Raw genomic sequence first — 115,291 nt, forward strand, 5'->3', positions numbered from 1 at the left:
ACCCCACAGAGTGTTTGTTGTGGGGGAGGAAGGGAAAGGAGAATGTGAGCCGCTTTGAGACTCCTTCGGGTAGTGAAAAGCGGGATATCAAATCCAAACTCTTCTTCTTCTTCTTCAATTCAGCATACATTGTGTGTGTGTATCACTTATTATTATTGGTTTCTATTGATGTATTGGTTTGTTTGTTGCACGTATAGGATATTCTGTTTCTTAATGTTTGACGTTTGGTTGTATTTTTATATATGCTGCAAGCCACCCAGAGTGGCTGGGGAAACCCAGCCAGATGAGTGGGGTGTATTTTTTTTTAAAATCCTATTACTATTACTTACATATTTACAATTTAACTTCTCATTATGACAGTTTCCTTAATTTCAGCACCACCAGTTAAGGAAGGCTGCCTCGTTGTTTTTTTGTCCTTCCCATTTGTGGTGTGCTCAGAAATCCTCACCCATTCACTGCCAAAAAAACAAACAAACCCAAACCCAGTAGACACAGATCTCCCTCCTGGCACACACACACCCCCCCCCAATCATTTGTGTCTCTCTGTGTGTATATGGAGGGGGGGGGGTCCAGAGCAGAGGGTTACATAACCAGCGAGGCGGGGTGGACTAGAAGGGAAGCGTGGCGCCGCGTCACCGAGGACTCCTTCCTGTCCCGCCCACCTGGGAAATGCAAGGGGGGCCCATGTGAACCTCTTTGTGCCTCCCAGAGATTTGCGTCTGCAGCGATGCCGGACCGGGCTGTTGCTCTCGCCGGGGGAGCCCCATATTAAAGGTGCACCCTTTGGGGAGGGGGGATGGGGAGGGGAAGGAAGTGCAACCCCCCCAAACCCCCACCCTCTCCCAGTGGGTCCCAGCAAGGGTGCCCCCCACCCACCCCCCCAAAAATTGCAAGCAAAGCTCCCCTAAGCCTCCTCCCCTCCCCTCCCTTTCCACAGCAGCAAAAGAAAACTTTTATGCTAATAGCTTTATACAATCTTTTCAAACAACGCTCTGCTTCCCCTCCTCCCTTTCCTTGTGTTTCTAATCTTTTAAAAAAATATTTATTTGAAACTTCAAAGATCCATTTGGAAGGGAGATTGTTGATGGTTGGGATTCTGGCTGGAGGTTTATGGGGGGGAAGAGGAGGGAGGAGGGGGGGGTCTCCTCCAGCTTTCCAGATTTTAATCCTTTAATCCCCCGTGGGTCGCTGTTGTCAAATAAATTCTTTGTATTCTTCCCCTGGCTGGTTCTGTTTGCTTTTCCTGGCGTTAAAGGTGGGGGAGACCCCGATCTTGCCACTTCCCCCCCCCCCTTTATTAAAAATAAATAAATAAATAAATAAATAAAATTCTGTTGGCTTGTACCCTTTAACAGCTTTTTGCCATGAGGAAGTTCTTCAGGTGGTGCAAAATGGAGAAGGCTGTGTACACATCAGGCGGTTAAAGCACATCACATCCCACCCCACCCCCCCAAAAAAAGAAATTGTAGTTTGTTATGAGTGCCAGGAATTGAAGGTTTGGGGAGGGGGTGAGCTGCCGTTCGCAGGATTCTTTGTCAGGGAGAAGCGATGATGTGCTTTAAACATATGTTTTGTATGCAGCCTAAGTCATGTGGAAAAAACTTATTTCCCCTTCCTCTGTACCTTCCATTTTCTTATTGCCCTATTTTTTTGTACATTCATGATGGTATCAGGGTGGTTTTGCGCAATCCCGATTTCGGTACGTTTTGTGCCTGAAAAAGTTTCAGGGCTTTGTTTACGATCCGTAGGATTCTTGTAACATCCTGCTGAAATCCTGTAACTTTGCATACCACAGATGATGGTGTGTGTGTGTGTGTGTGTGTGTGTGTGTGTTGCTGGTCCTGTTTTTGTTGAGCTATATGCAGAAGCATCCCTCAAGACAACAGTGATGAAATGCCGTTAGGAAATTTTCACAGAACCACTAATAAAACGGACTGATGTGCAGATGGTCCAGTATGAAGCTGCTTCTCTGGTTTTTCCATAAAATATATACACCTCTTGATTGTAAGAAAACCTCAAAGCGGTTTACAAATTGGCCATTAATGTGCTGTTTATTGCATCAGTGACAGCTGTGCTGGTTTGCCAGTTCGTTTCTGCGTCCGATTCAAGGTGAATCATAGAATCGTAGAGTTGGAAGGGGCCATAAGTGTCATGTAGTCCAACCCCCTGCAGTGAAGGAATCTTTTGCCCAAATGCTCAAACCCACAACCTTGAGATTAAGAATCCTAGAATTGGAAGAGACCACCAGGGCCATCCAGTCCAACCCCCTGCCAAGCAGGAAACACCATCAAAGCATTCCTGACAGATGGCTGTCAAGCCTCTGCTTAAAGACCTCCAAAGAAGGAGACTCCACCACACTCCTTGGTAGCAAATTCCACTGTCAAACAGCTCTCACTGTCAGGAAGTTCTTCCTAATGTTTAGGTGGAACCTTCTTTCTTGTAGTTTGAATCCATTGCTCCATGTCCGCTTCTCTGGAGCAGCAGAAAACAACCTTTCTCCCTCCTCTAGATGACATCCTTTTATGAGTCTCATGTTCTACGTACTGAGCTATCCCAGCTTCCAGGTGTTTGTGTTAGTGTTTAAAACCCTGAGTGGCTCAGGCCCCAGACTCCCTGAAAGACTTCCGTAAAATAAATTCTCCTTCCAATGCAAATCTCTTCTCATGTGCTGCGTGAGCACCCGACGAATGCAGAACTTTTTGAAAGCCGCCTTAATAGAATGAAGCAGGGGTAGGTGGGTGAAAGTTTGAATCCTCAGATACGATCTTCCAAGGGCCCCTTTAGTAATTTCATTTGGATATCTTAGAGGCCTAACATAGGAGAAAGACCTGGAAGTGGTAGCTCAGTTTACGATGGCAGCTAGAATGCTAATCTGTCAGAACTGGAGAAATCCCAAACCATAATTTTAATCAAAGAAGGGAAGCAACATATCCATAATCTTTAATCGCTTCATTATGTATGTTTATAAAACTTAATAAATACAACAAGAAAAAGAAAAAAAAAAACGGGAAAGGTGAATAATGACATATTTGTGCAATACATTTAGTATCATATTTAGACATTTTTAAACATCAACATAAAAACCACAATATATATAATCAAAATAAAAATAACCCAATAACAACCCCCGCCAAAAAGAGCCACATTTTAAAAGGGCATAGGATGTATCTATAAATCTTAATAAAATTTATTTTAAAAAACTATAAACCTTAATAAAAGTTATTTTAAAAAAGAAATGTTTAGGAGGAATCTCAGAACCCAGATGGCGTGTTGGCTGAATTAAGATTTCCAATGACAGGAAGGTGATAGATATTTCACAGGTTTCACGTTTTCTTCACTCCCGGCTCCCATGATTAAGGAAGCCCAAATTGTGCAAAGAAGATAAAATATCAGAATAAAATGTGCAAAGTGAGAGAGATGATGATGATGATGATGATACCATTTGGCACAGTTTATAGAGCTTGCAAACCTCAGAACTTTCGTAGGTACAGCATTTGGATTGCCATGATGCAGGCTTGTATTTGAGGAAGGAGCGTAGGTCATTGCTAGAGCATCTGCTTGGCGTGAAGAAAGTCTCAATTTCAGTCCTCAGTATCTCCGGGTGGTCCTGGGAATACCCCCTGCCTGCAACCCTAGAGAGCCTCTGCCAGTCAGTGTAGACAATACTGAGCTATATGGACCAAAGGTGTAAGTTCCTATTTAAACAGAACATTGTTTAAACCAGGAGGACTAGGATCTTACTTTTTATTTAAAGAGAAGTTCTGGGCACCACAGTTCAAGAAGGATACTGACAAGCTGGAACGTGTCCAGAGGAGGGCAACCAAAATGGTCAAAGGCCTGGAAACGATGCCTTATGAGGAACGGCTTAGGAAGCTGGGTATGTTTAGCCTGGAGAAGAGAAGGTTAAGAGGTGATATGATAGCCATGTTCAAATATATAAAAGGATGTCATATAGAGGAGGGAGAAAGGTTGTTTTCTGCTGCTCCAGAGAAGCGGACACGGGGCAATGGATTCAAACTACAAGAAAGAAGATTCCACCTAAACATTAGGAAGAACTTCCTGACAGTAAGAGCTGTTTGACAGTGGAATTTGCTGCCAAGGAGTGTGGTGGAGTCTCCTTCTTTGGAGGTCTTTCAGTGGAGGCTTGACAGCCATCTGTCAGGAATGCTTTGATGGTGTTTCCTGCTTGGCAGGGGGTTGGACTGGATGGCCCTTGTGGTCTCTTCCAACTCTATGATTCTATGATTCTAAGGTGCCGCAGCTCAGTGGTAGAGCCTCTACTTTGCATGCAGAAGGTCTGTACAAGAAGGAGACCCTTAATTGCAAAGTTGTGTGTGGATCTGAGCTTTAACCTCTGTTTATTTTGGATTGTTGCTAGTTAAACACTTTTCATTACATTTTTGTAATCGCCTTGTAGGCCACAACGGTCCATCTCATAACACTCAGTGCAGGCAGCAGTGATCCACATGGACCAGTGGTCTGACGCTGTGTAAGCAGTCCTGGATTGCACAACAGGCAGGCAGGCAGGCTCAGCACATGCCGAGGGCCTTGCAGGGAAAGAAAGAGATTTTTTTTTTTTTGGTAAAGAAGAAATTGACTTTAAAGAAAACACATCAAAATTGTCAAAACGGAAAAACACCACCCCCAGTGTTCGAAATTCCTTGGATGTGTTTTGCTCCTGGCATAGGCCCAACTGGAGATTTCTGGGCGCCAAGTTGGTGAGCACAGTTTGAAAGCTTCCATAGTTAATACCATTTCCATTTTCCCTGTGTGTGTTTCTTCTTGCATACTGGGACAAGTGAACTGTTGTAAGAGCGAGTTGCAATGTAGTTGAGAGAATTGTGGCGTTGGAAGGGATCCTGTGGGACATTCCATTGGGGCAAACGTAACCTAAATTCAGTTACAGGTGGGTAGCCGTGTTGGTCTGCCATAGTCGAAACAAAATAGAAAAATCTTTCCAGTAGCACCTTAGAGACCAACTAAGTTTGTTCTTGGTATGAGCTTTCGTGTGCATGCACACTTCTTCAGATACACTGAAACAGAAGTCACCAGATCCTTAAATAATGCGAGATCAGATTCTGCCATGTTATTTAAGGATCTGGTGACTTCTGTCTGAGTGTATCTGAAGAAGTGTGCATGCACACGAAAGCTCATACCAAGAACAAACTCAGTTGGTCTCTAAGGTGCTACTGGAAAGAATTTTCTATTTTATAACCTAGATTTAAAGTGTGGTTTGTCGCCTAGCTTATATTTATTTAGTTCCCAGCACTACTTACCTCATTTTTCTCTTTTCACTGCTTAGCCCCATTTAAACCAGGAGGCCTCCTACTAATGTAAACTGAAATAATGCGAGATCAGATTCTGCCATGTGTTGCAATAAATCTATTTTGTTTTAAAATCATATTTTATTATTTAGTGTTGGTTTTATTTTCAATTGTAAACGGGGACCCACCATAATCTTTCCCTTCCTCTAAGGGTTTTTAATGAAGCACTTTGTACAAGGCAGGTTCTTGTGTTACGTAAGTTTGTGGGGTCTTCTGAACATAAGTTTCAAACTCTGCAGGTGAAACTGCTTGGCTTATCACACCTGCGTTCCACTTCTGAGGGGAAAGGAGATGATTTTCAGTCCCTGCCCGCAGCATGGAAGGAAACGGTTTTCTTCTTCTTTTCCTTCCAGGGGCTGGTGGTGTTTGAGGAGGTGGCTGTGCACTTCACGGAGAAGGAGTGGGGCCTGCTGGATCTGAACCAGAGGTCATGCTGGAGATTCACGACTTGGTGACCTCTCTGGGTAAGGATCCCTTTCCCCCGTAGCCAGGATACTAAGGTCCTGCTGTGTCCGGCCTCACAGCCTTGCTAGCCCAACATCATGGAATCATAGAATCGTGGAGTTGGAAGGGACACCAAGGGTCATCCAGGCCAACCCCCTGCAATGCAGGAATCTCAGCTAAGGCATCCATGACAGACGGCCATCCAACCTCTGCTTGAAAACCTCCAAGGAAGGAGAGTCCGCCACCTCGGAAGGGAAGCCATTCCACTGTTGAACAGCTCTCGCTATCAGAAAGTTCTTCCTGAAGTTTAGTTGGAATCTCCTTCCTTGTAACTTGAAGCTGCTTGTTCGAATCCTACCCTGTGGAGCAGGAAAAGACAAGCTTGCTCCATCTTCCATGTGACATCCCTTGAGATATTTAAAGATAGCTATCACATCTCCTCTCAGTCCCTTATTTTCCAGGCTAAACACACCCAGCTTTCTTAACCTTCTCAGTAGTGGTGCCCGCCCTGTGGAACACCCTCCCATCAGATGTCAAGGAAATAAACAACTATCTGACTTTTAGAAGACATCTGAAGGCAGGCCTGTTTAGGGAAGTTTTTAATGTTTGGTGTTTTATCCTGTTTTTAATATGCTATTGGGAGCTGCCTACATCGGGTAATCTGAGCTTGTTGCCACTGCGCTCTCTGCTCTATCACTCTCAAAGCCCGTCTAGTCTTAGGCGAAGGGGGGGTCAGGAATGCTTTCCAAGGACACTGAATCTGCCAGCTGTCTCTCTCCTGGTGTTTCCTTTTCTAGCTGTTCCTCATCCAGTATTTCCCAGCTTTTCCCCTCTGAACCACTTCTGCAAACCACTGCTCTAAATCATTACTGTCCTCCTGTGCTTGGGAAGGTTCAGGAAAAGGGGGGAGCTCCCACCACTCCTCCCCAGTCCAGACCCTGACATTATTGCATCTCTATTTCAAGATGGACATGTGAGCTCAAGACCTGACCTCATCTCCTGGCTGGAAGAAGACAGAAAAGACCTCTTTGCCAAAGGCTCCATGGAAGAGATCAGATCCACAGGTGGGTGTGTCTCTGAGGCCATGCCAGCCCCTTACACTTAAATCAGCATCGTGCCAATTTAAGCCAACAAGAAATAATAGTGACGACAATAATATACTCGCTTCGTATTTCAACCCGAAATCTTTGGGCACCTTAACGGATCCCAGCAAAAAGGACTCAATATAAGAAATACAGGGCGGGATTCAACTCTCAAGCCCCGACAGTGAAACTTTTTCAGCAGGAGGCCAGTCCACTGTCCCTCAGACCTTCTCGGGGGCCAGACTATATTGGGGGGGGGTGAACGAATTCCTATGCCCCACAAATAACCCAGAGATGCATTTTAAATAAAAGCACACATTCTACTCATGTGAAAACACGCTGATTCCCAGACTGTCCGCGGGCTGGATTTAGAAGGCGATTGGGCTGGATCCAGCCCCCGGGGCTTAGTTTGCCTACCAATAGTGGAAACTCATAACAAGGACTTTTGCTAGCAGAATGGGACTGTCCCCCTTCCCTCCCATGCCCACCCCCTGCGCCAATTGGCTCAATTGACACAATTAATTCCATATTCTGTGTATGATAATTAAATATTTCTAGTAATGGTACTCATAATTCCTCATTTTACCTAACGTAAATAAACACCACTAAACTGTTCATATTTAGGTAAAAGAATCACAAAAACCAAGTGGATACAAAACACGAAAATATATCAAAATTCCTAAATTGCAACATCATTACAATAATACAGCAATTTATTTTTTATTTTAGGGCAAATACTAAATCTAAAAATAAGGTATTTAAAATATGTTTAAAATATGTTTAAAATATTATGTGTGTTATTTATATTAATATTTTACATTAATGTAAAAATGCCACATTTCCCTGTAAGAGCTTTGGTGGAAGCAGAAGACTCCAGCCTGCTGGTAGGGATTTGTGGATATTTGATGCTGCTTTTGTCAATCCAGCAAGTAGTTACTGTTTTTTTAACCTGTTTGTTAATGTTTCTGCCTTTCTGGAAATAGAACTGAGTTTTCAGGTATTTCTCTCTCTTTCCTCTTTCTCTCCTTCCCTCCATATCTGGATCCCGAAGGTGGCAGATCTCTGAAGAAGATCAAGCTGGAGAGCTTCCCGGACGAAGCTCCCGTGATCAAGGAAGAATATGAGGCCCTGCCGGAAAGATGCCAAGAGAATATTTCTTTCCCCAGTGAGGCCGGTGAGGAGGGTGAGTCCCAGTTGCCGCCACAACATTGGGGTGCAGCAGAAAGAAGACCTGAGCAAGTACATTCAGCATAAGGATGAAATTATGGGGGCACACAGGAATTATGACGAGCTCCTTCAGGATAAGGGTGGGATCTGGAAAACGAGCAAGGTCCCAACCAAAGAAGAGTGGCAACATAAGTTGATGGAATATGCGCAGCTTGCAGACTAAACGTATAGAATAAGAGAACAAGAAGAACATACATTTAGAGAAGATTGGGAAACGTTTATTGAATCTTAACACTGAAAACACTGACAGCATTAAGATAAATTCAACCGTGTAAATAAGTTTTGATGGATGTAATAATGGAAAACCGATTGATACAGCTTTTGTAAAATATACAGGGATATAATATAGGTAAAATGGACCATGGAAAGAGAAGAAGGGAAGTCATTGATATCTTAAGGATGCAAAAATGAGTACTTTAAATTGTAAAATAGAAAAATTAATTAAAAATTTATACACACACAGAGAGAGAGAGAGAGAGAGAGAGAGAGAGATACACAGAAAGGAATTATTGCTAGCTTGTTCAGGATAAAGTGGGACAGACAGACAGACAGACAAACAAGAACATTTTGCCATGGTTAAATAAAGAAAAAAAGTGGGAAAGTACTTAAAATTGTAATACATTGCAAGATGGAGTAATGTTATTATTCAATGAATATTCAATTAATATCAAGTCATTAAAAATTTTCTGTATGTCCACAAGCTCTGGTGTTAACGATCACACTGCAGATTTGCACAACACAATTTCCTTCCCTCCCTCCCTCCCCTCCTTGTTTTTTTTAAAATAATTTTTATTAGATTTCAATTACAGTAATCAAGTAAAAGCCTCATTATAACAATGCCAAATTATAGTACCATTAATAATGCCAATCGTTCAAAAGCCAAATTACACGATTTAGGTGGGCCCCCGCGTGCTAGAATTGATGGTTTGATGATTTACTTTATTTCCGCGTTCCAAAATCTTACAGATTTCCATTGCACTCGTCAGAATAACACACCCTTATACCGCAACTGCAGTTTTAATGACTTCCACTCACATTAGCACATTCAGTGATTTACAGTCCTACAAGTGAAGCATTCAGACTCTCTCTTTGTTCTTCTTGTGTGTGGTAATTATTCCGTCCATGATGTTTCTTCCTGTCCTTGTAATATATTTTGTCTATCTTTTTCCTTCCTTGTAACCAAAGCGCACCTGCTGAGCCGCGCCTCCGACCACGGTTTCCCCGAAGGCATGTCCCTCTCAAGCAGCGGTAGGAAAGGGCGAGGCGTCTCCTGGAGGCACCAGGAAATCTTGGACCTCTTGGACATTTGGGGGGAGCCGAAGATCCAGGAGCAGCTGCGTGCCAGCCACCGCAACATCGAGGCCTTCGAGATCATCGCCCGGAAGATGGCCTGCCGCGGGCACCGACGCAACGCCGTGGAGTGCCGCTCCAAGACCAAGTGCATGAGGCTGGAGTACCAGCGGGTTGTGAACCACAACTCCAGGACGGGGAAGCACACGGCCACCTGCCCGTACTACGCAAAGCTGCACAGCATCCTCCACAACGGGGACGCGGCCGTCCGGCCAAAGCGCATCCCCAGGAACATTAAAAAAAAGACAAGAGCCTCAACACCGCTCGCCAAGGAGACTGCCGCTCCCGAGCGCACCGAGGAACTTTGTGCCCAGGATGCGCAAGCAGGAAATGCAGAGGAGTACATGGTGAAGCAAGTTCTTGTACCTGGTGGGCAGAATTCGTCTTTTTAGGAACAAAGGAATGTGGGGAGCTGCCTTATACAGATCCAGCTGTGTATTGTCCACACTGGCTGGCAGCAGCTCTCCAGGGGTTCGGGCAGGGGACGATTCCCAGCCCTACCTGGAGAGGCCAGTGGGATTTGAACCCAGGATCTTCTGCATGCAAAGCAGATGCTCTCCCTCCGAGCTACAGCCCTTTGCCATTCTTATTGGGAGTCAGCAGAGGTCCTCCTTTCTGCAGCGGGGTGGGAACTTTGTGTGTTGCGGTGGTGGAACTGGTCACCTTCCAAATATTGCTGGGCTCCCATCATCTCTGGCCATTGGTCATGCTGGTTGGGCCGATGGTGCTGTTGCTCTGCAGGGGGTGTCCAAACAAGGATGGAGAATGGAGCGCCAGAGGCGGAGGAGGTGCCAGGATGACGCTAAAATTTGAGAGGCCAAAGTCCGCCACTTAATGGGAGCTGGAGGACCACGGCTTCCCTGCAGGCATTGGCTTTGCATCTTAACAGTTTGCCTCGTAGCCATAGGCTGATTTGTATGGGTCAGAACAGTTGTGCAAGAATCCCAAGGCACGTTCTCGGGGTCCCCTGGTTTGTACACAGGAGGTCTAGGCTCAATCCCTCGCATTGTCGACATTGGGGATGCAGAACCTGTAGTCCACCCAGATATTGTTGGACTACAACTCCCACCCCCGCCAGGGAGGACAAAACAGTAACTTGCACAGAGGCACATGGCTTTCTCCTCCAAGGGCTATTCGTTGCTCTGTATATGTCATGGATTGGCCAGACGCAGAGGAATGGTGGGAGTAACCAGCTGGGGAACCCCCAGGAGAAGAAGGTTCAGAGCCCAGGGAGTGGTGGTGGAATGACAATGAGGGGTCGGAGGGAGAAGACTGGGAGGAGGAGGTGTCGGAAGCCAAAGAGGTAACAGGGCTTAGTGAGCGGGGAGAGTCTGTGGCAGAGAGAAGTTTGGAATTGGAGGCAGAAGCTGAAGCAGGGGATGAGGGAGACCAAGAGGCAGAGATGAGTCTGGGGAAGAGGCACAGGTGTCTCCCCATTGTGCTCTGACAAGTTCCACTCCGCCTGATCTCCCAGAACCAAGAGAGGCATGAAAAGGGCAGAGGAGATTGGCTTCATACAGGCCCAGTCTCAGATTGTTTGGAAAAGGCCCTGGAGACTTGGGCAGCTGCGGGGAGACCTAGAGATGGGAAGGCCCGGTAAAAAACCTGGTTTCCCCCCATTTCCCCCGGGTTTTTTCCAGGCCTTCCCATCTCTAGGGTGGCCTTCAGTCTCTTCCAACTGCCTCATGGGGGTCAGACTTGCCAGAAATGAGTTGCTCTGCTCATTAGGCTTGATGCTCCTGTGCTGATACTGTTTCTTACTAATAAAGAGTTAACTGCACTTGTTCGGCGTGCTTTACTGCTGGCTCGCTCCTGTCAGGATGCTCTTCAGAATAAGACTCCTCGCATGGTCTGAGTGAATCATGCCTCACATTTAGAGAAGAGCATTTATTTATTCAGCTCCCAACAGCCCCAGCCAAGGATAGCTCAGTTGGCAGAGCATCAGACTCTTAATCTCAGGGTCTTGGGTTTGAGCCCCACGTTGGGCAAAAAGATTCCTGCATTGCAGGGGGTTGGACTAGATGACCCTCGGGGTCCCTTCCAGCTTGTGATTCTGTGCAAAGCATGGCCAGTGGTTGCAGATAATGGGAGCTGTAGTTCAGCAATATCTCAAGAGCTACAGTTCCCCAACCCTGTTTCTATATGCTTCAGCTTAATTTTACCCGATTTTCTTTTCTAAAAAAATATTATTTCTCCCCAGGAGATGGCCACAGCAAAGAAAAGGCCATAGAAGAGAGCATTGAGACGTGCATCATTGGAGATCGCTCCGGTGAGTGCTGTTGGCGTCAATAAATGTCAAGCGAGTAGTTGCTTGGGCTGCATCCACTCTGCTGTGGGTGAGAGTGTCCGTCAGTTGACTCATTCCTCACCCATCCGCCTCCAAACAGACTGCCTTTCCCATTTAATAGATGCAGCCTCCAGCGGAATAGGGGTGGAAATGGAAGCCGACCAGGCAGACACGGAGGTGGAGAAGGAACAAGGTATGGGTTTTAAGATCATTGGTATCTTCTACACTTGATTATTGTGGGACTATCCTTGGAGAGCCAGTGTGGTGTAGTGGTTAAGAGTGGTAGACTCGTAATCTGGTGAACCGGGTTCGCGTCTCCGCTCCTCCGCATGCAGCTGCTGGGTGACCTTGGGCTAGTCACACTTCGCTGAAGTCTCTCAGCCCCACTCACCTCACAGAGTGTTTGTTGTGGGGGAGGAAGGGAAAGGAGAATGTGAGCCGCTTTGAGACTCCTTCAGGTAGTGAAAAGCGGGATATCAAATCCAAACTCTTCTTCTTCTTCTTCTTCGGTTGTTGAACATAATCGGTTCTGGAAGACCGTTCAATTTCCGAAACTTTCGACAACTGAAAACGGAAGCCTCAATACAATAGGGCAGGTGTGGCCAACTTCCAAGAGATTGCGATCTACTCACAGAGTTGAAAACTGGCAATGATCTACCCCCTTTTGGGGGGTCCAGGTCAAAGTTTTTGAGGGTTTTTTTAGGAAGGAAAGTCCTGTTTTGGGGGGTTCACATAAAAGTTTTTGAGCTTCTTTAGGGAGGAGGAAAGCGACATTGAGCTTTTTTAAGGAAGGAAAGCCCTGTTTTTGGTGGTTCAGGTCATTTTAGGGGTGCAGGGCAAATATGCGGAGTTTTTTTTTTTAGGGGAGCCAAAGTTTTTTAGCTTCTTTGGGGGGAGCCACTGATCTACCGGTGATCTACCACAGATGTCCAGTGATCTACCGGTAGATCACGATCTACCTGTTGGACATGCCTGCAATAGGGAAACTCAAAATGGAAGCTGCGTAGCACGTTCGTCTTCCGAAAAAACGTTCAACAACTGGAGCATTTACTTCCGAGTTTTCGGCGTTCGGGAGCCAAAAAGTATGATAACAGAGGCGTTCAGGAACCGAGGTTTGGCTGCAACCACCAGCTCCTCCAAAGCTTGTACTGGCTGCTTTGTGCTGTCGGGCTCAAGCGTCTTGTACTAGTTTGCAAGGCTCTTAACAACTTCTATCCAGGATACAACCGGGGCAGCTGAGATCTTCTGATGGGGCACTTTTGACGACCCTCACATGCCTGAGGTTCAGCTGACCGAGCCTTTGGTGTAGAAGGCGCTTGCCTATGGAACTCCTTGCCAATGCCAATAGATGTTCAGTTTGGAACTTTCCCGCACCCCAAACCAACCAATTTCTGTTGATGTTGTGCACCAATTTGCTTTAGATAAGAGGCGTGTGCATAGTTTTGAAAGTGCAGTTTATAAATATTTACATGTGCCTTAGGGAGTGCCCGAGGTCTTATTTCTCTGCCTGATCACCGAGGTCTTTGGGGCTGTCTCTCTCACAAACAGCTGGGCCTTCTGTATTGTGAGTCTAAGGCCCTATCTGCACATTTAAAGCAGTATTATGCCACTTCAAACAACCATGGCTACCCCCCAAAGCATTCTGGGAACTGCTGCTAAGGGTGCTGAGAGTTCTTCGGAGAGGCCCCTATCCCCTTCACAGAGCGACCGTTCCCAATGGAGAGGGATAGATAGTTTTTGTGTTTTTTAAAATTATTTATACTTTTCAGATATATACATTTCACTGATTTTACAGTCATTTTAACATTTTAAAACTTGACTTCCTCCCCCCTCTTTCTGTGGTTCCTTAAATTTATTTTTAATATCTTCTGCATATCCAAATTCACTTAACGTACCCATTTATTTGTATCCTTTAAATACTCTTATGTAACTGCACGTTATTACAATAATCCTGCCAGTTTGTTTTTTTTATCTGCTTACAATTTATCTGTAAATATTCAATAAACCATTTCCACTCATTTATAAAAAGTTTATCTTGATTTCTTAATTTTCCAGTAAGTTTCTCCATTTCTGCGTATTCCATAAGTTTTTGTATCCATTCTTCCTTTGCTGGGACTTCTGCTTCTTTCCATTTTTGGGCGAGAAGCATTTTTGCCACTGTAGTCGCATACATGAATAAATTTCTATACAATTTAGGTAGTTCTATCTCTATAATTCCCAAAAGAAAAGCTTCTGGTTTGTTTGTTTTTTAAAAGGTTATTCTGAACATCCTTTTCATTTCATTGTATATCATTTCCCAGTAAGCCTTAACCTTGCTGCAAGACCACCACATATGACAAAAATAACCTTTCTCTTAACATTTCCAACACTTACTGCATTTTTCCATGTATAAGACGATGCCTTTGGCTAAAAAAAAATAGGCAAAAATTGGGTGTCGTCTTATACACAGATCGTGAATGCAGGGGGGGCGTGTGATTAATGGCAGCAGCAAGCAGGAGATTGACAGTGCCGATTGGACGGGTGATTGGTGGCTGCGGCAAGGCCTGCTGGTGATTGGCGGTGGCTGCGGCAAGTGGGTGGGTGGTCTGTTGGTGGTGGCGAGTGGGCAATTGGAGGCTGCAGTGAGGTGTGAGATCAGCACTGGCTGTGGCAAGTGATCGGCAGTGGCAGGCAGGCAGGCGGATGTGCAATTGGCGGAATTGACCTCTCCCCCCCCCCAGCCAAAAAGCTAAACAACTTAGTTTCTTAATTTTGGGTTTTCTTATACACTGAAAAATACGGTATTTGATTTGGATTTATACATTAAAAGGTTGAGAGGGATTGATAGTTATAGGTCTGCAAGGGAAATAGGGGGTCCCCGAGCAACTCTCAGCAGCCTAGCAAACTACAAGGTTTCAGATCCGTTGGAATTAATGGACATGATTAACTTACTCCCAAGTTGCCTCTTGCAGGAGCAATTTCTAAAATTTTACTAAGAAGTACTTATGTCTGTCCTGAACCTTCAGTGGATGCGCCCAAACTCTGGTACTACGAGAGGAGAAGCAACTTTCTTTCTCCGTGTCTCGTATAATTTTACACACCTGTAGCATGTCTCCTAGCCTTCAAACTAAAAAGCCCGCGAGTGCTACCACCTTTCCTCATATAGGCAAGTCTCTCTGTCCCCTTAAGGCTCTCCTCTTTGTTGTCCTTCCAGACGCTGCCGCCCCAAACCGCCCGGCTCCTGCCCTGTCCCCCGATACTTGCATGGCGATCCTGAGGACCAAGAAGAAGCGAAAAGGCGAGAGCGACATGATCGAGCGGCTGATGAAGCACTCCTCGATGGAGAACGCCCGGCTCCTGTCCGCCATGGAGAAAGACAGCAAGGTTTTCTCGGAGTACGTGCAGCTCATGAAAGAGGAGGACGCGCAGATCAAGGAGGAGAGGAAAGCCTTTCTGAACTCCATTGACAATCTCGGCACCATCCTGCAGAGCCTCGTCTCCGGCCTGAATAAAATCGGAGAGGCCCTGCTCAGGCCCGACCAAAGCCCGGCGGCCGGATTCGCAGACAGCTTCTCCTCTCTAAACTCGCCCTCGGGCTGCATGTCGCCGGTGCTTTGCAACGGAGAAAGTACCCCTTCTCAGAGCACCCATTTCTCTGGCTCGCTGGAGAGGGCATCTCCGGAAACATCAAGCCCCGCCAAGGAATCCATGTACATTCCAGACTGCCAAGGGTAGCTGTGCATAAAAGGCCAGGTGTGGACGACCCTTTTCATGCCTCCCTTGTGGCTTAACCTTCCCCACCACCCCCCAGGGCCTGCATGCCGGAGGTGGGGGGAGCCGATGCAAAAGGGGGCAGAGCCGATGCAGAAAAATGTAGCAGTAGGCCGATGCCATCTCTCGTGCATATGCACCCCATTGATACAGAAACGCAGGATAATTAGATCTGTCCCCCCAAGCTTGACTGCTTGCGGGCGGAGATCTCTTGAGCCGCAGTTTTCAGGATGCAACCTTCACTCTACCGCAGGGCAGTGAGGCTTGAACTCACTGGAGAAACGAAGAGTCTTCCCCACCGCCAGCCTGAACGCTACACAGGAGCGTTTTTGTCAGGGTGTGTGTTGCGGAGTAGGGGTGGGGCGTTAAAAAAAACCCTCCCAAATCTCCCAGTTGCAACCGACCCGCAGCAATGGATTCGCCATGCATGGAGCTACTGGGAGGCGGGGGAATGGGACCGTGGACCAAACCGGTGGTCCCTCACCTCTGGGATAAATCAGCAAGCTATGCTGCTCCCCGCTTGCGGTTCACCCGAGGTATCCAGTCGCATTGCACGTTTTGGGGAAGAGAGCTTTGGCAAATGCCCTCGGCGTCTCACACGGGAGTCGGCTGAGCCTCCGTTCGGCAGCCTGCGGTCGCTCACCAGCGCCGAAACCAAAATGAATTTGATCGAAGTGCGGGGGGATATAACCATTCTCCTCAGCCAATTGTCACAGGTCGCCTGAGGGGGACGAGGGGCTTTGTGTGGTGGTCATGCATGTGAGAGTGGGGCAGGTGGCCGCATGTGACGTTGGTCTGTGGCCCCCGGATGCCTAGCCAAGGCTGAATGCGGCCCTGCGGACAGAAACTGTTTGCCGCCCCTTTTCCAAGTGCATGTTCTTTACTGGGAGTTTTAATAGCCTAATGAGCGCAGCTGCATTCAGATGAAATAAGCCAGAGTGAAGGATTTCTTTTTGAAAAAAGTAAGATGTCTGTCTCTCTCTCTATATATATTACGCATTTTTCTAACAACTCTAATTTTAGCGCACACCTGAACCCATTTATATTCTGTGTTTTGTGCAACAAAAGCATAGGTTCCCTGATTTATAAATAAGAAGCACCTTCCCCCTGCCGCCACCCCCCGGTTGTTTTAAATAAGATTTTTTAATAAAAGAAATGGTTCAATAAAAGAAATTACTCTTTTCATCCGAACCGTCCTGTGTCTTATATCAGGGGTCCGCAAACTTTTTCAGCAGGGGGCCGGTCCACTGTCCCTCAGACCTTGTGGGGAGCCAGACCATATTTTTTTTGGGGGGGGGGAAATGAATGAATTCCTATGCCCCACAAATAACCCAGAGATGCATTTTAAATAAAAGGACACATTTTACTCATGTAAAAAACACGCCGATTCCCAGACCGTCCGTGGGCCAGATTTAGAAAGCAATTGGGCCAGATCCGGCCCCTGGGCCTTAGTTTGCCTACCCATGTCTTATATTCACAGTAGGTATATTTTGTTACCTCAGAATTTTTTTTACCTCAGAATTTTCCTCGTGGAAAATACCGGTAGTTGCGCCTCCAAGTTCCTTAATTATGATTGACGGAAGAGATATGGGTGTTACTTATTTGTTAAGATTTCTTATCTGCCCTTTACCATATGATCCCAGAGTGGGTTGCAGTAACGTATACAGTTACAAAAACGAATAAAAATGGCGTCAACAGTGAGACTGTTCCAAAATTATGCTCTGTACTAGAGTGAGGAACTTTTCTCAGCCACGTAATCTCCTGGACATCTTTTTTTTGTGGGGGGGGAAGGGGATATGCAAGTGGTGGGCAGGGAAAGAAGCAACAGTGTGAGGCACTAAAAGTGTAAATTTCACCTTTGTACGGAAGGCTAGCTTCTCCACACACACACAATAACTTCCCACAAACAGCTCAGTGATCATGCAGTTTACGGATGCTCCCTCCCCCCAGATGTTTTACTTTAATTATTACTTTAATAATTTTGGATGGCTTCTGACAGTTTTTTGATTAATAATTCTATTTTTGTTTTGTAAACCATTTGAGGTTTTCACTATAATCGAGCATTCTGTACATTTCATTAAATAAAATAATAAATAAATCCAAAACAAAACGCAAGGCCCACAATCCCTGCACAAAAAAATCCCTAGCTTGTGTACATAAATAGTCTGCATGGGTGTTATTGGCCCAGAGATGGAAAGGAGACTAAGTCCCTACCAGAGAAGAATAGCAGATCAAGTTGATGGATTATGCCGAAAAGGCCAGAATGACCGGAAGAATCAGAAATCAGGAAGACCCAATTTTTTTTAATGAGGAATGGGGGAAATTTATAACGTATCTTAAAAAGCACTGTAAACAGTTAAAATCATTTGTAGGACTGGAATATCACTTGTAGCTTAATGATGAATATTGGACACAATGGAGATGTAAAAGATTTGGATTATTATAAAAGATGCAGGAGGAAATGATTAACAATAGGACCCACAAAGGGGAGGAGGGAAGTCCCAAGAGATTCCTTGGAATCTTGTTTTTATGTTGTTATGTTCAATATGTGACTGTAAAATTTTAACTTGAAAAAAACCAAATAAATAATTTAATAGTAGTAATAATAATCCCTAGCTTGCAAAGATGCCGGAGGCTACAAACTGTGTTATGAAAGGCGATTCTTTCTACTCCTTACATTTTTATTGCAAGCTCATTTTTTGAGATAGGCCTAATTTTACAGGCCGAGACTCGTGGGTATAGAAAAAAGCTGAATGTTGGAAGACTTGGGACGGAGGGGGCCGGGAGTCCTTCAGGTGCCAGACAGTTGACTGTGGAACTCCCTCCCACAAGAGGCAGTTATGGCCACCAACTTGGATGGCTGTAAAAGGATTAGGACTAGTGCTTCTGAATACCAATCGCTGGAAATCTCGGATGGGGAGTGGGCTCTTGTGGACAAATCCTGCTTGTGGGTTTTGTTGGCCACTGTGGGAACAGGAAACTGGACCAGATGGGCCATTGGACTGATCCTTCGGGCTCTTCCTACGATCTCAATATGGAAACAAGTAGGTAAGAAATCAAGCCAACAACATTTAAGAGCATTTTATAGACTCCTGTTCTCCCAGGCATTTGATGTCTGAAAGAAACTGTTCCCTGAAATTATTAGCCATGAGGATATCTGGCTCCTTATAAATGTTTTTAGCTCTACTTAGTGCTTATTATATATATTTTATTTGTGGTGTTCTGCTGGCCTGGGCTTCCGGTGGTGGTGGTGGTTTTACAGGGTGGGAGGGAGAGGCACAGAACTGCAAACATTGTACTAGATAATATTTATTTTAACAAGTTTACACACTGCAGCGCTTTAGATATCAACTTGTCTGAGCTACTTTCTTGGTGACTCTATTATGCCAACATTCCTAAATCCATTAAAGCGAAACTGAATCGAGAAAAAAAGTTAAAAGCATAACTGAAAATTAAAAACAGCTTTTAAAAAAGCAGAGAACTACCAGGAACATTAAAAAAAAGATAACGAAGGAAAAACATGGGGTTTTTTTGTCTCCTGAAGCTGTATAGATTTCTTAATGGTCAGATGATGCAGTGATACCACCACAAACAAGGCCCTGCTCCTCACATCCAGGCTGTGACAGTACTTTTGAGCTGAAGTTCATTTGAGGTTCTTGTTGGAAGAGACATGACGATAAATATTAAAAGCAGGCGTTTCACAGGGCCAAAGCTCAGTGGTAGAGCTATATAGTGTGTGCACAAGTAGGTCCAATCCTCAGCATCTTCAGGCAGGGCTTGGAAAGAGCCCTGCCCGAAACCAGCTTCCTGTGTTCTTACGTGGTTGAGCATCTGCCAAGCTCAATCCTCTATTATCTCTCCAGGGAGGGGCTGAAGCCCTAGAAAACCTCTGCCTGACACCACTGATGAGCTAAATGGGCCAAATATCTGATTCAGTATGATACAGCTTCTTATACAGTGGTGCCCCGCTAGACGAATGCCTCGCTAGACGAAAAACTCGCTAGACGAAGGCATTCGTCTAGCGGGAGGCTGCCCCGCAAGACAATTTTTTTTTTTGTCTAGCGAAAACTGCGGTTACATTGCTGCTTCGCTAGACGAAAAACCCGCTAGACGAAAATACTCGCAGAACCAATTATTTTCGTCTAGCGGGGCACCACTGTATTCCTCTTGCATTTATATGATTCTGCTCATGTCCTCTGGAGGCTTCTATCAGTAAGGAGAGGTGATCGCCAGTACTTTTCCCCACAGCTCAGACATTCCTCAAGATTCCCCCAACTAGCTATATATGGAGTTGTGTGGAGAAGCGAGCTGCAAAAGCAAACATTTTCCACCCGCGTGAGCACATCTATTGCTCCTGCCTCACGTGGATAATCTGATGTCTACGAAGGTGATCACTCCGGCCAAACTTCTTCCCACACTCCAGACATTTATACAATTTCTCCCTTGCGTGAACCGCTTGATGGAAAGCAAGGTCTGAGCTTGCGCCGCAACTTCCTCTGCACTCGTACTGTTCCTCGCCAGCATTAATTATGTGACGGTTAACAAGATACGATTTGCAAGATAGACTCTTGTCACACGCTGAGCAACTGTACATTTCCTCTCCTGGGTGTAAGCCTTGATGCAAAATCAGGGAGTCATTCTGACTCAAGCTCTTTCCGCACATGAAGCACTTGCGCAGCTTTTCCAGCGGGTGGATTCTTTGATAGGAAGACAGATTTGCGTTCTGGCAGAAGCTTTCGTCGAAGTCTGCACACGGATACAGTTTCTCTCCAGCATGCATGCGTTGATGTGCAGTAAAAAGCCGGCTCCACCTAAATCTCTTTCCGCACTCCAAGCATTTGTACGGTTTCTCCCCCGTGTGAATTCTCTGATGTGCAATTAGGGACTTGTCCCAGCTGAAGCTCTTTCCGCACTCCAGGCATTTGTATGGCTTCTCCCCTGTGTGGTTTCTCTGGTGACAAGTGAGACTTGCGCTGTGACGGAAGCTCCTTCCGCAGACGGCGCATTTATATGGTCTCTCCTCCGCGTGGATTCTCTGGTGGGAAGTAAGGGAGTCGCACCGGCTGAAGCTCTTGCCACACTCCAAACATTTATATGGTTTCTCCCCTGTGTGGATTCTCTGGTGAGAAGTAAGGCTTGCACTGTGGCCGAACCTTTTCCCACAAACTGAGCACGCGTACGGTTTCTCTCCGGTGTGAATTCTCTGGTGCGAAGCAAGGTTGTCGTGCCTGTTGAAGCTCTTTCCACATTGTGGGCACTTGTAAGGCTTTTCTCCCGTGTGAGTTCTCTGGTGCAGATTAAATGCTGACTGGCAACTGAAGGCTTTTCCACACTCGGCACACTTGATACCTTTCTTTCCTCTGCACGTTGTGTGTTGTTTTGGGGCGTCACCATACTGACAAGCAGCAGATTTCTCCCCCTGCGTCTGAGTTTGTTTCTCCTCCTGCTTCTTTGCTCCATCTCGACCCTCCAAGTTCTCCCCACAAGACTGACCCTTGGCTGTTTCCAACGACACGTCCAACTCTGCTCCCTCGTTCTCACTCTCCCAGACGTAACCTGCTGGAATATAAGGAGAAAACTGGATAAACCCTCTGATCAAGGGAAAAGCAGAACTGATTGTTGTAGGAGGACAAGTCTATCAGCTTCCCAGGATGAAGGTTAGGTTCTGCCTCCATGGACCGTGAAGGCAACGCTCTGCCTCCACTGTTGGAAGGCTCTGAACATCAGTTTCTGGAAACGGCAGGAGGGGAGAGGGCTCTTGTGTTCAGTTTCTTCTTGTGAGCTTCCACGGGCCACCCGGCTGGCCACTGTAAGAACAGGAGGCTGGACTCATAGAATATTAGAGTTGGAAGGGACCCAAGGGTCATCTAGTCCAACCCCCTTCAATGCAGGAATCTCAACTAAGGCATCCCCTGGCCTGATCCAAGAAGGCTATTCAGGGAATACCAGAGTATGAAAAGACAATTGTAATTTCTTATCTCTTTGTGGGGCCTTCCAAAGAGAGAGTAGGGAGGGAAGTAGCCTTCTTTTACACAGAGAAGCTTCCAGAACCCTCTTGAATTAATTAGAATAGGAAAGATCTCTACACATCAGATCAATACTTTCTGCACTAATAAATGCAAACTGACATCATCCACCACAGAAGCCCTGTTGCACAAGCAGAAGTCCACGCACAAGGCTTCTTCGTCTTATGGGTCTTGTTAGATGAATCCTGCCCAACATTACAAAGCATACAGAACAAGCCTTGCTCGTGCAGAACTGGCATGGCTTCTGTAAAGGCGAGACATGTCTCCCAGAGATGGATGTTACTTGTTGGGCAAATAGCACTGCTGAGGGGAGTTCATACCTTCAGCATCTCTAAATAAAGGCCAAAGGGATACTTACCTAAGGTGGTCACCATCCCAAGAATCTCCAGCATCACCTCCCTGTACAGAGCCCTCTGGTTGGGCTGCATCAGGGCCCATTCCTCCTCAGTGAAATAGAGGGCCACCTCCTCAAAAGTCACTGGTCCCTGGAAAGTAAAAAGAAATGTCCTTCCCTCATCAATATTCACAGGCAGGGTGTGAAAAGTGCTTCTCCCTCACTAATGATTTGAAGGGATTTTTGGACACCAGCTTAGAAACTTCAGCTGAAGGGCAGATATGATCAATAATATTTTTAAGACTGCAAACTTGAGGGGGAAAGCCTTATTGTTTTCATTGATCTGTAAGCTACTCAGAGATCCTTTTTTGGCTGAAGAGCAGGATAAATATATGCAGTCGTACCTTGGAAGTGGAAGGGAATCCATTCAGGGAGTCCGTCTGACTTCCAAAATGTTCGGAAACCAAAGCACGGCTTCCGATTGGCTGCAGGAAGCTCCTGCGGCCAATTGGAAGCCGCAGAAGCCCCGTCAGACATTCGGCTTCCAAAAGAACATTTGAAAACCGGAACTCTCACTTCCAGGTTTCGATTGTTCGGGAGCCGATTTGTTCAGGAGCCAAGCTGTTTGAGATCCAAGGTAAGACTGTACAGTGGTACCTCGGTTGTCAAACGTAATCCGTTCCAGAAGACCGTTCGGCTTCCGAAACGTTTGACAACCGAGGCGCAATGGGCTGCCAGCAAAGGAGAAATTTGGGGAGGAAACGCAGCAGAAGCTGTTCGACTTCCGAGGCACGTTTGAAAACGGAAGCATTTACTTCTGGATTTTCAGCATTTGAAAACCAAAATGTTCGGCTTCTGAGATGCTTGAAAACCGAGGTACCACTGTGTGTGTGTGTGTGTGTGTGTGTGTGTGTATCAATAAAGAGTATCCCTCCTACCTGAGGTGACTCCACAGCACCTGTCTCCATCCCAATGCAAAGGGGAGAGGATATGGAAAACATTTCGGATGCCATTCCACTACCTATGAGGGAAGATGAAAAGGGTCAAATTATTTGCAACTTTCACCTCAAAGGGAAACTTTCTCTCAAAGGAGAGTTGGGAGAAATGGTTCAGAAATGAGCAACGGAAATGATCAAGGGGGTTGGAGAAACTCCTTTATGAGGAAAGGTTACAACATTTGTGACTTTTTTATTTACAAGAAAAAGGATGAGTACATGTAGAAGGGAGGCAGAGACACACACAACAGAGGTACGTAAAATTATGCAGGGTGTGCATATTAAAGTAGGATTTCTTTCTTTCTTTATTACCGTATTTTTTGCTCCATAAGACGCACTTTTTTCCTCCTAAAAAGTAAGGGGAAATACCTGTGCGTCTTATGGAGCGAATGGTGGTCCCTGGAGCTGAATTGCCCAGGGGCCAAAAGCAGATTGTGCTTTTTATTTTACAAAGAGAAAACGGAGTGTTGAAAGGACCCGCTCAGCAGCTGATCAGCAAGAGATAGGGAGAGAGATAAGAGTCCCGGCTCCCTTTCAGCCCCGCCCTCCTTTGTTGAATGTGCTGCAGAGGGAGGTTGTTTGTTTCCCCAGGACATGTGACTGGCTGATTAGATTATCTGTCTGAAAACAGTAGAAATGGCTCCCTTTCCTTAGGATCTTTCAGAAATGTGAGTTAAACCCCATAAAAATGGGGCTTTTCCTCTTTGCTTTTCCCCTTTTGCAAAAGGAGCTTTGCTTTTCCCCCTTTGCAAAAAAAGCTGCAAAACCTTTAGCTGATCCTCAAAAAAAAAACAAAAAACCCTAGGGCTTTTCCCTTTGCAAAAAAAGCTGCAAAACTTTTAGCTGATTCTCAAAAAAGGCCTTTTGCCTTTGCAAAAACAGCAGCAAAACCTTTAGCTGATCCTCCAAAAAAAAAACCCCAAACCCCCAGGGCTTTTCCCTTTGCAAAAAAAGCTGCAAAACTTTTAGCTGATCCTCAAAAACAAAACAAAAAAACAAAACAAAACAGGGCTTTTAGAGGAGGAAAACCAGAAAAATATTTTTTTTTCTTGTTTCCTCCTCTAAAAATGAGGTGCGCCCTATGGTCCGGAGCGTCCTATGGAGCGAAAAATACGGTAAATTTGTATACCGCCCATATACTGACAGGTCTCAGGGCAGTTCACAGGATAAAATCACAATATAAAATCACAAAATACACAGTCAAAATAAAAACAACCGAATCACCACCACCACCCGACACTTTTTAAAAGGGCACTGGATGGGAATCAACCAAAGGCCTGGTTAAAGAGGAACGTTTTTGCCTGAATTCAAGCTCGTCCAGTGAAGTTGAAGGTTGGAAGATTCAGGACAAGACAAAAGGAAGGCCTTGTTCACACAGCGCATTATTAAACTATGGAACTCTCTTCCACAAGAGGCAGTGACGGCCACAAACTTGGATGGAGTTAGAATACGACTGGACAGATTCATAGAGGAGACGGCTATCAATGGCTACTTGCCACAACAGCTACATTCCACCTCCACCGCAGTGATGCTTCTGGGTCCAATTTGCTGGGAACTGCAGGAGGGCAGAAAGCTCTCGAACTCAGGTGCTGCTTGCAAGATTCCCAGAGGTGCCTGGTGGTTGGCCATTGTGACACTGCCTCCTGACTGGCTTCCTCCTCTCAATTCCGCCTTCCAATGGCTGGCTTTCTTGAGCACATAAAATTGATTAGGGTTGCCAACGTTGTTGTTTCCCCCCTGGCTTTGCTCCTGTGCAGTTAACATTCACCACCAGGTACCTGGCAATGTGGCCTCCCCACCCCGGCCCCCTTTCCATTTGTGGAAAAGCTTCGTTTTTGCCTTTCAGGAGTCTTTTGAAGGCGCAGGAGCAAAGAGAGAGATGAGCAGTAGCACACAGGAGCAGTGGGGGGGGGGAATTGGCAACCTTAATTTGCGCAGTATAAGGAAATGATTGCAGGTTATTAGTGAATAAGGTCCCCCCAACACAGGAAACGAGAAGCAGTTGTAGGCAGGGGGAGATAATTGATGGATGTTTACCTGCGGAGTGATTAACCTACCTGGATCTCTCAGTGCACGGAGCGCATCTCTTCAATGAGCTTAATAATTCGGTTAGGGGAAGAGATTGCGGGAGTCGTGCTTTCCCCAGCATGCGAAATTATTTGCCTTAATCTTGCATTTCCCTCCCTGCGGCCGCCTTCAGCATCTCTGCGAAAGGAAGAAGAAACTCACGTGGAACACTTTGCTTTTTTTTTTTCCTCTTTCAGATCTGCGGAAGAGGAAAAGGGCGCATTCCCCCTCTCTCTTGCCCCCTCCCCAAATCTCCTCCTCTTTGCAATCTTTCCTTCTGCTCTAGGAATGTGGGCTCAGATGCTGTTGCTGCTGTTAACCATTGAAGAACAAATAGAGACGGAGCTGCCTCTTCTTGGCATCTTTCAGAGAGAGAGGGGGGGCAGGAAAGGCGGGGCATTTCAGGTGTGTGTAAAATAGCTGAATGCCTCTCCATGAAAGAAGCAGTAACTCCTTGCTTATAGAAAGCTAGCATGCCAGGGAACAGGGGAAAACAAAACCTTTTTCCCCCTGGTCCCTGGAATTTAAATTTGTGGTAACTGCGAAAAGGGCAAATCCCATGCTAGGGGTTATTAGGAACCTAAGAATAACTCTACAGTCCATGAGGCAGACTGAGGCAGCCGCTTCAGGCAGTGGAAGCAAATACAAATACTAATACTAATCATTTATTTATTGTACCCCATCCATCTGACTGGGTTGTCCCAGCCACTCTGCACCTGGCTGATCCAACAGGATCATTCTTAGGTTCCTAATAACCCCTAGCATAGGATTTGCCCTCTTGGCAGTTGCCACAAATTCCAGGGGGAAAGGTTCTGTCCTCATCTGTTCCCTGACATGCTGGCTTTCTATAAGCCAGGATTTGCTGCTTCTTTCATAGAGAAGCATTCAGCTATTTCTCGCCGGCTCCCTAAGTCTCCTCCTCTCCCAAGCAACCTAAGAGTTCTTCGCCTTATCTGCCTGTGCTCCACCCTCTTCATCCCTTTGCAGATTCTGAGAGATCAAGGGGTGAGGAGCTGGTCAGAGCAGGAGGGGGAGACCCCCTAATTTATTCACCAGCCCGACTCATCTCTGCCTCTTGGCCCCTCTTCTCTCCAGCCTCCTTTTCTGCCTCTGATTCTGGACTGCTCTCTGCCACAAAATACTTTTAACACCAGCTTCCTTCACCCATTAATACCTTGGTTCATGAGGGGCACTTTTCCTCAGTTACCCACTCTCTAAGCCAGGGGGTCCTCAAACTTTTTAAACAGGGGGCCGGTTCACTGTCCCTCAGACACTGTTGGGGGGAGGGACACACAATATTTTGAAGAAAAAATATATGAACGAATTCCTACGCACATTGTGTGTTATAGCTAATGACTTGCCATTCGAACAATGTGGATTAGGAATTGGCTAAAATGCTAAATGGTAGGGAACGATGGAGTTTTCCAACTTGAGATATAGAAAGTGGAAACCGTGCCTTTTAAACTTGCTCACAAAGGACCTAGAGTTAGGTGGCAGAGGTAGCCAAGTTTGTCTATGACACAGGAACTTGCCAAACGGAGTGAATGCGCTGCAAAATAAGTAAGACAGCAAATGCAATTCAGTTTCCATGAGTGTCAAGTGATGTCTGTCTGCACTGAAAAGGCTCAATTTCCCTCGGTGTCCCAGTAGGTCAAGGAGCCTTCCTTCCCCAGCTGCAGGGCCCCCCAGGAGCCCCAATACTTGCCTATGAGAGCCCAGAAGAGGCTGCTCTGGAAGATGCCACTCTCCACAGCAGCTGCCTCTCTTCTGCCCAGCTCAGCTTGTCACGGTAGACCTCCAAAAGGCGCAGCGCTCGCTGGGTGTCTGCAAAAGGGGCACCGTTGCTGCAGGAGGCCCTTCTCTGCCCCACCTAGACCTCAGCCTGGCTCTTCCCGCACAGGTGGCTGCTGCGCCCAGGGACGCCCTCGCTGCCTTGCTCGGAATGCGCTCTGCATGCGCCCAGAGGCTCCCGGTAACGCCCAAGTGGGCATCCTGGAGGCAGCGGCGGTTTCTCCTCCTGCCCCGCGAAAGGGCAGCTTGGGGCCAGGCGGGACGGGGAAAACAATACAATATTTTAAAATGAAGACTGATTTTAATCAACATAAACTTATAAGTATTTCAATGGGAAGTACGGGCCTGCTAATTTACGTTGGTAAGGAGAGAATCATTCACTGACCGAATATGCCATTGTAGAGCTTATGAGTGCAAACTTAGGATTCCTTTTCCTATCTCCTAGCAGGGGTCAGCAAACTTTTTCAGCAGGGGGCCGGTCCACTGTCCCTCAGACCTTGTGGGGGGGGGCAGACTATATTTTTTTGGGGGGGATGAACGAATTAAATAGGACACATTCTACTTGTTGCATTGGCCAAAATGGCCTATCTTCTGAGTTACGCCAATAAAACTCAGAGACTTGAGGAGCTAGGAGTCCATTTTTATTATTGCAAAGCAATAAGGTTACAGTCGAATCTTTTCGCAAGCCTGCAACCCCGCCCAAAGGTCTGGGCAGGGGTATTTATAACATTTCAGACAAAGGATTTCAATTTAACCAATCATATTTCATTACCTCATTTTATTTTAGTACGCGTGTATGTTACCTAATTTAATATGCAAGCGCAATAAGCATTGCTAAGTAAACCTTGATCCTTGATGATGTTACATTTTGTTAGTGTGCAATGTATGGGAACCTGTATTAGACCTTTGTTCCATTTTTCAAGTTATGTTCTAGCTTATGAGTTGCTTCTTTGTGATTGACATATTAGCTGTATTTCTTTCCCTGTGAGGAAGGCCTCTTTGCCAAATTATCAGTTTCTTAAAGCAACAGGTTACCATAACTTCTCTATTAGAAGCATATTCGACGATATATAGGAATTCATGTTATCACATTCATTATGGCCTTTTGGGCCACTGCCACATACTCATGTAAAAACACGCTGATTCCTGGACCGTCCGTGGGCTGGATTTAGAAGGCGATTGGGCCGCATCCGGCCCCAGGGCCTTAGTTTGCCTACCCGTGTCTAGAGCGATCTTTTCCACTCTCCACAAATCGAAGAAAGAAGGCACCTGATTTTCACCTAGGGTCAATAAAAGCTAAAAACTAAATAATCACGGGCAGGCATTTCTCTCTCCCCCACCCCACCCCCCAAAAAAACTGCAAAATGTGGGAGCAGTAAGAATGGCAGTGAAAGGGTAAGTCGGGAAAGTGAAAGGAAAATAAGGGAGAGGGGCTTAGGAAGGGAGAAACTTGCAGGGGCTGGAAATAGACAGTTCCACCCCACCTCCCCCCCCCCACTCCGGCTTCGTTACCAGTAGTCAATAGGTTTTCCACACATATCAGCCAATCACCCATTCCCACCACCCTTCTGAGTAATACCCCCCCCCCGTCCTCACACTATATAGAAGGGTCTGGTGACTTCTGTTTCAGTGGATCTGAAGAAGTGTGCATGCACACGAAAGCTCATACCAAGAACAAACTTAGTTGGTCTCTAAGGCAGTGGTGTCAAGTATCCCGTATCGGCCAGGATTCTCCCATTTTTAATCGCGTTTCCCGCTGCTATCCCGGATGACTAAAAAAAACCGTATATTCCCAGGTTGTGTGAGAATGAAAGTGGATGGGATGCTTTGGGGCAGCGCCCCAAGAAACGTGCTTGTTTCGCTCCCCTCTGGCCATGAGCCTTGGAGGCCGGCCAAGCAATGCGCTGCCTGCCCGCCCCCCGTGGGGCGGGGCAAAGCACGCTGGCCAGGCCCGTGGGCATTTCCACCCAGCAGAGCCGGCCCCTCGTCTGGGCGGAGGTGGTGAAATGGAGGCGGGAGGGCAGGCCCACGGACGGGGCTGGCCTGGCGGAGCGACCTCAGCCAGGTAGAGCAAGCTTGGGAGCCTCATGCGCGCTGCTGTCGGGCGGGAGTGAGAGAGGCGATGCTCCATTCTGTGCGTCCTGCCGCTTTTGCGCCAAGGCGCGCCTTCCGCATGGGCATGGCTATGCGGGTGCTGAGGCTGAGCATGAGCGCCCGCCTGGGGCCCGAGGCTGTGGGGCTGTGCAGTGCAGCCGGCCGTTCGTTGCCTTGCTCGGCGTAACCTGTGCAGGGAGCGGTTCCGGCGATGCTGTCCCAGGACGGGGAAAAAGATCGGACAGAGCCGATGACAGAGAGACCGCCTTCCGCTCAGTTACCCGCTTCCCGCAACCAGGTCCGCTACACAACCTGCCTCTTCCCGATCCTTAGGTGCCGGGAAGTGGCGATTCGAATCCACGCTCGTGCCGTGGGGGGCGAGGTGGTGAGGTAGTGAAGCGCGCGTGATGTGAGTGGAAATCACCAGCAGCAAACGTGTATGCACGCACGGGGGGGCGTGGACGTGGATCGGCGCCCTTAGGTGATCAGACTTTGGACTGAAAGGGTTTTCCCCCCTCCCCCTGTTTAGATAGTTATGTGTATTACGTCACTTTCTTCAAAATGCCCTGCTGCACTTGCAGGCCTTCCGCTAAGTGGGGCTCTGGACTTCTGCCCCCGAAGTGCTGCCCCGACGGCATCGCTATTTGCGCTTGGGCGTAAAAAGAAGGAACTTTTGACGTTTTTTTCAGTCGCGGGAGCGCTCAAACTAGTCTTCTGAGGACGGGGACGTTGGCATTAAAATATATATTTTGCCGCGTTCCAGCTGCCCCGCCCACTTTTGCTTCTGGCTCCGCCCACCACTGCCATGTGACTATCCCTTATTTTCAAATCCGATAGTTGACAGCTATGCTCTAAGGTGCTACTGGGTTTTGTTTTGACTACGGCAGACCAACACAGCTACCTACTTGTAACTAGGGTCTTTGTACTAATTTTAGTCAATGCATTCAAATGGAAGAGGAACAGGAGCTTTGAGTTGAACAAATCCTCTAATTCCAATATTTCTATTGTTCTATTGTCTCTTCCTAGCGTTTCCTTATATTTCCCATTGCTGTTGAACACATGAAGGTGGCGCCTGCCGGTGGTTCAGAAACTTCAGCTGTTGCAGAATTTGGCAGCCAGGTTGCTCACCGGAGGAAGACCATGTAAGCATATTACACTGATCCTGGTCCAACTACACTGGAAATCAATTAGTTTCTGAGCCCAATTCAAAGTGCTGGTTTTGACCTATAAAACCTTCAACAGCTCAGGATCGCAATACCTCAAGGACTGCCCCAGATCATCCTCTAAGACACTTATTCAAGTGAGAGATGTGGAGGGTGACAAAACAAGATCGGGACTTTTCTACAGTGGGGCAAAGCCAAGGCGCCACTCTTTGAGCTGCGCATTTGGAGAGGCCACAGCCGGAGGGCGCAGCGCAGGCGGCCAACTTGCGCTCCCGCGCTCCGCCCGGCAGCCTAAGCAACACACCTGAGGAAGCAGCGGCAGAGGACTCCCCCTCCCCAGTCCCAGTCCCCCACCCCAAGGGACTCGTTGGGGGGTTGCAAAGCCCCCCGCCCGTGGCAGGCAGAGAGCTCGACGGCGGTTTCTGCCTAGCCAGCCCGGCTTTGCGCCCTAGAAGGCGGGGGCGATGCGACTAACATTGCCTGGTGAGGTCCGGCGGCGGCTCCGCTTGGCGCTGCCACGGAAGAACGTGCAACTGCCTTTTTCTCCGTGCAGCCCTTTTAAGCAGCCGCGTCCCTGCTGTGCGTGCTCGGGCTCCTAGACACCTCCAAGCCCCCTCACAGCACGTGCACCCATTGGCTCCTGAGACGGGGCCAGACGGCCGCGAGGGTCCCCACGTGATTCCCCACTCGGAGAGGAGTGTGGCGCCTGGATGCGGGTCCGGGGCAAGGGGGAATCCCGGCCTTGCTCCGGGGCGGAGAGAGACGCGCGCCCGCCGAAGCCAGTGCCAGAGTGCGGTCTGAGGCTGCGAGGGGAACCAGGAGCAAAGGAGGCAGTGGCAGGGAAACAGTCGCCGCTTCCTCGACCATTTTTCAAAAGAGGGCTTCCCCCCCACCCTCGCCCGCCACCCGCCGCCCCTGGCCTAGCCCGCAGCTGCCTACCTCGTCGTCGCCTCGACGCAGCAGCCAGCAGCAGCTCCACGCCAGCAGCAGCAGCCACACTTCCGGGACAGGCGCCAAGGAGGGAAACTGCTGCGCCTGCGCTGGCAGAAACGAGGCACAACGCATGAGCAAAGCAGCACAGCAGCAGTGCCCTCACCCTCCGGAGGGCCGTCAGAGCCAGTACAGCGCCCGCCACAGTATCCGCCCCAGAGCCGCGGCAAAGGTGTAAAAGAGCCACATGCGGCTCCGGAGCCACGGGTTGCAGACCCCTGCACCAGACCCTTAAATATTGTCAGGGAGTGGGGGGATATTACTCAGAAGGGTAGTGGGAATGGGTTATCAGCTGATAGGTGTGGAAAACCTGTTGACGACTGTTAATGGTTGCAATTGGTCTTACAGGGAAAGGCAAAGGGTGAGATGGCTAAAGACAGCTTTGTCATGTATAATGAGATAAGAATCCAATTTCTTTGTTCAGACCAGGTTTCTCCATGGTTTTAAGTCTGGTGATTAGTTGCAATTCAGCCACTTCTCTTTCCAGTCTATTTCTGAAATTCCTTTGTATTAAAGCAGCTACTTTGAGATCTTTTATAGAATGTCCTGGGAGATTGAAGTGTTCTCCTACTGGTTTCTCTGTCTTGTGATTCCTGATATCAGATTTATGTCCATTTATCCTTTGGCATAGGCTGAAGAAGTGTGCATGCATACGAAAACTCATACCAAGAACAAACTTAGTTGGTCTCTAAGGTGCTACTGGAAGGAATTCTTTCTTTTATTTTGTTTTGACTATGGCAGACCAACACGGCTACCTACCTGTAACAAACATACAAGTAAGTTTTTAGATTTCATTACCAATTAAATCTTTACAGTCCACCATGTTTTCCTCTATGAACATTCTCAATTTTGGGGCAGCAACTGCAAATCTCACAACCCACAGGGCTGCGAGAGCCCAGGGGTCAGAACACGGCCCAGGAGCAAAGAGCGAAACCGCTGTATAACAATGTCTCCAGCTCCCAGCCCCTCTAGACGGTCAGTTGATGGTATCAAAAGCCACTGAGAGAGCCAGAAGAACTAGGAAACAGCTCTCACCTTTGTCCCTAGCCCTCCGGAGATCATCGACCAGTGCGACCAAGGCAGTTTCAGTCCCATGATGAGGTCTGAATCCCGACTGGAAGGGATCCAAATGGTCCGCTTCTTCCAGGCATGCCTGGAATTGTTGAGCAACTACTTGCTCAATCAACTTGCCCAAGAATGGAAGATTTGAGACTGGGCGATAGTTGGCCATATTGGCCGCATCTAAAGATGGTTTTTTAAGAAGCGATTTGATAACCGCCTCTTTCATTGGGTTATCCGCCACTGGCGCTCTAGCTATCTCAGTGATTGTTTCATTGCCCTCAGATCCGTGGAAAACCATGGGGCTGTCCGGGCTCCAAGCAATTGGAGAGGGCGCCAAACTGTCAATTACCTGGTTAATTCCACATTCCAGCGGGGCACAAGGGATTCAGCTGAAAAGCCATCAACATGGGATAAAGCATCCCCTACCACTCTCTGGAAACCATTTGGATGCATTAAGTGGCAGGGGTGGACCATTAGAATTGGTCCCACCTCCCTACAGAGGGGAAGGGTCATGGAGAAGTCCAGTTGCACCAGGAAGTGATCTGAGCATGGCACTTCTCTTGTTTCACTTTTACTGTCAGATCACCAACATCCCTAGTGGAGAACACCAGGTCCAATGCATGAGTTGGGCTAGACTTATTCAGGGACAGCCCTATGGAGGCCATGCTTTCCACAAAGTCCCGAGCAGCCCCTTGTAAGGTTGTGTTGGCGTGGATATTTAAATTCCCCTAGGACAACCAAAGTAGGTGTTTCCAGGAGAACATCCACCACAACCTGAAGCAGCTCGGGCAGGGAATCTGTAGGGCTTTTGGTTTTAACTGGAAAAGCCTCAAAACCAGTTTAGCACTTGGAGTGGTGTCCAGCTACGCTTCTGGTGCGTTCTCCTGCTTCTCCATTGCTTTTACAGAGTTTTTTCAAACTTCTTACTTCTTCTTGCGCAATGATATGTGTGCCTTTCGTGCCAGCAATAAATTCCACAATGTCTGGATTGTTTCAAAGTAAGCAAGCTTTAAATACAAGCATATAAATCATGGACACTTTCCCAGAGACTCGGATGACTTCTCCAGCCTCTCCGGTCCGATCAAAAGCGAAAGTAAGACTGAACAGGGAATAAACGGTGCGTCACATAAATCACGAAGACATTGCATACAGCAGATACCCCGGATGTTGTGACACATTCTCTTCCCTGTGGGAGGGGCATACCGTTGAGCTTCATTAACCCTGAAAGCTCCAAACCTCACAGAATCCTTGATGCAGCAGGGAGGTTGGTACATCCAAAGGAATCCTGTACTGCCCCTATTGCCCAACTTCCAGAACATGCACTCAGAGAACTGGGTCTTCCCAGTAAGACACCTGGTGCAAACTAATGACTTCCTAAAAATCAATGCATCCCCCCCCCACACACACAAGGGGTTGCTATGTGTACGAGAAACCTGGTGGACAAGCAGTGGCAAGGACAGGCCCCACCTGCTTCATCCAACCAAGTCTCTGTTACACATGCCAGGTCAAGTCCTGTATCCACGATCAAGTCATGGATGGCAGTGGTCTTATGAATCATTGACCTGGCATTGCACAGCAGCACCTTCAGGTCATGTGGGTATCCCTTGCAGATTCCAGTATCTGTCTGATCAAGACCAGATCCAGAGGCAGGGATAGTCCGCAAATGACAATTAAACCTGCCTCCTCAGTAATGACATAGTCTGGTCTTAGCATAACTCCTTCTCCTGCCTGTGATCACTGAGATCGGTTGTCCCAGAGTATCCCTCCCTGTGGAACTTGCCCCAGCCATTTTGTTGGATGGGACCCTCCCCTTAAGAACAAAGTAACTTATTAAAATTAACAATAAAACAATAAAAACAAAAACAGTAAAAGTTACAAACATACCAAGATTAAACAAATTCCCAAACCTGACTAAATATCCATCCCACCCCCCACGCCATACAGAATTTAAAAAGGTAAAAAATAAAATTTCAAAACATTTTAAAAAGAACTCTGCATTGTTCTGAGTTCTCCTGGGCAGCAACAGCAGCAGTAGCAGCTGTCCTTATGAGGCCTGCCAGGCCCTACCCTGGGCCAGGTGGTGAGAGGCAGGAAAGGGGCCCTCAGGCACTCATAGCAGTTGAGTCCTCCTGGGCAGTTGATTATCCCCACCAGGTATCTTACATAACAAATCAATGATAAATTTGGTTCACAACAGAGAAAGAATATTGGTAGAGATCTACTTACAGCACAAAGATGCTGTTCTGCAAGAATTTTTATAATGTCCCTCTAAATATTCTGAGCTCAGTCTGAATACAAAACTCAGAAATGCTTGCCTAAATGAATAGATTGGTAAATCAAAGAGAAAATTCTCAAGTTCATGTCTTATTTTAATTAAATACCAATGTGGGGCAGTGTTCGAAATTAGCCATGCACCAGACACATTTTGCACCTGGCTGCTGGCGACTTATCACTAGACACCTGTTGCAACTGAAGCTCTTTCCACACTCCAAAAATGTATTGGTTTTTCCCCTGTACAAGTTCTTTCATGCACAGTAAAGAAATCACTTTAACTTAAGCTCTTTACACACATCAACTTTCATAGGGTTAGTCTCCTGAATGATTTCCGTTTCAGTGTATTTGAAGAAGTGTGCATGCACACGAAAGCTCATACCAAGAACAAACTTAGTTGGTCTCTAAGGTGCTACTGGAAGGAATTTTTTATTTTATTTTGTTCTCCTGAATGAGTTATCCGGTGTCGAGAAAGGTGGTTACTGCTGCGATAGCTCTTTCCACACTCCAAACATTTATATGGTTTGTCCCCTGTGTTAATTCTCTTATGGGCATGAAGGGTGCTAGGGTCACTGAAGCTTTTTCTACATTCCAAACATTTATACGGTTTCTCCCCTGTATGAGTTCTTTGATGCAAATTAAGAGAGGCACTCTGACTGAAGCTCTTTCCACACTCCCTGCATTTATATGGTTTTCCCCGTGTGAGTTCTTTTATGTTTAGTAAGGTTACTACTGTCACAGAAACTCTTTCCACAATCCCAGCATTTATAAGGTTTCTCCTTTGCATGGGTTCTTTGATGCACCTTAAGATAGGCACTGCGACTGAAGCTCTTTCCACACTCAATGCACTGTGGTTTTTCCGCTGTGTGAATTCTATGATGCTCATTAAGAGACCTGCTGCACTTGAAGCTTTCTCCACACTCAAAGCACTTATATGGCTTCTCCCCTGTGTGAATTCTCTTATGTGCATGAAGGGTGCTAGGGTCACTGAAGCTTTTTCTACATTCCAAACATTTATACGGTTTCTCTCCTGTATGAGTTATTTTATGCAAATTAAGAGAGGCACTCTGACTGAATCTCTTTCCACACTCCATGCATTTATATGGTTTTTCCCCTGTGTGAGTTCTTTGATGTTTAGTAAGGGTACTACCGTCACAGAAACTCTTTCCACAATCCCAGCATTTGTAAGATTTCTTCCCTGTATGAGTTATCTGATGTCTAGTAAAGTTGCCTTTGCGACTGAAGCTCTTTCCACACTCCATGCATTTATACGGTGTCTCCCCTGTATGAGTTATTTGATGCGAAGTCAGGTGGTGACTGTGAGCAAACCTCTTTCCACATTCCATGCATTTATAAGGTTTTTTACCGGAATGTACTATTTGATGTCTAGTAAGAGCTGAGTGACTACAGAATCTCTTTCCGCACATGGTACATTCATGTTTTTTCTCCACTCTGTTAATTTGATTTTCATCTACTTGAGAAGCACTGTGTTTATCCCTTGGTTTCACTGTCTCACTCGCCTCCTGTTTGTTGGCTCCATCTTGAAACCCCAATTTCCTTTCCTTCTCTTGTTCCTCAGCTCTTTCTGGCCAGACTTCTGATGGTTCCTCCTCCTCCAGGATCCCCCAAATATCTCCTGATGGAATAAAAATTTAAAAAATAAAGGTTGATGTAGCGGTTTCATTATCAAAACTCAAGGCCTGGCACTATGTTAAAGGAGTATTGGAGGGTGAAACATCACCCCAAAGACATTTTACATAAAAGGTGTCATACCTGGTTTTAACGAAGTACCACCATTTAATCAATAGTTATTCATATCAGAAAAGTTTTGGTGAGTAGTCCCTAAGATTAACCAAGCCATCAATAGCACAATTTAAACAAGTAGGCAAAAACATCAACAGACCCAGCCTGCCTATGGACCTGTGTGAGGCAGCAAAGAGGGACTGGCAGCAAAGCTCTGTGGGTCCTTTCTCCTCCCTCCGAGTCCAGAAAAGGACCCTCCCCCAACAACGGCAAGTCCACAAGAGGGCACACCCAGCTTTGACAGGATCTGAAAAGGATCTTTGCCAGTGGGTGGGTGGGTGGCTCTGCCCTTTGGAGGTGTGGTTGGGAGGGAGGGGGCACCACCCCACCCATTTTTCAGGGATATACGCCTTATGGATTTTGAGCCCCCACTGTGGGGGCAGCAGCGAGGCTGCCCCCTGCCCATTGATAATACTGCATCTCAACTCAGAGCGGTTTGAAATGTCTGGATCTGCAGAGCTTGTTGGAAAACCAAAATAAATAATAATAGGCAAACCAAATTGATGGACAATGCTGAAATGGCAAGATTAACTCAGAAGCTCAGAAATCAAGAGGAAAAAGACCTTTTTACAATTTATTTACAAGACCATTGTAAGCAGGTTAGAACATTAGCAGGATTTTAACCACGCTTGTAACTTGACGGAATGTATGCATAATTTGGGGACACAGGTGGCACTGTGATCTAAACCACAGAGCCTCTTGGGCTTGCTGATCAGAAGGTCGGAGGTTCGAATACCTGCGGCGGGGTGAGCTCCCGTTGCTCTGTCCCAGCTCCTGCCCACCTAGCAGTTCGAAAGCATATCAAAGTGCAAGTAGATAAATAGGTACCGCTCCAGCGAGAAGGTAAACGGCATTTCCGTGCGCTGCTCTGGTTTACCAAAAGCTGCTTAGTCACACTGGCCAGTAACGCGACATGAAAGCTGCAACCCCAGAGTCGGACACGACTGTGGGGATAGCTAGCAGATGGGACGACCAGTAATCCCGGAGTTCCTGCTCCCACTGCGTCGTGAAAGGGTCTGCTGCCTAAGATCTGAAGGTAGTAGTCGTGAGTTCTGAGAGTTGCTGAAGGTTTTCTGCAGGTATCTGGAGGTTCCGAAGATTCCGGAGGTCTCCGGAGTGAAAGATAGGCTAAGCTAGATAGCGGCCAAAACTTAGAAGGCCAAATAAAAGCTTTTTAAATACAATGAAATAAATGCTAAGAGACTGCAGTCAATGGTGAAGAATCTCTCAACTGCTCTGTGCGGCTGGTTTTGGTTTTGGTTTCTCTCTGGCTTGTCCGCACCGATGCTCTCTCTAGCTTGTCTCGCGCGTTCTCCACACACGCTACAGAGAGCGGAGGCTATTTACGGTATTAAGAAATCAAACATCGTCATAACATTTACATGAACCAATCACAACCTTGTCTCTATGCTAGTTTCTAGGCGGGAAACTATCTACAGACCCAGTTACAGGTGGGTAGCCGTGTTGGTCTGTCATAGTCAAAACAAAATCAAAATTTCTTTCCAGTAGCACCTTAGAGACCAACTGAGTTTGTTCCTGGTATGAGCTTTCGTGTGCATGCACACTTCTTCAGATTATATTCTTTTAAATAAAATAAAAGACCACAAAAATGAATAACAACAGTATTTATATATATATTTACAGCATATATAAAAATGCAACCAAACACCCAACATTAAAAAACATGTATATCCTATAGAGGCAACAAACAAACCAATACATCAATAGAAACCAATAACAACAATCTAGCTGTATCTGTCTCTCCTAGGAGGAATAACCAAGTATGCCACAAATGAGGATCCCCCACAGAAAAAATTCTTTTAGTATGCTTTCCCTACCATTCTCCACACTAGATTGCCACAGTGCATTATACTTCAGGCTGCTTTAGAAGACGGTTCAGAAACTACAGAGTGCTGACCGGTGCAAGATGCTCCGAGCATATGAAACCTTTTCTGGGTGACTGTCTTCTATTCAAGGTGCTGCTTTTGACCTACGCTGCTCAAGGACTGTTTCTCACGAATCCACCTAGAGCCTGCATTCATCATCTGAGCTCCTTCTCACAGTGCCCTCTCCAATTGAGGTGCAAAGAGAGGCAAAATGAGAATGCGTCTTTTAGTGCTGGCTCCCCACCTAAAGAATCGTCTCCCCCAGGGAGGCAACCCAGAAGCCATCACTGGCTAATTGTAGCAGAGAAGCAAGAATATTTATTTTCAGCCAGGCTTCTGGCTTTTGACTTGGGAGAAATACAGACATTGCAATGTCCTTTAGCGAGCTGATGGAAGTCACTCTAAGCCGCCGAGAAATCCATACCTATCATAACTATTAATGAAGGTGAAAAGGATCCTTACCCCGAGAGGTCACCGTCTCATAATCCTCCACCATGACTTCCTTGTACAGAGCTCTCTGTAGGGCCCAGTTGTCCTCAGTGAAATGCAAGGACACCTCCTCAAATCTCACTGATCCCTGGAAGGACAAAACAATTCTCTTCCTTAAAGACACTCCAAGGCAAGGTGTGAAAACCATCTCCCAACTCCCACGCCGAAGATAGATGGGGCAACTAGAGATTTTACCTTTTTTTTTTTTAATAAAACGTGAAAATCTGGATACCGGTAACTAAATTTAAGACTCAGGGAAATGAGTGTTTTGTCCCACCCCATACACCCTCCTTCCTTCCCTTTCTCAGGTGTGTAAAGACCAAACATGCTGCACAGCAGGCAAAATGGGAAGTGGAGAGGGAAGATGTTATTCAATGATGGCTTTATACATACTGGTTTCTAAATTGGTTTGTGAATTTTAGTTGTGTTCTTTCTAGCGACCATTTGATTACTGTGCCACTTGGGAGACCTTTTCGATCAGGTGTTTAGAAATCTTGAAAATAAGATAAAATTACTACCGCTGCAGATGGCCAGTTATATCCTATGGGGCCCACCTTTTTTAATGATGTATTTTTAGTACATACATTTTGCAGAGCAGCTGTGTTTAAAAATCTCCCCCCCTTTTAAATTCATTGCCCAGTTTATTTTTTATTTACATTATTACAGTTGTTACATCACTTTTCATACATCAAAATTAAACAATAGCTACAATAGCTTACACCACATTATCATTATTCCTTGTAGATATCTTTCATTATCCCTCCACTAAAACCCCCTCCGCACACCCCTCAGACTCCCATCCATCACCAATTTGACTTCCATCAATAAAAGCATTTTAATCTTACTCTTGCATTCCGCATTTCTCGTTATTTATTAAATCACTCATAACAATTATATATATTTTCCCATTTACTTCATATCTCTCAATCAAGGCATGATAGTATGCTAATTTTTGATGCTTTATCATATAATCGTCATAGCATTTCCATTCATCTTTTAACTCTTGTTTTGATTGATTCTTTATTGCGGCAGTTAGTTTTGCCTACATTGGCACCCAGTATGTTTCTGAATACAATTCAAAGTGTTGGTGCTGATCTTTAAAGCCCTGAACGGCCTCAGTCGAGTATACCTGAAGGAGTGTCACCACCCCCATCGTTCAGCTGAGGTCCAACTCTGAGGGCCTTCTGATGGTTCCCTCCCTGCGAAAAGTGAGGTTACAGGGAACCAGGCAGAGGGCTTTCTCAGTAGTGGCACCCGCCCTGTGGAACCAGCTCTCATCAGATGTCAAGGAGATAAACAACTATCTGACTTTCAGAAGACATCTGAAGGCAGCCCTGTTTAAGGAAGTTTTTTATGTCTGATGTTTTACTGCTTTTAATATTCTGTTGGGAGCTGCCCAGAGCGGGGTATGAATGAATGAATAAAATAATAATAATTCTTCTTGCTCCTCCCTGGCTGGCAGGAGACTCTCCTGACTCCCTGCTTACTCCCTGCCATTCCTCCCCATGCGGCCTTTGCTGGGCGATAGTTCTGGTTTCTCTAGAAAAGGCCGCGGGATGAGGCCAGCGAGCACCGTCGCTAAAGCCTCGCGCTTCCCCTCCCAGGAGAAGACGACATTTCCCCGTCGCCCCTTAGCTTCCTCACCCCCCCCCCCCCCGAGGGTCGTGGCTGCATCCCTTTTGCGCCTCTTCCTCCCGGCGTGCCCCTCCTTCTCGCCCCCCAATTCTGCCCCTGAATCGGCCGACTCCCCCCAGTTACCCGCCTCCAGGGAGGACAGCCGCCGCCATGCCCAGCCTCTCCCCGGGGAAGCGGAACAGGAAGCGGAAGCTCCTCCTCTCTCGCCAGTCTTCCCTTCCGCTCTAGGACTCGAAGCTCTGTCGCCTCTGTTAACCGCTTCGGAGCCGCGGGGCAGGGAGGGAGGGGAAGCGTCCGGCTGGTCTCCGGTTCTAAAGCAGTCATCTGAGGCCCAGTGGTGGCTCAAGTGGTGCTTTGTGAAATCCTCTCCCCAGGGAGGCTCGCCTGTCACCATGTTTAACTAGGCTTATGACCCTCAATCTGAAGGGCTTTTAATAATAACAATAATTTATTATTTATACCCCGCCGATCTGGCTTCTAAGTCACCTTGAATCGCTTTTGAGAGCAAAGTGACTAATTAATATGAATAATGATGGTGGTGATAATTAGAGATGTAAAATTTCCGAAAATTTGGAAGCCATGGCAAGCCCTTTTTCCGGGGGGGAATGGAAATTTTGGAAAAAGCACCAACAGCAAATAAAGCTAAAGTTAAGGTTTATTCTATCTCATTTTCTGAACAACTGCTATCATTTTCCATTTCTTCTTCCTCTTCCTCTTTGTCATTCTTCTCCTGGACTTGTAATAAACAGCTTTGGCGGGAAACAGAAAAAACCCCCCCCCCCCCATTTTTTCATTTTCCCCCTAGATCTTTCCATCTCTACTTGAGGACAACTGGGGCAAAGCCACCTCAATATTTAAGCTCCATAGAAGGTCTACAGAAGACACAACATATACATGCAGTTTGTTCTATCTCATTTTCTGAACTACTGCCATCATTTTCCATTTCTTCTTCCTCTTCCTTTTTGTCATTTTTCTCATGGGCTTCCAAAAAGCGGCTTTGGGGGGGGGAGGAAACAAACTGGTTCCCCCCCCCCATTTTCCTGGTGGACTATTCCCAACTGTGGAATAGTCTCCCTCGGGAGGTTGTGGACCCTCAGTATCTGATGAACCTCTGCCTGTAATGCAAGCAGCTGTACAGCTTTTCACGTTTATAATGTTCTGTGAAGTTTGACCCGTTGACTGAAGCTTCCCCAGCAAACTGCGTTTTGTCTTTTACCGGTCTGTGTCACTTGGTGACCTGGGGCTTGGCAGAGCTCCTTGTAGCCTCCTGCACCTGGAATGGATCTGACCGCTCCTGCTCCAGGGAGGCTGATCTGCTGCCACCGAAGCCTACGCTGACGCTCTGAGGCCTTTTCACAAAGTGGAGGAACGTTTTCTCCTCTCCTGGCAGACACTCTCACATGGCCTTATTTGGGTGGAATTTTCCGGCCCACATTTCTCCACCTCCTTGATACACACTCCTCTTTTGTCTGGAGAAATGAGAAAATGAAATACAAAAACTCATTCCCTGGGCACACAGGGAATGGGTTTCTCCAACAAATTTTCCACCATGAACCTAAGTTTTGAAAGAAAACCACAAGAAGCCGCCTTACACCTTTCGGTCCAACAAGGCTAGAATTACTTAGGCAACTAGCAGCTGCCCAGGGGCCAAATTCAGCCTTCCTGGCCTCTTTGTCTGGAACTCTCCCTAGGCCACAATCTCTCACTAACCTGGCATGGCCCCCTGGTCTTTGGCCACAGGTGGAAATGACCAAGCTCAATGGTTGAATTATGGAATCATTGCATTGTAGAGACGGAAGGGACCCTGAGGATCATCTAGTTCAACGGCCTGAAATCACAACTAATTTATCCCTGACTAATGGCCACCCAGGGACCCAGGTGGCGCTGTGGGTTAAACCACAGAGCCTAGGGCTTGCTGATCAGAAGGTCAGCGGTTCGAATCCCTGCCACGGGGTGAGCTCCCGTTGCTCGGTCCCAGCTCCTGCCCACCTAGCAGTTCGAAAGCACGTCAAAGTGCAAGTAGATAAATAGGTACCGCTCCGGCGGGAAGGTAAACGGTGTTTCTGTGCGCTGCTCTGGTTCGCCAGAAGCGGCTTTGTCATGCTGGCCACATGACCCGGAAGCTGTCTGCGGACAAACGGCGGCTCCCTCGGCCTATAGAGCGAGATGAGCGCCGCAACCCCAGAGTCGGACACGACTGGACCTGATGGTCAGGGGTCCCCTTTACCTCATGGCCACCCAACCTTTATTCAAAAACCTGCAACAAAGGAGTCCGTTCCACTGTCAAACAGCTCTTATTACTAGCAGAAAGTTCTCCTTAAGGTTCTGTGCAACCTCCTTTCTTGTCGTTTGAATCCATTCATGGTCCTACCCTCTGGAGCAGCAGAAAACAAGCTTGCTCTCCATCTTCCATGTGACAGCCCTTGGGATATTTGAAGACGGCTATCACGCCACCCTCTCTGCCTCTTCTTTTCCAGGCTAAACATATCCAACATCCTTAACTGTCCCTCATAAAGCTTGGTTTCCAGACCCTTTTATCCTTTGCTCAGTGGGAAGAAGGTCCCTGGGCCAGTGATGGGGAAAGAGAAAAGCCCATGACTGAGACCTGGGAAAGTCATTGCCAGTCAGAGTGGACAATACTGTGCTGGAACTTGTCAAACCATCACAAGAGGTGTTGAAATTTTGGGAGGCTGGATAGTTGCAATGGAATGGTCTTGGGGGTGGGGGTGCATCTTGTGGTTGATTATGTGGGGCAGGTCACTTGGACACTTACCTGGGCCCCCCAATATTTTATCCAAGTTAAACTACTTCTCCAGTAGTATTGAATTATATTTAAATTGGGGGATTTGAATAGATTTAAAATTATAAGGTTTGGTGTTTTGTTTTTAAATCTGTTTTGATGCACATACTAGAAGAGAAGCCTTTCTAAAGTTGGGGGGGGGGCAAGTTCAGTTTTGGATCCTAGTGTATTTCTTGAAGTCCTGTCCTATCTTTTGGATTTGTTAGAGGGAGGTGCCTGGCATCTCAACAGAAGCAGCTGGATTTTCCTTCCTCTGGGACACCTCAGGGCCAAACCACAGGTTAAAGAGAATACAAAAATTCAGGATTATTTTTATATTTAAAAAAGCAAATAGCTGGAGATGTGTGGTAATTCATAGGACCAGGGCACACATAGAGGGAGGATTTAACCCTTTTCTTCCCTGCTGTGGTCTTGGGCTGGGGGGGGGTATATACTGAATGTGGCATTTGCTTTTGGGATGGGATGTGGGGTTTCTTCTTAATGCACATTAGTAGGGCACACTTGCTCACAGGTGATAAAAGTGCACAGGACAATGCCATCATTCTACCGGTCACTCGGACACTTTCAAAAACGGATCTTTGTGCATTCCAAAGAGGCAGTGTGGCGTAGTAGTTAGAGTGTCAGACTTACTAAGGCCAAGGAGACATGGGTTCAAATCACAAGGAAGCTCACTCTTCCAAACTCAGCCTTAAGTCTTCTCCCTTGTGGGGATAGCCAGCAGATGGGACGACCAGTAATCCCGGAGTTCTTGCTCCCACTGCGTCGTGAAAGGGTCCACTGGCTATGATCTGAAGGTAGTTGTCATGAGTTCTGAAAGTTGCTGAATGCCTCTGAAGGTTTTCTGCAGGTATCTGGAGTTCCGAAGATTCCGGAGGTCTCCGGAGAAGAAGATAGGCTAAGCTAGGTAGCGGCCAAAACTTAGACGGCCAAATAAAAGTTTTTAAATAAAATGAAATAAACACTAAGAGACTGCAGTCAATGGTGAAGAAGCTCTCAACTGCTCTGTGTGGCTGGTTTTGGTTTTGGTTTCTCTCTGGCTTGTCACGCACCAATGTTCTCTCTAGCTTGTCTCGCGCATTCTCCACACACGCTACAGAGAGCGGAGGCTATTAAGGAATCAAACAGCGTCATAACGTTTACACAAACCAATCACAACCTTGTTTCTATGCTAGTTTCAAGGCGGGAAACCATCCATTGACTGTTACATGGGCACGCTTTTCCCAAACGCGGAGGGATCCATGCAGCAAACTCCCTGCTGGATCCTTTGCCCTTCCTTCCTAAAGCGGAAGGACATCCTAAAGTAAACACAAACAAACAGGTGCAGTAGCACCTCAAAAACATATTCCCACACTCCCTCCCTCTCAAACCAACCAGAAAGGGCTGTTGTGAGAACAGCATGGGGTGGCGGCGGCGGCAGAGAAACAGAAACGGGGGTGCCACCCTGAGCTTTTGGGAAAGCAAGCTGGACAAAAACCAGTCCATACGGACGGCAAAGCAGCGCTTCACACGTGCCCACCAACAAGGTCCCCTGGTAGGCTGCAGGTGCCACCCTCGTTTGCCGCGAAGCAGATGCCCGGGACCCCCGCGGAAGCTGGCACTGCCACCGGCGTTACTCCAGGAAGCTAGGATCCGGTCCCCATTCCCACCCAACGCAGGAGAAAGCGAAGGGCAGGATAGGCTAATATCACTGAGGCACAGGCCAATGGGCCCATTGGCCTGTGCCTCAGCGGTATTAGCCTATGGCTGCACCGGGAGGAGGGAGAATGCAGTGAGGGAGAGGGGGGGAAATGGTGCCGAGCTGGAAAAAAATGCTTCTGGGGAAAAAAATTTAGGGAAAAAATGCTTTGAATGGATGCTGATCATTTTTGTTTCGGGGGGGGGGCTGCCTTCTATGGGGGGGCAGCTGCCCCCCTTGGGTATGCCCATGTATCTAACCATTGCAATCTAGGGTCTTTGTACTAATTTTAGCCAATGCATCCAAATGGAGAAGGGAGGGGAGCTTTGAGTTGAACAAATCCTTTAATTCCAGTATTTCTATTGTTCTGTTGTCTCTTCTTAGAGAGTTTCCTGCTTATTTCCCTTTGTTGTTGAACACATGAAAGTGGCACCTGCCGGTGGTTCAGAAACTTCAGCTGCTGCAGAATTTGGCAAACATTTTGCTCACCGGAGGAAGACCATGTTAGTATATTACATCGATCCTGGTCCAACTGCATTGGCTACCGATTAGTTTCCGGGCCGAATTTAAAGTGCTGTTTTGACCTATAAAACCTTAGCTCTGGATCACAATACCTCAAGGACTGCCCCAGGCCAGAAATCATCCTCTAAGACACTTCTTCAAGTGAGAGATGTGGAGGGTGATGAAACAAGATCGGGACTTTTCTACGGTGGCTCCGTTTGTGGAAAGCTCTCCACAGGGAGAGCTTTGGTTTGGTTTGCACCTTCATTATGCGTCTTTAGTTGCTGGGCGAAAACATTATTCAACCAGGCCTTTGACTGAAAAAAGGGCAGAATACAAATTTAACAAATAATAAATGAAATAAACAATGTTTGTAGTAATAAAAAACAAACCACATTTTTGTGCGGAGAAACTCTCCTGCACAAAACTGCTACATAACAATTAAAAAATAAAATTTGCTATTGCATGTACAGAAAGTGGGGAAGGAGAAGGAAGGGACCAGCAGCATTTTATGTGAGTGATTCCAAATCCTTGCATGACTTGCAGGCAACACACACACACACACACACACACACACACACACACACATATACATATATATATATATATAATGGACTGCCCTTTTGGGCAAATCTGGTACATCACAAAACATGTATTTCACAAATTAATTTTCTAAAATGGTGCATGTCTAGATGGGCGGGGTTTAATAAATTATTATTATTCTTATTATTCTTATTACTCCTACTGCACAAGTGTCATAGCTCCTCTGCTGTTTGGGGGTACACAGCCAATTGCAGGATTCTGCAGCAGTAACCAATCAGCTTCTAACACATTAAGGCATGAGAAATGCTATTTTCTTGTTACTTATTTTTGCCTATAGAGTCCATCTAACTGTACATAACTGTATCTGCAAAAGCCTACAAGCCGTATATGTTTGTTGTTGTTTGAACCATTATGGTCATATGCAATATATACATATATACATACAGCATTAAAATACAGTATCAGCCTATATTCCACACACACACACACACACAAGTTTTTGATTTCATTCCGAATTAAATCTTTACAGTCCACCATGTTTTCCTCAACAAACTTTCTCAATCAGGGGGCAGCAACTGCAAATCTCACAACTTTGTCTGTCACAAATTTCTCACACCAGACAACAAATACGTGACTTTCAATAAGAATAAGAATAATTTATTATTTATACCCCACCGATCTGGCTGGGTTTCCCCAGTCACTCTAGGCAGCTTCCAACAAAATATTAAAATACAATAGTCTGTCAAACATTAAAAGGTTCCCTAAACATGGGTGTCTTCAGATGTCTTCTAAAAGTCTAGTAGTTGTTTTTCTCTGAAATCTGGTAGGAGGGTGTTCCACAGGGTGGGCACCACCACCGAGAAGGCCCTCTGCCTGGTTCCCTGTAACCTCGCTTCTTGCAGTGAGGGAACTGCCAGAAGGTCCTCAGAGCTGGACCTCAGTGTCTGGGATGAATGATGGGGGTGGAGATGCTCCTTCAGGTATACTGGGCCAAGCCCGTTTAGGGATCTCAAAGTCAGCATCAACACTTTGAATTGTGCTTGGAAACGTACTGGAAGCCAATGTAGGGCTTTCAAGACCGGTGTTATGTGGTCTCGGCAGCAGCTCCCTGTCACCAGTCTAGATGCTGCATTCTGGATTAGTTGTAGTTTCACTTTCAAAGGTAGCTCCACACAGAGCGCACTGCAGTGCAGTAGTCCAAGTGAGAGATAACTAGAGCATGCACCCCTCTGGCAAGACAGTCCGCGGGCTGGTAGGGTCTCAGTCTGCGTACCAGATGGAGCTGGTAAACAGCTGCCCTGGACACAGAATGGACAGCTGCAAGTCCAAAATGACTCCCAGGCTACGCACCTGGTCCTTCAGGGGCACAGTTACCCCATCCCTGACCAGGGAGTCCTCCACACCTGCCCGCCTCCTGTCCCCAAAGCAGTTCTTCTGTCTTGTCAGGATTCAACCACAATATGTTAGCGGCCATCCATCCTATAACCGCCTCCAGACACTCACACAGGACCTTCACTGTCTTCACTGGTTCTGATTTGAAAGAGAGGTAGAGCTGGGTATCATCCACATACTGGTGAACACTCTAGCCAAACCCCCTGATGATCTCTCCCAGCGGCTGCACAACTTGACTAGACAGAACTCTAGCACTCTGCCACCCCGGCCCTGCTCCCATAGTGGAGTCTACCTCTTCCCGAATTTGAGCAACTTTATCTGCAAAAAACAAAACAAAAAACCTGTGCAAAATCATTGCAGGAGATCATGTGGCCCATACTGTGCCCCGATACAGCAGGTGTTTCCACTAAATTACAAACCACCCGAGTCTCCTGCTGCTGTTTTCTGCAGATGCAATAGAGGCGGTGAAGAAGGTCTTCCACATTCCAGCGGGTCACCAGGGAATCAGCTGAAAGGCCACCAACATGGGATAAACTAGGCATCCCCTACCACTCTCTAGAAACCTTTTGGACCCATTAAGTGGCGGGGTGGACCATCCGAATCGGTCCCACCTCCCTGCAGAGGGGGAGGGTCGCGGAGTAGTCCAGTTGCACCAGGAAGTGACCTGACCATGGCACTTCTTTTGTTTCGCTTTTACTGTCAGATCGCCAATATCCATAGAGGTGAACACCAGGTATATATATATATATACAATGATTTTTTCCTTTTCAATTCAGACAAAAATACAACCAATCAAACAAAAATACGAAATACAACAAAAAATACTACAAACAAAAACTTAAAAAGATTCTTATTACTCCTCTAACATTCTTTAACATTGTTAATTGACTTCCCTCGATCCTTTCCTTCTGAATTTCACTTTAAATCATCATTAGCAGGTTTGTTTATCATAGTACCTAATATTTGAACAATAATTACCATTTAAACTCATATTTTACCTATATTATTAATCAACCCTCAAAATTCCAAACTAAAATCTACCGTAACTTAATTCTGAAAGCCTGTATCTCCTCCTCTAAGAGTCCATAATTCTAAACATTGCAATACTTTTTCAGATAAACTTTAAATTTCTCCCAATCTTCTTCCACCGTATCTTCTTTCTGATCAAGTAGTCTCCCCATCAGTTCAGCAAGTTCCATCATCTTCATTTGCCATTCATCCATTGTAGGTATCTCTTGTGTCTTCCAGTTCTTGGCAAGAAGTATTTTGGCAGCTGTTGTGGTATATGAAAAGAATGTTGTGTCCTTTGGAGGAATTTCTCCCCCAACTATTCCAAGTAGAAAGGCTTCCGGTTTTTTAACAAAGGTGTTTTTAAACACCTTTTTCAGTTCATTATAAATCTTTCCCCAGAAGTCTTTTACCTTGGGGCAAGTCCACCACATGTGGTAAAAGGTTCCTTCTTTTTCTTTACATTTCCAACACTTATTGTCTGATGTATGATACATTTTTGCTAATTTAATAAGTGTTAAATACCATCTATACATCATTTTCATCATATTCTCTTTCAAAGTAGTACATGCAGTAACATTCAAACCCTTTCCCCACAATCTCTCTGAGTTATTCAACATTATATTGTGCCCCACATCTCTCGCCTAATCAATCATCACAGATTTCACTTGTTCATCTTTTGTATGCCACTCCAGTAATAAATTGTACATTTTAGATAGATTTTTCGTCTTTGTTTCCAACAACTCTGATTCCAATCTGGATTTCTCAGATTGAAAACCTATGTTTTTACTATCATTCTTAAACATTTCATTTATCTGATGGTATTGTAACCAATCATTTAACTTGTCTTTAAGCTGTTCATATAATTTCAATTTCAATTTGTCTTCAACTTCCAACAACAGATCACTATATTTTAACCACTTGGTTCCACATTTAATCTTTTATGGGCCTTAGCCTCCAGTGGTGAAATCCACCGAGGTGTTTTCCTTTCTAATAAATCGTTGTATCTGAGCCATACATTAAACAATGATTTTCTAATTATATGATTCTTGAAACCTTTGTGGGCCTTTATCTTATCAAAGAACTCACAGAGGGAAAAATATGCATGCCATCGAAAAAACTTTGTCAAAACCGTCTAGGTCCAACAAATCTTCATTCTCCAATGTACACCATTCCTTCCACCAGGAAAATGCTGCTGCTTCAAAGTATAGCTTTAAGTCTGGCAGGGAGAAACCATCTCTTTCTTTAGTGTCTGTTAGTAACATAAACTTAATTCTAGGTTTCTTCCCCTGCCAGAGAAATTTAGATAACATCTTTTGCCATTCTCTGAAGCATTTCATATTATCCACAATCGGTAATACTTGGAATAAAAACAACATTTTAGGCAGCACATTCATTTTCACAGCAGAAAATGAATTTTAGGCAGCACATTCATTTTCACAGTCTAAAGATAACTTCAAATTACACCAAATATCTAACTCTCTCTTAATTTCATTCCATAATCTTTCATAGTTCTCTTTGTACAAATTCATTTTTTTTACCATCATATTTACACCTAGCATATTGGTAGAGATCTACTGCTTAGTTACGGCACACAAAAAGATGCTGTTTTGCAGCACAGAGTCTGAAAACAAAAGTCATAAATGCTTGACTGAATGAATAGATTGGTAAATCAGAGAGAAAATTCTCAAGTTCATGTCTTATTTTAATTAAATACCAATGTGGAGCAGTGTTTGAAATTAGCCAGGTGCCAGACACATTTTGCACCTGGCTGCTGGCGACTTATCACTAGACAGCTGTTGCAAGGGAAGCTCTTTCCACACTCCAAAAATGTATACGGTTTGTCCCCTGTACTAGGTTCTTTCATGCACAGTAAAGAAACCACTATAACTGAAGCTCTTTCCACACATCAACTTTCATAGGGTTAGTCTCCTGAATGAGTTATCCGGTGTCGAGAAAGGTGGCTACTGCTGCGGTAGCTCTTTCCACACTCCAAACATTTATATGGTTTGTCTCCTGTATTAGTTCTTTGATGCACATTAAGAGAGGCACTCTGACTGAAGTTACCACACACCATGCATTTATATGGTTTTTCCCGTGTGAGTTCTTTGATGTTCAGTAAGGTTACTACTGTAACAGAAACTCTTTCCACAATCCCAGCATTTATAAGGATTCTCCCCTGTATGAGTTATCTGATGTCTAGTAAGATTGTTTCTGTAACTGAAGCTCTTTCCACACTCCATGCACTTATATGGCTTTCCCCCTGTGTAAATTCTATGATGCACATTAAGAGACTTGCTGCACTTGAAGCTTTCTCCACACTCAAAACACTTATATGGCTTCTCCCCAGTGTGAATTCTCTTGTGTTTATGAAGGCTTCTAGGGTCACTGAAGCTTTTTCTACATTCCAAACATTTATACGGTTTCTCCCCTGTATGAGTTATTTGATGCAAATTAAGAGAGGCACTCTGACTGAAGCTCTTTCCACACTCCATGCATTTATATGGTTTTTCCCCTGTGTGAGTTCTTTGATGTTTAGTAAGGGTACTACCGTCACAGAAACTCTTTCCACACTCCATGCATTTATATGGTTTTTCCCCTGTGTGAGTTCTTTGATGTTGAGTAAGGGTACTACGTTCACAGAAACTCTTTCCACAATCCCAGCATTTATAAGGTTTCTCCGCTGTATGAGTTATCTGATGTCTAGTAAAGTTGTGTTTGTAACTGAAGCTCTTTCCGCACTCCTTGCATTTATACGGTTTCTCCCCTGTATGAGTTATTTGATGCGAAGTCAGGTGTTGACTTTGACCAAAGCTCTTTGCACACTCCAGGCATTCATGTGGTTTGTTCCCTGTACGAGGTGTCTGGTGTCTTTTAAGGTGAGCACTGTTCCTGAAGCTTTCTCCACACTCAAAGCACTTATATGGCTTCTCCCCTGTGTGAATTCTATGATGCATGTTAAGGGAGCTGCTGAGACTGAAGCTTTTTCCACACTCCATGCATTTATACGGTGTCTCCCCTGTATGAGTTCTTTGATGTGAAGTAAGTTTGCTTCTGCTACTGAAGCTCTTTCCACACTCCATGCATTTATATGGTTTTTCCCCTGTGTGAGTTCTTTGATGTTTAGTAAGGGTACTTCTCTCACAGAAACTCTTTCCACAATCCCAGCATTTATAAGGTTTCTCCCCTGTATGAGTCATCTGATGTCTAGTAAAGTTGTGTTTGTAACTGAAGCTCTTTCCGCACTCCTTGCATTTATATGGTTTCTCCCCTGTATGAGTTCTTTGATGCGAAGTCAGGTTTTGCCTTTGACCAAACCTCTTCCCACACTCCATGCATTTATAAGGTTTTTCACCTGAGTGTACTCTTTCATGTGTAGTAAGAGATGAGCGACTACAGAATCTCTTTCCGCACAGAGTACATTCCTGTTTTTTCTCAGCTCTGTTAATTTGATTTTCATCTACTTGAGAAGCACTGTGTTTATCCCTTGGTTTCACTGTCTCCCTCCCCTCCTGTTTGTTGGCTCCATCATGAACCCCCGATTTCCTTTCCTTCTCCTGCTCCTCAGCTCTTTCTGGCCAGATTTCTGATGGTTCCTCCTCATCCTGGATCCCGCAAACATCTCCTGATGGAATAAAAATTTAAAAAATAAAGGTTGATGTAACGGTTTCATTATCAAAACTCAAGGCCTGGCACTATTTTAAAGGAGTATTGGAGGGTGAAACATCACCCCAAAGACATTTTACATAAAAGGTGTCATACCTGGTTTTAATGAAGTACCACCATTTAATCAATAGTTATTCATATCAGAAATGTTCTGGTGAGCAGTCCCTAAGATTAACCAAGCCATAAACAACACAATTTAAACAAGCAGGCAATAACATCAACAGACCCTGTCTGCCTATGGACCTGTGTGAGGCAGCAAAGAGGGACTGGCAGCAAAGATCTGTGTGTCTTCTCCCCTCCCTTCGAGTCCAGAAAAGGACCTTTCCCCAAGAAGAGCAAGTCCACAAGAGAGTAGACCCAGCTTGGTCAGGATCTGAAAAGGATCTTTGGCAATGGGTGGCTGGGTGGGGAGGTGGCTGCGCCCTTTGGAGGTCTGGTGGGGCAGGAATGGGGACTACCTCACCCATTTTGCGGGGCTATACTCCTTATGGATTTTGAGCCCCCATTGCGGGGGCAGCAGTGAGACCACCCCCTGCCCATTGATATTACAGCATCTCAACTCAGAGCGGTTTGAAATGTCTGGATCTGCAGAGCTTGTTGGAAAACCAAAATAAATAATAATATGCAAACCAAGTTGATGGACAATGCTGAAATGGGAAAATTAACTGGGAAGCTCAGAAATAAAAAGGAAAAGAACTTTTAAAAATAATGGGGGAAGTTTACAATTTATTTACAAGACCATTGTAAGCACATTAGAACACTAGCAGGATTTTAACCATGCTTGTAAATTAACGGAAAGTATGTATAACTTGGAAAGATAAAATTTGGATAGTATTGATAAGCAGTTGTAAATACTATCACTAGGACCCATGGAAGGGATGGGGAGAAGTCAGAGTGATTTCAATATTTGGATCATGAATTTTTGGTTGTTGTATGTTGTTGTTTTTTTTAAATAAAAATTTACAGCATATATAAAAATGCAACCAAACACCAAACATTAAAAAACATGTATATCCTATACATGCAACAAACCAATATGTCAATAGAAACCAATAACAACAATTTAGCTGTATCTCTCTCTCCTAGAAGGAATAACCAAGTATGCCACAAATGAGGATACCCCACAGAAAAGATTGTTTTAGTATGCTTTCCCTACCATTCTCCACACTAGATTGCCACAGTGCATTATACTTCAGGCTGCTTTAGAAGACGGTTCAGAAACTACAGAGTGCTGACCAGTGCAAAATGCTCTGAGCATATGGAACCTTTTCTGGGTGACTGTCTTCAATTCAAGGTGCTGATTTTGACCTATGCAGCTCCATGACTGTTTCTCACGAATCCACCTAGAGCCTGCATTCATCATCTGAGGTCCTTCTCACAGTGCCCTCTCCAACTGAGGTGGAAAAAGAGGCAATACAAGAATGGGTCTTTTAGTGCTGGCTCCCCACCTAAAGAGTAGTCTCCCCCAGGGAGGCAACCCAGAAGCCACCACTGGCTAATTGTAGCAGAGAAGCAAGAATATTTATTTTCAGCCAGGCTTCTGGCCTTTGAATTGGGAGAACTACAGGCATTGCAATGTCCTTTAGCGAGCTGCTGGAAGGCATTCCAAGCCACCGAGAAATCCATACCTATCATAACTATTAATGAAGGCGAAAACCTTACCCCGAGAGGTCACTGTCTCATAAACCTCCACCATGTCTTCCTTGTACAGAGCTCTCTGTACGGGCCCAGTTGTCGTCAGTGAAATGGAAGGACACCTCCTCAAATCTCACGGATCCCTGGAAGGACAAAACAATTCTATTCCTTAAAGACACTCCAAGGCAAGGTGTGGAAACCATCTCCCCTCAGCTCCCACTCGGATGATAGATGGGACAAGTGGACATTTTACCTTCAGTGTTTTTTTTGTTTTTTTTAATAAAACGTGCAAATCTGGATAACTAAATTTAAGACTGGGGAAAATGTTTTGTTCCACCCCATACTTCCTCCTTCCTCCCCTTTCTCAGGTGTGTAATGACCAAACATGCTGCCCAGCAGGCAAAATGGGAAGTGAAGAGTGAAGATTTTTTTCAATGATGGCTTTAAACATACTGGTTTCTAAATATGTTTGTGGATTTTAGTTGTGTTCTAGCGACCATTTGATTACTGTGCCACTTGGGAGACCCTTTTGATCAGGTGTTTAGAAACCTTGAAAATAAGATAAAATTACTACTGCTGCAGATGGCCAGTTATATCCTATGGGGCCCACCTTTTTAATGATATATTTTTAGTACGTACCGGTACATTTTGCAGAGGACAGTTTTGTGCTGTGTTTAAATTTTTTTCTTTTTTTTATTCATTGCCCAGTTTATTTTTTTTTATTACTCATTTTTTATTTACATTCTTACAGTTGTTACATCACTTTTCATACATCAAAATTAAACATTACCTACAATTAAACATTAGCTTACACCACATTATTCCTTGTACAGATATCTTTCATTATCCCATTAAACCCCTCACACCCCTCAGACTCCCATCCGTTACCAATTTGACTTCCATCAATAAAAAGCATTTTAATCTTACTCTTGCATTCCACATTTCGCATTATTTATTAAACCACTTATAACAATTCTAAATTTTCCATCCTATTTACTTCATATCTCTCAATCAAGGCATGATAGTATGCTAATTTTTGATCAATGCTTTATCATATAATCGTCATAGCATTTTTAAACTTTTGTTTTGATTGATTCCTTATTGCGGCAGTTACTTTTGCCTACATTGGCTCCCAGTATGTTTCTGAATACAATTCAAAGTGTTGGTGCTGATCTTTAAAGCCCTGAACGGCCTCAGTCAAGTATACCTGAAGGAGTGTCACCACCCCCATCGTTCAGCTGAGGTCCAACTCTGAGGGCCTTCTGATGGTTCCCTCCCTGCGAAAAGTGAGGTTACAGGGAACCAGGCAGAGGGCTTTCTCAGTAGTGGCACCCGCCCTGTGGAACACGCCCCCCCCCATGGATGTCAAGGAGATAAACAACTATCTGACTTTCAGAAGACATCTGAAGGCAGCCCCGTTTAAGGAAGTTTTTTATGTCTGATGTTTTACTGTTTTTAATAATCTGTTGGGAGCCAAGCAAAGCGGGGTATGAATAAGTGAATAATAATAATAATAACAACAATAATAATTCCTCTTGCTCCTCCCTGACTGGCAGGAGACTCTCCTGACTCCCTGCTTACTCCCTGCCATTCCTCCCCATTTCCCCCCATGCGGCCTTTGCTGGGCGATACTTTTGGTTTCTCTGGACAAAGGAGCGTGAGAAAAGGCCGCAGGATGAAGCCAGAGGCCGGGGAAGGCCAGCGAGCAGCGTCGCTTCAGCCTCCCGCTTCCCCTCCCAAGAGAAGAGGACATTTCCCCGTCGCCTCTTAGTTCCCCCCAGGAGGGTCGTGGCTCCATCCCTTTTGCGCCTCTTCCTCCCGGCGTCCCCCTCCTTCTCGCCCCCCAATTCAGCCCCTGGATCGGCCGACTCCCCCCAGTTACCCGCCTCCAGGGAGGACAGCCGCCACCACGCCCAGCCTCTCCCGAGGGAAGCGGAACAGGAGGCGGAAGCTCCTCCTCACTCGCCCGTCTTCCCTTCCGCTCTAGGAATCGAAGCTCTGTCGCCTCTGTTAACCGCTTCGGAGCCGCGGGGCAGGGAGGGAGGAGAGGCGTCCAGCTGGTCTCCGGCTCTGAAGCAGGAGAGGGAAACCCGAGTGCAGGATCAGGCCAGCAATGCTCCAAGCAGGATCCGAGTTCAAGAGCAGCTTTAGCCTCACCTTTATTATATTTATTTATACTGCAAACGTTTCAAAGATCCTGGATGAAATCAGAATTAGGAAAAAAAATTAAGTTGCACTTTATTTGTGAAATCAGCTGAGAAGAGAGGTCCAGCGGCTGTAAAAAGATGTTTTCTTTGAGTATGTTCAAATGACAATACCTGACAGAACCTCGAGTTTGGATCCGCTACTTTGGATCAAACAGAGTCCTTTCCAAGTGATTCTCCCCTCTCTGCACGTTTGACCTCTCAAGGTTTACATCCCACCCAAGCTCTTCCCTCTAGTCTTCTTCCCCTGTTCAGCCATGGGGAACATGTGACTCTCTCAACAGCTGCAGCCGGTATAGTCAAGACATAGATAATTTTTTATTGATTTTACTCAATAGACGTTTATCTATGAAATCTCAAGATGACAAAGGAACACACGTCTTTGAATCATCCAAATAAATCAGAGAAGGAAGAAGAATGGGATACACAGATATCAGAGTCCATTCTAATTTTTCACAGAGTTCATCTAAAGCGGCTGGTAGTTCTAAAAATATTGAAGTCTCTTTCAGTTACATATTGCTCCATGTACTTGCACCCGGACCTTGCAATAGTCATCTGAGGCCCAAAGTGGTGGCTCAAGTGGTGCTTGTGGAATCCTCTCCCCAAGGAGGCTCGCCTGGTACCATCTTTACCTATTTTACGCGCCCATTTTAGCTCATTCTGAAGGGCTTTTAAGTACCTGTGGCATCTTCTACCGTAGTGAGGCAGGTTCCTCGGATTCGTACAGATGTGTTTTGTACGTTCCCATCGGTTTGATTGTTGTAATTGGTATTGATGTTTATGCAGTGTTCTTTTGTGAGCAAAGTGACTAATTAATATGAATAATGATGGTGGTGGTAATTAGAGAAGTAAAATTTCTGGAAATTTTGAAGCCATGGCAACACCCCTCCCCGGTTTCACCCTGGAAAAAAATGTAAATTTTGGATAAATTGAACAACAGTTCAGTGTGGAGTAGTTTTACAAATTGCATGAAACACAGTGAATATAAAAAGTATTTTGCTTTCAATAAAACAACCACACACCCTTTCCCGCAAAAACAACAAAAAACAAGAAACCATTAACATAAATAATAATCAGATTTGCCCCTTAGCACCAACAGCAAATAAAGCTAAAGTTAAGGTTTATTCTATCTCATTTTCTGAATTATTGCAATCATTTTCCATTTCTTCTTACTCTATCATTTATCTCATGCACTTCTAAAAAAGGGCTATGGGGAAAAATGGAAAACAAAACCTTTTTTTCTCCAATTTCCCCCCACAATACAGTCGGCAAGACAGAGGGGCTTCTCAGTAGTGGCACCCACCCTGTGGAACGCCCTCCCATCAGATGTCAAGGAAATAAACATGTATGTGACTTTTAGAAGACATCTGAAGGCAGCCATGTTTAAGGAAGTTTTAAATATTTGATGTTTTATCGTGTTTTTAATATTCTGTTGGGAGCCGCCCAGAGTGGCTGGGGAGGCCCAACCAGACGGGCGGGTTATAAGTAATAATTGATGATGATGATGATTGCTACACAAGTGTCTTAGCTCCTCTGCTTTTGGGGGTACACAGCCAGATGCAGCATTCTGCAGCAGTAACCAATCAGTTTCTAACACGTTAAGGCATGAGAAATACTCTTTTATTGTTACTGACTTTTGTCTATACTGTACAGTGCATCTATCTGAACTTAACTGTATCTGCAAGAGACTACAAGCTGTATATGTTTATTGTGGTTTGAACCATTATGGTCATAGGCAATATATACATAAATACAGCATTAAAATACAGTATCAGCCTATATAACACACACACACACTAACACAAACATACAAATAAGTTTTTAGATTTCATTCCCAATTAAATCTTTACAGTCCACCATGTTTTCCTCTATGAACATTCTCAATTTTGGGGCAGCAACTGCAAATCTCACAACCCACAGGGCTGTGAGAGTCCAGGGGTCTGAACACTCATCCCCTCCAGAGATAATCGACCAGTGCGACCAAGGCAGATTCAGTCCCATTATGAGGTCTGAATCCCGACTGGAAGGGATCCAAATGGTCCACTTCTTCCAGGCGTGCCTGCAAATGTTCAGCAACCACTCGCTCAATCACCTTGCCCAATAATTGAAGATTTGAGACTGGGCGATAGTTTGCCAAATTGCCACATCTAAAGATGGTATTTTAAGAAGCGATTTGAAAACCACTTCTTTCATTGGGTTATCCGCCACTGGCGCTCTAGCTATCTCAGTGATTGTTTCATTGCCCTCAGATCCGTGGAAAACCAAGGGGCTGTCCGGGCTCCAAGCAATTGGAGAGGGCGCCAAACAGTCAATTACCCTGGTTAATTACACATTCCAGCGGGCCACAAGGGATTCAGCTGAAAAGCCATCAACATGGGATAAAGCATCCCCTACCACTCTCTGGAAACCATTTGGATGCATTAAGTGGCAGGGGTGGACTATCCGAATCGGTATCACGTCCCTACAGAGGGGAAGGGTCATGGAGAAGTCCAGTTGCACCAGGAAGTGATCTGACCATGGCACTTCTCTTGTTTCACTTTTACTGACAGATCAACAACATCCCTAGAGGTGAACACCAGGTCCAAGGCATGAGTTGGACTAGACCAGGCATAGGGAACCTTCGGCTCTCCAGATGTTTTGGCCTACAACTCCCATGATCCCTAGCTAACAGGACCAGTGGTCAGGGATGATGGGAATTGTAGTCCGAAACATCTGGAGAGCCGAAGGTTCCCTATGCCTGGACTAGACTTATTCAGGGACAGCCCTATGTTGGCCATGCTTTCTACAAAGTCCCGAGCAGCCCCTGTAAGGTTGTGTTGGCGTGGATATTAAAATCCCCTAGGACAACCAAACTAGGTGTCTCCTGGAGAACATCCACCACAACCTGAAGCAGCTCGGGCAGGGAATCCTTGATGCAGTGGGGAGGTTGGTACACCAAAAGGAATCCTGTACTGCCCCTATTGCCCAACTTCCATAACATGCACTCAGAGAACTGGGTCTTCCCAATAGGACGCCTGGTGCAAACTAATGACTTCCTAAAAATCAATGCATCCCCCCCTCCCTGCGCACAAGGGGTTGCTGTGTAAGAGAAACCTGGTGGACAAGCAGCGGCAAGGACAGGCCCATCTGCTTCATCCAACCAGGTTTCTGTTACACATGCCAGGTCAGGTCTCCTTCCATGATGATGTCATGTATGGCAGTGGTCTTATGAATCATTGACCTGGCATTGCACAGCAGCACCTTCAGGTCATGTGGGTATCCCTTGCAGATTCCAGTATCCGTCTGGTCAAGACCAGACCCGGAGTCAGGGATAGTCCTCAAACAACGTCTAAACCGGCCTCCTCGGCAATGACATGGTCTGGTCTTAGCATAACTCCTTCATCTGCCTGTGATCACTGAGATCGATTGTCCCAGTGCATCCCTCCCTGTGGAACTTGCCCCAGCCATTTTGATGGATGGGATCCTTCCCCTTAAGAACAAAATAAAACTTATTAAAATAAACAATAAAAACAAAAAACAGTAAATGTTACAAACACACCAAAATTAAACAAATTCCAAAACCTGACTACAGCAGTGGAGTGCTCCTGGGCAGTTGATTATCTCCATCAGGTATCTTACATAACAAATCAAGGATACATTTGGTTCACAATAGAGGAAGCATATTGGTAGAGATCTACTGCTTAGTTACGGCACACAGAAAGATGCTGTTCTGCAATAATTTTTTATACTATCCCTCTTAATATTCTGAGCTCATAGTCTGAAAACAAAAGTCATAAATGCTGGATTAAATGAACAGATTGGTAAATCAGAGAGAAAATTCTTAAGTTCATGTCTTATTTTAATTAAATACCAATGTGAGGCAGTGTTTGAAATTAGCCGGGCGCCAGACACATTTTTCACCTGGCTGCTGGCGACTTATCACTAGACACCTGTTGCAACCGATGTATATGGTTTGTCCCCTGTACAAGTTATTTCATGCATAGTAATGAAACCACTGTAACTGAAGCTCTCTCCACACATCAACTTTCACAGGGTTAGTCTCCTGAATGAGTTATCCAGTGTCGAGAAAGAAGGTTACTGCTGCAGTAGCTCTTTACACACTCCAAACATTTATATGGTTTGTCCCGTGTGAATTCTCTTATGTTTATGAAAGGTGCTATAGTCACTGAAGCTTTTTCTACATTCCAAACATTTATACGGTTCCTTCCCTGTATGAGTTCTTTGATGCACAGTAAGAGAGGCACTCTGACTAAAGTTCTTTCCACACTCCATGCATTTATATGGTTTTTCCCGTGTGAATTATATGATGCATGTTAAGAGACCTGCTGCACTTGAAGCTTTCTCCACACTCAAAGCACTTATATGGCTTCTCCCCTGTGTGAATTCTCTTATGTCTTTGAAAGGTGCTAGGGTAACTGAAGCTTTTTCTACATTCCAAACATTTATATGGTTTCTCCCCTGTATGAGTTCTTTGATGCAAATTAAGAGAAGCACTGTGACTGAAGCTCTTTCCACACTCCATGCATTTATATGGTTTCTCTCCTGTATGAATTCTTTGATGCACCTTAAGAAAGGAACTCTTACTGAAGCTCTTTCCACACTCCATGCATTTATACGGTTTCTCCCCTGTATGAGCTTTTTGATGCGCCTTAAGATAGGCACTGCAACTGAAGCTCTTTCCACGCTCAATGCACTTATATGGCTTTCCCCCTGTGTGAATTCTATGATGCAGATTAAGAGACTTGCTGCACATGAAGCTTTCTCCACACACAAAGCACGTATATGGCTTCTCCCCTGTGTGAATTCTCTTATGTTTATGAAGGCTGCTAGGGTCACTGAAGCTTTTTCTACATTCCAAACATTTATACGGTTTCTCCCCTGTATGAATTATTTTATGCAAATTAAGAGAGGCACTCTGACTGAAGCTCTTTCCACACTCCATGCATTTATATGGTTTTTCCCCTGTGTGAGTTCTTTGATGTTTAGTAAGGGTACTACTGTCACAGAAACTCTTTCCACAATCCCAGCATTTATAAGGTTTCTCCCCCGTATGAGTTATCTGATGTCTAGTAAAGTTGCCTTTGCGACTGAAGCTCTTTCCACATTCCATGCATTTATATGGTGTCTCCCCTGTATGAGTTATTTGATGCGAAGTCAGGTAGTCACTGTGAGCAAACCTCTTTCCACACTCCATGCATTTATAAGGTTTCTCCCCTGTATGAGTTATTTGATGCGAAGTCAGGTTGTGATTGTGAGCAAACCTCTTTCCACACTCCATGCATTTATAAGGTTTCTCCCCTGTATGAGTTATTTGATGCGAAGTCAGGTGGTGACTGTGAGCAAACCTCTTTCCACACTCCATGCATTTATATGGTTTTTCACCTGAGTGTACTCTTTGATGTGTTTTAAGAGTTGAGCGACTACAGAATCTCTTTCCGCACGTAGTACATTCATGTTTTTTCTCCACTCTGTTAATTTGATTTCCATGTACTTGAGAAGCACTGTGTTTATCCCTTGGTTTCACTGTTTCTCTCCCCTCCTGTTTGTTGGCTCCATCTTGAACCCCCAATTTCCTTTCCTTCTCCTGCTCCTCAGCTCTTTCTGGCCAGACTTCTGATGGTTCCTCCTCCTCCAGGATCCCGCAAACATCTCCTGATGGAATAAAAATTTAAAAAATAAAGGTTGATGTAGCCGTTTCATTATCAAAACTCAAGCCCTGGCACTATGTTAAAAGAGTACTGGAGAGTGAAACATCACCCCAACGACATTTTACATAAAAGGTGTTATACCTGGTTTTAATAAAGTACCATCATTTAATCAATAGTTATTCCTATCAGAAAAGTTCTGGTGAGCAGTCCCTAACATTAACCAAGCCATAAATAACACAACTTAAACAAGCAGGCTAAAACATCATCAGACCCTGCCTGCCTATGGACCTGTGTGAGGCAGCAAAGAGGGACTGGCAGCAAAGCTCTGTGGGTCCTCTTCCCTCCCTTCGAGTCCAGAAAAGGATCTTCCCCCAAGAAGAGCAAGTTCACAAGAGGGCACACCCAGTTTTGACAGGATCTGAAATGGACCTTTGCCGGTATGTGCCCTTTGGAGGTCTGGTTGGGCGGGAGGGGGGACCACCACACCCATTTTTCAGGGATATACACCTTATGGATTTTGAGCCCCCATTGTGGGGGCAGCAGCGAGGCCGCTCCCTGCCCATTGATAATACAGCCGCTCAACTCAAAGCGGTTTGAAATGTCTGGATCTGCAGAGTTTGTAGAAAAACCAAAATAAATGAATAAAAATAATAAATAATAATAGGCAAACCAAATTGATCCAACAATGCTGAAATGGCAAAATTAACTCGGAAGCTCAGAAATCAAGGGGAAAAGATAATGGGAAAATTTTACAATTTATTTACAAGACCATTGTAAGCAGGTTAGAACATTAGCAGGATTTTGACCACGCTTGTAAATTAACGGAATGTATGGATAATTTGGGGACGCAGGTGGCACTGTGGGTTAAACCACAGAGCCTAGGGCTTGCTGATCAAGTCGGTGGTTCGAATAGCCGCAACGGGTGAGCTCCCATTGCTTGGTCCCAGCTCCTGCCCACCTACCAGTTTGAAAGCATGTCAAAGTGCAAGTAGATAAATAGGTACTGCTCCGGCGGGAAGGTAAACAGCGTTTCCGTGCACTGCTCTGGTTCGCCAGAAGCGGCTTAGTCATGCTGGCCACATGACCCGGAAGGTATATGCCGGCTCCCTCAGCCAGTAACTTGAGATGAATGCTGCAACCCCAGAGTCAGACACGACTGGACCTAATGGTCAGGGGTCCCTTTACCTTTACGGATAATTTGTAATGATAACATTTAGATAGTATTGATATGCAGTTGTAAATACTATCACTAGGACCCATGGAAAGGATGGTGGGAAGTCAGAGTAATCTCAACATTTGGATCTTGACTTTGATGTTGTTGCATGTTTATATTTTTGTAAATAAAATAAAGGACGACAAAAAATAATAACAACAGTATTTATATACATTTACAGCATATATAAAAATGCAACCAAACACCAAACATTAAAAACATGTATATCCTATACATGCAACAAACAAACCAATACGTCAATAGAAACCAATAACAACAATTTAGCTGTATCTCTCTCTCCGAGGAGGAATAACCAAGTAACCCACAAATGAAGATGCCCCACAGAAAAGATTGTTCTAGTATGCTTTCCCTATCATTCTCCACACTAGATTGCCACAGTGCATTATACTTGAGGCTGCTTTAGAAGACGGTTCAGAAACTACAAAGTGCTTACCGGTGCAAGATGCACTGAGCATATGAAACCTTTTCTGGGTGACTGTGTTCAATTCAAGGTGCTGATTTTGACCTATGCAGCTCCATGACCGTTTCTCACGAATCCACCTAGAGCCTGCATTCATCATCTGAGCTCCTTCTCACAGTGCCCTCTCCAATTGAGGTGGGAAAAGAGGCAATACGAGAATGGGTCTTTTAGTGCTGGCTCCCCATCTAAAGAATAGTCTCCCCCAGGGAGGCAACCCAGAAGCCATCACTGGCTAATTGTAGCAGAGAAGCAAGAATATTTATTTTCAGCCAGGCTTCTGGCCTTTGGCTGGGGAGAACTACAGGCATTGCGATATCCTTTAGTGAGCTGATGGAAGTCACGCTCAGCCACTAAGGAATCCATACCTATCACAACTATTAATGAAGGCGAAAAGGATCCTTACCCTGAGAGGTCACCGTCTCATAAACCTCCACCATGACTTCCTTTTATTGAGCTCTCTGTAGGGCCCAGTTGTCGTCAGTGAAATGCAAGGACACCTCCTCAAATCTCACGGATCCCTGGAAGGACGAAACAATTCTCTTCCTTAAAGACACTCCAAGGCAAGGTGTGGAAACCATCTCCCCTCAGCTCCAACTCTGATGATAGATGGAGCAACTGGAGATTTTACCTTCAATATTTGTTTGTTTGTTTGTTAATAAGACGTGGAAATCTGGATTTTTTGTTTGTTTGTTAATAAGACGTGGAAATCTGGATAACTAAATTTAAGACTAGGGAAAACGAGTATTTTGTCCACCCCATACTCCTTCCTTCCTCCCCTTTCTCAGGTGTGTAAAGACCAAACATGCTACCCAGCAGGCAAAATGGGAAGTGGAGAGGAAAGATGTTATTCAATGATGGCTTTATACATACTGGTTTCTAAATTGGTTTGTGAATTTTGGTTGTGTTGTGGCGACCATTTGATTACTGTGCCACTTGGGAGACCTTTTCGATCAGGTGTTTAGAAATCTTGAAAATAAGATAAAATTACTACAGCTGCAGATGGCCAGTTATGTCCTATGGGGCCCACCTTTATTAATGATATGTTTTCAGTACATAAATTTTGCAGAGGAGCAGTTTTGTGCTGTGTTTAAAATTTTTCTTGTGGTTTAATTTGCAGTGGAGGTATGGCCTTTGATACAGAAAAATGCCAGAGACTTAGCCAAGGAGGACCCTCTCCTGCTCCTTGTGCACTCTATGTGGGGCTATTTTTGAAGGTGACTCGGAAACTAGAACTAATCCAGAATGCAGCAGCTAGACTGGTTAACTGGGACCACATACAGGTAAGACCTGAAAGACCTACACTGGCTCCCAGTACGTTCCTGAGCACAATTCAATGTGTTGGTGCTGGCCTTTAAAGCCCTAAACTAGGCATAGGCAAACTCCGGCAATCCAGATATTTGGAACTACAATTCCCATCATCCCTAGCTAACAGAACCAGTGGTCAGGGATAAAGGGAATTGTAGTCCCAAACATCTGGAGGGCCAGGGTTTGCTTATGCCTGCCCTAAATGGCCTCAGCCCAGTATACCTGAAGGAGCGTCTCCACCCCCATCGTTCAACCCAGACAATGAGGTCCAGCTCTGAGGGCGTTCTGACAGGTCCTTCCCTGCGAGAAGTGAGGTTACAGAGAACCAGGCAGAGGGCCTTTTCGGCAGTGGCGCCTGCCCTGTGGAACTCCCACCCATCATATGTCAAGGAAACAAACAACAATTTGACTTTCAGAAGACATCTGAAGGCAGCCCTGTTTAGAGAAGTTTTTAATGTCTGATGTTTTATTGTGTTTTTAATGTTCTGTTGGGAGCCACTCAGAGCAGATGGGGAAACCTAGCTAAATGGGCGGGGTATTAATGAATAAAATAACAGTAATAATTCTTCTTGCTCTTCCCTGGCTGGCAGGAGACTCTCTTAACTCCCTGTTTACTCCCTATTTCCTCCCATGCGGCCTTTGCTGGGCGATACTTCTGGTTTCTCTGGACAGAGGTGCCTGAGAAAAGGCCGCGGGGATGAGGCCAGAGGCAGTGGAAGGCCAGCGAGCAGCGTTGCTTCCTAGGAGAAGACATTTCCCCGTCGCCCCTTAGCTTCCCCCTCAGGAGGGCCGTGGCTCCATCCCTTTTGCGCCTCTTCCTCCTAGCGTCCCCCTCCCCTCCCTTTCGCCCCCCAATTCCGCCCCTGGATCGGCCGACTCCCCCCAGTTACCTGCCTCCAGGGAGGACAGCCGTCGCCACGCCCCGCATCTCCCGGGGGAAGCGGAACAGGAGGCGGAAGCTCCTCCTCACTCACCCGTCTTCCCTTCCGCTCTAGGAATCAAAGCTCTGTCGCCTCTGTTAACCGCTTCGGAGCCGCGGGGCAGGCAGGGAGGAGAGGCGTCCAGCTGGTCTCCGGCTCTGAAGCAGGAGAGGGAAACCCGGGTGCAGGATCAGGCCAGCGATGCCCCCAGATGCTCCAAGCAGGATCCGAGTTCAAGAGCAGCTTTAGCCTCAGCTTTAGTGTTATATTTATTTATACCCCGCCTTTGGGATACACAGATATCAGTGTCCATTCTAACTGTTATTTTAACAGAGCTCATCTAAAGCGGCTGGTAGTTCCAAAAGAACTGAGGCCCCTTTCAGTTACATATTGCTCCATGTACTTTAACCCGGACCTTGCAATAGTCATCTGACAAATACTCTTTTATTGTTACTGACTTTTGTCTATACTGTACAGTGCATCTATCTGAACTTAACTGTATCTGCAAGAGACTACAAGCTGTATATGTTTATTGTGGTTTGAACCATTATGGTCATAGGCAATATATACATAAATACAGCATTAAAATACAGTATCAGCCTATATAACACACACACACACACACACACTAACACAAACATACAAATAAGTTTTTAGATTTCATTCCCAATTAAATCTTTACAGTCCACCATGTTTCCCTCTATGAACATTCTCAATCTTGGGGCAGCAACTGCAAATCTCACAACCCACAGGGCTGTGAGAGTCCAGGGGTCTGAACACTCATCCCCCCCCCACCACTTTCTGAACACGGCCCAGGGGCAAAGAGTGAAACCACTGTATAACAATGTCTCCAGCTCCCACCCCTCTAGACGGTCAGTCGATGGTATCAAAAGCCGCTGAGAGAGCCAGAAGAACTAGGAAACAGCTCTCACCTTTGTCCCTAGCCCTCTGGAGATCATCGACGAGTGCGACCAAGGCAGTTTCAGTCCCATGATGAGGTCTGAATCCCGACTGGAAGGGATCCAAATGGTCCGCTTCTTCCAGGCATGCCTGGAATTGTTGAGCAACCACTTGCTCAGTCACCTTGCCCAATAATTGAAGATTTGAGACTGGGCGATATTTTGCCATATTGGCTGCATCTAAAGATGGTTTTTAAATAAGTGATTTGATAACTGCCTCTTTCATTGGGTTATCCACCACTGGCGCTCTAGCTATCTCAGTGATTGTTTCATTGCCCTCAGATCCGTGGAAAACCAAGGGGCTGTCCGGGCTCTAAGCAATCGCCGAGGGCGCCAAACACTAAATTGCCCTGGTTAATTCCACATTCCAGCGGGCCACAAGGGATTCAGCTGAAAAGCCATCAACATGGGATACAGCATCCCCTACCACTCTCTGGAAACCATTTGGATGCATTAAGTGGCAGGGGTGGACCATCTGAATCGGTATCACCTCCCTACAGAGGGGAAGGGTCATGGAGAAGTCCAGTTGCACCAGGAAGTGATCTGAGCATGGCACATCTCTTGTTTCACTTTTACACTCAGATCACCAACATCCATAGAGGTGAACACCAGGTCCAAGGCATGAGTTGGACTAGACTTATTCAGGGACAGCCCTATGTTGCCCATGCTTTCTACAAAGTCCCGAGCAGCCCCTGTAAGGTTGTGTCGGCGTGGATATTAAAATCCCCTAGGAAAACCAAACTAGGTGTCTCCTGGAGAACATCCACCACAACCTGAAGCAGCTCGGGCAGGGAATCCTTGATGCAGCGGGGAGGTTGGTACACCAAAAGGAATCCTGTACTTCCCCTATTGCCCAACTTCCATAACATGCACTCAGAGAACTGGGTCTTCCCAATAGGACGCCTGGTGCAAACTAATGAATTCCTAAAAATCAATGCATCCCCCCGCCTTCCTGCGCACAAGGGGTTGCTGTGTGTAAGAGAAACCTGGTGGACAAGCAGCGGCAAGGACAGGCCCATCTGCTTCATCCAACCAAGTCTCTGTTACACATGCCAGGTCAAGTCTCCTTCCATGATCAAATCATGCAGGGCAGTGGTCTTATGAATCAATGACCTGGCATTGCACAGCAGCACCTTCAGGTCATGTGGGTATCCCTTGCAGATTCCAGTATCTGTCTGGTCAAGCCCAGACCCGGAGGCAGGGATAGTCCTCAAACAACGTCTAAACCTGCCTCCTCGGCAATGACATGGTCTGGTCTTAACATAACTCCTTCACCTGCCTGTGATCACTGAGATCGTTTGTCCCAGTGCATCCCTCCCTGTGGAACTTGCTCCAGCCATTTTGTTGGATGGGACCCCTCCGCTTAAGAATAGAAATAAACAAAAAAACAAAAAAAAAAAAACAAAAACAGTAAAAGTTACAAACATACCAATATTAAACAAATTCCCAAACCTGATTAAATATCCATCCCACACCCCACGCCAGAAATAATTTAAAAAGGTAAAAAATAAAATTTCAAAACATTTTAAAAAGAACTCTGCACTGTTCTGAGTTCTCCTGGGCAGCAACAGCAGCAGTAGCAGCTGTCCTTATGAGGCCTGCCAGGCCCCACCCTGGGCCAGGTGGTGAGAGGCAGGAACGGGGCCCTCAGGCACTCATAGCAGTTGAGTCCTCCTGGTCGGTTGATTACAGTGGTGCCCCGCTAGACGAAAATAATTCGTCCCGCGAAAATTTTCGTCTAGCGGGGTTTTCGTCTTGCGGAGCGGCAATGGGAGCCGCGCTCCGAAAAAAAAAAAAAAAAAAAAGACGAAATTTTTTCGTCTTGCGAGGCAGCCCCATAGACTTTTTCGTCTAGCGGGGCAGCCTCCCGCTAGACGAATGCTTTCGTCTAGCGAGTTTTTCGTCTAGCGAAGCATTCGTCTAGCGGGGTACCACTGTATCCGCATCAGGTATCTTACATAACAAATCAAGGATAAATTTGGTTCAGAATGGAGAAAGAATATTGGTAGAGATCTACTGCTTAATAGTTACGGCACACACAAAGATGCTGTTCTGCAATAATTTTTATAGCATCCCACTAAATATTCTGAGCACAGAGTCTGAAAACAAAAGTCATAAATGCTTGATCAAATGAACAGATTGGTAAATCAGAGAGAAAATTCTCAAGTTCATGTCTTATTTTAATTAAATACCAATTTGAGGCAGTGTTTGAAATTAGCCGGGCACCAGACACATTTTGCACCTGGCTGCTGGCGACTTATCACTAGACAGCTGTTGCAATGATGTATATGGTTTGTCCGCTGTACAAGTTATTTCATGCATAGTAATGAAACCACTGTAACGGAAGCTCTTTCCACACATCAACTTTCATAGGGTTAGTCTCCTGAATGAGTTATACGGTGTCGAGAAAGGTGGCTACTGCTGCGGTAGCTCTTTCCACATTCCAAACATTTATATGGTTTGTCCCCTGTATGAGTTCTTTGATGCACATTAAGAGAGGCACTCCGACTGAAGCTCTTTCCACACTCCATGCACTTATGAGGTTTTCCCTCTGTGTGAATTTTATGATGCATGTTAAGGGAGCTGCTGCACTTGAAGCTCTTTTCACACTCAAAGCACTTATATGGCTTCTCCCCTGTGTGAATTCTCTTATGTCTTTGAAAGCAGCTATAGTCACTGAAGCTTTTTCTACAATCCAAACATTTATATGGTTTCTCCCCTGTATGAATTCTTTGATGCACCTTAAGAAAGGAACTCTTACTGAAGCTCTTTCCACACTCCATGCATTTATACGGTTTCTCCCCTGTATGAGCTTTTTGATGCACCTTAAGATAGGCACTCTGACTGAAGCTCTTTCCACACTCAATGCACTTATGTGGTTTTCCCTCTGTGTGAATTCTATGATGCACATTAAGAGATTTGCTGCACTTGAAGCTCTTTCCACACTCAATGCACTTATATGGCTTCTCCCCTGTGTGAATTCTCTTATGTCTATGAAGGGTGCTAGGGTAACTGAAGCTCTTTCCACACTCCAAACATTTATACGGTTTCTCCCCTGTATGATGACTTCTTTGATGCACCTTAAGATAGGCACTCTGACTGAAGCTCTTTCCACACTCAATGCACTTATATGGCTTTCCCCCTGTGTGAATTCTATGATGCACATTAAGAGACTTGCTGCACATGAAGCTTTCTCCACACTCAAAGCACTTATATGGCTTCTCCCCTGTGTGAATTCTCTTATGTGTATGAAGGCTTCTAGGGTCACTGAAGCTTTTTCTACATTCCAAACATTTATACGGTTTCTCCCCTGTATGAGTTATTTGATGCAAATTAAGAGAGGCACTCTGACTGAATCTCTTTCCGCACTCCATGCATTTATATGGCTTTTCCCCTGTGTGAGTTCTTTGATGTTTAGTAAGGGTACTACTGTCACAGAAACTCTTTCCACAATCCCAGCATTTATAAGGTTTCTCCCCTGTATGAGTTATCTGATGTCTAGTAAAGTTGCCTTTGCGACTGAAGCTCTTTCCACACTCCATGCATTTATATGGTGTCTCCCCTGTATGAGTTATTTGATGCTTAGTCAGGTAGTCACTGTGAGCAAACCTCTTTCCACATTCCATGCATTTATAAGGTTTTTTACCGGAGTGTACTATTTGATGTCTAGTAAGAGCTGAGTGACTACAGAATCTCTTTCCGCACATGGTACATTCATGTTTCTTCTCCACTCTGTTAATTTGATTTTCATGTACTTGAGAAGCACTTTGTCTATCCCTTGGTTTCAATGTTTCTCTCTCCTCTTGTTTGTTGGCTCCATCTTGAACCCCCAATTTCCTTTCCTTCTCTTGCTCCTCAGCTCTTTCTGGCCAAACTTCTGATGGTTCCTCCTCATCCTGGATCCCCCAAACATCTCCTGATGGAATAAAAAATTAAAAATTAAAGGTTGATGTAGCGGTTTCATTATGAAAACTCAAGCCCTGGCACTATGTTAAAAGAGTACTGGAAGGTGAAACATCACCCCAAAGACATTTTATAGAAAAGGTGTTATACCTGGTTTTAATAAAGTACCACCATTTAATCAATAGTTATTCCTATCAGAAAAGTTATGGTGAGCAGTCCCTTAGATAAACCAAGCCATAAATAACACAATTTAAACAAGCAGGCAAAACAACAACTGACTCTGATTGCCTATGGACCTGTGTGAGGGGCGGGAGGGGGGACCACCTCACCCATTTTGCAGGGATATACTACTCATGGATTTTGAGCCTCCATTGTGGGGAAAGCAGCGAGGCTGCCCCCTACCCATTGATAATATAGCATCTCAACTCAGAGCGGTTCGAAATGTCAGGATCTGCAGAGCTTGCTGAAATAAACAAACAAATAAAGGAATAAATAAAAAACCCATGGAAGAGATGGGGGGGGGAGTCAGAGTAATCTCAATATTTGAATCTTGAATTTGTTGTTGTTGCATGTTTAGCCAGTAACGCGAGATGATTACTGCAACCCCAGAGTCGGACACGACTGGACCTAATGGTCAGGGGTCCCTTTACCTTTACAGATAATTTGTAATGATAAAATTGAGATAGTATTGATATACAGTTGTAAATACTATCACTAGGACCCATGGAAATGATGGGGGGAAGTCAGAGTAATCTCAACATTTGGATCTTGACTTTGATGTTGTTGTATGATTATATTTTTTAAATAAAAGACCACAAAAATGAATAACAACAGAATTTATATACATTTATAGCATACTGTATATAAAAATGCAACCAAACACCAAACATTAAAAACATGTATATCCTATCTATGCAACAAAGAAACCAATACATCAATAGAAACCAATAACAACAATTTAGCTGTATCTCTCTCTCCTAGGAGGAATAACCAAGTATGCCACAAATGAGGATACCCCACAGAAAAGATTGTTTTAGTATGCTTTCCCTACCATTCTCCACACTAGATTGCCACAGTGCATTATACTTCAGGCTGCTTTAGAAGACGGTTCAGGAATTACAGAGTGCTAACCGGTGCAAGATGCTCTGAGCATATGGAACCTTTTCTGGGTGACTGTCTTCAATTCAAGTTGCTGATTTTGACCTATGCAGCTCCATGGCTGTTTCTCACGAATCCACCTAGAGCCTGCATTCATCATCTGAGCTCCTTCTCACAGTGCCCTCTCCAATTGAGGTGCAAAGAGAGGCAATATGAGAATGCGTCTTTTAGTGCTGGCTCCCCACCTAAAGAATAGTCTCCCCCAGGGAGGCAACCTAGAAGCCATCACTGGCTAATTGTAGCAGAGAAGCAAGAATATTTATTTTCAGCCAGGCTTCTGGCCTTTGGCTTGGGAGAACTACAGGCATTGCAATGTCCTTTAGCGAGCTGATGGAAGTCACTATGAGCCACTGAGAAATCCATACCTATCATAACTATTAATGAAGGCAAAAAGGATCATTACCCCGAGAGGTCACCGTCTCATGAACCTCCACCATGACTTCCTTGTACAGAGCTCTCTGTAGGGCCCAGTTGTCGCCAATGAAATGCAAGGACACCTCCTCAAATGTCACTGATCCCTGGAAGGACAAAACAATTCTCTTCCTTAAAGACACTCCAAGGCAAGGTGTGGAAACCATCTCCCCTCAACTCCCACGCCGAAAATAGATGGGGCAACTGGAGATTTTACCATCAATGTTTGTTTGTTTGTTAATAAGATGTGGAAATCTGGATAACTAAATTTAAGACTAGGGAAAATGAGTATTTTGTCCACCCCATACTCCCTCCTTCCTCCCCTTTCTCAGGTGTGTAAAGACTAAACATGCTGCCCAGCAGGCAAAATGGGAAGTGGAGAGGGAAGATTTTATTCAGTGATGGCTTTATACATACTGGTTTCTAAATTGGTTTGTGAATTTTAGTTGTGCTCTAGCGACCATTTGATTACTGTGCCACTTGGGAGACCTTTTCGATCAGATATTTAGAAATCTTGAAAATAAGATAAAATTACTACAGCTGCAGATGGCCAGTTATAGCCTATGGGGCCCACCTTCATTAATTATATATTTTTAGTACATACATTTTTCAGAGGAGCAGTTTTGTGCTGTGTTTAAAAAATTTATTGTGGTTTAACTTGCAGTGGAGGTATGGCCTTTGACTGAGGTGGATCCTATCCTGCCATAGTCTGCAGTTCCTTCTGCACTTTATAGGGGGCTACCTTTGAAGGTAACTCTGAAACTAGAACTACCGGTACTGGTAATCCAGAATGGAGCAGCTAGACTGGTAACTGGGAGTGGCAGCTAAGACCACATAAGACATAAAAGACCTACATTGGCTCCCAGCTCTGAGGGCCTTCTGACGGTTCCCTCCCTGTGAGAAGTGAGGTTACAGGGAACCAGGCAGAGGGCCTTCTCTGTAGTGGAACCCACCCTCTGGAATGCCCTCTCATCAGATGTCAAGGAAATAAATAACTGTCTGACTTTCAGAAGACATCAGAAAGCAGCCCTGTTTAGGAAAGTTTTTTATGTCTGATGTTTGATTGTGTTTTTAATATTCTGTTGGGGGCTGCTCAGAGCAGATGGGGAAACTTGGCTAGATGGGCCGGGTATTAATTAATATAATAATAATAATTCCTCTTGCTCCTCCCTGGCTGGCAGGAGACTCTCCTGACTCCCTGCCATTCCTCCCTATTTCCTCCCGTGTGGCCTTTGCTGGGGGATACTTCTGGTTTCTCTGGCAGGATGAGGCCAGAGGCCGGGGAAGACCAGCGAGCAGAGTCGCTTCGGCCTCCAGCTTCCCCTCCCAGGAGAAGAAGACCTTTCCCCGTCGCCTCTTATCTTCCCACCAGGAGGGACGTGGCTCCATCCCTTTTGCACCTCTTCCTCGCGGTGTGCCCCTCCCTTTGGCCCCCAATTCAGCCCCTGGATCGGCTGATTCCCCCCAGTTACCCGCCTCCAGGGAGGCCAGCCGCCGCCATGCCAAACAGGAAGCGCAAGTTACAGGTAGGTAGCCGTGTTGGTCTGCCATAGTCAAAACAAAATAAAATAAAAAATTTCTTCCAGTAGCACCGTAGAGACCAACTAAGTTTGTTCTTGGTATGAGCTATCATGTGAAGTGTGCATGCGCACGAAAGCTCATACTAAGAACAAACTTAGTTGGTCTCTAAGGTGCTACTGGAAGGATTTTTTAAATTTTATTTTGTTTTTAAAATCCTGAACCGCCTCGGTTGAGTATACTTGAAGGAGCGTCACCACCCCTATCGTTCAGCTGAGGTCCAGCTCTGAGGGCCTTCTGATGGTTCCCTCCCTGTAAGAAGTGAGGTTACAGGGAACCAGGCAGAGGGCCTTCTCGGTAGTGGCACCCACCCTCTGGAAAGCCCTCTCATCAGATGTGAAGGGAAAAAAACAACTTTCCAACTTTCAGAAGACATCAGAAGGCAGCCCTATTTAGGAAAGTTTTTAATGTCTGATGTTTTATTTTGTTTATAATATTCTGTTGGGAGCTGCTCAGAGCAGGTGGGGAAACTTGGCTGAATGGGCGGGGTATGAATGAATAAAATAATAATTTCTCTTGCTCCTTCCTGGCTGGCAGGAGACTCTCCTGACTCCCTGCCATTCCTCCCCATTTCCTCCCATGCGGCCTTTGCTGGGCGGTACTTCTGGTTTCTCTGGATAGAGGTGCGTGAGAAAAGGCCGCAGGATGAAGCCAGAAGCCGGGGAAGGCCAGCGAGCCGAGTCGCTTGGGCCTCCCACTTCTCCTCCCAGGAGAAGAGGACATTTCCCCGCCGCCTCTTAGTTCCCCTTTTGCGCCTCTTCCTCCCGGCGTGCCCCTCCTTCTCACCCCCCAATTCAGCCTCTGAATCGGCCTATTCCCCCCAGTTACCTGCCTCCAGGGAGGACAGCCGCCGCCACGCCCAGCCTCTCCCTGGGGAAGCGGAACAGGAAGCGGAAGCCCCTCCTCACTCGCCAGTCTTCCCTTCCGCTCTAGGAATCGAAGCCCTGTCGCCTCTGTTAACCGCTTCGGAGCCGCGGGGCAGGGACGGAGGCAAGGTGTCCAGCTGGTCTCCGGCTCTGAAGCAGGAGAGGGAAACCCCGCTGCAGGATCAGGCCAGCGATGCCCCCAGATGCTCCAAGCAGGTGCTCTAAACAGGACCCGAGTTCAAGAGCAGCTTTATCTTCACCTTTATTATATTTATTTACCGGTATATCCCGCTTTTTTCCAAGAGTCAAGGTGCCTTACAAAGGGGTTGCCATAGTTATAAATTCTAAAACGCAGGTGGTATTAAGAGGGCAGGAACTGCAAACGTTTCAAAGCTCCTGGTTGAAATCAGAATTAGAAAAAAATAATAAAGTTGCACTTTATTTGTGAAATCGGCTGAGAGGTCCAGCAGCTGTAAAAAGATGTGTTCTTTGAATATGCTCAAATGACAATACCTGACAGAATCTCGAGTTTGGATCCGCTACTTCAGATCAAACAGAGTCCTTTCCAAGTGTGCCTCCCCTCTCTGCACGTTTGACCTCTCAAGGTTTACATCCCACCCAAGCTCTTCCCTCTAGTCTTCTTCCCCTGCTTCTGCCATGGGGAACATGTGACTCTCTCAACAGCTGCAGCCGGTATAGTCAAGACATAGATAATTTTTTATTGATTTTACTCGATAGACATTTATCTCAAGATAACAAAGGAACACAGGTCTTTGAATCATCCAAATAAATCAGAAGGAAGAAGAAGGGGATACACAGATATCAGAGTCCATTCTAACTGTTGTTATTTTTCACAGAGTTCATCTAAAGCGGCTGGTAGTTCCAAAAGTATTGAGGCCTCTTTCAGTTACATATTGCTCCATGTACTTGCACCCGGACCTTGCAATAGTCATCTGAGGCCCAAAGTGGTGGCTCAAGTGGTGCTTGTGGAATCCTCTCCCCAGGGAGGCTCGCCTGGCACCATCTTTACCTATTTTACGCGCCCATTTTAGCTCATTCTGAAGGGCTTTTAAGTACTTGTGACCTCTTCTAGTGAGGAAGGTTCCTCGTATTTGTACACATGTGTTTTGTACGTTCGCATCGGTTTGATTCTTGTAATTGGTATTGATGTTTATGCAGTGTTCTAAGTCGCCTTGAATCACTTTTCTGAGCAAAGTCACTAATTAATAGGAATAATGATGGTGGTGTTAATCCCTCACTGGGGTTCCTGATGGAAGTTGAGGGGAGCAACAACCGGAGGGCTGTTGTTTCCCCATCCCTGAATTAGGAAAAGAGGGGAAAGGCCTGTGGACCAGGGTTGATGAATCTGTGGCTCTCCATATATTATTGGACTGAAGCTTCTACCATCCCTGAACCATTCACCACACCGGCTGAGGCTGATGTGGGTTGAAGTCCAACAACCCTGGTGGGCCATGGGCTACCCAGACCTACTGCAGCCCGCAGACAACCCCCCCCCTTTCCTAGGTCCCCATGTCTTCCTTGGCCAGCTGCTGCCCCTTTCTCCCTAGTTCTCCACCTCCTCTTTCTCCCTAGTTGCTTCTTCCTCTCACTCTTCCACCCCTCTGCAGAGTGACCCTATCAAGCAATAAGCAACCTGCTTGCTGCACCCATCTATAACACGTGCTCCCCCTTCAGCCAATCAAGTGAAATCTAATGAGGAGCATCTTCAGAACAGAGGCTTTCCCATGCTTGGGCCAACGTTACAAGTTCTTCCTTTTTCCTTCCGGGGGTTGGGCCCTTCTACGTTTCCTCAGAGCCTGAAGGGGGGCAGTTCCCCTGATAGGAACCTTTATAGGGTCTCTCGCTTTTACGGGCTCCTTCGTGAGCAGCGACACAGGAGCTGCCACCCACGTTCGTCGCGCGGGCTGCCCAGTTGTGCTTCGTCTTCTCCCCTGTGTGAGTTCTCTCGTGCTCCGTCCGGTTGTAGCTCTGGCTGAAGCTCCGCCAGCAGTACAAACACTTGAATGGCCGCTCCCCGGTGTGCAGCCGCCGGTGCCTGGCGAGCTTTGACTTGCTGAGGAATTTCTTCCCGCAGTCGGGGCACTCATAGAGCTTCTCTCCGGTGTGGAGCCTCTGGTGTGTGCTGAGGGTTCGCTGGTGTATGAAGCTCTTCCCGCACTCGGCGCAGCGGAAGGGCATCCCCGCCTTGTGCAGCCGCTCGCGCCTGCAGTGGCCTGGCGCACGGAGCTTGAAAGCTCTCTCAGGAAGCGCAGCAAACATCTTTTGTTTGGGCTGTGGCAGATTTTCGCTGGGCGCCTTACCCTCCACCCCACAGGTAGTGGATTGGCCTGTCCTTCTCTTCAGGGCATTTCCTTCCTGCCATTTCCTGCGCTGACCCTCAGATGCCTCCCCACTTTTTTCAGCCCGAGCCATGGTGTTCTCAGTCGCCAATCTTGAAACGACTGCTGTTGTTTCAGATTGCTCCAAAACGCCTCGGTGATTTTCTTCGTTCTCGCTCTTGGGCCAATAACCTGTTAGGGTTGAAAGAAAGGGGTGGAGTCAAGATGGTACCGCTAGGCACATGGAAAGGGAGGAAATGAGGAGAGTCCTATCCATCCCAGCATCCTGTTTCCCATGATGCTCGGCTCACAAGGAGGGCATGAGGAAAACCGCCCTTCCTCCCGCTGTGTGTCCCCAAGAGCTGGTATTTAGAGGTATACTGCCTCCGAGACTGGAGGTTCTACTGCACTGTTGCAGCTCAGAGATATTGAGAGACCTCTCACTGGTAATTTTATCTCACCCTCTGGACCAAGAGGTGAGGAACCCTTGTCAACCCAAGGTCTACGGTCTCCGTAGTGGCTGGGGCCAAAGGCAGAAGTGGGTGGAGCAATGGATACAAAATTTATTTTTTACGGGAGGCGAAGTTTCTATGTGCACTCTCACACACCCCTCTGTCCTCCGTCCAGATGAGCACGCGGGCATCCTTATCAGGGTTCAAGGACAAAGCCCATCTATGCAAAAATATCTGAGTGTATATAAAAAAGGCTGGAATGGGGTGAGGCCTGTGGAAGGTCCCAAGGGCTAGATAGAGATGCTTGGAGGGCTGCATTTGCCCTCCAACCCTGAGTCACAGGGAGGGGTGTGTATGTGGCCTGTCTAGCTCAGCATTCTGATCAACAGTAGTATAGTGTCCAGGTAAAGGGACGTAATAGTACCACTCTATTCTGTCTTGGTCAGACCACACCTGGAATACTGTGTCCAATTTTGGGCACTACAATTTATGAAGGACGTTGACAAGCTGCAATGTGTGCAGAGGAGGGCAACCAAGATGATCAAGGGTCTGGAAACTAAGCCTTGAAGGCATTGGGTATGTTTAGCCTGGAAAAGAGGAGACTGAGAGGAAATGTGATATAGCCATCTTCAAATACCTTAAGAGCTGTCACATGGAAGCTTGTTTTCTCCTGCTCCAGAAGGCAGGACTTGAACCAATGGCTTCAAGTTACAAGAAAGGAGATTCTGACTAAACATATGAAAAAACTTTCTGACACTAAGAGCTGTTCAACAGTGGAATCGTCTCCCTCGGGAGGTTGTGGACTTCTTTGGAGGTCTTTAAGCAGAGGATTGACAGCCATCTGTCAGGAATGCTTTGATGGTGTTTCCTGCTTGGCAGGGGGTTGGACTGGATGGCCCTTGTGGTCTCTTCCAACTCTATGATTCTATTCTATTCTATTCTATTCTATTCTATTCTATTCTATTCTATGTGGATTCTCTGATGACAGTTAAGATTCAACCTGCGACTGAACCTCTGCCTGTAATGCAAGCAGCTGTACAGCTTTTCTCCTGTGTTTATTCTCTGATGTTCAGTGAAATTTGACCCGTGACTGAAGCTTCTCCAGCAAACTCTGCAGGCGTTTTGTCTCTTACCGGTCTGCGTCACCTGGTGGCCTGAGGCTTGGCAGAGCTCCTTGTAGCCTCCTGCACCTGGAATGGATCCGACCGCTCCTGCTCCAGGGAGGCTGATCTGCTGCCACCAAGGCCTACGCTGACTCTCTGAGGCCTTTTCACAAAGTGGAGGAACGTTTTCTCCTCTCCCGGCAGACTCTCTTTCACATGGCCTTATTTGGGTGGAATTTTCCGGCCCACATTTCTCCACCTCCTTGATACACACTCCTCTTTTGTCTGGAGAAATGAGAAAATGAAATACAGAAACTCATTCCCTGGGCACACAGGGCATGGTTTTCCCCAACGGATTTTCCACCATGAACCTACGTTTTATTTCTTGGACGGGATCAGAAGTTTTGAAAGAAATCCACAAGAAGCCACCTTGCACTTTTTGGTCCAACTAGTCTAGAATTACTTAGGCAACTAGCAGCTGCCCAGGGGCCAAATTCAGCCTTCCAGGCCTCTCTGTCTGGAACTCTCCCAAAGCCACAACCTCTCACTAACCTGGCATGGCCCCCTGGATAAGTTTCATGAAGTGCTTTTAACTCTAGAAGTGACTATAAAAATGTTGAGAACATGAGGAGAGCCTACAGCCAGCCAAAGTCAAAGCCATTTAGTTCAGCATCCTGTCATCACCATGGCCAACCAGATAGATGTCCCAACAGGAAACCCAAAAGTATGTTTATACATCCCATATTTCCTTTCATTAGCAAAGACAATCCAGAAGTCAGTTGCTATTGGATCAACCAAAAGACACGGGAGAGGAGGAGATAGAGAGAAAAACAGCGGAAATCATATTTGCTGCTTTTTGGGGTTATACTGCCATTTAAGCTCAATCTTTCTTCAAGCGTACAATAGCATTGATGCAAATTGCTTTGTTTGTGTAATTGTTATTAATATTCAGAACCTTTCCCCATTTTGAATACTGTGTTGATTGGGATTATACGTGGCTTGTTCCATCCTACTTTTAATGGCTTGTACCCCAAGCAGAGCAGAAAACCAAAATGACACTGCTGAAAAAAACCTCGGCCAATTGCAAAAGCCCTTTGAGGAGCCAGTTTTCATCCGGCACCAGAAAGTAGACAGTGACAGGCCTAGGTGGGCCTCTCTAGGGTTGGTATTCCTTGGAGCTGGGGCCAACACCGAGAAGGTTATCCTCCTGGGTGGTGCCTGCCCACTTCAGTCAGCAAGGGCCTCGGCCACTGAAAGGTGCATACAATATATGGCCACCTGAGGGAATTTCACCAAGGCGAGCCACACAGCATCTCAACTGAAGAAGTGTCCATGCACACGAAAGCTCATACCAAGAACAAACTCAGTTGGTCTCTAAGGTGCTACTGGAAAGAATTTTCTATTTTGTTTCGACTATGGCAGACCAACACGGCTACCCACCTGTAACTTCAACTCACCCATTGAGCCGAAGTCTCCTTCATCCACCTCCAGCTTAGCCTCCACCTCCTCAGATGGGATCTGCTTCTGGAAAGGAGCAGAGAACATCCCTTTCAACAGGGAGACGCAAGTGCTGGAAAGGGGAGACATCTTGGGAAGGGAAAGACAAGTCTCCTCAAATCCACTCCCAAGGAGTGAATGAACCGCTTCCTCTTGACCTCTCTCAGGCCAGGGAAGGACTTGAATTACTGAGATGATTTATAGACCACCTTTTGCACAGGCCACAGAATGCTCTGCAATAAAAACAAGGAGATAAGAATACAAAAAGATAACACAGAATGTTAGAAATAGACAAAACAAATTGAAAACACTATTACAGCATGGCTTCCATCCCCAAAGAATCTTGGGAATGGTAGTTTGTTAAGGAGACTGAGTTTTGCATGGAGACCCTTATTCCGCTCACAGAGCTAAAATTTCCACAATTCCTCGTGAGGAGGATTTGATTGTTAAACCACTCTGGGAACTGCAGCTCCGTGAAAGGAAAAGGGTTTCCACACAAATCTCAGCCCCCTTAAACCATGCACCTCTTTGTGGGTGTTTTGGAGGAATGTCATGGGCTGTTTGCACAATGCAGAAGGGTCACTCTGACATCACACAGCTGGCACATCGATAACGGATCATCTCAGGCTAAAAATGGCCTCACCTCCTTTCCCTGCTTTCGTGTTTCCTCTTGCAGCTGCAGGAACCCCTCTGCCAGGGCCACCGCCTGGGAGCAGGTCTCCGGGCCGCACTCCCTCACCCAGCTTTGGATCTCCATTGGCAGAACGGTCAGGAGCTGCTCCAGGATCAGCAGCTCCAGGATCTGCTCCTTCGTGTGCCTCTCGACTTTCAGCCACCGGGAGCAAAGCTCCTGGAGTTGGCTGTAGGCCCCTCTGGGCCCCTCAGCCTCCTGGTAGCAGAAGCCCCTGAAGTCCTGACGCACCTCCTCCCTCCTCATGGCCTCCTTTCGCAAGATGGCCACCTTCACTTTCCCATAATCCTCCTTGTCTCCAGCCTTCAGGCTGCTGAAGGCCTGTTCGGCTTCTCCACTGAGGGCCGGCAGGAGTTGGGCTGCCCACTCTTCCTTGGGCCACCGGCAGGCTTCGGCCACTTTCTCGAAGGAGGCCAGGAAAGATTTTGTGTCATCCCATGGGGATGGCTCCTCTGGCAATGGTGCGGTTCTCCATTGAGATTGTTGGGACTCCACCATCTTCAAGAAGTCCTGCCACTGAGATTCCCACTGCTGGTGCAGCACATCTCCTGGTTCCTGTTTAACCTGCTGCGCTGGTGCCCTTTGAACAAATCCCCCAATTCTCCCTTCAGAGAGCACTGTCGAGGACTTTCCCGCTCCTACCACCTTGTCCCCTGCTTTGGGAATTGCTGGGCCATGCTCCTGAATTTTGAACCCCGGCTGCATCCACTTCTCCAGGGCTGCCTGGAACTGGAGGCTGAATCCCACTGTGGCCGTCTGTTCGGCAGCCATTTTGTTTCCAGCAAAGGGCCCTCGTGTCCCAGTGCAGAGATGGACTCCTGTTTGCAGCAAATGGCGCTTCTTGGATTGCGAAGTGGCTTTCTGTTCTTTTGTCGGTCTCTAGTGCTTGAGAATGGCGTTAAGAGGACACCTTTGAAAAGAGAAAACAGGGTTTCAGGAACCGAGAAAGAAAATGCACTATTGTTTGGGAACCTGTGGCCATCCTGATGTCACTAGACCACAAGTGCCATCACCACACTGGCTGGAGCTGATGGGAGTTTGAGTCTCCCAAAACACATGGACACACACAGCAGGTTCCCCACCTCTGAAATACACAAATCCAAAGGGCCAGCCCTACCATTGGGTTTCTTAATTCATTTGTGATCATATTGTTTTGACCGTAACAAATCCTGTAAACGGCTTGAATATTCCAAAAATAAAAGCAAACGTGTGATTCGAACTCGTTTCTCTTGACACCAGATACCCAGAGCAGGGAAAGCCTTGCTTGGCGAGTGGCCATCCTGAGATTTAAATCCTTTCCCTGGAGAACCAATGTGGTGTGTGGTGTGGTTAAATGTATGGACTAGGACCTCATTAACCAGGGTTCGAATCCCCACTCTGCCACGAAGCTCACTGGTGACCCTGGGCCAGTCACTGCCTCCCAGCCTAGCCTGCTTCACAGGGATGTTGTGAGGATAAAATGGGGAGGAGGAATATTAGGTGTGCCACCTTCAGCTCCTTGGGGAAAAAATATAACTAATAAACAACAACAATATAGTAAGTCAAACATGAAACCTTTCTCTCTCTGCACTTTTTCCAAATCAGTAAAAACAAACAAACAACCGAGGCTCTTATGATGCCCCATTCCTGACACTCATACAAGCATTTACTGGGGAAAAGACGCTGTGATTGCAGTCAATGGGGCTTACTCCCATCCCATGCAAGCGTACAAGGGAATTGAAAGCTTAGGGGTCTTCTTCCCCGCCCCAAAACAACTCTGATCTCCCTCCCAGCAACCTGACACTCACCTGACACTGCCCTGGAGGAGGGCTCTGCAGCTGCAAAACGACCACTTCAGTCCAGGAGAGATGGTGTACTGTACATACATATATATTTATACTGTATATATTAAAAGCTGTTTCCGTGGGCGGGATCAGAGCAGGAAGGGGTTTGCCTACATTATTTGCATAGACATTTAAAAAAACAAACCCAAACACCCCCTCATCTCTATGATTACTTGTGCTCTGTTTTGTTTGTTTGTTTTACCTTTCTGCCGTTCAGATTCACTTGTACAAAAAGGGCTTTTCTTTTTCTTCTCCCGCCCCCGATTCTTACTTTCTACATAAATTTGCACGCGCAGGTGGTGCTTAGAAACAGTATCATCTTTTTTAGTCTCGCAAAGGCTCCTGGGAAATGTAGTCCTCTGCTAAGAAGAAACTTTCAGGCGGGGGTGGGATGGGGGAAAACTAGTTTTAAATTTAAAAAAAAACAAAAAACACACACGCACAGTTGTGGTCTAGCTTCCCTTCCCAAGAAATGGCAGGGGCTCTTCAACGCTTGCCTTACTCAGAGTAGACCGATTGATGCGTGGGATGTGTCAGTCAACTCCAACATTCCAAGAAGGACCAACTGTCATCTCTGTGTCAGTTTGTTTGGACCGTTGAACAGTTAAGCTGCTGCTGCTGCTAGATGCTATGAAGGAGTTGTTAAGGCTCACTAATATGTAACATATAGTTTATTTTGTAACCTAAGTATGAATCTGAAAGTAAACTACTTTGTTTTATTATAACAGATTCATGTGTATTGTTTTTAAGAGGGATAAAAGGGATTCGCAACTAAGAAAGACTCTTAACGAGTCAGCAAGCCGTTTTGCTGCTGTGCAGACCTCAGTAAGGAAACGTTTGACTCTGCAACTAAACTAAACTGTATTATAAACGTTCCTACATGAAGTGAATGGGCACACCACTAATAATAATAATAATAATAATATAATAATAATAATAATAATAATAATAATAATAATAATAATAATGTTGTTCAGTCGTTCAGTCGTGTCCGACTCTTCGTGACCCCATGGACCAGAGCACGCCAGGCACGCCTATCTTTCACTGCCTCTCGCAGTTTGGCCAAACTCATGTTAGTAGCTTCGAGAACACTGTCCAACCATCTCATCCTCTGTCGTCCCCTTCTCCTTGTGCCCTCCATCTTTCCCAACATCAGGGTCTTTTCCAGGGAGTCTTCTCTTCTCATGAGGTGGCCAAAGTACTGGAGCCTCAACTTCAGGATCTGTCCTTCTAGTGAGCACTCAGGGCCGATTTCCTTGAGAATGGATAGGTTTGATCTTTTTGCAGTCCATGGGACTCTCAAGAGTCTCCTCCAGCACCATAATTCAAAAGCGTCAATTCTTCGGCGATCAGCCTTCTTTATGGTCCAGCTCTCACTTCCGTACATTACTACTGGGAAAACCATAGCTTTAACTATACGGACCTTTGTCGGCAGGGTGATGTATTTGCTTTTTAAGATGCTGTCTAGGTTTGTCATTGCTTTTCTCCCAAGAAGCAGGTGTCGTCTAATTTCGTGACTGCTATATTATTATTATTATTATTATTATTATTATTATTATTATGTAACAACAACAACAACAACAACAACTTTATTTGCATAGCCAGCAGCCATTGCAACAGAAGATACACAATGTGCAGTTTAAAAACAATAGTGGGTAAAAAGATCGGTCAAATGGTTATGACTGTCGTTCAAATAGTGGCCCTTAATCTCATTGCGCCCTCAATAAATCTAGCAACGTTTGTTGCTGTCAGCTCATTTTGATCAGATAAGAGGAAGAACAACGTATTCACAGATGGACGGCCTGGGATAGTGAGTAAGAGTGGAGTAATAAATTTGGACCTCAGATCTTTATAGAGGGAGCATGACAGGAGGACATGATCCACTGCTTCCAAGTTGCCGTGAGCAGCACACCACTAACTTAGGCCCATTGATTTCAATGGGTCTGCCCTGCATTGGACTTTTTGTTGAATGCAACCCAGTGTGCTTCTGGGAGCATATTTTTATTTGTTTCTAGAAGACTGCACTTGGAATACTGTATACAGTTCTGGTCACCTCAACTCAAAAAGGATATTGCACAGCTGAGAAAAAAACAGGCAGCTCCCATGTGAGGAAAAGGCTGCAACGTTTGGGGCTTTTTAGTTAGGGAAAAGGCAAGTAAAGGAAGACACGATAAGAGGCAAATAAAATTGTGCAAGTGAATAAAGTTTTTCTCCTCTCTTAATACTAGAACTCGAGGACATCCAGCGATGCTGAACATTGGGAGAATCAGGACAGACCAAAGAAAGGGCTTCTTCCCACAGCACATAGTTTAAAAACTCTATGATTCTATGATTCAGCCCTTAGGGACACCCCCTAACCTGATCCAGGTTTTTCCCAACCTGGACAGCTTCAAGAGAGGACTGAGCAAGTTCACAGAGGCTACTAGCCAGGATAGCTCTGCTTTGCCTCCATGGCTGGAGGCAGCAATGCTTCTGAATACCAGTTGCTGGAAACCAAAAGAGGGGGGAAGGGCTATTGTGCTTGAATCCTGCTTGCTGGTTTTCCACAGGTCGGCCCCTGTGAGAACAGGATGCCAGACTAGATGAGCCTTTGGTCTGATCCAGAAGACTCCTCTTACGTTCTAAAGTGATAACATACCGTATTTTTCGCTCCATAGGACGCACTGGACCATAGGGCGCACCTCATTTTCAGAGGAGGAAACAAGAAAAAAAAATATTTTTCTGGTTTTCCTCCTCTAAAAGCCCTGTTTTGTTTTGTTTTGCTTTTTTTGAGGATCAGCTAAAAGTTTTGCAGCTTTTTTGCAAAGGGAAAAGCCCTGGCTTTTTTGAGGATCAGCTAAAAGTTTTGCAGCTTTTTTGCAAAGGCAAAAGGCCTTTTTTAAGGATCAGCTAAAAGTTTTGCAGCTTTTTTTGCAAAGGGAAAAGCCCTGGGGTTTTTTTGGGGGGGGGGTTGAGGATCAGCTAAAGGTTTTGCAGCTTTTTTTGCAAAGGGGGAAAAGCAAAGCTCCTTTTGCAAAGGGGGAAAAGCAAAGAGGAAAAGCCCCATTTTTATGGGGTTTAACTCACATTTCTGAAAAATCTTAAGGAAAGGGAGCCTTTCTACTGTTGCCAGACAGATAATCTAATCAGCCAGTCACATGTCCTGGGGAAAAAAACAACCTCCCTCTGCAGCACATTCAACAAAGGAGGGCGGGGCTGAAAGGGAGCCGGGACTTATCTCTCTCCCGATCTCTTGCTGATCAGCTGCTGAGCGGGGTCCTTTCAACACTCCCTTTTCTCTTTGTAAATTAAATAGCACAATCTGCTTTTGGCCCCTGGGCAATTCAGCTCCAGGGACCACCATTCGCTCCATAAGACGCACAGGTATTTCCCCTTACTTTTTAGGAGGAAAAAAGTGCGTCTTATGGAGCGAAAAATACGGTAATCAAAATCATAATTTGTTGTTGTTGTTTACTTATACCCTGCCCAGCTAGGCCTCCCCAGCCACTCTAGGCAGCTACCAACATAATATTAAAAACTCATAGCAGGGTCCTTTCCAAATCTACTATTCTGTGATTCTCTGAAAATGTTTCGAACAAAAATGCTTTGTTTGTCTTCATATGCCTCCATGAGGTGTCTGGAGGGCGGCAACACGAAAGCAGGTCCTTTTCAGCAGTGGCTCCCCATTTGTGGACTGCTCTCCCCAGGGAGGCTCTCCTGGTGTTTTCATTAACTATCTTTAGGCGCCAGGCAAAAAGATTCCTCTTCTCCCAGGGGGATTACTGGTTTGTTTGTTGTTTTGTTTGTTACTATGTTTTGTGTTTTTGTGTTCTTATATGTAAAATGCCCTGTGGTCCTCAGATGAAGGGTGTTATTGAAATTTGATGAAGTAATAGATATACAATAATGCCTGCTACAAAAACAAACAAACAATTACCCTTACAAAAGAGCAATTTATTTAAATCTAACACTATATGTTGCAGAAACATGCTGGTCATTGAGGCAGTCCCTAAGAAGGCTACATTCTCTATTTATGGGATTTGTGACAACCATTGCGGGTTTGCTTTTATTTTTATTTTTTTTAATAAAAAAAATATTTTATTAAAATACCCCCTAGTTCTGATATTCAAGTGTGTATGTGCCAATGCTTTCATAGCCCAAATGGAACGGCAGGCCCTCAAAATGAAAGCCGCGGAAGCCCCGTTGGACGTTTGGCTTCCAAAAATATTTCGCAAAGTGGAACAGTCACTTCCAGGTTTTGGGAGCCAAAATGTTCAACTTGCAAGGAGTTCGGGATCCAAGGTACGAATGTACAGTACTACTTATGATCCAGACCATGACACTCCTTGTGCTGATGTGAACGACGTTTGCCATTTTATCCATCGCATGGAGCAACTGATGGATGCTCAGCTTGCCGTCTGAAACCCCTGGAGCTTCCTCATGTGGATGTGAAATCCATTTTTAGCTGGGGACCTTTACCGTGGAGCACAAGCTTTGGGATCTTCCATTTTATCAACCTACAATGCACCTGCAGCAAACACCATCAAGATCAATCCAGACATGGATTGCGGGGCACATACAGCCTCGCTTGTGTCCCCTGCCATCTAGACACGCACAGTTTTGATGTTCCTCCCTTGCCATCAGAAATGTGGCTTCTTATTTCCATGCGTCCTCTCGTGCTTGAGAAGATGCACGGCCTGGCGGAACTTCCTCCCGCAGACGGGGCACAGATATGGTTTCTCTCCCGTGTGGATTCTCTGGTGTCTAAGAAGGTGTGACCGACAGCTGGAGTTGTGGCCGCACTCCAAACACCTGAACCGATTCGTCCTCTTGCGGCCATTAAGGCTCGGCTTTGGACGGCTGCCCCGCTCACACTTCTCACACTGATACATTTTCCTCCCTGCGCCTGCCGTCTTTGCCTTGGGTCTCCGACGTTCCGACACCACCGGGCTGAACGTCTTCCCGCAGTCCAAACACTTGTGCAGCCTCACTCCCGTGTGGGCTCCCATGTGTCTGTTAAGGGTGGATCTGCGAGTGAAGCTTTTCCCGCAGACGGAGCACACTGCCCTTCCCGCTCCTTGGTGTCCCGCTTTTGGGACTGTGAATTTGAAGTGAAGCTCTTCTTCCACGGGCTTATCCCTCCAAGTCACTGTTGTTCTTCCTTCTCTCCTCTTTTCATCACCTTGCTTCTCCTCTCCACACACTTCGTTTCCTTCCGACGGGACCCAAAGCAGCTCACCGTCATCCTGAATTGTCCACACAGGACCTGCTGGAATGAAAGACAGAGAATCATAGAATTACCTCCTGCAATGCAGGAATTCTTAACCAACATGGGACTCAAACCCACGACCCTGGGATTAAGAGTCTCATGATCTGAGATGAGGAATTACACCGACAATCCCCCCCATTTAGACCAAATTAATGGCCTTTTAGGCTTCCTCCACATGAATAGGAGTTCACTTTTTGAATAATAAGAATTATATGTCATGGGGGGGGGAGCACCAGGATTTTAGAGATGCTTAGGTAGGGCTAGGCCAAAAAAAGTTTGGGAACCACCAACTTAAAAGAAGAAACAAAATAGAAAATTATTTCCAGTAGCACCTTAGAGACCAACTGAGTCTCCAAGAAATTAAAAGAAGAAAAGTCACTTGAGCCAGGGACTGTCCACATATATATTGGCCTATTCCGACCTGTTTTTCTGAAAACAGACTGCACAGAAAAAGCAATTTGGTTCCAAAAAATTCATTCCGATTGCGCGGATAAAAGATAACAGATAGAATTCTACAGGATGGGGTAGTGGTGTGTGAAAACAGCCCAGATCCAAGGACCCCAGATGGTGGAGACATCAGGCGCCATCCTGGCTTCCAGGCTTCTTTGCTTGGTCGCAAGTGGTTGAAAGCAAAATGTGCCCGGCGCCTGGCTAATTTTGAACACTGGTGCAAACCGACCAGTGGCAGGGCAGAAAGGGTTAAGGACTAGCAGGCTCACATTCGTGATCCAGTTCCACACACCTGCTTTAAAATTTACACACCTGCTGTTGTGATTCTGGGAGACTTTGCGGCTATTTCCCCCGCTTGGCCTCTTGGTCCAGCCGTCACCCCGTCTTTGTGAACTCTCTGGTGTTTCACGAGGGTGTCCCTCCGAGTGAAGCCCTGCCCACAAACCGCACACCAGTGGGACTTCTGTTCCGTGTGGAGCTTCTGATGCCGATTGAGATTCGGTCTCCGTGTGAAGCTACGTCCGCAGACTGTGCATATGTAGAGCTTGGGCTCTGTGGGTGTTCTCTGGTATTCAGGGTCTTGCCTCTGGGTCACGCTCCTCTGGGAGAATGTGCTCCTCCTCTCCCGTGTCCCCAGAGGTGGGACTGAGAGTTCAGGGAGCTGTTCACAAGCAGCCGCCGTCACGGATCTCTCCTGCCAGCTTTCCTCATGCTGCTCCGCTATACCGAGAACCCCGAAGCTGACCTCCAGCTCCTCTCTTCCCACGTCATTCTCGTTTCTCAGTTCATTGCTTCCTGGAACGGAGGGGGATTGGGGTAAGCAGGGAAAATGGGCGGGGGAAACCCTGCCCCAAATGTCGTTGTCACCCGTCTGTCTCGAGACAATGGAGTGCGCTTCCCGGGGTGAAGTATAACATTTCCAAGCACAATTCCAAGTGTTGGTGCTGACCTTTAAAGCCCTAAACAGCCTCAGCCCAGTATACCTGAAGGAGCGTCTCCACCCCCATCATTCAGCCCAGACACTGAGATCCAGCGCCGAGGGCCTTCTGGCGGTTCCCTCACTGCGAGAAGCAAAGCTACAGGGAACCAGGCAGAGGGCCTTCTCAGCAGTGGCACCTGCCCTGTGGAACGCCCTCCCATCAGATGTCAATGAAATAAACAACTATCTGACTTTTAGAAGACATCTGAAGGCTGCCCTGTTTAGGTAAGTTTTTAACGTTTGATGATTTATCACATTATGATTATGATTATGATTATTTTATTTATTTTGTTGGGAGCCGCCTAGAGTGGCTGGGGAAACATAGCCAGATGGGCAGGGTATAAATAAATAATAATAATAATAATAATAATAATAATAATTATTATTATTATTACTACTACTACAAAATAAAAAAAAATCCTTCCAGTAGCACCTTAGAGACCAACTAAGTTTGTTCTTGGTATGAGCTACTGGAAAGATTTATTTATTTATTTATTTATTTTTTGTTTTGACTATGGCAGATCAACACGGCTACCTACCTGTAACTACTACTACTACTACTACTACTACTACTACTATTATTATTATTATTAGTTTGCACTAGCAGCACCTCTCCGGGGTGCAAGCCTGGGCAGTGTGTATGGGGATCCTGGGCTGCCCAGACAACAAGACCTCTCTCTCAGCCTTGCTGAGGATAGCAGAGCAATACGTTTGGCCCCAGCCTGGCTGCAGAAGTGGCTGGAAGGAGGCGTAGACAGCACTATCCAACTATCTTAGGGAATCCACTCTGGATTTGGGTAGGGTTTGCTCCATAGCCTTTTATTCTCCTGAAGATATCCCACAAGGCAGCACAGGTTCAGGATCAGAGTTTTCCTTCCCAGGCTGCCCCCCATTTCCCTCTACAGCACATGCAGAAATCACCACCTTCTTAATCACTGGACCCACTTTTGGTTGCATCTGCTCAAATCGCTGGAGCCTGTCTTCATGTGCAGGGGAAGTCCCTAACTCACCGAGGGTTTGAGACCCACCTGGTTTAGCCGGCTAGTCGAATCCGTTTCCTGGGATTGTGGCCACTGTCACATGGTGACAGCTTCTAGGAGCAACAGATGAAAGTGAGCCGAGCGCAGGTAAGGACCAAAGGTGGACAAACTACCCCAGAAGGAGCTGGGGAGAACTGAGCCTCCCCTCAAATGCCCCCTTTTCGAGTCTTATACTGGCTGGGTCCTGACTGAACCAGGATGCGGGAAGATGTGCCGGTGAATCTCTGGCTAAGCTGAGGATAGGCAGTAAACCGGAATACCCTGGCTCAGCCGGACATCCAATGGATCTTGACGCCGCTCATTTCAGGAGATCTTGCTACGGGATTTCTCCCTTGATCTCTGCTGCTCCAGGCGGCAGACTGGTAGGAATGGTGGAAATTGCAAGGAGGCAGCTTTTGGCTAAATGTTTTCTGGCAGTAAGGGCTGCTTGAAAGTGGAGCAGAAAGCCTTGGTGGTGTGCAGGTGGGGTTCTCCTTCTCTGGAGGTGTAGAGCAGGGGTAGGCAACCTATGGCCCAGGGGCCAGATGCAGCCCAATTGCCTTCTCAATCTGGCCTGCGGATGGTCCAGGAATCAGCATGTTTTTACATGAGTAGAATGTGTCCTTTTATTTAAAATGCATCTCTGGGTTATTTGTGGGGCCTGCCTGGTGTTTTTACACGAGTAGAATGTGTCCTTTTATTTAGAATGCATCTCTGGGTTATTTGTGGGGCCTGCCTGGTGTATTTACATGAGTAGAATGTGTGCTTTTATTTAAAATGCATCTCTGGGTTATTTGTGTGGCCTGCCTGGTGTATTTACATGAGTAGAATGTGTCCTTTTATTTAAAATGCACCTCTGGGTTATTTGTGGGGCCTGCCTGGTGTATTTACATGAGTAGAATGTGTCCTTTTATTTAAAATGCACCTCTGGGTTATTTGTGGGGCCTGCCTGGTGTTTTTACACGAGTAGAATGTGTGCTTTTATTTAAAATGCACCTCTGGGTTATTTGTGGGGCATAGGAATTCATTCATTCCTCCCTTCCCCCCCCCCCAAAAAAAATATAGTCCAGCCCACCACATGGTCTGAGGGACAGTGGACCTGCCCACAGCTGAAAAAGGTTGCTGACCCCTGGTGTAGAGGCTGGGCAAGGATCTGTCAGGGATGCTGTGGTCACATTCTGAATTACACATGCAGGGGGTTTAACTGGATGGGCTCTGTGAGCTTCCACTCCCTGCTCTAATTCTGCCACTTGACAAAATACCTTCCTAGTACAGCAAGCATTTTTAAGTCAGCTTTCTGCTTCTGGGATGAAGTTCAATTGCTTCTATCAAACAAATTTCTAACCATTGCCTATACAGGTGAAACTCAAAAAATTTGAATATTGTGGAAAATTCCATTTATGTAAGCAATTGTTTTCATTAGCTACTGGAGTTTAATATATGAGATAGACTAGTGACATGCAAAGCGAGATATGTCAAGCCCTTATTTGTTAAAATTGTGATATTTTGGTGTTCAGCTGATGAAAACCCCAAAGTTGAAATTGTTAATTTGGGGTTCTCACCAGGTGTACGCCATAATCATCACAATTATAACAAACAAAGGCTTGACATATCTCGCTTTGCATGTCATGAGTCTATCTCATATATTAGTTTCACCTTTTAAGTTGAATTACTGAAAGAAATGAACCTTTCCACGATATTCTAATTTTTCGAGTTTCACCTGTATATACAGATTTTTTTAAAAAAACAGCTGGCACAACTGCATATATGAAAACCAATCGTAAGGTAAGGAACAGCACTCAGCATTGGAAATAGAGGGAGCTATTCCATACCTAGAAAGCCAGCATTCTGGCTGCTCTCCTTGTTCATCTCCTCGCAGAATTCTGGAGCAGCCTCATCCTCTTCAGAGAGGCTTACAACCACTTCTGCCAAAGTTCCTAGAGCCTAGAACAGAGTGGAAAGAGAGAAGAGGCTAGGAGCAAAAAGGATCTGTTGAAGGATCTCATTCCTCCATCCATGTTCTATCGCCAATTCTGCATCCCGCCAAACCTTTTAGGAGAGAGGAGAGGAGCCTTCTATGCCTGGTGGGCCTGATCCTTAACTGCCCAGGCCTGGCAGGCGAAACCTGAAAGGTCAATCCCCTGCCATCACTGGGCACAGCCCCACGCCGCTCTCCTAACCTCAAAAATCCAGAAGTCCAACAGCCCTGAGTGGCTCTTTGCAAAGGGGCTTTTAAACAGCCCTGTGTGAATTTTGGAACCTCCCATTTTCAATGGCTCAAAAAGTAGCACAGGGATGGAGGAGCGGTTTCCACTGAAATTGCAGCTAAAATGAAAATAACCCACTCCATTTTAACACACGTCCCACTGCCCATCATGGGAGCACTTCTTGCTCCAGCAAAGAACAATTGGGTGTTTGCCTTAAAGTTTCCAATTGTTCCTTTGAAGCCCCTCCATTATACATGACATCAAGTAGAGGGTGGGTGGGTTTGGCTTGCCCAAAATGGCCTTGCAAGCCAAATGGGGATGACCAGTGGACCAGAGGTTCCCCAGCTCCTTCGCCTCACCTGTCCTTCCCATCCTTCAGCCTTTCGCTGTCTCATCAGGAAATCCTCAGCCAGGACCACAGCCTGGGAGCAGGTTGCCGGACTACCATCTCGGACCCAGCTCTGCATTGCCGGTGGCAAGACTGCCAAGAACTGCTCCAGGATCACCAGCTCCAGAATCTGCTCCTTGGTGCGCTTCTCTGGCTTCAGCCACTCACGGCACAGCTCATGGAGACGGTCACAGAGCTCTCCGGGTCCCTCAGCCTCCTGGTAGCAGAAAAGCCGGAAGCGCTGGCGCTGTGTCTCTGTCCCAGCGGCACCCTTGCTTGAGATCCCTTTGCCCACTTTAAAGCCATCTCCCCTTTTGCCAGAGTCCAGATCCTCTGAGGTTTTGGGAGCTCCTCCTTTGAGGCCTGGCCAAAGACCAATCGCCACGTCTCCACAAGGTCCCAAATCAGCTACTGTTTTGGAAGGGATCAGGGAAGATTTGGTAACTTCCCAGCGCATGGTCTTTGGAGACTCTGGGCTCTCCGAGTGAGGGGTGTTCACCGCCTTCAGGAACTCCTGCCATTGGACTTCCCAGCTGTGGGCCAATCCCTCCTCAGCTTCCAGCCCCCCTGGTCTCGGCACGGCCCAACTGGCAAACTCTCCAATCGTCCCAACCTGGGCAATGCAGAGAGTCCTTGCTCCATTCTTCATTGCTTCCAGATCCCCAGGATTGACCACCTCAGCTGCTGCCTGTTCTCCTGACATCTTTACCGCTGACAAATCTTGAAAACAGTTCCCAAGCGCATAATATTTTTTTTAAAAAGAAAAAACGGAGCTGCTTTCTGAAGGCAAGAAGCAAGCAAGGGATGCCTAGCCTTTGTGCTGGACTTCGTCCATTTCAGCTAGCCGATCTTGAAAGGAACAGGTGTGCAGAAAAACTAAGAGTTTGCACAGGAGCTACTAACAGCTTGCTCCTCTTGCAAACTCTTGTTGTTGTTCAGTCGTGTCCGACTCTTCATGACACGACTCTTGCAAACTCTACTTCTCCCTAAAGGAAAACAAAAATGAGCTGCGAATCTGATCACACGCTTTATGAACTTCCCCCCTGAAGAATCCTGAAAACTATAGTGTGTTAAGGGTGCTGGAAACTTTAGTTCTATGGGGTGGGGTATACTAAGTTGCCATAATTCTTTGACGGGGGGGGGGTGGTATTTTAAATGTATGGTGCGTACGCAGCCACTGAATCACAGCTGGCAAGGCAGTCTTCCTGCTTCTCTTGCAAAGAACTGGAGGGAAAAGGGTAAAAGGCGGATCTAGACGGATCCTCATGAATTCATATGATTTTTTCATTCAAATGAAAAAAAACCACCATGATACTGTAGACCACATCTCAGTCTATATGTAGCATCAAAAAAATCATGCACCCACTGTTTTGTGGGGCCACAATGGTGCAAAAACTTGTTTAAAAAACACGGATCCTCATGGATCCTCATGATTTCTGCATTGGGACACCCCAAACTCACCGTCAAATCACATATCATGTCCAGGGGCACAGCCTGCACCACAAAAATCTGGGATCCATGGCTTCCTCGCGACAATATGGCGCAAAAACTTGGTTTTGAAGCACGGATCCTCATGGATCCGCACCCTTTTTGCATTGGGCCACCCCTAACTAACCGTCAAATCACACATAATGTCCAGGGGCACAGCCTGCACCACAAAAAACACGGGTCCACCGCTTCCTGGCGACACCACGGCCCAAAAACGGGGTTCTGAAGCACGGATCCTCATGGATCCGCACCCTTTTTGCACTGCGCCACATCAAACTCACCGGCAAATCACACATCATAGCCAGGGGCACAGCTTGCACCACAAAAAACACGGATCCAACGCTTCCTGGCGACACCACGGCCCAAAAACGGGGTTCTGCACCACAAAAATATAGATCTGAGGCATGGATCCACATGAATTCATATGATTTTTATATTGAAACAAAATATAACCACCATGATACTCTACACCAAATACTAATCTATAGGCAGGACCAAAAAAATCACGTTTCCACTATTCCGTGAGGCTGCAATGGCGCAAAAACATGGTTCTGAAGTGCGCATCCTCACGAATCCGCACCCTTTTGCACTGCGCCACATCAAACTCACCGGCAAATCACACATCATAGCCAGAGGCACAGCCTGCACCACAAAAAACACGGGTCCACCGCTTCCTGGCGACACCACGGCCCAAAAACGGGGTTCTGAAGCGCGGATCCTCACGAATCCGCACCCTTTTGGCACTGCGCCACATCAAACTCACCGGCAAATCACACATCATAGCCAGAGGCACAGCCTGCACCACAAAAAACACGGGTCCACCGCTTCCTGGCGACACCACGGCCCAAAAACGGGGTTCTGCACCACAAAAATATAGATCTGAGGCATGGATCCACATGAATTCATATGATTTTTATATTGAAACAAAATAAAACCACCATGATACTCTACACCAAATACTAATCTATAGGCAGGACCAAAAAAAATCACGTTTCCACTATTCCGTGAGGCTGCAATGGCGCAAAAACATGGTTCTGAAGTGCGGATCCTCACGAATCCGCACCCTTTTGCACTGCGCCACATCAAACTCACCGGCAAATCACACATCATAGCCAGAGGCACAGCCTGCACCACAAAAAACACGGGTCCACCGCTTCCTGGCGACACCACGGCCCAAAAACGGGGTTCTGAAGCGCGGATCCTCATGGATCCGCACCCTTTTTGCACTGCGCCACATCACGCTCACCGGCAAATCACACATCATAGCCAGGGGCACAGCCTGCACCACAAACATCATGGATCCAACGCTTCCTGGCGACACCACGGCCCAAAAACGGGGTTCTGCACCACAAAAATATAGATCTGAGGCATGGATCCACATGAATTCATATGATTTTTATATTGAAACAAAATAAAACCACCATGATACTCTACACCAAATACTAATCTATAGGCAGGACCAAAAAAATCACGTTTCCACTATTCCGTGAGGCTGCAATGGCGCAAAAACATGGTTCTGAAGTGCGCATCCTCACGAATCCGCACCCTTTTGCACTGCGCCACATCAAACTCACCGGCAAATCACACATCATAGCCAGAGGCACAGCCTGCACCACAAAAAACACGGGTCCACCGCTTCCTGGCGACACCACGGCCCAAAAACGGGGTTCTGAAGCGCGGATCCTCATGGATCCGCACCCTTTTTGCACTGCGCCACATCAAACTCACCGGCAAATCACACATCATAGCCAGAGGCACAGCCTGCACCACAAAAACATCAGGGATCCAACGCTTCCTGGCGACACCACGGCCCAAAAACGGGGTTCTGCACCACAAAAATATAGATCTGAGGCATGGATCCACATGAATTCATATGATTTTTATATTGAAACAAAATATAACCACCATGATACTCTACACCAAATACTAATCTATAGGCAGGACCAAAAAAATCACGTTTCCACTATTCCGTGAGGCTGCAATGGCGCAAAAACATGGTTCTGAAGTGCGGATCCTCACGAATCCGCACCCTTTTGCACTGCGCCACATCAAACTCACCGGCAAATCACACATCATAGCCAGAGGCACAGCCTGCACCACAAAAAAACACGGGTCCACCGCTTCCTGGCGACACCACGGCCCAAAAACGGGGTTCTGAAGCGCGGATCCTCACTGGAATCCGCACCCTTTTGGCACTGCGCCACATCACGCTCACCGGCAAATCACACATCATAGCCAGGGGCACAGCCTGCACCACAAAACATCATGGATCCAACGCTTCCTGGCGACACCACGGCCCAAAAACGGGGTTCTGCACCACAAAAATATAGATCTGAGGCATGGATCCACATGAATTCATATGATTTTTATATTGAAACAAAATAAAACCACCATGATACTCTACACCAAATACTAATCTATAGGCAGGACCAAAAAAATCACGTTTCCACTATTCCGTGAGGCTGCAATGGCGCAAAAACATGGTTCTGAAGTGCGCATCCTCACGAATCCGCACCCTTTTGCACTGCGCCACATCAAACTCACCGGCAAATCACACATCATAGCCAGAGGCACAGCCTGCACCACAAAAAAACACGGGTCCACCGCTTCCTGGCGACACCACGGCCCAAAAACGGGGTTCTGAAGCGCGGATCCTCATGGATCCGCACCCTTTTTGCACTGCGCCACATCACGCTCACCGGCAAATCACACATCATAGCCAGGGGCACAGCCTGCACCACAAACATCATGGATCCAACGCTTCCTGGCGACACCACGGCCCAAAAACGGGGTTCTGCACCACAAAAATATAGATCTGAGGCATGGATCCACATGAATTCATATGATTTTTATATTGAAACAAAATATAACCACCATGATACTCTACACCAAATACTAATCTATAGGCAGGACCAAAAAAAATCACGTTTCCACTATTCCGTGAGGCTGCAATGGCGCAAAAACATGGTTCTGAAGTGCGCATCCTCACGAATCCGCACCCTTTTGCACTGCGCCACATCAAACTCACCGGCAAATCACACATCATAGCCAGAGGCACAGCCTGCACCACAAAAAAACACGGGTCCACCGCTTCCTGGCGACACCACGGCCCAAAAACGGGGTTCTGAAGCGCGGATCCTCACGAATCCGCACCCTTTTGGCACTGCGCCACATCAAACTCACCGGCAAATCACACATCATAGCCAGAGGCACAGCCTGCACCACAAAAAACACGGGTCCACCGCTTCCTGGCGACACCACGGCCCAAAAAACGGGGTTCTGCACCACAAAAATATAGATCTGAGGCATGGATCCACATGAATTCATATGATTTTTATATTGAAACAAAATAAAACCACCATGATACTCTACACCAAATACTAATCTATAGGCAGGACCAAAAAAATCACGTTTCCACTATTCCGTGAGGCTGCAATGGCGCAAAAACATGGTTCTGAAGTGCGGATCCTCACGAATCCGCACCCTTTTGCACTGCGCCACATCAAACTCACCGGCAAATCACACATCATAGCCAGAGGCACAGCCTGCACCACAAAAAACACGGGTCCACCGCTTCCTGGCGACACCACGGCCCAAAAACGGGGTTCTGAAGCGCGGATCCTCACGAATCCGCACCCCTTTTGCACTGCGCCACATCAAACTCACGGGCAAGTCACACAACATAGCCAGGGGCACAGCCTGCACCACAAAAAACACGGGTCCACCGCTTCCTGGCGACACCACGGCCCAAAAACGGGGTTCTGAAGCGCGGATCCTCACGAATCCGCACCCTTTTTGCACTGCGCCACATCAAACTCACCGGCAAGTCACACATCATAGCCAGGGGCACAGCCTGCACCACAAAAAACACGGGTCCACCGCTTCCTGGCCGCACCACGGCCCAAAAACAGGGTTCTGAAGCGCGGATCCTCACGAATCCGCACCCTTTTGGCACTGCGCCACATCAAACTCACCGGAAAGTCACACATCATAGCCAGGGGCACAGCCTGCACCACAAAAAACACGGGTCCACCGCTTCCTGGCGACACCACGGCCCAAAAACGGGGTTCTGAAGCGCGGATCCTCACGAATCCGCACCCTTTTGGCACTGCGCCACATCAAACTCACCGGCAAATCACACATCATAGCCAGAGGCACAGCCTGCACCACAAAAAACACGGGTCCACCGCTTCCTGGCGACACCACGGCCCAAAAACGGGGTTCTGAAGCGCGGATCCTCACGAATCCGCACCCCTTTTGCACTGCGCCACATCAAACTCACCGGCAAGTCACACAACATAGCCAGGGGCACAGCCTGCACCACAAAAAAAACGGGTCCACCGCTTCCTGGCGACACCACGGCCCAAAAACGGGGTTCTGAAGCGCGGATCCTCACGAATCCGCACCCTTTTTGCACTGCGCCACATCAAACTCACCGGCAAGTCACACATCATAGCCAGGGGCACAGCCTGCACCACAAAAAACACGGGTCCACCGCTTCCTGGAGACACCACGGCCCAAAAACAGGGTTCTGAAGCGCGGATCCTCACGAATCCGCACCCTTTTGCACTGCGCCACATCAAACTCAACGGCAAGTCACACATCATAGCCAGGGGCACAGCCTGCACCACAAAAAACACGGGTCCACCGCTTCCTGGCCGCACCACGGCCCAAAAACGGGGTTCTGAAGAGCGGATCCTCACGAATCCGCACCCTTTTGCACTGCGCCACATCAAACTCACCGGCAAGTCACACATCATAGCCAGGGGCACAGCCTGCACCACAAAAAACACGGGTCCACCGCTTCCTGGCCGCACCACGGCCCAAAAACGGGGTTCTGAAGCGCGGATCCTCACGAATCCGCACCCTTTTGCACTGCGCCACATCAAACTCACCGGCAAATCACACATCATAGCCAGAGGCACAGCCTGCACCACAAAAAACACGGGTCCACCGCTTCCTGGCGACACCACGGCCCAAAAACGGGGTTCTGAAGCGCGGATCCTCACGAATCCGCACCCTTTTGGCACTGCGCCACATCAAACTCACCGGCAAATCACACATCATAGCCAGAGGCACAGCCTGCACCACAAAAAACACGGGTCCACCGCTTCCTGGCGACACCACGGCCCAAAAACGGGGTTCTGAAGCGCGGATCCTCACGAATCCGCACCCCTTTTGCTCTGCGCCACATCAAACTCACCGGCAAGTCACACAACATAGCCAGGGACACAGCCTGCACCACAAAAAAACACGGGTCCACCGCTTCCTGGCGACACCACGGCCCAAAAACGGGGTTCTGAAGCGCGGATCCTCACGAATCCGCACCCTTTTGGCACTGCGCCACATCAAACTCACCGGCAAGTCACACATCATAGCCAGGGGCACAGCCTGCACCACAAAAAACACGGGTCCACCGCTTCCTGGCCGCACCACGGCCCAAAAACGGGGTTCTGAAGCGCGGATCCTCACGAATCCGCACCCTTTTGGCACTGCGCCACATCAAACTCACCGGCAAATCACACATCATAGCCAGAGGCACAGCCTGCACCACAAAAAACACGGGTCCACCGCTTCCTGGCGACACCACGGCCCAAAAACGGGGTTCTGAAGCGCGGATCCTCACGAATCCGCACCCTTTTGGCACTGCGCCACATCAAACTCACCGGCAAATCACACATCATAGCCAGAGGCACAGCCTGCACCACAAAAAACACGGGTCCACCGCTTCCTGGCGACACCACGGCCCAAAAACGGGGTTCTGAAGCGCGGATCCTCACGAATCCGCACCCCTTTTGCACTGCGCCACATCAAACTCACCGGCAAGTCACACAACATAGCCAGGGGCACAGCCTGCACCACAAAAAACACGGGTCCACCGCTTCCTGGCGACACCACGGCCCAAAAACGGGGTTCTGAAGCGCGGATCCTCACGAATCCGCACCCTTTTGCACTGCGCCACATCAAACTCACCGGCAAGTCACACATCATAGCCAGGGGCACAGCCTGCACCACAAAAAACACGGGTCCACCGCTTCCTGGCCGCACCACGGCCCAAAAACGGGGTTCTGAAGCGCGGATCCTCACGAATCCGCACCCTTTTGCACTGCGCCACATCAGACTCACCGGCAAATCACACATCATAGCCAGAGGCACAGCCTGCACCACAAAAACACGGATCCACCGTTTCGTGGTGATACCACGGCCCCAAAACCTGGTTCTGAAGCACGGATCCTCATTGATCCGCACCCTTTTTGTTTTGGGCCACCCAGAAGTCACCGGAAAATCACACATCATAGCCCGGGGCACAACCTGCACCACAAAAATCATGTTGCACCACATTAAACACAAAAATACCCTCTCCTGCACTGTTAATGTGACCACTGGAACGTTTTTATTAGAGCCAAGAGGAGAATGTACGACTATATATTGTACCAAGATATGGTTCGTCTTCAAGAACAGATCAAATTCATGCTGAAGTATTAAAGAAGAAGAGAAATATGAATCTGCTTGTTGTAGTTGTTGTTGTTGTTGTTGTTGTTCAGTCGTTCAGTCATGTCCGACTCTTCGTGACCCCATGGACCAGGCCACGCCAGGCACGCCTATCCTTCACTGCCTCTCGCAGTTTGGCCCAACTCATGTTAGTCGCTTCGAGAACACTGTCCAACCATCTCGTCCTCTGTCGTCCCCTTCTCCTTGATCTTTCCCAACATCAGGGTCTCTTCCAGGGAGTCTTCTCTTCTCATGAGGTGGCCAAAGTACTGGAGCCTCAACTTCAGGATCTGTCCTTCCAGTGAGCACTCAGGGCTGATTTCTTTAAGAATGGATAGGTTTGATCTTCTTGCAGTCCATGGGACTCTCAAGAGTCTCCTCCAGCACCATAATTCAAAAGCATCAATTCTTCGGCGATCAGCCTTCTTGATGGTCCAGCTCTCACTTCCGTACATTACTACTGGGAAAACCATAGCTTTAGCTATACGGACCTTTGTCGGCAAGGTGATGTCTCTGCTTTTTAAGATGCTGTCTAGGTTTGTCATTGCTTTTCTTCCAAGAAGCAGGCGTCTTCTAATTTCGTGACTGCTGTCACCATCTGCAGTGATCATGGAACCCAAGAAAGTGAAATCTCTCACTGCCTCCATTTCTTCCCCTTCTATTTGCCAGGAGGTGATGGGACCAGTGGCCATGATCTTAGTTTTTTTGATGTTGAGCTTCAGACCATATTTTGCGCTCTCTTCTTTCACCCTCATTAAAAGGTTCTTTAATTCCTCCTCACTTTCTGCCATCAAGGTAGTATCATCAGCATATCTGAGGTTGTTGATATTTTTTCCGGCAATCTTCATTCCGGTTTGGGATTCATCCAGCCCAACCTTTCGCATGATGAATTTTGCATATAAGTTAAATAAGCAGGGAGACAATATACAGCCTTGTCGTACTCCTTTCCCAATTTTGAACCAATCAGTTATTCCATATCCAGTTCTAACTGTAGCTTCTTGTCCCACATAGAGATTTCTCAGGAGACAGATGAGGTGATCCGGCACTCCCATTTCTTTAAGCACTTGCCATAGTTTGCTGTGGTCGACACAGTCAAATGCTTTTGCGTAGTCAATGAAGCAGAAGTAAATGTTTTTCTGGAACTCTCTAGCTTTCTCCATAATCCAGCGCATGTTTGCAATTTGGTCTCTGGTTCCTCTGCCCCTTCAAAATCCATCTTGCACTTCTGGGAGTTCTCGGTCCACGTACTGCTTAAGCCTGCCTTGTAGAATTTTAAAATTTAAGCCTGCCTTGTAGAATTTTAAAATTGTAAAATTCTACAATGAATCTGCTTGCTTACTCTCAACTTATATCCAGATTCAAGAAAGACAGTTCAATCATTGAAAAGACAAAATTTGAGTCCATCATAATAGAGGTCTACCTTTTGGGTAAAATTTATAAACTATTGGACTTCCGGTGAGCGCCATTACCGATCGGCAGGGTTCCTTCCCAGTCTGGGGGGTGCCAACGTTGCCAGGCTTCTGGGGTACCGTTACTGCGATACGGCCCCGTTTAAACTGCAGATTGAGAGTTCTGCAGACTTGGAGATTCGGCTGATGCCCTTTGCGCCTCCTTTGCCCCCCGGTAAGCTCTAATAAGAGCTGCCGAGAGCGGGTGAGGTGGTAGGCGCGGGCGCTTGAATCAACCGCTTGCCTGACATTGTGAAGCAGCGTTGCCGGCGGATTAAGAGCGCCTCATCCTTCCTTAAATTGGATTTGAAAGTTTTGGACTCTGTAAGTAAGGAGCATTCATTATTTGAAAATTTTAGAAGATTTGGATCGGAGGGAGACGTAAAAAGGAAGTCCGTCTCCCCCTGCTTGCGATAGGACTGTTGTAACGGGACTTAATGTACAGCCGAGAACTTTTTGAAGTTTATAAAAAGTTTAAAGTTTGGGAAAAGCAAGCCCCCTGAGGGGTAAAACCCAGTGGGGGGGGCAAGAAAGTGGGACTTAAGAGTGTTTTTGAAGGCGAAATTGAAAGAGGAAGCCCCACGCGCCCTCTGGAATACGGAAGCCGGGTCAGTCTGCGGGCAGCCATTGTGATGCAAAGAACTGAGTATACTGTTGGATACATTGTTTCCGACTTGAATTTACTGCTGCTTTGAAACCTGTGGAAGCCCTGGGAGGACTTTGAAGGGTTAGAAGGAGCAGAAAGCCACTTTGAAACACTTTGGATTTGTACAAAAACTTTTGGTAACTCTTTTGACTTTGCCTGAAAGTGAAACAAAATAGAAAATTCTTTCCAGTAGCACCTTAGAGACCAACTGAGTTTGTTCTTGGTATGAGCTTTCGTGTGCATGCACACTTCTTCAGATACCAAGCTCATACCAAGAACAATCTCAGTCGGTCTCTAAGGTGCTACTGGAAAGAATTTTCTATTTTGTTTCGACTATGGCAGACCAGCACGGCTACCCACCTGTAACTGAAAGTGAAACAGTACGACTTCTGTGGTTATCTATTGGGATTACAGACTGAACAGCAAGGGTCCCTCTAGTGGCCATAAAAATAGTGCTTTTGACAGTTTAAAGTGATTTTTGGAGTTCTCAGAGCCTAGGAAACCATCTGCAGCTGGGTGACCTTGAGAATGGATGATGATAAAACAACACCAGCACAGACAGTGAAAAGAAGGGATCAAAGAAAAGGCTCTGTGAAATCTTTTGAGGAGCAAATTTTAGCACAGCTGGCAGTATTGACAGCAAGTGTGAATGCTAACACAGAACAATTGAAGCAAAATTCTCAGGAGGTGCGTCAGAATACACAGACACTTGACAGATTGGGTAAGGAGGTGGGTTCTATGAAAACAGAAATAAAGCAAACTAAGGAACAACTTACAGAAGTGCAAGTACAAGTCAATACTATCAAAAATGTCAAATTAAAGGCAGTGGATCAACAGCAGGAGGAATTGCAGATTCGGATGGCTATGCTGGAGTTGAAGGAGAGACAGACTAATTTGAGGATCAGATCGCTACCAGAACTGGAAAAAGAGGACTTTAAAACTTTTTAAATTGAAGAGCTGGCAGAATTTTGGGATCTGGATGAGGAGGAGCTGAATAAAACGGTGGTGAGAGCATTCAGATTTGGTGGGAAAAGTAAGAAAAGGAAAACTGTAAATGACTGTATGATCGAATTTAGAACCAAGGAAGATAGAGATAAAATATTGGAACTCCATTACGCAACGAATTTGGTGATTGGCAACCAGCAATTTATACTTTTTAAAGACATCCCTCAACTCCTCCTTGACCTGAGGAAGAGATATACTGACGTGACCACAGTTTTGAAGAAAAAAGGAATCTTTTTCCGGTGGGAGTTTCCATAAGGCCTTTCCTTCAAGTATAAAGATTGAAAGATAAGAATAAGATCAGTGGAGGAGAAACAAAAGTTTCTGGATACATATTCAGAGGAATTTGACGCAGGAAAAGAACAAGAAGCACTTCTGGGAAGGTTGGGACTACCGTCATCAAGACCACCAGCTAGACCTGAACAGGACGACGACAAAGAGCTATTGGGAGCAACAGCACCGATACCTGACAAAGAGTAAAAATGGCGCTAAGGTTTTTGACGTGGAATGTAAGAGGTCTTAACTCAAAGGCCAAGAGGAACCAGGTAAATCATATATTGATTAAACAAAATTTGGATGTAATCTGTTTGCAAGAGACTCATGTTGTGAGAATCCACAGAAGAGTATTACAGAACAAAAAGCTGGGACAGGACTTTATTTCATCAGACAAAGTTAAAAAAAGAGTGGTGATATACGCAAAGGAAAAGTACAATCCAAAATTACTTTTCAAGGACAATGAGGGAAGATACGTGGCAATAGAAATAAACATGCAAGGAGAAAAATTCTTAATTCTGGGAATCTACGCACCGAATGATGCTAAAGTGGACTTTTTTAAAAGAATCCATGATACTCTATTGGACTATTTGGATTACAAAATTATCTGCATGGGAGATTTGAATGGTGTGGTCTCCACATTAATGGATCGGTCACAAAGAACCAAGTTTTCGAATGAAGGAAGACTACCAAAATCATTTTTTGAGATGACAGATAACTTGGACTTAATCGACTCATGGAGACTGCACAATCCTCTGGAAAGAGAGGCAACTTTCTTTTCAGAGGCGGTGTTGGCTTGGAGCAGACTCGATTATATATGGATTACAAAGGATTTGGCACCAAGAATCACTAAGGTACAGATAGACCCAAAATTCGGTTCAATTGGAATTAAAATTGACTTTGCAAGGTTCATTCAGATGGAGGATGAATGATTCGCTTCTAAGAAATGATAAAATTATTGAGAAGGCCCAAAGAACCCTAAAAGACTATTTTGAAATCAATTTAAATATGAATTTGGAAAAGAGGGTGATTTGGGACGTGAGCAAAGCCGTAATGAGAGGTTTTCTGATTCAGCAAAATGCGATCAGAAGGAAAGAACAAAATGAAAAGAAAGAAAGAATCTTGGCAAAAATTAAAGAGAAAGAAGAAAAATTGAGGAGTAAACCAAAAGACCAGCAGATACAAAAAGAAATCAAAGCGCTAAAAGTTCAATTTTCAAATTTGATAAATTTGGAAATAGAGTGGAAAATTAAATGGCTGAGACAGAGAACCTTTGAGTTGGCGAATAAATGCGGAAAGTTATTGGCTTGGCAATTGAAGAAGCGTCAGAAACAGAACACTATTACAAGTCTAAATTATGAAGGAAAAAGCATCGAGGATCCTAAGGATATTAGGAAATGTTTTCAAAAATTCTATAAGCAATTATATAAGAAAGAAAAACAGGATAGTGATTTGATCCAACAGTTTTTGGAGAAAAATGGAATGCGTAAGATACCAGAGGAAAAGAAAACTATGCTCAATCTCCCCATCACAAAGCAAGAGATAGAAGAAGCAATAAAGGATATGCAGTTGGATAAGGCTCCAGGACCGGATGGACTTACAGCAAAATACTATAAAGTTTTAAAAGATTGGATGATACAACCAATGATGGAGGTTTGCAATGAAATAATACAGGGGAAGAAGGCACCTGAGTCTTGGAAGGAAGCTTATATTACTCTGATACCAAAGCCGGACACAGAAAAAACACAAGTTAAAAATTACCGACCAATCTCCTTATTGAATGTAGACTACAAAATATTTGCAAGTATTTTGGCCAAGGGACTGAGAGGAGTGTTGAAGGAGTACATCCACAATGATCAAGCAGGCTTTTTGCCAGAAAGGCACCTCAATGGAAATATAAAGAATATAGTGGATGTGCTGGAAAGGTTAGAAAAGAGAAGCAATACAAGAGCTATTTTGATGTTTGTAGATGCGGAAAAGGCCTTTGACAACATATCTTGGAACTTTATGAAACAAAACTTTTATAAAATGGAGATGGGAGGTAATTTTTATGAACGGAATAAATGCAATATATCAAGAGCAGAAAGCAAAAATCATTGTTAACAGTGTGGTTTCAGAGGAAATAAGGATTGAGAAGGGAACAAGACAAGGGTGCCCCCTATCCCCATTACTTTTCTTTACGGTCCTGGAAGTCCTTTTAAATATGATCAGGCAGAATGAGAATATTAAAGGAATAAGAGTGGGAGAAAGAGAATACAAAGTGAGAGCGTTTGCCGATGATCTGGTCCTAACCCTACAGGATCCTGAAAATAGTGCAGTGTGTGCACTGGAAACAATTCAACAGTTCGGGCAGGTCGCAGGCTTCAAGTTAAACAAAACCAAGACTAAAGTTTTAACCAAAAATATGAGTAAACAAGAGATTATGAGATTGGAATCACAAACAGGGCTTAGCTTTGTGAAGAAAGTAAAATATCTGGGTGTTAATATGACTGCTAATAACATAAACCTTTATAAAGACAATTATGAGAAAGTCTGGAAAGAGATAAAGAGAGATTTAGAAATATGGACTAGATTGAAATTGTCATTATTAGGAAGGATTTCTGTGATAAAAATGAATATTCTGCCAAAAAAGCTATTTTTGTTTCAGTCGTTGCCAATTATTGATAAGATGGAATGTTTTAAAAGATGGCAAAAAGATTTAACGAAATTTATCTGGCAGGGAAAGAAACCCAGGGTTAAATATAAGATTTTAATAGATGCAAAGAACAGAGGGGGATTTTCCCTGCCAGACTTAAGAACTTATTATGAAGCAGCTGCTTTTTGTTGGTTGAAAGAATGGTTTACATTAGATAATGCTGATGTATTAGATTTGGAAGGTCACGACAATGTTTTTGGTTGGCATGCATATTTATGGTATGATAAATGCAAAGTAAATAGTGGATTTAAGAAACATATAATTAGAAATTCTCTGTTTAAAATTTGGATGAAATATAAGGTTTTCTTAGAAAGCAAAACACCCAGATGGTTATCACCCTTAGAAGCTAAAGCACATAAAAGAGCAAATTTGGACCGACAATGGCCGAAATATAAAGACATTTTGATACAAGAAGGTCAGAATTTTAAATTAAAAACTTATGAACAATTGAAAGAACAAGTCACAAATTGGTTACAATATCATCAGATCAATGAAACATTTAAAGCAGATAAGAAAGTTGGTTTTCAGATAGAAAAATCCAAGTTGGAGACGGAATTAATAGAGCCGAAAAGGAAAAATCTTTCCAGAATGTATAATCTGTTATTGGGGTGGCATACACAAGATGAGTTGGTAAAATCGGCAATGATTGAATGGGCAAAAGACCTGGGGCACAACATCATGATGGAAGATTGGGAGAGGTTGTGGAGTCAAAATATCAAATTCACAGTGTGCAGTTTATTAAGAGAGAACTTTATGAAGATGATTTACAGGTGGTATCTGACACCTGTTAAATTGGCAAAAATTTACCGTGGTTTAAGTAACAAGTGTTGGAGATGTAAGCAATCAGAAGGAACTTTTTTTCATATGTGGTGGTTGTGCCCTAAGGTGAAAGACTTTTGGGAAAAGGTATATAATGAACTGAAAAAAATTCTTAAATATACCTTTAAGAAAAAACCAGAGGCCTTTTTATTAGGCATTTTAGGTAAAGACATTTTGAAATGCGATAGAAATTTAGTTTTGTATGCCACAACAGCAGCGAGAGTATTAATAGCCAAGAACTGGAAGTTGGAGGAATTGCCTACTATTGAACAATGGCAGATGAAGATGTTGGAGTACATGGAGCCTGTAGAAATGACCGGGAGAATCCGTAACCAGAGAGACGACGTGGTGGAGAAGGAATGGGGAAAATTTAAAATGTATCTAAAAAAGTATTGTAAGATTCAAAATTAGATTTTTGTTTGAAGGAAAAGGATAGGCTGTCAAATATATAATGTGAATTAACAATACGAATTTTAGGAGAGTATAGAGTATAGAAATAGATCTGGAAATTGTTTTGCATTTACTAGTGTGTATAGAATATGTGATAAATTTAAATTGGGAAGTTACGTGAAATATTTTTTAAGGGACGCAAATAAGGGGAAACAGGAGGAAGTCCATGTAAAGATGTGAGGAAAGTGGAGCTTTTTTAATACGAAAGTTTGTTTTTTGTTTTTATTTTTTGATAGATGTTTTGTATTGTAGTTTTAGTTTGTTTGTGTATTTTTTTTGTATCTATTTTGTTGTTGTTTGTGGCGACGTCACGGCGCATGCGCTATGGAGCACAGTCTGCTCTTTGGCCGCCACACGCTTTTCTTCTCCCTTCCTAAAAAACGAAAAAAGAAAGGGAAGCAGCCGCTTGTGCTGCTTTCCTTTCCTTTTTCTTCTTCTTCAGGATTTTCTTGGCGCTGGCCCATTGCTGAGTGCGACGCACAGCGCATGCGTGCCGCGCCATAGTGGCGCTGGTGGGCGGGTCCCAGGCAGGCCGCGGGGTGGAGCGGCCCCGCTCCGCGGCTTGCTTGCAAAAAAAGAAAACAATGCCCAACCTGAAAAATACGGAGCAGATGATTCAGCAGGGGAAACACAGCCCAGAATAAGTAAGGAGGTAGTACAGGAATACTTGGCTAGTTTAGATGTATTCAAGTCTCCAGGGCCAGATGAACTACATCCAAGAGTATTAATAGAACTGGCAGAGGTGATTTCAGAACCACTGGCAGTAATCTTTGAGAATTCCTGGAGAACAGGCGAAGTCCCAGCAGACTGGAGGAGGGCAAATGTTGTCCCGATTTTCAGAAAGGGGGAAAGAGAGGACCCAAAAAATGACTGCCCAGTCAGCCTGACATCAATACCAGGAAAGATTCTAGAGCAGATCATTAAGCAAATGGTCTGTGAGCACCTAGAAAGGAACGCTGTGAACACTAAAAGTCAGCATGGGTTTCTGAAAAATAAGTCATGTCAGACTCACCTGATCTCATTTTTTGACAGAATTACAAGCCTGGTAGATGAAGGGAACACTGAGGATGTAGCCTATCTTGATTTCAGCAAGGTCTTTGACAAGGTGCCCCATGATATTCTTATAAAGAAGCTGGTAAAATGTGGGCTAGACAATGCTACCATTCAGTGGATTTGTAACTGGCTGGCTGACCGAACCCAAAGGGTGCTCATTAATGGCTCCTCTTCATCCTGGAGAGAAGTGACTAGTGGGGTGCCACAGGGTTCTGTCTTGGGCCCAGTCTATTCAACATCTTTATCAATGACTTGGATGATGGGCTTGAGGGCATCCTGATCAAGTTTGCAGATGACACCAAATTGGGAGGGGTGGCTAATACCCCAGAGGACAGGATCACACATCAAAATGACCTTAACAGATTAGAGAACTGGGCCAAAGCAAACAAGATGAATTTCAACAGGGAAAAATGTAAAGTACTACACTTGGGGGGGGGGGAAATTATAGGTACAAATACAGGATGGGTGACACCTGGCTTGAGAGCAGTACATGTGAAAAGGATCTAGGAGTCTTGGTAGACCATAAACTTGACATGAGTCAACCGTGTGATGCAGAAGCCAAAAAAGCCAATGCAATTCTGGGCTGCATCAATAGGAGTATAGCATCTAGATCAAGGGAAGTAATAGTACCATTGTATTCTGCTCTGGTCAGACCTCACCTGGAGTACTGTGTCCAGTTCTGGGCACCACAGGTCAAGAAGGATACTGACAAGCTGGAACGTGTTCAGAGGAGGGCAACCAAAATGGTCAAAGGCTTGGAAACGATGCCTTATGAGGAACGGCTTAGGGAGCTGGCCTAGAGAAGATTAGGTTAAGGGGTGATGTGATAGCCATGTTCAAATATATAAAAGGATGTCACATAGAGGAGGGAGAAAGGCTGTTTTCTGCTGCTCCAGAGAAGCGGACACGGGGCAATGGATTCAAAGTGCAAGAAAGAAGATTCCACCTAAACATTAGGAAGAACTTCCTGACAGTAAGAGCTGTTCGACAGTGGAATTCGCTGCCAAGGAGTGTGGTGGAGTCTCCTTCTTTGGAGGTCTTTAAGCAGAGGCTTGACAGCCATCTGTCAGGAATGCTTTGATGGTGTATCCTGCTTGGCAGGGAGTTGGACTGGATGGCCCTTGTCGTCTCTTCCAACCAGGGGCGTAGAGACGGGCGGCGGGGGGCGGTCTGCCCCAGATTCCAGGGGAGGGCAGGGGTGACACTTGGGCCAGCCCCGCCCCGCCGGTGGCCCAGAGAAAGCCGCAGAGTGAAGCCACTCTGCCCTGCGGCCCATCCGGGGTCCACCCGTCACTGCCGCTATGGGGCTGCCCTGCGAGATCGGCGGCTTGTGGGGCTCCCCCACCCGTGCTGCTACAGCACGGACGGGGGAGCTCCAGGAGCCAGCACTCGCTTAGCGGGTCGCCCCTGGAGCAGCAGCGCCGGCTGAGATGGACTGCGCATGCCCGGATTTTTAAAGCAGCATAGACAGGGAAGCCCCAGGAGCCAGCGTTCGCTCGGCGGGTCCTGACGCATGCATCATGATGTCATGACGTCATGGCGTCATGATGTCCCGCCCCCAGGGGGTGCCTCCACGGCAATGCCGCCCCTGGATGCTACGCCTCTGCTTCCAACTCTGATTCTATGATTCTATGAATGTCAGCTTGCTGAGTTATTTTGTACCATTGTGATTCAATGTTATATTTGTGCTCAACAAGGGAAACCCACACGACCTGAAGGTGCTGCTGTGCAATGCTAGGACAATGATTCATAAGACCACTGCCATCCCTGACTTGATTGCGGATGGAGGACTTCACCTGGCATGTATAACAGAGATTTGGTTGGATGAAGCAGATGGGCCTGTCTTAGCATCTGGTTGTCCACCAGGTTTCTGTTATGCACAGCAACCCAGGTCATGTGGGTGGGGAGGGGGGGTTGCAGTGATTTTTAGGAAGTCACTAGCTTGCATCAGGTGTCCTACCTGAAATACTCAGTTCTCTGAGTGCATGTTCTGGAAGTTGGGCAATAGGGGCAGTACAGGATTCCTTTTGGTGTACCGACCTCCCCGCTGCACCAAGGATTCCCTGCCCGAGCTGCTTCAGGTCAGGTCGTGGCGGATGTTCTCCTGGAGACACCTAGTTTGGTGGTCCTAGGGGATTTTAACATCCATGCCGACACGACCTTACAAGGGGCTGCTCGGGACTTCGTGGAAAGCATGGCCTCCATGGAGCTGTCCCTGAATAAGTTTGGCCCAACTCATAGTCATGGACATGCCTTAGATCTGGTGCTCACCTCTATGGATGCTGGTGATCTGACATTAAGTAAAAGCAAAACAAAAGAAGTGCCATGGTCGGATCACTTCCTGGTGCAAGTGGACTTCTCCGCAACCCTTCCCCTCTGCAGGGAGGTGGGACCGATTTGGATGGTCCGCCCCTGTCACTTAATGGGTCCAAATGGTTTCCAGAGAGTGGTAGGGGATGCTTTATCCCATGTTGAGGGCTTTTCATCTGATTTCCTGGTGGCTCGCTGGAATGCGGAGTTAACCAGGGCTATCGACTGTCTGGTTCTGAGGCGCCCTCTCCGATTGCATGGAGCCCAGACAGCCCCATGGTGTTCTCCAGAGCTGAGGGTGAGGAAACGGTCGCTGAGACAGCTAGAGCGCCGGTGGCAGAAAACTCATTCTGAATTGGACCGGACACTGGTTAGAGCTCAACGTCAAGCCTACCAAGTGGCGATAGCGACGGTGAAGAAGACTTTCATGCCTCCATGAAGTTTTAAATTTATTTTTCTGTCGAAAGAGTGTGTTGGTAATAACAAGGTTGTGCGCTGCACATATCATCAAAAGTAAAATTCCGTTCTGGTTGCTGTTGCCAACTCCTTCTTTCCCAATAGTCCCAGGCCACAGATCGAAATCTCGCCCAACTCTTGCATTAAAATCACCCAGGAGGATAATTTTATCTTCCTTAGGTGTCTCTGATAGGATGGTATCCAGCTGACAGTAAAAAATTTATTTCACGTCTTCATCAGCATCCAGTGTTGGTGCATGAGCGCTTATAATAGTAGCCTGTTGGTTTTTGGTGAGCTTTATTTGAAGGGTTGAGAGTCGCTCATTAATACCGGTAGGGACTTCTGACAGGAGCTTCACAAGGTCGTTTTTGATAGCGAAGCCTATCCCATGTATTCAATGTTCTTGTTCAGATAGACCTTTCCAGAAGAATGTGTAGCCTCCTTTTTCTTCCTTCAGCTGTTTCTCGCCTGCTCTTCGAATCTCTTGAAGCGCTGCAATATTGATGTTAAAACGCTGCAGCTCTCTTGCAATGATGGCAGTTCTGTATTCAGGACGCTCGTTATCTGTATTATCTGACAAAGTCCGTATGTTCCATGTTCCAAAGTTGGATTGTCTTTTACGACCACTGGGTGGTGACCTCACTGGGTGCAGTAATCCAGACAGGGAAAAGGGGAAGCAGACTATGTTTAGGCCACCTTTCCTAGCCCCTCCCCCTTTTCGGGGTGAGCAGAGTGGATCCAAAAAGGGCTGCTCAGTCATGGATACAGCTGCAGAGCTGCTCAACTGCCTCGTTCCTTGAGTCAGAACAACTGAATCTGTATCTACCGCCCATGTGCCAGTTCATGACTAGGGGCTTCCAGATTTAATGATCCTGCCCCCGTTACCATTTGCCAATCACCATGGGACTTTTGGGGTTTGGGTTGGGTTTTTGGAAGATGCCTGTGCGTGAATTTGTTTTAGGTGTGTAGATCAGTGCACAATGACCAACGCAGTGTCTTTGCAGTAGGGCTCTGTTCCAATGGCATGAGTAGTCATGACAAACTGGTAGATCTTATCTGCTGCAGCCTTCATCTGCCTTCACAGCCGTTGTAACATACCGCTTGTTTACATCCGCCTATTCTGCCAATGAGGACTTCTTGGATCATTCTTTGTCTAGCTCCTTCCCTTTGACCTTACCGCCTTGGGAGGCCCTGCTTCGCTCACAAGGGCCATAGGAATGTGCAAGCCCACTCACCACTGTAAGGTGACGACCCAGCGAGTGAGATAACTGAGATACATTGCGCTGAGCCCTGGTCTCATTAGACAAAGCGTTCCACCAAAAAGGCTCTGGCTCTGGTTGGGACAGCTGGATATGTTTTGGGCCAGGAACCACCAGTAGGTTGCTGTTAGATAAGCATCACCCTCTTTGGGGGATGTATTGGAAGATAATTCCCACAGATAAGAAAGGTGACAGACTGTTTAGGCTTTAAAGGTTAGCACCAAAACCTTGAACCTGATTTGATACTCCACCTGGAGCCAATCCAGCTGATGAACCACCAACTGAATGTGGGCTCTCCACAAAGTCCGAGTAAGAACTCATGCACCTGCATTTTAGACCATTTGGAGTTTCTAGAGTAGTCTCAAGAGTAGCCCTGCGTATCTATCTATCTATCTGTCTCTCTGTCTATCATCTGTCTATCTATCTATCTATCTATCTATCTATCACATTTATACTCCGCCCACCCCAGCTCAGGCGTAGAGCAAGTTAAAGTAGTCTAGACTGCAGGTGACTGCTTCATGGATCACCATGGCTAGGTTGGAAAGAGACAGGTACAGTACCAATTGCCTAACCTGTAAAAATTTTAAAATGCCAGTTTGGCTACATTTGTGACCAGTGCCTCCATAGAGACAAAAGCATCCAGGATCACACCCAGACTCCTGATGGCGGGTACAGGTGACTATTGTGCATCATCAAGAGCTGGGAGCTGGCAAACCGAACCAAAATCATTCCGGCCAAGCCATTGGACCCCCATCTTTAATGGACTGAGATTCAGCCGACTCCATTTCCTGCACCCCAGCACACAGACCTAAATATTGGCCATTATATCCAGGGCAGCATCTGGCCAGGACCACGAAGCAGTAGATCCATGCTTTTTGTGGTCAGATCTGTGGTTATGTACAATATATTTGAATTAAGAGTGAATTTGGGGTCCCAGAATGCAAAAACCATGAGGATTCGCGCTTGAAAACAACATTTTTGGTCCACGGTGTCGCCAGGATGTTGTGGATCCGTGTTTTCTGTGGTGCAGGCTGTGCCCCTGGATATGATATGTGATGTGACAATGAGTTAGGGGTGGCCCAATACAAAAAGGGTGCGGATCCATGAGGACCCGCGCTTCAGAACCCGGTTTTTGGGCCGTGGTGTCGCCAGGAAGCGGTGGATCCGTGTTTTTTGTGGTGCAGGCTGTGCTCCTGGCTATGATGTGTGATTTGCTGGTGAGTTTGATGTGGCGCAGTGCAAAAAGGGTGCGGATTCGTGAGGATCCGCGCTTCAGAACCCCGTTTTTGGGCCGTGGTGTCGCCAGGAAGCGGTGGATCCATGATGTTTGTGGTGCAGGCTGTGCCCCTGGCTTTGATGTGTGATTTGCCGGTGAGTTTGATGTGGCGCAGTGCAAAAAGGGTGCGGATTCGTGAGGATCCGCGCTTCAGAACCCCGTTTTTGGGCCGTGGTGTCGCCAGGAAGCGGTGGACCCGTGTTTTTTGTGGTGCAGGCTGTGCCCCTGGCTTTGATGTGTGATTTGCCGGTGAGTTTGATGTGGCGCAGTGCAAAAAGGGTGCGGATCCATGAGGATCCGTGCTTCAGAACCACGTTTTTGGGCCCTAGTGTTGCCAGGAAGCGGTGAATCCATGATGTTTGTGGTGCAGGCTGTGCCCCTGGCTATGATGTGTGATTTGCCGTTGAGTTTGATGTGGCGCAGTGCAAAAAGGGTGCGGATCCGTGAGGATCCGTGCTTCAGAACCCCGTTTTTGGGCCGTGGTGTCGCCAGGAAGCGGTGGACCCGTGTTTTTTGTGGTGCAGGCTGTGCCCCTGGCTTTGATGTGTGATTTGCCGGTGAGTTTGATGTGGCGCAGTGCAAAAAGGGTGCGGATCCATGAGGATCCGTGCTTCAGAACCACGTTTTTGGGCCCTAGTGTTGCCAGGAAGCGGTGAATCCATGATGTTTGTGGTGCAGGCTGTGCCCCTGGCTATGATGTGTGATTTGCCGTTGAGTTTGATGTGGCGCAGTGCAAAAAGGGTGCGGATCCGTGAGGATCCGTGCTTCAGAACCCCGTTTTTGGGCCGTGGTGTCGCCAGGAAGCGGTGGATCCATGATGTTTGTGGTGCAGGCTGTGCCCCTGGCTATGATGTGTGATTTGCCGGTGAGCGTGATGTGGCGCAGTGCAAAAAGGGTGCGGATCCATGAGGATCCGCGCTTCAGAACCCCGTTTTTGGGCCGTGGTGTCGCCAGGAAGCGGTGGACCCGTGTTTTTTGTGGTGCAGGCTGTGCCCCTGGCTTTGATGTGTGATTTGCCGGTGAGTTTGATGTGGCGCAGTGCAAAAAGGGTGCGGATTCGTGAGGATCCGCGCTTCAGAACCCCGTTTTTGGGCCGTGGTGTCGCCAGGAAGCGGTGGACCCGTGTTTTTTGTGGTGCAGGCTGTGCCCCTGGCTTTGATGTGTGATTTGCCGGTGAGTTTGATGTGGCGCAGTGCAAAAAGGGTGCGGATCCATGAGGATCCGTGCTTCAGAACCACGTTTTTGGGCCCTAGTGTTGCCAGGAAGTGGTGAATCCATGATGTTTGTGGTGCAGGCTGTGCCCCTGGCTATGATGTGTGATTTGCCGGTGAGTTTGATGTGGCGCAGTGCAAAAAGGGTGCGGATCCATGAGGATCCGTGCTTCAGAACCCCGTTTTTGGGCCGTGGTGTCGCCAGGAAGTGGTGGATCCATGATGTTTGTGGTGCAGGCTGTGCCCCTGGCTATGATGTGTGATTTGCCGGTGAGTTTGAT

General features: G+C 46.2%; 5 protein-coding genes and 2 pseudogenes across 7 annotated transcripts; 1 reads left to right on the forward strand and 6 right to left on the reverse strand.

The window, feature by feature from the left end:
* Nucleotides 1-639: 639 nt before the first annotated feature.
* On the forward strand, nucleotides 640-15,634 carry LOC117042734. Its single transcript, XM_033142359.1, has 8 exons — nucleotides 640-774; nucleotides 5,678-5,788; nucleotides 6,734-6,832; nucleotides 7,902-8,033; nucleotides 9,263-9,796; nucleotides 11,628-11,696; nucleotides 11,836-11,907; nucleotides 14,908-15,634. The coding sequence occupies exons 2-8, from the start codon at nucleotides 5,755-5,757 to the stop codon at nucleotides 15,426-15,428; spliced, it is 1,461 nt and encodes a 486-aa protein (XP_032998250.1). The 5' UTR covers nucleotides 640-774; nucleotides 5,678-5,754; the 3' UTR covers nucleotides 15,429-15,634.
* Nucleotides 15,635-19,688: 4,054 nt separating this feature from the next.
* LOC117042741 (zinc finger protein 501-like) lies at nucleotides 19,689-25,064 on the reverse strand. Of its 3 annotated transcripts, none has more exons than XM_033142369.1 (4): nucleotides 24,877-25,064; nucleotides 22,763-22,845; nucleotides 21,849-21,975; nucleotides 19,689-21,020 (listed from the first exon to the last, which is right to left on the reverse strand). In XM_033142369.1, the coding sequence occupies exons 2-4, from the start codon at nucleotides 22,835-22,837 to the stop codon at nucleotides 19,810-19,812; spliced, it is 1,413 nt and encodes a 470-aa protein (XP_032998260.1). In that variant the 5' UTR covers nucleotides 22,838-22,845; nucleotides 24,877-25,064; the 3' UTR covers nucleotides 19,689-19,809. The 3 variants fall into 3 exon arrangements, with proteins under 3 accessions (XP_032998260.1, XP_032998259.1, XP_032998261.1); XM_033142368.1 differs by having other exon boundaries at nucleotides 19,692-21,023; XM_033142370.1 differs by lacking the exon at nucleotides 22,763-22,845 and having other exon boundaries at nucleotides 19,692-21,023; nucleotides 24,877-24,923.
* Nucleotides 25,065-34,036: 8,972 nt separating this feature from the next.
* On the reverse strand, nucleotides 34,037-40,244 carry LOC117042752 (annotated as a pseudogene).
* A 9,673-nt stretch (nucleotides 40,245-49,917) lies between these two features.
* Nucleotides 49,918-71,662, reverse strand: LOC117042646 (zinc finger protein 2 homolog). Its single transcript, XM_033142218.1, has 3 exons — nucleotides 71,485-71,662; nucleotides 68,740-69,936; nucleotides 49,918-51,176 (listed from the first exon to the last, which is right to left on the reverse strand). The coding sequence occupies exons 1-3, from the start codon at nucleotides 71,657-71,659 to the stop codon at nucleotides 50,071-50,073; spliced, it is 2,478 nt and encodes an 825-aa protein (XP_032998109.1). The 5' UTR covers nucleotides 71,660-71,662; the 3' UTR covers nucleotides 49,918-50,070.
* LOC117042709 lies at nucleotides 59,065-73,920 on the reverse strand (annotated as a pseudogene).
* A 751-nt stretch (nucleotides 73,921-74,671) lies between these two features.
* On the reverse strand, nucleotides 74,672-80,915 carry LOC117042683 (zinc finger and SCAN domain-containing protein 21-like). Its single transcript, XM_033142283.1, has 4 exons — nucleotides 79,971-80,915; nucleotides 79,288-79,354; nucleotides 77,861-78,115; nucleotides 74,672-76,467 (listed from the first exon to the last, which is right to left on the reverse strand). Exons 1-4 carry the CDS (start codon nucleotides 80,787-80,789, stop codon nucleotides 75,737-75,739), a joined length of 1,872 nt encoding a protein of 623 aa, XP_032998174.1. The 5' UTR covers nucleotides 80,790-80,915; the 3' UTR covers nucleotides 74,672-75,736.
* A 5,171-nt stretch (nucleotides 80,916-86,086) lies between these two features.
* Nucleotides 86,087-92,857, reverse strand: LOC117042674 (zinc finger protein 202-like). Its single transcript, XM_033142266.1, has 4 exons — nucleotides 92,104-92,857; nucleotides 91,370-91,481; nucleotides 87,852-88,334; nucleotides 86,087-87,089 (listed from the first exon to the last, which is right to left on the reverse strand). Exons 1-4 carry the CDS (start codon nucleotides 92,833-92,835, stop codon nucleotides 86,461-86,463), a joined length of 1,956 nt encoding a protein of 651 aa, XP_032998157.1. The 5' UTR covers nucleotides 92,836-92,857; the 3' UTR covers nucleotides 86,087-86,460.
* Nucleotides 92,858-115,291: the final 22,434 nt, after the last annotated feature.

The sequence above is a fragment of the Lacerta agilis genome, chromosome 2 (assembly GCF_009819535.1).
Source record: "Lacerta agilis isolate rLacAgi1 chromosome 2, rLacAgi1.pri, whole genome shotgun sequence".
Lineage (NCBI taxonomy): Eukaryota > Metazoa > Chordata > Lepidosauria > Squamata > Lacertidae > Lacerta > Lacerta agilis.

Bases quoted from the DNA above. Each gene is read 5' to 3' on its own strand.
- LOC117042734 (XM_033142359.1), top strand. From the start codon at position 5,755: ATGCTGGAGATTCACGACTTGGTGACCTCTCTGG. The intron at 9,797-11,627 runs GTGGGCAGAATT...ATTTCTCCCCAG, and splicing joins GAAGCAAGTTCTTGTACCTG to GAGATGGCCACAGCAAAGAA. The intron at 11,697-11,835 runs GTGAGTGCTGTT...CCCATTTAATAG, and splicing joins CATCATTGGAGATCGCTCCG to ATGCAGCCTCCAGCGGAATA.
- LOC117042741 (XM_033142368.1), bottom strand. From the start codon at position 22,837: ATGGCATCCGAAATGTTTTCCATATCCTCTCCCCTTTGCATTGGGATG. The intron at 21,976-22,762 runs GTAGGAGGGATA...TTTACTTTCCAG, and splicing joins GTGCTGTGGAGTCACCTCAG to GGACCAGTGACTTTTGAGGA. The intron at 21,024-21,848 runs GTAAGTATCCCT...CTTATATTCCAG, and splicing joins TGGGATGGTGACCACCTTAG to CAGGTTACGTCTGGGAGAGT.
- LOC117042646 (XM_033142218.1), bottom strand. From the start codon at position 71,659: ATGGTTTCCACACCTTGCCTTGGAGTGTCTTTAAGGAAGAGAATTGTT. The intron at 69,937-71,484 runs GTAATGATCCTT...TTATTCCATCAG, and splicing joins TGAGACGGTGACCTCTCGGG to GAGATGTTTGGGGGATCCAG. The intron at 51,177-68,739 runs GGGAGAAACCAT...TGACTCATACAG, and splicing joins GCATCAAAGAATTCATACAG to GGGAGAAACCTTATAAATGC.
- LOC117042683 (XM_033142283.1), bottom strand. From the start codon at position 80,789: ATGGCTGCCGAACAGACGGCCACAGTGGGATTCAGCCTCCAGTTCCAG. The intron at 79,355-79,970 runs GTGAGGCCATTT...GCTCCTTTCCAG, and splicing joins CACGAAAGCAGGGAAAGGAG to AAGCAGATCCCATCTGAGGA. The intron at 78,116-79,287 runs GTGAGTTGAAGT...TCATTTCTCCAG, and splicing joins AGGAGACTTCGGCTCAATGG to ACAAAAGAGGAGTGTGTATC.
- LOC117042674 (XM_033142266.1), bottom strand. From the start codon at position 92,835: ATGTCAGGAGAACAGGCAGCAGCTGAGGTGGTCAATCCTGGGGATCTG. The intron at 91,482-92,103 runs GTGAGGCGAAGG...ACTCTGTTCTAG, and splicing joins CTGAAGGATGGGAAGGACAG to GCTCTAGGAACTTTGGCAGA. The intron at 87,090-87,851 runs GTGTGTAAATTT...CTTTCATTCCAG, and splicing joins TCCCAGAATCACAACAGCAG to CAGGTCCTGTGTGGACAATT.